This window comes from Triturus cristatus, chromosome 9 (genome assembly GCF_964204655.1).
Source record: "Triturus cristatus chromosome 9, aTriCri1.1, whole genome shotgun sequence".
NCBI lineage: Eukaryota > Metazoa > Chordata > Amphibia > Caudata > Salamandridae > Triturus > Triturus cristatus.
Genome location: NC_140592.1, coordinates 457,272,057 through 457,416,235, shown reverse-complemented (window position 1 = coordinate 457,416,235; position 144,179 = coordinate 457,272,057). Strand labels below are relative to the sequence as shown.

General features: G+C 45.0%; 1 protein-coding gene across 1 annotated transcript; it reads left to right on the top strand.

The window, feature by feature from the left end:
- Nucleotides 1-91,978: 91,978 nt before the first annotated feature.
- LOC146798136 (SERTA domain-containing protein 1-like) lies at nucleotides 91,979-124,024 on the top strand. Its single transcript, XM_085625371.1, has 2 exons — nucleotides 91,979-92,115; nucleotides 121,853-124,024. Exon 2 carries the CDS (start codon nucleotides 121,857-121,859, stop codon nucleotides 122,667-122,669), a length of 813 nt encoding a protein of 270 aa, XP_085481497.1. The 5' UTR covers nucleotides 91,979-92,115; nucleotides 121,853-121,856; the 3' UTR covers nucleotides 122,670-124,024.
- The last annotated feature ends 20,155 nt before the right edge of the window (nucleotides 124,025-144,179 follow it).

Genomic DNA, 144,179 nt, shown 5'->3' with positions numbered 1-144,179 from the left:
TAATCGGCCACGCCGGGAGGAAAGGTGAGAGGAGCGCGCCTCGGTGCTAGGCAAATCTTGCACTCGCTAAGCGCAGTTATGCAATGATTTTTAAAACGCCACAATTAAGATATTTACAGGTTTTAAAAAGTTAGCCCAGTAATACCGCAAAGGAATGGAGAGTAGAACCCCCGGCTTCCGCCTCAGGGGAGAGTAACTAGTAACTTGTCGGGTCGACGCTGCAACATCCGACAGGCACCCGCTAGGGGGCTCTTTGCCGGAGATCTTTTTTTAGCCGTATGAGGAGGTGTGGGTGTGTGGGTTATGTGGGGATCAAAAAGTGGATTTAAATAGGTATAATGATGCTCAATATCAGAGTTTTTTTAATAATAAAGCTGAGCACCTGCTGCTAAGGTTGCATGAAGTAGTAAGTTACAGCTTCAAATCAGTGTGCGTTTCACGCTTTTTCAGTCAATAAAACTGGTACCGTTGGCAGTTATATCGCCTACTAAGTGTTTTAAGGCAATGCCATTTTGTGGCAAGTTCTATGAAAATGATCAGTGTGAAGTATTGCAGTGCGCCTCTACCACTTGTATGGGGTTCCTATTCACCGGAGTGAAAGGGCCATGTTATCATTGCATACTAGTTGTCAGTTGGGTTGTTTAAGGAGGCCTCATGTTGGACTGTGTTCAACAGGGTTAGAAAAGATGAATGCATTGTTGAGCAATGGCTTAACTCAAAATTATGCTCAGTCTGTAAAAGATGGTGAGGGGTCCCTTCCACTTTCATTTCTCACAGATATTAAAAGGCCTTGGGCTCAGTGGGGGCCAGTTATATGATGGTGGTCCCCGCTGTGTTCTGCCCCCGCTGAGTACTGGTTTACATTGGCTAGGTGTAAAAAATAGATCTTGTAATCCATTTGTGTTGAGCAGTATGTGCATGGTTGCATGCAACAGTCGTCATTTTAACGGAATTGAAAAGTGATAATTGTGTAAGACATAAAGTCATAACCTCAACTAACTCCTCCCCCTCCCCAGACAAAATGGCGCATTGTTTCCCATCTCAGTTCTGTTAGCAATGGTCTTTATTTTCGCGGACAGCAGAAAATTGAAGAAGTCACGTGACGCTGGTGATTATTTCCCCCCTCCATATAATATATTTCCTGTGGTCACAAAGACTTGCAGATCCGCGCCGTGGCTCGAAGGGCCATTACGCTGCCGGCAGCCAGTGTCTCATTCCGAAGATATGTTTTTCAAAGGCGCAGAACGAGAGAAACCCCTCAGACCAGCCTGCAGCCCAATAAATTATTAATACGCGAAAACCGATCTCTCCTCCTGGGCTGGGGGGGGGGGGGGGGGGTCAGCAGGCAGCACCCTGGAATATGCTGCAAGCAAACGGACGCGCTGCAGAAATCCTCCTTTTCCTTTTCACTGGTACGTTTTCGACGAGGCTTGTCGAGAAAAAGAATGGGGTCACGGTTTAGGGGGTTACCTCTCTTAATATCTGCAAAATCCACATTGGCCTACCTCTTTTTTTTAGCTGTGCCTCATTTTAGTATATGTTTATAAACAGATCTGAAATAAAAGAAAGACCCATGCAAGTGCAACTATATGTATGTATGCGTGCTGATCATCCGGGTGCCGGTGTACAAAACGTAGGCATATTGGCCAGGAACCACGTTGGTGCCTGAACACAGAAGTGGTGGTTGAACCACACCCCCACCCTTTTAGCCGAGCGCTGTGCTATTTTTAGTACAGCATTCACTGAGAACGTGTTGTTCCCGAAATAGCACCGTGGCTCTGTGGCCACTACTGTCTTTTTTATATAGTGTGCTGTGGATAATGTGACGTTACTGCTTGCGTCTTTCAAGGCGCAAAACGAATGTAGCATGCACTAAAGGGGTGCCGCAAAGTAGATCCCGCGCCGTTAATTGTTATGGACCTTGATTGATTTGTCTACACCTAACATGGCCGTGGCCAAGACACAGCCAAACCCAACAATTTTGTCCAAATTTTAATGTTCATCACAGCAATGCATATACACGCCCATCGCACACGGCAAGTTGCGTCGTTTTTAAGATAAGAATTAATCATATTCACAGAAGAAAACAAAAAACATCCTATCAGATACAGGATTTTGAAAAATGATCACTCGTGCCTACTGCTGTCCACTGAGATTTGCTCACTTATCCACTGTATTCAAGCTCGCTTGGCTGATGAGGGGTGTTACCCAGAAACCGGTCCCAGGATGCTTGTTTCCAGTCCAGGGAAGGCCTGGCTTGGCAGTTCGGGCTGGACTGTTCCCACGAGGAACAGGTTAGAGACTGATTAGCATAACTGTTAGAATCCACCAGTGTTAACCGCTGTGTGCGCTAAGAACACTGACAGGTAACTGTGGTGTGCGCGCGGGGAATCATGAAGAAACTATGATTCCCGGAAGCGTTAGCGGTGACGTAGTGACGCTCGTGTCAGTGGCGTCACCGCTACTTCAGGGATCGGCAGAATGGAGCCGGTGCCGCTAATCTTGGTTGTTCCCGGAGGGTCTTGATTGCCTATGGTTCGGCAAGGGTGCTTTGCACCTAGCTTCGTTCGTGTTTCTGTACTTGAGAGATAGCAGGATCGTTTCCCGCGTTTCTGGTGCACAGGCAGGGCACATTGACTGCATTAACCACTCGTTGTGAGTGTGGATCACGGAGTGCTGCTGTAAGCATTTCGAGATAGCAACTCTCTTTTGCCCAGATACACTTTTGTTGGTGAGCTACACTTACGGTAGGCTCATGCAGAGAGTAGGGTGAGGAGGCTCGTTTGTGGAAACCTTTGTGAATCTCATTGTTACCAGATGGTGGGAGATTCTACTGACCACGGTTTTTGATGCCTCATTTATTTGTTGTTACATTTCTGCATTGCTGAAAGTCACCATATGACATTTGGGAGGATTATTGATTGCAATCCTCAAAACATGAGTGGTATGAAGTAATACTATAGTGCTATCCAACTGCTGCCATATTGACATTATATTCTGGATTGGTACAAAAGGGGGTGGTTGATGGACGGAGCATCAGAACCAATCAAACACTCACACCCAGTCAACAGATTTGGGTTTGATCCATCACCGTTCTTTAGCCCACTCTGCCACCCCAGTTCAGACATGGCCATATGCAAATCAGTCTGACCCTGTGCCTCATGGGAACAGTCCAGCACGAACTGCCAAGCCATGCCTTCCCTGGACCGGAAGGCATGGCTGATGGATCAAACCCAGATCTGTTGACTGGGTGTGAGTGTTTGATTGGTTCTGATGCTCCGTCCATCACCACCCCCTTTTGTACCCCTTTGTTCGCCATAAGTTGGCAGGGTATGCTCAGACGTGAGTCCCTTGCTCACTTTGCCACTGGATTCAAGCAAGCCTGGCTGAAGACGGCTGAAATGCCAGAAACTGGTCCTAGGAAGCTTGTTTCCGGTCCAGGGAAGGCATGGCTTGGCAGTTCGGGCTGGACTGTTCCCATGAGGCACAGGGTCAGACTGATTTGCATATGGCCATGTCTGAACTGGGGTGGCAGAGTGGGCTAAAGAACGGTGATGGATCAAACCCAGATCTGTTGACTGGGTGTGAGTGTTTGATTGGTTCTGATGCTCCGTCCATCACCACCCCCTTTTGTACCCCATTATATTCTGGATTACCATCCTTCTGGTTGCTTTCACTGTTCTATAGTTATTTTCTTCACAGCAAGGGTTAGGACTAAAGAGAGCTACGTGGCCTATTCTCTCTGCCCCTGTTAAACCATCCACCTGCATAATAGGGTATGTGTAATTCCTGTAGGCAGACTTGTCTATTACCTGGAAGGTCTTTTATTATCTTTATGTATTTTCTTGTTTTCTATATCCAAGTAGAGGTATATCTATATGCAGTGGATGATCTTCTACTACAGACAGAGCATAAGGCAGCACAACGTTTTATTTTTTTACAGGTATAAAAGGGGTAGAAAGGAAATGATGATATGAAACAGTGTGTCAGAATCATAAGTGTTTTCCTAAGACAAGGGTTGATTTTTTTTCCCTTGTGTTTCAGGTCTCCTTCCCCACGGTTCCCTACCTTTCTTTTCCCCGCTTGATCACCTTTTATGTCTGTTTATTTGCTGTCAGACATAGGGGATATCAGGAGGTGGACCACAATATCTTCAATACGATCCCGAGGATTCAGTTCACATAATATGGCTGGGTCTGAACTGAGGTGGCACAGTAAGTTAAAGAACGGTGATGGATTCAACCCAGATCTGTGACTGGGGATGAGTGTCTGAAAAGTTTAAGTGCTCCATCCAACATCTCCTTGTGTTTGCTTTGTCCGCTGAGATTTGGCATACTTTGAGGGCTTCGGCATGAAAGATTTCCAGGAGTCACTTGCAACACGGCTTGAATTTCGAAAATTGAAAGTTTGACTTTGTTGTTTGATTGTAGGAGATCTGTGTATTGATCCCTATGTTTTCCTGTGCCTCGGTTTTGGTTTCAGATATTAAAGCTCCGTACCTTTCTTGAATATAAAATCAAACAGCCGCACTATGCCAATAGGTACCACAAAACAATAATCCTTATTTTGTGACTCAGTATTATTGAAGTATCAAAAAAGGAATCTTCCGCTCTCTGACTAGAAATATTTGAGATAAATAGGGGTGTTTATTTAGGAGAAAGAAATAGTAGCTTGTAGGAAGAATAAAGTCAATAGAAAACATATCAGGGCCTGGGACTTTGCCTTTTCAGGTCTCATCAAGCAACCTCTTTTGTACAGTGCAGAGGTAATGTGCTCTGATTCAGTCCCCTTCAAACCAGTCTTGCTACGCTAAGCCCCCTCTCACCATTGATTTGAGACATTGCCAACCACAACTTGGATCCACCCACAGTAGTGTTTGTCTCACATTCATGCTGTTGGCTGTTTGGATATATCCTGCCTCCGAGGAAATGCTTCAACTGTAAAATATAAGGGGCCGGACTCGCCGTAGCGGTCGCCGGGCTTTTTCCCGGGGGGCTGGAAGGGTGGAGGCCAGTTTTGGACCAGTGGAGGTCGGTTTTGTTACTGGGGGCAGGTTTTGCAGCAGTGCTGCAATATCAGGCCCCTGTAACAACAGCAGGAGCGGTGATTCTCACTAGTACACCCCTCCCCCCACCGGGGTCGGTCAAACAGATTGCCAGGGCTGGTTGCTGTTCCCAGTCCAGCCAGGAATACATAAGGGACTTTTTTACATCATCAGAGTTTTTTGTCACATTCAGCTCCTTATCTCAGACTTGCATAGTATACAAAAAGCAGTTTTTTTTTTTTTTAGCAATTACAATTTTACGGTGTGAGGATTGTAATGTATTATATGGTGTGGGACCTCACCGTGTAATATGCTCACCAAACTGTTTTGGGTCTAGTCTTGTTCATTTGTAAAATCTGTAGCTCAACCCTGGCAAGCTGTGGCTTCAAACAGCAAGGCTTAAAAAAAGATGCACCAAACAACAGAACAAGAAAGTCACACAAAATGAAAGAAACCAGTCATCAATTTATAAAAATAAATTGTATTTTTATACATTTTTAGACACCAAGATGAGGAAATTCCCCTAAGGGTTCCCAAAGATATTGATTTTTAAGTAAAACATACATCTTAGCTTTTTAGTCAAACAAGCACTGATAACTGTAAAGTTTGAAAGAGTTGTGTTTGACTACTCCGGCCCAGACTGGGTGACCAGTTCTGAGAGGTAAAAGGTCAGGGGGCCCAATAAGGAGTATTTCGACAGTTACCTGGTTGCCATAGCAATATCAAGTCCAGTTGTACACATTATGCAAGAACTGCTATAAACTTCAATGCAGTGGTCCTGATGCTGAGGATACAGGACGCTGAAAAATGCTCGGGGTGCTGTGTGATTAACAGGGGTCTTCCAGGGATTATTCCTCGGTCCAGGGTAGAGTTAGGGCAACTTTGGTCACAGAGGTTGATGCCCCCGAAAGTCCTCTTTGAGCCAGCAGAATTTCAGTTAGGGCTGGGTTACCATGCTCTGGTCACATCAGGTCCAACAGTTTCCTTTGGTGAGGGCTAGTGTTTGTCTTTGGTAACCAATCCGCACTCAGATGACTCTCCGGGTCCCCCAGATATGGGTGCAACTTTTGAGTACCAAGTGGAGGTCTTCTTGGCTGCACGTCTGCGGTCAGCAGCGATTCGATGGAAGTGGCTACTGACTGCCAGAACAGGCTACTTCCGTTTTTATGGCCCTGGTGCTGGAACAAGGAGTCAGCCAACTAACTCTTAGAGTTAACCTTTTCAGTCTTGGGCTCTGGAGCCACTTTTCCATGAGCCAGGCACCACAGGCACAGTCCTCCCGTCACTAGCCCAAGGAGCAGCAGGTGCAGTCCAGCGGTTGGTGCAGCCTCTCTTGCCATGCCCAGGTGTCAGCAGGGCAGTGCTTCTTCGGTCTTCGCTCCAGTCCAGATCTGATCTGAGGTTCTTATTGCAGGGGTGCCGTATGTATACTCAGAAAGTGCCCTGGGGGAATGAAGCGGTCACAACTATGCTTTTGCCATGTGAAGAACAGTTAAAGAGCATCACTTATGTGTGGAACCCCACTTCTGCTGACTCCAGAATAACAGTGAAATAGCATTACAGGCATGTTCAACCCACTTCAGTACAAAACAGAATAAGTGTTAAATAGCATCACATGTGTATAACCTTGCTTCTGTACACTCCTGAGCAACACTTACATTGGATGACAAGCAGGTAGTATCCCACTTCTGTACACTAGAGAGCAACAGTTAAATAGTATCATTTGCAAGTAGAACCCCGTTGCTGTACACTCCAGAATCCAGCTGCTGTTCTCCAGAACAGAAGCTGAGCTCTACACACTAGTGTATAGAACTCCGCTTCTGCACACTCCCAAATACCCGTAAAGCAACATGACTTGTTTGTAGAACAGTTCTTCTGTACACTCCTGAATAACAGTTAAATAGCATTGCATGTGGAATTCAGCTTCTATTGTAAGCCCTATAATAGTAAATCAATGTGATATGCGTGTAGAACCCCACTTCTGTACACTGCAGAACAAGTTTTTGTTTCATTGATAGAATATTGTAACAATTTTAATTAATTGAACAATAAAGATTCATTCTTACACTGCAGAACAACAGTTACATACCATTACATGCCTGTAGTACACGCCTCTTGTACGCTCCTGGGCAACAGTTAAATAGCATCTATGGATGTCGAACCCCCTGCTTCTGTGCTATCCCCTACAACAGTAAAACAACATGGCTTACGTGTGGAACATCGCTTCTGTGCACCCTTGAATAATTTTTGTATACTACTCTATGCAGGGCAAACTCTATTTTTATATACTTTTGAATCACAGTTGTATAGCACTGCATGCAGTCCACTCCAACATTAGTTGTATGACAACCCCAGCACCGATAACACAGCTTCATTACACTTCCAAATGAGTTAATGCATGGATATCCTGCTTATACACTCTTCCAAATTATTGATATAGTTCCACATGCGGGGAGAACATGGCTTCTACACATTTGTAAATTAGTCAGCTAGCAACACAGGCAGGGAGAAGTCTCCTTGCATACACTTCCTTCTTAATCATATAGTGTAACATGCAAGGAGAATTTGGAATTACCCGAGACTTTACTGCATATAGTTCCAGAATTCTGGGGCCTTTTCCACTCAGATTTTCAGCAGCTAGAAAATACGAGCAGAAAAGTAGGTAAACTATATCGGATTCACTTCTGCACCCTGTAAAACTTGCAATTGTGCGGACTGGTAATATCCCCAAAACCTGTGGAATTAATGCTCCGCATGATATGGAATGAAGGCCAGATGGTTGCTTGTTGCTTCCACTGTGCATGAGCCACTCTATGTGAGCAAGGCTTTTGGTACTATAAGCAAAGACCACCCCATTTTGAACATGGTTGCCTATCCATATGATATATTCTTATCTCATTCTGTTCTAATGCAGGACCTACGTAGGTGTACAGTGATGCACTTGAAGCAACCATTGGCATACATTGCTTTTAACCCATTCAAAGCCTCCCAAGCTCTTCAACAGATGCCATTCTGCTTAAGGGTGTAGCTTAGCCACTGAAATTCAGGGGATGTGAGTCTGAGAATACTCAACAATCCTTCGCTGTATTCAACTAAAAAAGATAGAGCAGAAATAAAGCACTGTAGGGAGTTTGGGGTGGGTGTTTTGGAGAAGTACATCAAATAGAGACAGATAATGTCATCATTGAGGCTCTTGGGGAGAGCTGGCAGCATTAACAAGTAAACTTTCTTGAAGCCCTTCAGTTATACCCAATCATTGATCTCTGTGTGTTGACCAAAGGGAGTTTGGGAAGAGATGGCACTACATAGATTGATGAGCTGAGACTATGCAACAGAGACTGTGTCATCTGCAGGCTACAGGCTGCGATCGAGTGAGGAGCTCGGGAGATTGATGGTCTACTACAATGATATTTGTACATCCTCCAGGTCACAAGTTCCAATGCCAGCAGGCGTCTCGCTGAAAAGAGAGAAAGAGGCTGGTGCTGCATCCTTTGTGGGGCTGGAGGCTCTGAAAGATGTAGGAGGCAGAGGGCTTTCGGAGCCATTTATGAGTACAGAGGAATTTGGTAGAGAATGGTTGAGGATACCAGATACTAACCCTGTCATGAGTGATCCGAAAGAAGGAAGGTGAAAAGCAAAGGCTGTTTACCGAGCCAAATTGACCATCTCCAAAGAAGACAATATTCAGTTGTGTTGCCTCAACTAATGTCCATGGTGCATCTCTGGAAATTAGGTAGGTGCGGTCCCACTACTTTGATAAAGTTTTGCAATCCCCCTAGGACCCCAGCCATTCCAGCACTGTCTGCCAACTGAAAGTATTAGCAGCACAACAGGTTTTTAGGTCTCGCCTGACCCAGCGCATGCGCTGGTCTGGCGAGACTTATTGAGAGGGCTCCAAAAAGTGCTACCAGGCCAGCCTAGAGCTACAGTGCATGTGCGCGGGTGCCGCGCTTTACAGTGATTATTCTCACTTCCCGCTTTGATGTTTGATCTTGATCGCGATCACTTTCACGGCTGCACAGCCGCTTTGCATAGCCATTGGGTCTCGCTTTTGGGACCTTATAAGTATTTAGTTATGCAACTGTTGCATAGCTAAACACTTATAAGGTCCCAAAGGCGAGACCTATTGGCTATGCCAATGCTTGTTTATCTTGCTATTAAGACAAACTTTACAGGAACACCAAATGGGAAGAAGGTATGGCCACTGCAGTGAGGTAGCTTGAGATGATCAATGGGCAAAATTGGGTAAATTTTTTCTTATGTAATACGCCTAATATGCTTCAGAATTTCCTGGGTTTATGCACGTATTGTGGGAGGGCCTCTGCATGGAAATCTGAACTCTCTCTATGCTACTTTATCATGCGATACCCATTTACATCATCTGCTTACCAGTAAAAATTACTTCAAATAACTTTCTCTTATGACTGCCCACTGCCCAGACCATTGTGAGGCAACTGTGTGTGAGTCATTATTCATGTGCAAAAGGCTTGTGGGATACCTACATCCATGTCGTTTCTTTAAGTCACAGGGGATGTCTCCAGCACAGCCTGTCGGCAGACAGTGTCCGCTATATTTTTTCTGCTCGAAATAGAGTTGCACAAGACAAGATTATGAAGTAAAACAAATTGCGCACAATATGGGTAAACAAAAAATTGTGTTAAAACAAGTATAACTGTCTAAAAATTGCGCACAGCCGTGCTTGAGATGTAGACTGTTGCATCGTTTGGTCAAGCAAATTTGATGGTAATTTATTTTGAGCCACATCAACTCCTGGTGTGCTATAAAGTCACAGAGTACCAATGATATGCGTTAAAATTCCTACCAGGCACATTATTTTTAACTCCTATGATTTCTACGGGTTATGTTAAATAATTGCTTACCATTTTGCCTCGTGAAAGGTATGGAACTATTCGTCATCTGGTGCAAATATTTGTCTCCTGGACATGCATCTCCAATTAGTGTTTGTATCAGATTCCAAACCTTCTGATGGCTGCTACATACATGATTCGTGGCTGTAGTTGTGTTTTGTGCTCAGTACATTTTCAACATTTATTCAGATACAAATTAACCGAGGTCTGAAAACAATGCAGTTTTTTGAACGCTGTGCTTAGACTACATGGATTGGCGATGAGTTACTTTAAGGCTGGTGTTCGACCCTGCGCGGTTCTTTTTTTCTGTGCAACCCTGGTTTGCATGGCCACCATTTGTTGGGTTAGGGAAGAGGCGCATGTATCACCCAGTGGGGGTTTCCATGGCAGGGAAATGAGGGGATTGCATGGCACGGCCTTCCATTGCTTTGACCAAGATACACTGTGACGTGAGGAGGGCATTGCTACCTGCAGTATTTTTGCCATTGCCCAGTGAGAAGGTAGTACCTAGACCAGCCTGGAGAGCCCCTCCTCTTGCATTTTATTGTATTCATGTTTATATTCTGTCTTCCATACCCGCTGCAAAGCATAAAATGTTTTCTGACTTCTCAGTAAGTAGGTACTCCATATGTAACATTTATATAGCGGCCCATGCAGGTAAGAGCGGTGGGGCCGGGTGGGGGGGGGGGGGGATTTTGATGGACGATGATGAGGGGAAATTAAATAAATAATTATTTTTCCCTCGTCATCTTCCGTTGAAATACCCCCACCCGGCCCCACCGCTCTTACCTGCACGTGCCACGGTCAGGTTATTGGATGTCTCTTGAGAGTATTGTTGAAAGGGTGCTGGTAGAATTGGTGTAGATGCTAAGCATGGATGTCGCGTAGAGTGCAAGAGTAAAAGAAGCTGCCCTTGTGCATACTTACCCTTTTTGTGTACTTCTCCATTTCACCTTCTACCTGCCTAGGTTGGGAATTGGGAATTTACAGAGCCTGTAACTATTTTATTATTTGTTATTGGCAAGTACATAAGGGCTCACTAGTTCCACAAAAAAAAATTCCTGGCCATTATGCCATGGTTAAAGATTGGAAGTCTGCTTTAAACTTTTTATGTTTGCTTTTCTTGATAAACACGGGGTAGCACCCAGGCCAGGGGGAGGCGTGGTGGTCAGAAGGGGTCAAAGGCTTGGAGGCGTTGTGCTTAAATCAGGCCCTGATGACAAAATACTTGTTTCAGTTCTTCTCGTTCAGACTGAGAAGGTCTCCAAGCTTTTGTAAAACTGTGAAGAGGCTACTGTCTGCTGCGCACTTCATATCAACTATATAGAGTATATAGAAATATGCATATATAGAAATATGCATCTATGCATTTAATTTTTGCATCCATTTTGCCCCGAAAAATGCAAAAGGTACATTAATAAATTAATTATGCAAATAAGAAAGGAAGAAGCCAACAAGACGAAGAAACGCTCAAGCCACGTAAAGGTAGAAGGAAATGCCAGAATAAACATGTATTTTACTCAGATTTCAAACAATTTTAGTGATGAATTCTCTCGTATACAAACCGGGAAAAGGTACCATGGGTTCGTGTCAAAATGAGAAAGTAGTGAACCTGGAGTGGGCAGATGAATATGGTGGCACTGGACATATAATGTGGCAAAGAATTTCCAAGCAACAGCCTGTGATGTAACCAGCACGCGCTTGAAAACATATGATTTAGTAGTCGAGAGGTGGCAGCAGCAACATTCGCTGACGGCTCTAAATATTCCCCATTAATGGAACGGCAGGAAGAAAGGGATGGCCAGGGGCGTGTGAACTGAAGTAGAGGGATAACAGACTAGTTAGAATGTGGAACGGAAGTATAAAGATACAAAAATCAGAAAGCGAAAGTGAAAGCAACAAGCGACTTTCAACAGAAGACTTCTGAGTTAAAAGGGAGAGATACCAACGCCCAAGCGCGTGCAGCCGGATGTGAACAGCTGACTGAAAGGGGGATAGGCGAATATGTTGGACGCTGGCGGGGTGGGGGAGGGGGCTGGGGGTAGCAGTAGTTGAGAATCTTAACATAAGGCAGAGCTACAGTGCTAAGGTCGAAAATTTGAACGGAGGGCATATGGTTTCGTACTTCCGTATTCTAAATTACAGCTTTCAAGAACGGGTGAAGGTACAGAATTCTTTATGGTCAGTCATGTGAGCGATTGGTTGAAACGGGAGCTGAGTTTTGGAAGTCACCTGGGCTGCGCGCTTGCCCTCCCGATTGCATGCCCCCAAAATTATATTTTACCTGACAAGAAACTAACTGGTCCACAGATCTGAATTTTGCATGTGGAGACATTAACATCCAGCCGCTGGTAGGGATCTCAAAACTGTGATTTCCTACTCGAAAAGGGAGAAATATCCAATTCAGCCCGCAAACCCAGGTACCAATATATACCGTATTTTACATTCAATCAATCAGGGAATTGTAAGTGCGCTACTCACCTGTGAGGGTCTCAAGGCGCTGAGGGAGGGGGGGAGGACACAGATCCGTTCAGCCGAAGAGCAGGTCTTGAGAGTCTTCCTGAAGGTGTTCAGGGAGAGGGCGCGTCTGATGTCTGCCGGTAGCTCGATGCAGGTCTTGGCTGCAATGTGAGAGAACGATCTTCCGCCTGCTCTGGCTCTGTGGATGCACAGGGTTTCAGCCAGTGCAAGGTTGGTTTCATTTGGGTACGTGGAAGTTTATTCTGTCGTTGAGGTGTTTGGGTCCGTTGTTGTGTAGGCATTTGTAGGCGTGAGTGAGGATTTTGAAGGTGATTCTCTTCTCCACGGGGAGCCAGTGGAGTCTCCGCAGATGATGGCAGATGCGTTTGTGCCTGGAGATGCTGAGGACGAGTCTGGCCACGGTGTTCTGTTTTGTCTGGAGTTTACGGAGTAGGGACTTGTTGATGCCGGCATAGAGAGCGTTTCCATAGTCCAGTCTGCTGGTGATGAGTGCATGGGTGACTGTCTTCCTTGACTCGGGGGGATCCATTTGAAGATTTTGCGAAGGATGCGGAGGGTGTTGAACCAGCTTGAGGTGACGGTGTTGACCTGTTGTTTCATGGCGAGTGAGGAATCGAGTACGATACCGAGGTTTTAGGCGTGATCCGAGGGGGTCGGTGGGTTTCCGAGGATGAGGGAGCACCAGGTGTTGTCCCATGCTGAAGGGTGGTTCCAAGGACGAGGACTTCTGTCTTCACGGCGTTGAGTTTTAGGCAGCTGTCGGTCATCCAGACTGCGACGTCTTGCATTCATACATACTTTGTTTTTTTTCACTGCACATCACCTTTATACACTCTTATCTAGATACACAGATTCCTGTCCATCGGTCCAGCAGCTTTTGTGGTGTTGGTGAGCAAATTTTCCCAAACAGGATTTTGTATGAGACAATATACTTTTTGGACCCACTTTCCATTCAGCAAAAATACTTTAAAAATCAAATTTTAGGAGAGACATTTTTGGGGGGAACGTTTTATGTGAATATGTCAATTGGGACAAAAATTATGAAGCATTTCTAAAGAAAGATTTTTCCTGTTGAAAATTGTGGATTGCACGAACCATATCTACAGAGACACCTTGGAATTCTTTAATGTATTCAGAGGCACTGGGATTATGCGATTCTGTGGCGCAGTGTTTTTCGCATAATTGTAGATTTGCTGCATTTGCCACCTATTCCATCATAATCTGCAGATCTTAACCAAAAAAATGTTGTTTGTAGCTCAACTAGTTCAAGAGTTACTAAAAAATTTAAAAAAATCAGAAACATGTCTTGCCGCCCAATGACCTGCCCTTTGCAACGGTTGACTGGTCACCTTTCTGTTACTTATTGCTAAATGTGGATGTTAAACTGGTACTAATGAGGTGCAACCAATACCCAGAGATCGTTAACAAGTGACAAAATTACAAAATAATGAAGTAATACTATCACACAATGTGCTGTATTACGCCGCAAAATTAGCCATTTGGTGCTGCATACTTTTCTTAACTCTGCCACATAATTTGGCCCTCCCCGCTGCATAATTCCAGTGGCCCTGAATGTATAGCATGCATATACAAGTGTGGAGGGAGAATACATATATTATGGTTACACACATTTGTAATATTACCGTAAAGGGATCAATGAACTACAAAGGAGAAAAAGTTACCCACAATACTGGCGCCCATGTGGCCCCCACATAACTCCATTATGTGAGGCTTTACTGGAGGTGCCAAGCTGCTGCAGCAGTTACATTGCACCAGCTAAGTCCAGGCAGTCAGTGACCAGAACCTATAAAGACACAAAGGGGTCGATTCCGATCTCGTTTGGAAAGCATAGCGACCAAATCAGTTCCGGAATGCTTTTGGGGAAGTCCGACCGAATGAGTATGATGCATCCATAGGCGTCTGGATACGATTCTATCAGACTCCCATTGACTCCAATGGGAGCCTTTGTTCTGAACGTGAAGACTGGCTCCCGTTCAAGAAAGGGGTGGGTGGGGAAAAATCTTGCACCCTGTGGCGGGCACCCCATGGTGCCTGCCATACTGTGCATGGTTGGAAAGGGGGGACCCATGGGAACCCCCACGGGCCGATTAGGAGGGCCATGGGTGAAAGGGTCCGTCCTATGGGTCCCCCAAGGCCGATTCCGGCAGCCTTTTTGTTCCGGGCAAATCGAATTGGAAAGGCTGTCCAAATCGGTCATCGTACTCGCTTGTTTGGAAACGGAGCCCATAGAGCTGTACGAATCGGCTCCGGAAAGGCTCGTCCTGTCCGAATGCCTTTCGGAACCGATTCGGTCAGCCCTAACAGTTTCCAGGCATCGTGCTTGGTCATTTGGACCTGGGAACGAATCAGTCGGAAACAAGGGCTCCAGATCATATTTGGCAATCCTGAATCTGTTTCTTGAGCCCTTCCCACCGACATCGGAATCGACCCCAAAGTCATCATTGAGTTCTGTCAAAATAAAATCACATTTCTCAAACCTGCGAAATTGCATTATTGGCCTCACCTTCTGTGGTTTTATCTACAAATGTCCTATAGTTTGCAGGGATCGTGCCAGGGTTGAAAGCAGGATTCAATACCCGGCAAACCTTTTAAACCACTTTAAGTGGGTCCTTATTGGATTTTCAGAGAAAAGCGTTAACCTCCAGATACAGCTGATGAATTCAAAGAAGAGACAGTTAAATTTTGAGTGTCTACAAAACTGGACCTCTTTAAGAATGACTTAGGGCACCAAATATTCCCGGTATTTTCCCACAAAAGGTGTATGATTGTAGCGGAAAACTAGCAAAAGCCAAATAATTGAATTTACAGCAAGCTTTTCATAGGCAATGCTGAAAGCACATCAAATTGATCCCAACAACTTGATTACTTAAAAAGATACATTTTCTGATTTTAAGCAGTGTTCAAATCCCAAATAGTGTTAGTGCCCTGGTTGATAGTGCTCAAAAGACGCATCTGTGAAGATGACAGACTGTCCACGTGTTGCTTATGTACTTAAGTTACGTTATTCATCATGTTCAATTACAGGAATATCACACGAAACAAGAAAAAACTCAGCATCACAACAGAAGCTCCAGATCACCTCAGCTAAACCAGTTGCGGCTGATGGTGGGGTGGAAAAGGGGGGAACAAAACAAAAAACAAAATAAAACACACAAAAAACATACCTGAATCCTGATGCATCGCCGTTCTTCTGGCTGTACTGCAGGCACTGGCTATCAGACTGCCCTGCGGCCAATCCTTATGCTGCTCTCACAGCATGAGAGCAGCGTCAGGATTTGCCTGAGCCCTCCAGATTTGCGCTCCCAGGGAGACTGGGAGCCTGTGCCTGCTCTCTCCAACTCAGCGATGCTGCTGTGTTGGAGAGAGCTTCAGTGCGCATGATGGTTTGGCCGTCCTGAGACCGCAGGCAAAACTGTCATGCGCACTGAGAACAGTGCACTACCACTCCCCCTGTGCCTGTCATTCCCACGACCTTGCCCCCAAGACTCCACGGCATTGAAAACAATAAAATGATATTAAACACGGTTTATTATCATTTTATTTTTCACATTTTGCAGCTGCTGCTGTAGTGGGGGGGGGGGCGATGCTCCTCCGACATAGCAGAGGAGCCGCCGCTGAGCTTACCAGTTACACTGAGCAATGCCACCTGTCTCCTCTATAACACTGACAAACATGGAGCACAAAGCAGCTCAACATGACATGATGACTGAAGCAACCTCAACCCCGTAGTGCAACCACACCCAGGAGTCTCCAATCATCCCTTCTTCAAGGAAGACAACACTGTAATGCCATTTTTATAGAGGAAGCAACATATTCTTTTCACTTACTTACACATCCAAGACACAAACATTTGAAACATGCACACTCACTTAGACCGAAGCAACATGGCAAACCTAAAGGAAAAGCAGGAAATCCTCACCTGATAATATTTGAACCCCATATGGCAGGACAAAGTTCTTGAGAGGTAGAATTATTTCACAGAGGATAGCATTTTCTCTGACTTCTAACTTTTTACCGAAGGACTGCCTATGGCCATACCATCTTGTGGCACTTGATGTTGTCCGATATATACCGAGCGATACTTCTAACTTTATAAAACAACAAATCAATTTGCTAGGCACCTGTTTCAGAGAAAGAGAAGAACGGAGATGTGTGCCAACAACATCGTGCCCTGGCTTCACTCATCTCTCTTCATAACCACTGATAATGGTACGTCATCCATCTTTCTTCACAACCGCTGGTAAAGCGCGTTGGCCCAGTGCTCCAACATCGTGCCCTGGCTTCACTTAACTCTCTTCATAACCACTGATAATGGTACGTCATCCATCCTTCTTCATAACCGCTGGTAAAGCGCGTTGGCCCAGTGCTCCAGCAACCTTTATCTCCCTCGCAGATCATTGCTATGGATACCATTACCCCGGTGCTAAGACGTCACACCCTCTTCCTCACTCACACACTTTAGGTGTGTCCAGTGGCTGCAAGGACCTCCCAAGCATCATAAGCAAATATGGAGCAGCTTGCACCTCCATGCAAACTGTTTCCACAGGCCTTAAATCCCGCCCGCTGAAGGTGAAACACAAGCAACACCCATTGGAACTGTAGCTCAAGCCAAACTACCAACATTCAAGCCAAACAATGACAGTGTGTAATAGGGTTCTTAGCACCTGAACAAATGTGCAGTTCCTATTAGTATTGCAGTTGGCCAGGACCAACTATTCACAGACTAAAATGAGGTCAAGTAAAAAGAAACACTGCACATTGTAACCATCCATAACTGACTGCCCGTGCCAGACACTTAAACTCTTTTCAAGTGAGTTCAAAACACTGGAATCCTAGACTGATGCTCCTCCTCCAAGATGACGTGAGGTGGCACCACGCTCCACCCCAGCTGCAAACATGTAACCACACTTGGACAAACAGCAGCTTCTACATTTCAGTCAGTTGATTGTGTTCCCCCATAGCCTTGCTTTTTATCATCTGCCAAACTCATGCAAATGATAACTTCAGGATATGTTATTGTTTCTTTTCTGCAGCGCATAGTGTCGTGTCCCCTCTTGACGCCTGGACATAAATATTCAAGTCACTGGCTTCTTGCTAGGCACAGTGCCTTGCAGCATATTGGATTGTGTCACCTTCTGAACCCAGCAACTTGTGTCCTCTACCGGACAAACAGCAGAACAACACACTCATTTGTGTCCTCTTCTGGTGATGCTGACCTGTGTCTCACCTAGAAAGACCTAAGTGAGAACACATGCCCCCATCACACTCCCCACTACAGGATACAATACTACATAATTCCAGGGAACGTTGACAACTGTCCACTCCCAAACGCTCTTTTTTCAGAAGCTTATATGCCTCACCAGGACAACTGATTTCTCTCTTCAGACATTTTGTTCTTTGATATCGGCAAAGATAGCATTACATCATCATACTCGCTTTTGTCCTTACGCTAGGCCCTAGGAGAAGTTGTCATCGACCTTGAACACGCCATTTGACAGAAAACATTCAAGTGGATGTATGACGTTACAACGCATACATTTACATCGCGGTACATTACATCGCGGTTTTGACAACGCAAGTCGTTACAACGACTTGCGTTGGAGGGCGCTGGATTTAGGAGTAGTATAATTTACTATTCCAACTCCAGTCTACGTACAGTAGGGAAGGTGTTGGATAGTAAATTATACTATTCCTTGTCCTAGAGCGCCATCTAGCGCAAGTCGTTGTAACGACTTGCGTTGTAAAAACCGCGATGTAATGGCATCGCGATGTAATCCCCGCGTTGTAAACGATGTTTCCCCATTCAAGTCACTTGTGTTCCTCCTTTGGGACATGCTGTCATATCAGTATATGCCATTTAGCACCCTCTATATAGCAGTAGTTGCCTTAGAGGTGATGGTGTGACCACATACATGTAATTGTCTCTCTTGACTAAGGATATATCCCAAAAAACATTCTTTTATTTAGAGAGTATCCACCATGCATTGGTTTGAAAATAGAAATGGAGGCTGTGTAATGATATTCAATGGTTCAACTTGATAATCTTACTTGCCTACTCCCAGCAATCCAGCACTCTCTCACTCCTCACTATCTGAGGTGAGCTAATAGACCCTAATTTATTTAGTACTTCCAGGAAGATAATGGATGCATCTCTCAGTTGTAACCCCATGTTGGCCAGGTCACTTCATTGTGCCGGACACAATGCTTCCATCAGAGGAGTTGGAAGCCTCAGTGTGTTTCAATTAAAAAACCCTAATTGGTGTGGAGAATGGATAACTAACAAGGGTGTTCTGCAAAAAACTTTACTCCCTAGCTGCTGTTAACAACAAGCAGTGCAGAAGTGGAAGAGTTCCCTTCAAGGCGAATAGTGTGGATAAGATGGCATGTCACGATATGTGCAAACAAAATACAAGACTTTTTTTTCCCTGAAGCCTCTATGCAGACAAGGAGGGGTTGTACTTAAAGTGTGCAGGGTAAGGTTTCCTCACAGCCTTTTGCTCCCCACCCAAGAAGGCAGCAGATGTGTTGCTTTATTAAGGAGGCAGTGGGTATCTCACGGTTGGGATTAAGAGTATTTGCTTTGGCAAGTAAAGAGCAATTAGTGAGGTGTGAGAGGGTAAACTAATTTGTAAGATTGCAAGTGGTGGATCTTACCAGTGTACTAAGCATAGGCCTTGATGAAGGTTGATGTGCTGATCCCTGGAGGGCGGTGCAGCAGTTGATGGAGGAAGCCAACGCTGACATCTGAGGTGGGGTGGTGGCAGTAGTTTTTGCCCCCTTGCTCATGAAATGACTTTTCAGGCAGGTGCCAGAAGAGGACGTTTGTTGGAAGAGAGAGTTGAGGGCACAGGGACAGAGGTGGAAGAATCATTGGTGCACAGCGGGAGCCTGCAGGCAGAGGCATGCAAAGGGTGAGCAGAGGGAGATGGGCATAGAGCCAGGAAAATAGGATCTTGTGGGATTGGCCACACATTGTCCAGAGCTATTTCAAGGGGTTGAATGAGACAATCAGTGAGGAAGGACTGAGCAGGCAAGCTGCACTTGACACTGCACAAAGGAGTGGGCCGCTTGGGCACTGTGACCCTAGTAGGTAAGAGCTGTGGGGGTGGGAGAGCAAGAGATGACAGTGCTTCAGAAGACATGGTGTCAGGCCTGGCAGCAAGGTGGTGATGTCTACTAAGCCTGGTGGAGGGGGCAACCATGGTTGTGGGGAATTGGATCGTCACAACATAATCTGGACGTGGAATAGGTGAGCAGTCTGAGCAGAGGTCAAGGGAGGTCCAGGAGAAAGGAAACAGCAATCGCCTGAGTCAGTCTGTGGGCTTCCGAGGGTGATTGCTTGCATAGCCAGGCAAGCAGGAATTAAATATACTAGTAGAGAAGGCCGCTGGACTGGTACTGACACCATATGTCTGGAACAACTCTAGGGGACCAGTGAGGTGTGACTCAGTGGCGTAACGAAACGTGAGGGGTCCCCCTGCACAGTTCACGGAAGGCCCCTCCCATATGGAATCAATCAGGAACCCTAAGGCCAGGAGCCCCACTGCCCGTGCACAGTTCCTGAGGGGACCCCCTGGAGCTTGGGGCGCCCGCACCCTGGGGGCTGCCGGGGCTATTGTTACACCACAGGTAAGACCCATGTGATGGTGCCTATAAGAAGAGGATACTCTCACTATACTTACATGGGTGTAAAGGTGACTGAAAAGTTCTGAGAGGAATGGGAATGGCTGTTGGGGGCCAGGAAGATCCAGTGAAAAATGGAGTGGGGACTAAGGTAGAATATGGTAGCAAATTGGACGTCAAAGACATGGAATGCAAGCAGGAGGAGGAAAAAGGAGATGGACTAGTGACTGCACTGGAGAAACTGGCAGGGGGTAAGGTGAGGTAAAAGTGAATTACCATCTGGAGTAACTGGGTGAACTGGTGAAGTTTAGGAAGTTGGTCAAATCAGGTCAGTGTCTCTCAATGCAAAGTGTGGAACTACACTCTGCAATGTTACCAACTTTTAACTTGAGATAAAACAATATTTGTGACTTGTAATATTTCCAAAACCCTAGTTGTCTACTGTGGTTTGGGATATTGAATACAAAGAAAACTTAGCAGATTTCATGATAACATTAATTAATAAAGGATTTTAAAGAAACAATACTATTCATAGTCTAATAGGGTTTACGTCAAGTTGAAAGTTACTAAAACTGGGGAGTGTAGTTCCTTGCTGTGCATTGGTGTAGGAAAGTGGGTTTTTCGTTGCAGTAGTACCCCCACTTCTTGCCTGGTATTTGATGCAACTTTGACTCAAGTGCACTGGGTTCCTGTAGTCAGGTCAACAGTGCCAGTGTTCTTTCCCCAAAACAAGACAACTGGTCAATTGATCCCCCAACTGACTAGGCCTTTAGCACTTCTGCAAGTCCCTAGTAAGTGGTACCTCTGGTGCCTAGAGCATAGGTGCTAAAGAGCATTCTTAAGAGCTGCAGCAGATCTTGTACCACACAAAGGGACCCAGCACCAAATACATACAGACAGCCACTGCAGGCTGCATGACAAGGTGTTCTAAAAAGTGAAAACACAACATGGCACACACTTTTGTGCCATGTCCCCTAACACTGCATGTAATATTTGTAAGTCACCCCCTACAGCAGGCCTTATAGCCCAAGGCAGGGTGCATTACATTACATGTGAGGACATAGCTGCATGAGCACATATGCCCCTGTGCTGGCCAGTTCAATTATTGACAATACAAGTGAACAGGGAAAACATTTTTAGGTATGCACTGGGCACTGGTCAAAATGAGTGGCGAGCTACATAATGGCTTTACTGAAACCTATGGTGTTTGGTATCAAACACCTGTATTAATAAACCCACAATGAGGGATTTACCTGTTACCTGGCCTTTTCTGATGGTTCCGAACAGGAAAAGAGCACACCAGAAATAAGGCAGACAGCCTGAGATACTTAGACAAATTTATGTAGGGCCTGTCGGTTTACGGTTACAACTGGCAAAGCCAGCGGAGGCTCCAACAGTGGAACACATGAAGGTTCCACCATCTCTAAATAAAGTAGGCCCACTGAGTTTGGTGAACAAGCTACTCCACCATGTGGCAGAGTAACCAGTCCACCAAGCTCTAAATAAGACTCTTATTTGTGTCACCTCTGAAAGCAGTTCCCAAGAACGTAGAACAAGAATTTAGAATTATACATCACTTATCATGGTGGGAAGTGCAGTCAGTGAATGATTTTATACTGGAAGAGGAAAACACTGTTTATTCCTCAAGTGTGACAGATGCAATGATGGTAGTTGGGAAGCGCGGGGTAGGTGTGGAGCAGGCTAATTGTGATTTCAAAAATCCTAATTTCATCTGCTGCCAGTTCACCCACAAGATTTGACAATACATTGCATGCAGTTTGCATACAATTTGATGTGGATAAGGCCTTAATGACAGGGTTTTGCTTTTTGGACATTTTAGTTAATTTTTTGCAGTGTATGTTTTCATTTTCAGTGGCCACTGGATCTGTGAAAGTGACCTACTATTTGGAGGTTTTATTTCCTGTGGGGGCAAGAGGGGGAATGGTGTGTAGGGAAGTGCTGGTAAAGTTTCAGAGGTTGGTTGATGAGCTGGGGTGCCGCAGGCGCCATAGAGAACAGAGAGTGACCACCTACCAAGAGATGTTCTTAGATATTGAAAAAGATTCAGAAACAACAGAAGCAATGCTACTGGAGGAGAAAGCAGATTCAATGCTTTACTTTGCTGAGGCACTATTTGTAAGACAATTGGAGTTGACAAAAGTTCAGGTCCTCCTGTGGCTTTTGAATCTTGCATGCCATCTGGTTCAAGCAGGGTGAGCATTCTTTAGGAGCAGGGATCTTCCCTTGTCATGAACAATGCAGACACGCCATAAGGTGCGTTGAAAGCGGAAGCCGACATAAGTGGCCATTGTTTTTGAAGAATTTGAATGGTGTGATGATCTGGGACTTTGAAGATTAAATGGGGTGCGCATCTTTTCTTACAAGTTGTTGGTGTGTTGTTTTGGAGTTTTCTGTCAGAGCAAGCAGTATGCAGAAAAATGGCCTAAGAGATGCCAAAGAGCAGAAATAGCATTACATTTCCAGTGTTGTTATGGGGAAAGATACTGGCAAACAAGAAAGTACATTTCAGTGTGGGTAATGAGCTGGTTGCGGTGATAGTGATCAGTCAGGCAGCAATAGTTACAGATGCAGGAAACTGATGGGGTAGTATTACAAAGTGAGTGTGTTGGGCTAGGAAGCATCCGTGGGTGAGATGGGGCATATGACGTTAGAAGCTTAGGAAAGGGAGAGGTGAGCAATATGATGGGAAGGGAGGCTTGTACCAGCAAGAATTTCCAAAGGGGTATTGAGGCATCTGGCCAAAGACTGTTTCGAAGAATGGAATTGTATGGTGCTCATATTCTGTTTGGTAAGGCTATTTATTTTAGGTTCTTTCAGGTTTTCTAAGTGTTAGGTGTTCAGGGCACAGTTAAGGTGGGAAGTGTTAGGCTTAATAGGATGTTAAGTGAACTAAGTGGGAGCAAATAACTATGAGGTGTAAAGAGGCGTGGGAGCCAGTCAAAATGCCCACAAGTGGTACTGCAGTATTTCTTAACTTGAATGTAGATGGGTGTTCATTTAGGCATGAAATGCTATCCTATGACATTTTCAGTAGGTGAGAGTTTTCCGGCTACGTTTGAAACAATTGAGTTTGCCAAGATGGCCATATGAGATGCATTCATTCAGGTATGGGGTAGCTACAGAGGCTAGTAGGTCATGGATTTTCTCTGACAAGCAGAAGGGCAAATAGATGTGGGGTCCAACTGTAAGAGATCTGCTCGTCTTGCTCCGGCTTTACATTTTGAGTTCTATTGGGTTTTTCAACCACCCTCGCCATTTCTCCTATTTATTCTTGTATGCAGATTTCGTTCTGGGACTGTTAGAAGGAAAGAGGCACATTTGAATCTGTGGCCATTCATCTGTAAAGTGTTTAGCCTAGCAGGCAGAGAAGAAATGTTGAGAAGGCCGTTGGGTTTCAACGGAGATTGAGTTCAAGTGGACTGTTGGAGAAAATTGGTTCATAGTTACAGTTCTGGAGTAGAAGCAAGCTGCAAAGTAGCAGTGAGAGGAGCAGTGCGGAGCGAGGCGCAGGGTGACGCGGGCAGCACAGGGGAGCTTGCAGGCGCGCTTAATACCGCAGCCGCCAGGTGGTACCGCTGCGGCTCCATTTCCTGATGTGGGAACAAAAGACAGGCTCTGGGAGGTGCTCGAGGCATGGCTTGGCAATAATCAGGCTACTGGCTCCGCACGGAGGCTGAAGGCATTAGGCCAGTGCGGCTTGTGCTCGCTAGAGTAGCTTTCCGTGCCCACTGACGGTCCAGCACCTGTTTCTTTTCGACTTCGGCCTCCCATGATGGAGAGCAGCTAATTCTGTTGGCTGGATAATGCCTGTCTCCTGCACCAGATAGCACCACTCCTCCTGCTTTCTCTGTTCCCTGCCTTCCGCCCGATTCTAGTTGGTTGTACATCAGGGGTGTGCTTGTGCTAGGCCACATCACCAGCCCTTCACTGGCTGGACGTTGGTAGTTACAAACTCTGCCCCACAACCACCCTAGTTTTGGGCATCTCCTCAGCTTGTGGCCCCAAAGCTGTTCGGGAGAAGGAAGGTGCTTTTCAGTGGTCAATAGGAAGTAGGGGAGGGCAACTTTAACTTTTACCTTGCTAGCAAGGTGGAGCACTTTTTGTAGCTCAGCGGCACCATTTACGAGAGCCTCGAAGTTCCCAGAGCCCCTTACGGGTTCAGGCGACGCCAGTTAATACCTCGGGCCTCCTTCTCTTTAAGAATGACTGCAAAAAAATTGATGTCGGGGTGGCTACTCTCTGCCAGACCTTGCCACATAACTAAATCGAACCCTCTCAGAAATGAATCTAATCACATTGGAGCATTGCTCCTCTATTCCTGCTTATTTCCTTGAATTTTCTGGGTCAACTACAAGGGTAAAGTCCAAAAGGAATGGTTCTCCAGGTGATACTGGGCTCTTGGATCTACACTTCTCTTCCCAGAAAACATTAAAGGAAAATGATCCGGAAAGGAAGTCATTGGACTTGTTTGACCCATCTGCTCCCTTAGTCCTAAATTACACTCTGCCAGATATTATGCCTCCAGCTTAATTGCCCCCCCCCCCGGGCAATCATGTGGCCACATTTTCCCCAGTTAATAAGATACTGATGTCTTTCTTTTGCAGCACTCCTAGTAAACTCTTGTCTTCAGTACCTAATTTATCTAGATCTCCAGAACTCAATGTGAATGCCTCTACCCATCTCACTGGTGACTATAATAAATATTCCAGAGCATTACAGTGTCTGGAACAAATTTTATTAGAGTTTGTTGGAAAACTTGCACCATATACTGGACATTTTATGTGTAATTCCTAAAGTCATCCCCACTGAAGTAGAAGGTTGGTCTGGTGGGAAAAGTTCTAAAGCGTGTTCAAGGGACTTTCAAGAAATTGGCCTTCAAGTGGGTTGCCCCCTATCTAAGTTCTACAATAAGGTTTGCACTCCTCAATTAAATACTCTTGAAAGTGAGTGGGACTCTCTTTTCTTAGAGGAGTTATTTCAACTCCCCGATGATCTTTATGGGATGACCAGCGTTCCTTCTCTAAGTATGTCATGACCCTGACCATCTTGTGTTCTCTCTCTTCCTTTCCCTCGTTTGGGGAGGGGGGGGGGGTGCTTGTAGGTTGGTTCGAGCACACGTCTCAATGCCTCCCTAGCTGTATTCTTGGCATGGAAATTAGCCCCGGGTCCCTAGGCCACTGAGTCCAAAGTACAAACAGTAACATCCCCCAGGGCCTTCAGGCCAACTCATCATGACTATGGTGTTATTGGGCTGACTCATCATGACTGTGGTGATATTTGAACTGACTCATAGGCACATGACTATGTGGATATTTGGGCTTACTCATAGGCACATGACTATGGGGATATTTGGGCTAACTCATCAAGATTTGGGAACAGTATTTATACTGCACTCAAACCACGAGACAGTACTTGGTTTACCCACTGGTTAAAGAGGACGGATGGGGGCGTGGCTAGCGCCCGCGGACAATGGCGGCTTTTATGTAGCTCTCCCGGGCAGCGCGGTGAGGAGGGACCGCAGCGAGACTCCAGACGTGTTTTCCACACTTAGAAGTCATGAATTTTGACTTCGGAATGGCTGAGGCACTGCTGGGGTGACTTTAACGCCTCATATTTACCTGTGGCTCTTCATTTACTTCGGCGAATGTTCGAAGCGCCGGCTTCAGTCACCGCGTCTGCCATTTTGATTCATCGTTGACGGAGCCTTCTGTATCAGCGCGTACGGAGCTTCATGCATGGCGTTTCCTGTTTAATGAAGGTAACGGCGGCTTGACATGACTATTCTTCACTTCAATAGCCTGCTGCACGCCTTGATGTATTTTCTTCACTTTTGAGCGGAGTTCTGGCTCTTTTTAGAGCGTTTTTTTTGTTTTTGTTTTTGTTTGCAACTTAGGTTTCCTCTCATCTCTGGCTCTTCCCTCTTCCTCACAGTGACGCTGCAGTATGTATGATCATTATTTTGCGGATTTTCTCTTCTACAATTCACCAGACATGGGCCACGTTCTATGTCTTACTATAATGTGACATATTTTCATTTACTTCATAAAGTTATGTGAAGTTAATACATATATCTGTGGCCGCCAATTTGTTGTTGCTCCTAACTGACCCTATTCTTCGTCGCTTGGAAGTGTTAAAAGATTTCTAACTGCGCTCTATGATGAGTACTGCTTCACTTACAGGTTATTTTGTCCTGGCTCTTTCAAATGTATTGACATAGTGCTGACTTTTTCGCGCTTTTGGATGCCACTGTTACTTTTTATTGCTGTTCATTTTTTCCTCATTCTGTGGCCACTACACTTGCTTTTGTTATAACATCTATGGGTAGACTGTACAAGGAGCTACGCAAGCCTTCTCCAACTCCTCGTAAATTTCTTCTTCAAACGGGGTCTAGATACAGGTGTCTAGAAATGGATGACTCTTCTGATCCATCGGCTAAGAGCTCTTCTTCAGTCTCTGTTCCACACACGAGTGGCGTCACTAAAACTTCCACCAAAAGGCTAAAAAAAGACCCTCCATCTCCTCCTAAGCAAAACTCATCAGTGACGATGGATATACTTTTGGAAGAATTTAGGGCTTTACGCCCTTTTATTGAAGAAACTAAATCTACTCTTGAGGAAACCAAATCTACTCTTCAGCTGCTTTCTGACAAGTGGTCGAATATTGATGGTCGTGTTACTCTTTTAGAACACCATGTTGACACTCTTGCTTCCTTTGTTGCCAAGGTTGATCCATTGTGTGTTCAAGTGTCTGCACTCCACAAACAAATTGAGAATTTGGAGAACAGAAGTAGGAGAAATAACCTCCGCATTTATGGCCTGGCGGAAAATTCAGAGGGATCTGACGCCTTAGCATTTTTCAAATCCTTTTTACCGAAGATTCTCCAGTTGCCGGATACCACTAGTCTGAACATACAAAGGGCTCATCGGTTAGGTCCTCCTCCAACTGGCTTCTCGACCACTCACGCTAAGAAGCCGCGAGGTGTTATACTCTATTTTTTGGAATACACCGATTTGCTCACCGTTTTGTCTGCTGCCAGGGCACTTCCTCGACTCACCTGGTCTGGTAATCGGCTTTTCTTCTAACAGGATTATGCAAAATCTACTGCTGATCGACGTAAGGACTTCCTTTCACTTAGACCACAGCTCCGATCTATGGGAGCGTGATATGGACTTTTTCATCCTTGCCTTTTCAAGGTGACTTTCAATAACAAGACTACTACTTATGATGATCCGCTGAAATTGAAGAGCTTTCTTTATTCTCATAATGCTACCAGTATGGACACTGCTGCATCGTCTAGTTCTTAATATTTGGTTTCATTTACCTGTATTGTATTATTGACTGTACGCTTTGTTCTTGGTTGATCTTTTATGATTGTTATGTTTATACAGTCTTCTCAATTGGTTGTTTTTTGTTAACTGTACATATTCTTCATATCTAACGTTCACACTTTTTTCCCCTTCCTACAGATTTCTTCCTTCACATCGCCATTCACCTTCATGCCCCTGGAGTTCGTTGCGGTTGTCTTCCCTACCTGCCTTCCCTTGGGAGCTTATGACTCGTCATTGCTCTATGTGGCCTCCACCCTCCTCTCCTTTTGTTTGTCCTCGACAATATGTAAGTTTATTGTTCTTCCTCTTCTGTTTTATTGTTCTTTCATTTATTTTTCTTTCTTCTTTATGCTCTTTAGATCCTTCTTTCTTCTTGATCCAGTTTTTCCATTTTTCTTCGTTCCTGCTCTTGTTTACACTACATATCCGTGCTTCCATTTTCCCTTTCTTTCCTCATCTTGTTACTGGTTTTTACTTTGATATTTTTTATGACACTATTCTCCTTTATCTTTGTTGTCTCTTATTAACATATATGTATGTTTTTCATATCTTTTTCTGGGTTTATTTCTACGCTTCTTCCTCTACTGATATATTGATATGTTTTTTTAACATTGTTTCATGCCTTTGAAAATATTTTCTTGGAATGTTAGAGGTTTGCATTCACCAATTAAAAGACAGAGAGTGTTATCCCATTTGACCACACTAAATGCAGATATAGCTTGTTTACAGGAATCACATTTATCAGCAGTTGAATCTGCTAAATTGAAAAGGGGTTGGGTAGGCGAAGTGTATTTTTCTCCAGGTGATGGTAAACGTAATGGCGTTTTGATTTTATTTAAAAAATCTCTTCCAGTCCAGTCAGTAACGCATTTTGCTGATATTTCAGGTAGATGGGTGTTAGTCAATTTTAATCTTGACAATGTTCCTATTTCTATTTTAAATGTGTATGCTCCTACATGTGGGGATGCCTCTTTTTGGTCCTCTTTAGCTCCGCTAATTACTCAACATTATGTTGATAATTTCATTCTTGTAGGTGACTGTAACGAAGTATTTGACCCCTTTTTGGATAGGCATTCAGCTAGCGCCTACATCCCTCATAAGGCACAAAAATCTTTTACTCATCTTATCGCACAATTCAAATTTACTGATGCCTGGAGACTCTGCAATCCCGCCTCCCGAGAATACTCTTTCTTCTCACCCCCTCACCAAACTCAGTCTCGACTAGATTATTTTTTTCTCTCACATCACCTTACTCAGTCCCTCATTTCTTCTGACATTGGCTCCATTTTAATATCGGATCATGCTCCAGTTTCCATTACATTGGATGGTCTACAGAATCCCAGTTCCTTTAAAAAATGGCGTTTTAATAACGCTCTCCTTCTTGATGCACAATTTGTATCTTCTTTCACGTCTTTTTTTCATGAATATTTTTTGCTTAATCATACAGGTGAAGTTCCATTTCCTGTAGTCTGGGATGCTTTCACAGCGTCGGCTAGGGATTTCATCATTACTTATGTTTCTCGTAAACGGAAGAAAGCCCAACAGGATACTAATGTTCTACTTTCCAAAATTAAATATTTAGAGCACTTATATTATACTTCTAATTCAAAAGATTGCTTAAACGACCTCATCTCTGCCAAACTTCAATTTAATAAAGATTCCACATCTAATGCCTCTAATTTTCTCTTAAAATCCAGCGCCAAGTTCTACGGTGGTCAGAATAAGGCTGGTAAGTTGTTGGCTAATTATTTAAAGGTCAAACATAACAAAGTCAACATTGATTCTGTTTATGGTCAGGATGGATTGCTGAAACATAAGAATGAGGACATCTTACAAGAATTCTTGCTTTTTTATAAAAACATTATATTCCTCTGAAGCATCTTCGTCTGAACAGTCCATCTCCCAATTTTTGTCTACCATATCTTGTCCTTTTGATACCCCTCCGGACCTTTCTTCCTTAGAATCTGATCTTACTCACAGGGATCTTGTTCAAGCTCTTCACACTCTCAAACAGGGTAAAGCTCCGGGGCCGGATGGCTTTACTGTTGAATTCTTCTCCTGTTTTTCAAACTTGCTAATTCCCAAATTGCATTTGCTTCTCTCTACTTTTCTTCAAACTGGTTCGGCTTCTGTTTCCTTCTCCGATGCCCTTATTTGTATTATTCCGAAACCTGGTAAAGATCCACAGCATTGTAAAAATTACCGCCCTTTTTCTCTGGTAAACATTGACTACAACATTTTTTCTAAAGTATTGGCTTTACGTTTAGAATCTTCATTACCCAAGCTTTTAGGGAAAGAACAATCTGGCTTTGTTAAAGGCAGATTGTTATCAGACAACATCAGATTATTTTTTGACATTCTCTCTAAGACTTCGCATTACCCTCATTCCCTTGCAGCCATAGCTTTGGATGCGGAAAAAGCTTTTGATCGAGTTGAATGGCCTTATTTATTTGAAACTCTGAAGTGGTTCGGTTTCGGACCAAAAATTTCTTCCCTGATTTCCTTTCATTACTCTCGTCCTAGGGCTGCTATTTCGGCGAATGGAGGCTTATCTTCTTATTTTTCGTTAGGGAGAGGGGTTAGGCAGGGATGCCCACTTTCACCCTTTTTGTTTAATCTTGCTCTAGAACCTTTCGTTTTACGAATTCGTCAGAATGATAATATACATGGTTTTAATTTTCATGATTCCAACATTAAAATGGCAGCTTATGCTGATGATGTTTTATTATTTATATCCCAACCAGTCACCTCCCTTCCAGCATTCTTAGACGAAGTTCATTCTTTTGCTCAGGTTTCGGGTTATAAACTAAATAAAGATAAATGCGAGCTCTTTTACCACTCACTAAAGGAACTTTCAAGGACGACTTCTCTACTTCAGGTTTTACTTGGAGCCCTAATTCTATTAAATATCTAGGCCTCCACTTTCATTCTTCTCTTTCGGGCACAATTACTAAATCTATGGAAGATTGTATACAAAAATTAACTACTCTCACTAGCAAATGGCATCCTCTCTACCTGTCATGGTGGGGACGATTAGATACCATCAAAATGATGCTCTCTCCCATTGTTTTGTTCACAGTCTCTAACATTCCGCTTCCTATCCCCTTGAAATATTTCAAGAAGATTAACTCTATTCTCTCTTCCTTTTTGTGGGGGCATAAAAAATCTCGTATGTCTTTGGTTAGGCTGATGCGTTCTAAAAGGGAGGGTGGGGTGAACTTTCCTAACTTTTCCTTGTATCATAAATCTTTCCTGTTACATCAAGTTTCTCATTGGCTTGAAGACATCTCATTAACATCTCCTCTCTGGCTAACCTTAGAACAGTCTTTCATTTTCCTCTTCTCTTTCAAAGAGTATCTTATGTTCTCTCGCAGACCTCAGTCCATTTCAACTCCCATTCTTAAACATACTTCCAAAACCTTTCCTTGTCTACCTGATTCATCCTTTTTTGATCAACCTATTTGGCATAATACATCCATTTTAATCAACAATAAGCCAGTCTTTTGGAAATCTTGGAGAACACGTGGTCTTATTTGGGTGAGGCAATTGTTCCATCATGCTCAAATCATTCCTTTTGGTTTAGTCGCCACTTCTTTTAATCTTCCTCTTACTTTTCAAATCAAATATTCATTGTTGACTCACGCTTTACAGCAAGCCTACAAGGTTCATCTTGCTGCACCTCCCTCATCAATTCCCACGTCATCTGATACGCCTTCGTTGCATTCTTTACTTCTTACACATTCTAAAGCTTCCAAGATATACGCTTTTTTTCACACTTTGTCCTATCCCCGCACCAAAACCACTACAGAGGAACATTGGGAAAATGATTTTGGAACTTCATGGCCTGTTGTGTTATGGGACAAATTGTGGTTGAAAATTCGTAGATCCTCTAGGGCGGCCAATACTACCCAAACACTATTTTTTATTTACAATCGTTTATTGTTTTCACCACTCACTCTCAGCAACCATTTCCCAGACACCTCAGACAAGTGTTGGTCCTGTTCTTTACCAGGTGCAGATCTCTCCCACATGCTTTTTGATTGTCACCTTGTTCTTAATTTTTGGAGGCAGGTTTGGTCTCAAATTAACAAGATTTTTTCCTCCACCCATCCTTTTTCTCTATCTCATATTTTCTTAGGGAGCTGGGAGCATTGCACTAGTAGTGTTAGGATAATTGATTTGCTACTAGCTGTGGCATTTCAACTAATCACCAAAAACTGGAAGGATTTCACCAAATTATCTTATAAGGCTTGGTGGTATGCTGTTTGCTACAATCATAGATTAGACACAACTTTTGTTTACCCCTTAACCTTAGCTGTTAAACGAAGAGAATTGTGGAGCCCAGTTACAGTATTTTTTGACGTAAGTGCCCGTGCTTCTCTGTCTTTACTCCCGATACAGCAAGAAGTTTCTAAACCTCCATGATTTCCTGTTATTTTTCAATAAGGTACTTCTTATGCGTTCTCTTTTTTTTTTTTGGTTGTTTTTCAACTTTGCTATTGATTATATTGTGTATTTCGTATTCCTTTTTAATGCTTTATTCCACATCAATTGCCAGTTTTTGCTTATATTTTCTCTTAATCTGCGATATTTTATTATACAGCTTATGTTATTGTCATTACTTAACTAGCTATTTATTTTTCTTCTAGTTACCTTTTTTTTTTTTTTTACTTTTTATCTCACTGTGTAATATTTGAGCATTTCTTATTTCAATAAAAATTTTCTGAAACTTAAAGAGGACGGATCTTCTTCAGCGATCCTGCTCAACTGAACGTCTCCATGACACGGCCCAGCTTCTTCTGCATTGTGGCTCTCCCGCGAATCTACAACCCTGCAGACATCTTCTCCCCTGCAAATCCAGTGATGCAGTGAACTGCATTCCGCATGGCTCACCTGTGAATCTCTTACACTGCGGACATCTTCTCCCTTGCAAATACAGCGACGCAGCGAACACCATCCCTGAAAGCCGCACCTAACGGGGGAAAACATGGTTGAGTACCATCCTTAAGTTTAGTGCCCTAATGGAAAGCATATCAACCAAATACTTGTTTTTATGATGCTGAAAATCAGAAAACAGGACAACTCATATACATTGAGACATTATGGGTATTATTAAACGCGCATACCGAGGCCTTGGTATTAGCGCCCAGTGACATTCTTATGTGTCATCCTTTATTGAGCTGTAGTCTGTGAATCCAACAGCACACTCCTACGCACCTTGTGCCTAATGTTAAACAAGTATGGTGTACCTAGTGTGATGTGAAAACACGATATAGCTTCTGCCGGGAGTGCCGCAACTCCAAGGGTTACAGTTGATTATTGAAAGTCTGTGCAGCAATAGATTCATCATTGTGTGAGTGACTGTTAGTACACGTGTCAGAAGTAGGAGGGAATATTTCATGAGTACTCATTTGTTGAATAACCTCTCTACTTGTATTTGCAGTACAGCTCACTGCGCACTACATTATGCACATTTCACAATGACGCTCTCAAGGACTGAGAAGAGACGTATGTACTACTCCAAGAAGATGGTGGCTGAGCTTAAAGCCACCAAAGACTCTCTGCTAGTTATTTTGTCCCAACCTCCCTTCCCTTCTGGGGTGGCAGTTGATTCACAATTCAAATTCCCTGATCAGACGCCAGCCTACGAGAGATAGAAGGTCCAGCATTGTCTCTGCAGACAAGAGCCAGGTGAGTGGCATGACAAAATACTCCTGATCTTTTGATCCTATTTTTAACCACAACAAAAGCAGGCCCTCTGTAATATTAATACAACAACTATCTCTATTTCGACTATAATGGGTAAGAAGAAAAACATCAACAGGAAAAACTGCAGGATTTGTGAAAAGCGATCAAGGAAAGTAAGATTTGATCTTGAGACACCCTTATAGGCCTATTGATCTCTCTCTGTCTCCTCCACCAATGGCGATCGCTCTTCATTCCTTACCACCGGTCAGTGGTGTTTGAGCGCCTGTGCAGGTTACTAAGGCCCTGGATCCATCTCAATCTCTTTCACTATCAGTGACTGCTCTCCTGTTCATCCGCCTGTGCGAAAGAAGATTACTAAGGCCTTGGATCTGATGGTCAGTGCTTTTAGTCCGAATATGCCCTTTTGCCAATTTAGAGTTCAGATTTCCACAGTCTGAGAAGATCTGAATAGATTTCCACAAATCCACTGTATGCCTTTTTAGAAATAGATGATCCAACTATGACTTTGATTTTTTTGTTTAAATGATGAAATGTCTTACTTGAATCACTCTTTGTTATTAAAATGTTTGTCAGAAACAGACCCTCTAAAGATGACAAGGGGTAATAATATTTTATTAGTTAAATTACTGAATTATGTAAATGAGAAGAGATCTAGCTTTACTTTTAATTCCAAGGCTATTGTAAATTTGATCTTGGAAAATTGCAACTGCATTTTTAGTTGAGGCACAGACATCTTTCCCTTCTACCCAGATAGGAGCCCGACTAGATTCAACATAATTACAGGTAATGATAATGGTACTCTTCTGGAAAATGGTAAAGCCCAAAAATAGGAATTATTAAATAACAATGAATTAATGCATATCACAGTTGGGCCAAAAGGCAGGATTGTTACTTTCCAGGGATCTGGTAATGCTGCCTCTGGAGACTGAGTTGTCTAAGTGGAACTAGCTGGTTGGGGCTCTCGATCCCAACTACATAAATAACTGCAAACAGACTAAGTTGATTTAGCAAGGGTTTTAAGGTTCTGTCCTGGAACTTAGCTGGATGCTTCAGCAGGTTTCAGAAGCTTAGCTCTTTGGCACCTAAGTGTGCAAATATTATTTGTCTTCAAGAAACCTGGTGCGAGAATCCTTTTGACTGTGAAAATTATTTTGTTATTAGCTGTCATGCTAAAAAAGTAAGGAATGGCCACGCTATTGGAGGAATTGCTACTCTCCTCAGCATGCATTATATATGATCATATAAATCCTTTAGACATGCTTCAAATCTTTTACAATGTTTAGTATTTAGTTGCAGGAGCATGGAGCATGGAGGGTTTGAAGTTTGATCAGTATTTACTTGTTAATCTTTATCTTCCTCCCAGCTCTACTTTTGACTCCCTCATTATCTCTTTCTTTCATTTTATTTTCTAAATTGTAGATAAAGAGAATATTATTAATTTGATAATTTGGGGGATTTTAACACAAAAATCTCCAATAATGCTGTCAGTGTTTTTGCAATTATGGATCGGAAGGAAGCTTTAAACATGCCAAGTCCCCTTCTTCCTCCATCCTGTAGAGCAGATAAGAGAGGCAAGCTTCACTTAGGTGCATGTAGGCAATAATGGTTAAATAACCATAAATGTAAGATTGTCCAATGATATCTCTGCCCACTTCACATATATGAGTGGGAAGAAGACCTCTCAAATCAACTACATTCTTACTTCTTTACCCATGTTCAGTGTGCTAACTAATCTTGAGTTACTGAACTCTTCGTCAAGCGTTCATAAAGTAATCTTTCTTAATATCAAGTTAGCTCAGAAGGAGTCCTTGCCTTGGAACTTCAAAGAGGAAACAATACACCTTAATGTAGTGAATGGGAAACAGCACTGGAATATTTCAAATAAAGGAAAGCTAAAAGACATGCAAAAAAACCACTTTATAACTTAACGTTAATAGGAATTTAATCTCTGTGGCTACTTTTGAGAAGGCTATGCAGGCCTAGGCAGCAGAGAACTCTCTCCCTCGCGGGGCACATCAGGTAAATAGCAAATCCTCAAAAATCGCCCATAAGGAATTTAGCGGTAATAAATAGAATTACAAAGCAACAATTTTTATTTTTGTCAAGGGGAAGAAGGAAAATGATATTACTTAGCAGAAAGAGAACAGTCTGAGAAGATCTGAATATATGTTCGGGAAGCCGCTGTCAATAAAGATTCCAGAAGGTTCTGGCACATAATTAACACATCAAGTGGGAGTAGTATTAGGCCCAAAATTAGCCCAATCTCAAGTAGTGAGTGTTCTTCGTATATATTTAATCTTTACTCCGCTAACCACCTAGTTGATGAGTATCTACCTCCCCTAGCGGTTACCTCCTCCAAAGGGGGAGATTTCGTAGGCCACTCGAGAGCTCAGATTAAAGAGATTATACTTCATGCGAAAACCCCAGGAGCCAGGATCCTGGACCAAATTCCGATTACTATCATAAAATTGGAAGAAGGCCGCTAGTCAGATCATTTGGCATCTCTTTATAATTATTGTTATCGGTTTCGATCAATTCCTTCCTCATGGAGGGGTAGTATCATCTTACCGCTACATAAGAAGAGCTCATTTGCCCTCCCTTATAACTATAGGAAAATAACACTTCTTGATTCGATAGGGAACATTTTTGTTAATACCCTTTTATACCATCTTCCATATTGGGTGGAGGCTAATAATCTTACTGTTTCAGCAGGCTGGTTTCAAACCCAACAGTTCAACCTTAGATAATATCAAAGCCCTCCAATTAATATTGGCGAAATACATGATGTCACGTAATATGCCGGTTTATGCTACATTTATTGATTTTTCCACAGCCTTTGACTGTGTAGATTAACCTACTCTGTGGCAAAAGCTCAGAAATTAACAAAATCTTGATCATTTACTTAACCTTATTATTGCACTTTATTCCTTTACCTAGTGCCACGTTGTGCTTGGGTGTGACTGTGGGCTATCACCTAAAATACTGACAAACAATAGTCTTAAGGCTGCCTTTTCCCCTTTATTATTTTACCTATATATCTATGATATACCAATGGCATTGACTGAATTAGGTGGGGATGCCCTGAAGTTAGGTCACTGTAATATAGCTTCATTGTTTTATGCGGATGACATTGTGATATTGGACTTAACTCCCAGGGTCTTCAGAGTCATTTGTATTGTCTGCAGAGGTTTGCAGATAGTCATTATTTAAAAATTAACATCAACAAGTGTAAAGTGATGATTTTTAATGTTGAGGTAGAAAACTGAGAAATTTTAAGTGGCGATTAGGAACTCAGGCGTAGGAATGCATATTTTGACATAATATTCTCCACCAATCTCTCTGTGAAAGAACACATTTTGCACTTATCTGGGAAAGTGAAGGCACATACTAAAACACTCCTATCACTTTATAGGGCTGTAAGCCGCAGGCTTTATCTACTTATTGTCCGTGTATAATGTAAAAATCCCCATCAACTCTACTTTATGCCATTGAAATTATGCCATTGAAATTATAGGTTAAAAACACTGGAATTGTTCGCATAAAATGGAGGGGAAAATACTTTGTAAAATTAGTAATCTAAGTACCCTTGCTCCGATTGAAGCCTTATGCTTAGAAATGGGGCTCTCAAGCATCAATGTTAAAGAGCTAGTCGCCATCCTTCGATGGGGCTCAGCAAAAAAAATTCCTTTAGAAGTCTACTCTGTTCATGAACTGGAAAGAGGAGATCACAGGGCGTCAACATTATGCAGGAGGTATGTGTGAGGTTTATTACTAACCTGAAGGGCCCTAGTGTTGCTAACACAAGTTGCTCGGACCTGAGTCACTCTTACGTTGAATGTAGAAGTTACCTGCAGAGATAAGAAGCAGCCCAAATCAGGCACCATATTTGGAATTTGTAAGCCACAAAGAAATAATGAATCATTTGCGCTGGATTAGATCGAAAGGGGCACTTGGTCCAAATGGACTCCCAAATGCTATATTTCATGCCAACATTGATATGTGGGCTGAGGTTTCGACTTCTGTGTTCAATGAGGTATTAGCACTGAATATTCTTCCAGAGACGTGGCAGGGAAGTAATGTACAGCCAATTTTTAAACGCTGCCCAGAAGATAATCCTCCACATTACCGGCTAATTGCTTTAACTGATGTAGAAGCTAAGGTTTTTGCTTCCCAATTACTGATTGATTTGGAAGACGGGGCAATATCTCAGACAATAATTCCAGTTAACAAGTCAGGATTTCATAAGAGCCAATCTACAATTATTAATTTACTGACACTTTCTTTATTGGCAGAGTGGGCTGTTTTTAAAAAAAAATGTATACTTTTGTTTTATAGACTTATAAGCTGCCTTCTGTCTCTGACAGGATTATTATTATTATGGAAAAAGCTTGTGGGATGGGGTATTCCCCAAAAGTTGTGTGATGTTATAATACTCCTGTATACAAATACTTGGGTTCAGGTTAAGCTAGGAGATGGTTTTAGTTTAAAAATCTGAACTTGTAATGGTCGTAAACAAGGCTGGTACTTGCCCCCTGCCTTTTTAATCTTTTTATTTAAGATTTGCTGCAGCACTTTAAATCTGCAATGCCCACCCTCCTAAACTTGCTAATGTCCATCTTAAATATTTTCAATATGCTGACTAAACTACTTTGTTGAGCCAAACTCTGATAGATCTACAAAGATTGATTGCTACATTTGATGATTACATTTTAGCTAATGGCTTGGAGCTGAATATTAAGAAAACTAAAATTATGGAAATTTGCTCAGTGAAGTTTAAGACTAGATCTTGGATAGCGAGAGGTGGGCCAATTGAGGTTGTGAGACATATAAAAATGTGGGCATTTTATTTGACAAAAAAGTCGAATTCAAAAGCCATTTTAATGTCTTAAGGGCAAAAACATCATCTTTCATTTTTGCTTTTAAATCTCTATGTAAATCATTGAGATGTCAACCGTACAAACACCTCCTTAAATTCTTGGGAGTCAAGCTACAGCCAACTGTTGCATATGGCACCCCCATCACCAGGGGAAAAGATGCTAAATTATTGGATTTATTAGTAATTAAGGCTTGTAAATCAGTCTTTGGAATTCCTAGGTCAATTGGCCAAGCTGAAATCCGTTTGAAGTTTGGTCTCCAAAGACAGTCCATAGTGTCGCAAGGGTCATTTTTGAAATGTATACACTCCTTGTTTTTATATGATCCTAACTCCCGAACATATTACTTTTGGTACGAAATAAATCACTCTGCTTATACTGGCGCTTGGAGGTCCTACATTTTAAAATGTTTTCTGACTTTTCACTTTCAGTTGTGGATCTCGGAATTAATATGTTTAGTTTTAAACAGTTCTTGAAGAAAAAGATTACGTTTAACTCATTTATTGCAGGTTAAATGGCCTTAGCAGCAAAAAAAATATGCTTGGTCAGTGATTAATTCTCATCAGACTTTGCGAATCGAGCCCTATTTAACTACTTATTTTCCGGCACATATGAGGGATACATTTTTAGAATTAAGACTTGGTAGGTACCCTACTAAGGTGAGCACACCGAATTGGATACAACACTGGTCAACCAGTGAATGTACACTGTGTGGGTGGTCACATGAAACTTTACTGCATATCATGTGTGCCTGTCAAAAACTGCTTTAAGTATGCCGTACATTATTAAAACCCTAATTTCTTAAAGCAGGGGTGAGATCTGTGCACCAGGCTCTCATTTTATGCTTATCTGGTGTTTCTATTCCATAGATTTGTCAGATGATAACGTTTCTTACAATTGCCCAAAACATTCTTGTATCTGTAGCTTAGATTTGCTTATGTCCTTGAGACAGGGTTATTATAGGATAAGACAATAGAAGGTCGCTTGTTTTTAAGCAATTGGCACGTTGAAGTTTTACACAGTTGTTTGTAGGTTGTTCGAATATAATGTACTGAATGTTATTCTTATTCAGAGATTGTAGCTCAATATTTATATGTTTTAGTCCCAAGTAATGTATTTTATTGAATTTTTATTATTATATGAATTTGTATGGGTATACTTTTGATGTACATAGGCATTTAATATGTTTTTGTATGTATTGTGTATTTTGTGGGGATTTTTATTAATCAGACATTACATTTACTTACAACTCTGTTCAGAAGCCTTTGGCTAATGTAGAACTGCCAACTCTTTTTTAAAGAATTTTAATAAAGCACTGCACAATGTTAATATGAACGGGGTTGAGATTACAGCAATGTCTTGCTTAGCAGTAATCATTTTTTTAAAGACAGCATGAGGACTATCTCAAGGGATCTAGATATGCTCGCATATAGGGAAAAAAGGAAGATGGAGTAATTGTTTCTACATGTTTTGGGGCCCACCCTCAACCATATTTAAAGTGGAACTTGGAGCATGGTATCTGTTGTTTTTTCTTAATGTTTTGATTTAATATTTTACCATTAAATATTATTACAGGTGCATAGTTGGGCGTGGCTCCAGGAACTTAGATTGTGTAATCTATGCGAGGTTTCTATACAAGCTTTCTAGCATGCTATTTTTGTGTGCCCTGCGTTGTGTAATAATCGCCAATGTTTTGTTGGAACTATTGTTTGTGAAATACGGAGTGCGCTCAACAAAAGATGCCATTAAACTTTCATTTTACCCAGTAAATGAAATGATGTGTTTTAAAAATATTTATCTTTTTTAAATGTTTTTTAGATATGTACCGATTATGTAATTTGTATTTTATGTAAAGTAGGTCTCATTGTAAATTTGTAGCTTATAAATAAAAATTGAAAATTGAGAAAAGCGGATATACTCTGAGGACAAATGCTACTGACCTTAGCTGAACTGCACAAGCAGATGACGTGGTGACAAATTTTCTGGCGATACCCTTAGAGGGAGAACTATTTAGTTCAGCTAATTGGGGTGATGTAGTTGAAGCAGGGTCTCAGGCAGGTTAGGAGGCATTAAGGAGATACTCATATTGTATAGATAGAGTAGGTTGGTTTTGGAGGGGTGTGCTGAAACCGCTGATAGACAAAGCAAAGAAGAAAGAGAATAGAGAGGTGACATTTTTTTGTTGGTTGGATAGGTGTGAAAGAAGAAGGCATAGGACAAGAGGTTAGAAGAATAGTTTGTTTGGAGATGGGATACACTTGTGTGTCCCAACTCATTAATATTTAATCTTAGAAATGAGAAAGGTGATTTAAATGCCATTGCAAGAATGGTTACGGGCAGAGCAGGACACGGGAGAAGGGGTAGGGAGTTACAGTAAGCTTGGGGTGAATTGGGGCAGAAGACTTTTTCTGGATGCAATTTGGATATAATTTTTTTTTTTTTTGTTGAAAAACCTTTATTGACATTTCAATCATTAACAAGTATGGGCCTACAACCCCCCGGGGCCGGCCGCTAAGCAATCAGAGCAATAAGAGCCAATGTAAACACAGGCGGCACCTCGGAGAGCAGAATCTTCATTCCAATATAGTCCGGCCAGTGAGCCGCGCAGGTAGGACACCAGGAGAAAAGGGGTTTTTCATTTTATAATGAAACAAGACAGTAGGATCAGGTGCCAAACAATTTCCCGACAACGATAAGGGGCAAGAATAATAGACGTAAGCAATAAGCAGCAATCTATTGGATCAATGGCGCAGACACGGGAAATTCCGGATGGGGAAGAATATCAAAAACAGTTGCGCCTGCAGGCCCCGGTACCTAACGCCCAGAGAACACCCCGGAAACTGTGGCACACATGAAGAGGCGACGATTCACAACAAAGGAGGTGTACCGCGCTGATCCCAGAAAAGAAAAAAACAAGAAGAAGCGGAGAAGAAAAAGGAGGCCATGGAAAAAGAGATAAAGACTAAAGAGTCCCCTCCCCCAACCCCCCACCCTGCACCTCTGCAAATGAGTATGCCCCCCCCCCCAGCAGTGTGCCTGTCGCCCTGGAACTAGACCCGAAATATAGAAGAAACAGGGAAAAAGGAGTAAGAAAGAACCCCACCAGACGGGGGGGTGGAGAAAGTATAATAAACTGGAGGAGGGCCTTCAAAACATACCCCCGGCTTCTCCCTCCCGCACGGTGAAGTCTCCCCACAGCAAACAATAAGCAGCACCAAATCGACCATATCAAAAAAGGGAAATGGGGAGCATTATGCACCAACTATGCTAATAACCATGAGAGTACGCAACCATGAGTCCGCCCGTCTACTGGATGACCACCCCCGAAGGATCAACCTCATCCTTGACCACTCTTTGCAATTCTGCCCATGCCTACCCCTCGACCCAGCACCATGTCCGATGTTCCAGGGTAAAGGAGTGTCCAAAAACAACCGGGAAGCGACGCACACAGGTGGGGTGGAAGTCTCTGAGTACCAACACAGTCCGCATCATGGAGGGACGTCTTTCCCAGTGCTGCCCCAGGATCTGCACTGCACACAAGGTCCAGGAAGGCTGAATCAGCCAAAGTAGACAAACGTTGCTGGAATTGTCCCTGGGTCGCCGGAGGCCGTGCACGGGACAAGGCCACCACCTTCCACTCAGGTCCAATACCTCCGGAACAGATCAAACCCTCAGTTAGCCGATCACACGGTAGCATACTGTCCGGAGTGTCCGGCTGTGCACTAATCGCAGGGGTGGCCGCGACATTATCCTCCTGTGTGCAGTGTGGGAAGCCCCTGTGTACCTGTGGACCAGCATGCCGCCACTGTCCCAACGCTGATGCCACACCATCGAGCTTACTCCCCAAGACCCCGGCGCCACGAGCCAAGGAGAAATGAAGGGCACCAAGGGCCTCTAGGAGGTCGCCGTACCCCAGCACAGCTCTCTGCGATCGCTCCGCCACACTCCCAAAAGTCACACACTCCCAATCCTGCTGCGACCCTGTGGACAGGATGGTAGGCTGCATAACAACAAGATGGCCGCCGGGAAGGCCCGACTCGTATTGGGGCCGGGACCCAGGGACAAGCGCCTCGAGGTCCACGTCGCTGAAGACAGGGGTCCGGGGGCATGCACAAATTCAGCCGTTGCGTGGTCACGGGCAACAGTCGTCCCCGCCACGGACCAGCTCCCGCGAAAAGCCGGGAGCAGCCCGCAAGGATCAGGGCGAGCTAGGGGCGGCGTCCGGGCAGCTCACCGTCAAAGGCAGGGGCAAGCACCGAAGAATCTGAGAGTTGCACCCCCGGGCATGTCCTCGGTCCGCTACGCTTAGCAGTGGGAGCGCCTACGTCAAAATGCAGGCCGAGGGCAGCTGTCAGGTGCTCCACAAGACTTACCTCTGCTTGTGCAGCGATTCCGCAGAGGCGACAAGAGCGCCCGTCCCTGTACCCACCTGACCCTCGCGGACAGTAGAACCCCGCAGGGATGAGATGGACGCAGGGAAAGGAGCCTGAACAACAGCGGTAGGTAGGTGTGTAGGGTATCTCGGAGTGGCCTATAAACAGGGAAACTAAGGTCAGTGAAAAACCCCAACACACCGTAGACACACACACAGATATATTTCCTGTCCTAGACTCAGGGAACTCACCCTACTGCGGTGAGGAAGGTCGTAGCACTGCAGTTGTTCAGGTGAGGTGTTTAGGACAGGTTATACAGCAAATCAAACTTCAGTGCTCTTGCACAAAGGTCAATGGTATGAAACGCAATCTCCCAATAACACTCCTGGAGGACGAATGCAATGTTAAACGCTGCTCCAGTGGAGAGAAAACAAAACATCAAGGCGCTTCTGCGCGAAAAGGCAAAAGGTCATCAAAGGCAAAATCATCAGGTGCAAAATCATCAGGGTAAATCAGAACTGGCGCGATGCGCTGGCAAAATCATCAGGTGCAAAATCATCTGGGTAAATCAGAACTGGCGCGATGCGCTGGCAAAATCATCAGGTGCAAAAATCATCTAAGGTAAAGCAGAACTGGCGCGATGCGCTGGCAAAATCATCAGGTGCAAAATCATCTGGGTAAATCAGAACTGGCGCAGTGCGCTGGCAAAATCATCAAAGGAAAACAAAAGAGGAGAACCCCTTCAATGGAACGGAGTGTCACGGGAAGTGGCAAGGGTTGGGGAACCTGGTACCTGGAAAGGTTTCCAGAGAGAGGACGATGGTCGTTGCAGGTTTCCCGCGGGGAGTGAAAGCGTTCGCTTTCCGCAGGTCAGCTTCGGGACGCTGTCTCGCGCTCGGGGAATCCAAAGGAATACGAAGCGCCGAGCCGGCGGGAAACGCGGTGTTTAAGCGTTTCCCCCGGAAGCGCTTCTGCGACCCTTGCGCTGAACGAACGACTAGACCGGTCCTCGACTTCCACCCGGAAGTGAGTATTCCGGGTCGTATCTGCGTGTGTGTCTGCAGTGGCGAGGAACGGCAAGCGCCGTAACGCGACAGAACCCCCCCTCAAAACAGGTCCCCCCCCCCCGTCCTCCCCAGGGGCTCAAAAAGGGACAGCAGGGCGAGGACAGAAAGGATGACTTAGATGGAACGCACGGACCAGAGCAGGAGCATGGCGAACATGGGACAAAGGCTCCCAGGACCGCTCATCTGGGCCGTACCCTTTCCAATCGACCAGGTAGAACAACTTCCCCTTGGTGCGGCGAGAACCCAGGATGGCCCGGACTTCATACTCCACATGGTCCTCCACTACTACCGGAGAAGGAGGAGAGGGAGCCCCGCCTCCAGGACGGACCGCCTGCAGAAGAGAGACGTGGAAGACGGGGTGGATCTTCATGTGCGGAGGGAGCGTAAGTCTCATAGCCACAGGATTGACCACCTTTTCAATGACAAATGGACCCACATACCGGGGTAACAGTTTCTTGGGACCATGCACGTTGAGATGTCTTATAGACAACCACACTCGGTCACCCAAGCGGTAATCGGGTTCTTTCTGCCTATGGGCGTCTGCATGCGCCTTGTAGGTGTCCTTCGCCTTGGCCAACTCAAACCGAGCGCGCTGCCAGATGGCGCGCAAGGAATCATGATAAGAACGTACTGACGGCAGGCAGCAGTCCCGGGGTACTTCCCAGGCAGAGGTGCGGGGGTGATGGCCTTGGAGACAAAAGAAGGGAGACATGCCGATGGCCGAATGCCTACTGTTGTTGTACGCGTACTCAGCCATCCAGAGAACCTCGAACCAGTCTTTGTCGACCATAAGCAGCAGGCAACGGAGGTACTGTTCCATGGTGTAGTTAGTTCTTTCCGCCTGACCGTCCGTCTGTGGGTGGTACGCTGTGGACAAGCGTACGTCCATCTCGAGGATACTGCACACCTCCTTCCAAAAGCGGGACACGAATTGCGGTCCCCGGTCTGTTATGACCACCGATGGGATGCCATGAAGGCGGACCACCTCGTGCACAAAGATCCCGGCCAGGTTCGCAGCCGTGGGCACCTTCAACAAAGGTACGAAATACGCCATTTTGGAGAGGTGGTCGACGATGGTGAGAATCGTGGTGTGCCCCGTCTTAGTGATAGGGAGTTCTACCACAAAATCCATGGAGACGGTGTGCCACGGATATGGTGGTACAGGAATGGGACGCAGAAGGCCCACCGGAGGTTCAGATGTGTTCTTACTCAAGAGACAGATGGTACAGCTCCTTACATGTTGTCTTGCGTCGGTAACCATGTTTGGCCACCAGAATTGTCTTTGCAGGAGCTCTAGTGTCTTATGGAAACCGGGATGGCTGGACAAAACGTGATCGTGACACAGGCGGACCGCTTCCTGCTGACTGGGCACCCCAGGTAGATACAGCCGTTCCCCATGAAACAGCAAACCATCCTCGTAGGACACCTCTTTGCGTCCTTCTGCCATACCCTCCGGGTCGACTTGCTTCGTGTCCTTCCGTACTTGTGATAAGAAGCCTGAAGACGTCACCACACCCTGGAAGTGTTTCTCGGCAATGATAGGAAGAGGCTCGGTGTTTTCGGCCTCCTCGTCAGTTTCCTCCAACCGCGAGAGGGCATCGGCTTTGGCGTTTTCTCTCCCTGGACGAAACGTAATCACGAAATCGTAGTCATTAAAAAAAAGGGTCCACCGGAGCTGTCGGGCGGTGAGGGCACGTGCTGACCGGAGAAACTGAAGGTTCCTGTGGTCCGTGTAGATGGTAACGGTGTGTTTGGCGTCTTTCAGGAAGTGGCGCCATTCCTCAAAAGCGGTCTTGATGGCAAGGAGTTCCCTGTCCGACACCGAATAGTTGCGTTCCGCTGGTTGGAGCTTCTTGGAATAGAATGCCACCGGATGCAGTAGACCCGTGTGGGTGCTCCGTTGAGACAGCACACCCCCAATGGCATCCTTAGAGGCATCCGCCTCCACTACGAAGGGCTGCTCGGTGTCGGGGTGCATCAGAACCGGGGCAACGGTGAAACGTCTCTTCAGTTCTTGGAAGGCGTCGTCCGCCTTCTGATCCCAACAGAAGCGCACTCCTTTACGTAACAACCGGGTAATCGGGGCTACCATCTCGGAGAAGCCCGTAATGAATCGGCGGTAGTAATTGGAAAAACCCAGGAACCGTTGTACCCCTTTAACGGACTCCGGGGGGGGCCAAGACAAGATGGCTTCCACCTTCTTGTTGTCCATTTGAATACCCGCTGGAGTGATGACATGCCCCAGGAACTCGACAGTGGTGACGTGAAAGACGCTCTTTTCCAGCTTCACGTACAGACGGTGTCTACTCAGCTGCTGAAGGACAGAACGCACGTGCTGCACGTGTTCTGCGATGGTCTGCGAATAGATCAAGATATCGTCTATGTAGACAATGCAAAAGACGTCAATGAAGTCCCGTAACACCTCGTCGATAAAGAACTGGAACGCTGCGGGGGCGTTACAGAGTCCGAAAGGCATGACCTGGTATTCGAATAAACCGAATTTTGTTCGGAAGGCAGTCTTCCATTCGTCGCCTTTTCGGACTCTGACTAGATGGTACGCACCCCGCAGGTCGAGCTTAGTATACACTGAGGCGTCTTTTACCTGTTCCAGGAGATTAGTAATCAAAGGCAGTGGGTAACGGTTTTTCACGGTGATGTTGTTCATCGCTCGGAAGTCGATGCATGTCCTCAGATCGCCCTCCTTCTTAGCTACGAAAAACAGAGGAGAGGAGACTGGAGACCTGGAATGACGAATGAACCCGTTGTCCAAATACCCGTCCAAGTAGGAGCGAAGGTGGACGTTCTCTTTCTCCGTGAGAGAGTATATCCTGCTGCAGGGCAACGTGGAACCGGGAATCAGGTCTATCCGGCAATCGAACGAGCGATGCGGTGGCAAGGTGTTGGCTCCTGTTTTGTCGAACACGTCGGCTAGGTCCAGGTATTCCTTGGGCACAGCTGCTTGGGAAACCAACCCCATTCCCTGCAAAGGCAGCGATCTCGCTTGTATGGAGCGTTTCCCGAGGAGGTGGTCTTTGGTATAACAGGAGTCACAACAATGCTCCGAGTCCAAGTGGATGATTCTGGACACCCAATCGACGCGAGGATTGTGCTTTACCAACCACGGCAACCCCAATATCACCTTGAATTGAGGGGCATCAATGACGTCAAAGCTGATGACTTCGGCGTGCTGATTGATAAAGGACATAGTCATGTTCTCGGTGTGGTGCCTGATAGGGCCGGATGTTAGATCCGTTCCATCCACTGCCTTGACGGTCTCGGGTTGGGCCTTTGATATTGTGGTTATGCCTAAGGCATGTGAGAATGCGGTGTCTATGAAACAGCCTGTAGCACCGGAGTCCAACATAGCCGTTACTTGCCAGGTTCTGCCTTCCTGGTTTTGTAAGGAAACATCCATCCCTATATGGTGAGTACCGTCGAATACAGCAGGGATCGCGGCATTGCCATACGAAGAACCCAGAGGACGGATCCCCTTATCTACTGGGTTGTCTCGTTTCCCGCCTTCTCCGTTTTGGTGATGGGCAACGCGAACGGCCTCCCGCTCCGGGGCTTCGTGGGCTTCACCGGGCATTCCCTGACGAAGTGTCCGCTTTTACCGCAGTACAGGCATTGATTCTGTTTCCTCCGTCGTTCCCTTTCCTGACTTGACAAAGGACCTCTGATGCCCCCGATTTGCATAGGTTCTGTTGCTTCGCTCTGGGGACCGAGCTCTTCCTTCGTCTTCCGGGTCTCCTTCTCCCCCATGGACAGGAAGCAGTTGTCGCCACTTCGTCCTTTATCTGTCCTTCTTTCCTGCAAACGAAAGTTCTTCTTCACCACCAGGTCGATGAAGGGGCCGATTTCCTCGGGTGGGTTGGGGAACTGTGAAATGAGGTCCTTTAGTTCATCTCGTAATCCCCGATAAAACACCGACACCTTCTTGTCCTCAGGCCACTGGGACTCAATCACCAGTCTACTAAATGTGGTTATGTAGTGAAGGAGGTCTTGGTTGCCTTGCTTGAGGCTGAGCAACGCGTTATCAGCGGCTTGCACGAAGGAGTGCCGAGCGAACATACGTCGCATAGCTTCCTTAAAGATCGGCAGGTGGTGCAGCATGGGGTCGTCGTGTTCAACCAACGCTATCGACCACTGAGCGGCGTCTCCGCCCATGTACGACAGGATGTAGGCTACTTTAGATGCATCGTCAGGAAAGGCAGTATTCCTGGCCATAAAATGCAGGTGGCATTGATGGATAAAAATGCCGTACTTGGTACTGTCGCCATAGAACCGTTCCGGTGGTGCCAGCTGTACTGGATGAGGAGTGATAACGTGAACTGCAGGGTTCGGGTCGCTGGCAGCGGAGGGCCCCCCAAACGTAAACGTCGGCGGTCGTAATATTCCGTCCTGCATGCCCCTGTGGCTCGGGGTGGGTCCCCAAGGGTTGGCGACCCCAGTTGACATCTGGCCCTGTAGGGTAGTCATGTCGTGACGTAAGCTGAGGTTTTCTGCCTGTATGGCAGTTAGCATGGATGCAATGTCTTGCAAGGTGACCTCTGGGTCGCCCATGTCGTCTAGGCAGAATGGTAAACGTGGGCTTCGTATTCTGTCAGGTGCTCCACAAGACTTACCTCTGCTTGTGCAGCGATTCCGCAGAGACGACAAGAGCGCCCGTCCCTGTACCCACCTGACCCTCGCGGACAGTAGAACCCCGCAGGGATGAGATGGACGCAGGGAAAGGAGCCTGAACAACAGCGGTAGGTAGGTGTGTAGGGTATCTCGGAGTGGCCTATAAACAGGGAAACTAAGGTCAGTGAAAAACCCCAACACACCGTAGACACACACACAGATATATTTCCTGTCCTAGACTCAGGGAACTCACCCTACTGCGGTGAGGAAGGTCGTAGCACTGCAGTTGTTCAGGTGAGGTGTTTAGGACAGGTTATACAGCAAATCAAACTTCAGTGCTCTTGCACAAAGGTCAATGGTATGAAACGCAATCTCCCAATAACACTCCTGGAGGACGAATGCAATGTTAAACGCTGCTCCAGTGGAGAGAAAACAAAACATCAAGGCGCTTCTGCGCGAAAAGGCAAAAGGTCATCAAAGGCAAAATCATCAGGTGCAAAATCATCAGGGTAAATCAGAACTGGCGCGATGCGCTGGCAAAATCATCAGGTGCAAAATCATCTGGGTAAATCAGAACTGGCGCGATGCGCTGGCAAAATCATCAGGTGCAAAAATCATCTAAGGTAAAGCAGAACTGGCGCGATGCGCTGGCAAAATCATCAGGTGCAAAATCATCTGGGTAAATCAGAACTGGCGCAGTGCGCTGGCAAAATCATCAAAGGAAAACAAAAGAGGAGAACCCCTTCAATGGAACGGAGTGTCACGGGAAGTGGCAAGGGTTGGGGAACCTGGTACCTGGAAAGGTTTCCAGAGAGAGGACGATGGTCGTTGCAGGTTTCCCGCGGGGAGTGAAAGCGTTCGCTTTCCGCAGGTCAGCTTCGGGACGCTGTCTCGCGCTCGGGGAATCCAAAGGAATACGAAGCGCCGAGCCGGCGGGAAACGCGGTGTTTAAGCGTTTCCCCCGGAAGCGCTTCTGCGACCCTTGCGCTGAACGAACGACTAGACCGGTCCTCGACTTCCACCCGGAAGTGAGTATTCCGGGTCGTATCTGCGTGTGTGTCTGCAGTGGCGAGGAACGGCAAGCGCCGTAACGCGACAGCAGCACCGCTCCGGTGGACCGACTCCACCCAGTCACCACAGGCCACTGTTGTTAAACTGCCACCCGGCCAAGGCGTCCACTCGAGGTCCCGGCTCCGGGGCTGCACGGGCCGCAAAGTTCAACTGCAGATTTCTCCGGCGGTACGGCAGCCAGAAACCTCGGAGTCACACGATCGGTTGCCACTCTCATTCACAAACACGATCTCCTAGCGCAGACTGAGGATCTCGTGCAGGATATCCGTGCGGGATGCGGAGGTTCACGGAGCCGGGAATCTACGCTGCCGTCCCGGTCGCCATCTTGGCTCCTCCTCCTTGGATATAATTTTGAGTACCATTTTAGTTTGTGAGGTAGTGTCCGGTGGTGGTTGTTGTTATAGCACACCACATGCATAAAGCTGTCCTGCCAAACTATATACCATTGTCTGCCATGATTGCCCTGATTCGCCTAATGTGATGAGCTTGTATTGCTTGGTCAAAAATTGATCAGGAGGGAAGAAATGGAATCCACTGTAATGCACAATAGACAAAAATATACTTACTGTAGCGATGGTTATGTACCTGGGATCTGTATGGTATGCAGATGTGTTACCCTTCCCCACTTGCTTGGCTGCGTGTATCTTTTATCCTGATTTTTGGCCTTGGTGTCATGCTAATCTAGTATGTGTAAAGAGACATAGGCCTGGCCCTTGACATGAGTACATTCCTAGATGTGTGTTGTGATCTGGAGGGGCCCATCACCATCAAAAATTCCTTCAATGACAGTGGACAACTGTCCATGTTGCAGGTTTCCTAAATAAAGCAGTGCTGGCAGCGCACTGTGGTTCTTTAGTTGTGACCTTATCTTTTTATCTGTCACTGGAGTGGTGGCCTATTGGCCCACTCAAGTAAAGTTCCACTTCTATGCACTTACCAAACTCCTAGCGCTAACCTGACAAGTATATGTTGTGCTTGTTGGTGTGTGTAGCCAATGTGGTACATGTATGGTGGGTGTGTATGTGCTAGGATAATGAAGGCCTGTGGGATCCATTTTGAAAGACCTGGACTTTGCAAAAGATGGAGGTGAAGTTGTTTTCACAGATAGTGTAAGTGTATTGCTGAAACATCTGAACCAGGAGGGAGGATACCTTGACACTGAATTGAGACAAGGCTACATTAGAAGTTGGAACAGGCCTTTTGCTTGGCAAAGAGCTGCTGGTCAGTCTTTCTGAACACCCCCATTTGGTAGATGCTGGGGGGACGGTGGGGTTGCAGACTCGGTTGTGCAAGGTGAGGAGAACCTTTAGGTGAGGCTCAGTATTTGTATTTCCGATTTCACTTTTAGCTGGCGGATTACTGCAAGGTGCAGAAACCTCACACCTTTCTACGTTGAGGGCGCTCTGGGCTGGAAACCACACTGCTGTAAGAACCATGACTCTACACAAAGGTTGTAAGCGGAGAGCAATCTGGAAAGGGAACTTGAAAAAAGAACATCCTAAACTGGTTCTAAATATGCAGACAGTTGACATACATTTCCTGTCTAATTTTGCTGTATAAAAGTGGGACCTCCCAACCCCATTTGTGTTCCAGTTCCTCAATGGCCAAGGCAGAGAGAACTCTGCAGTATATTCATCGGACTACTATGCAACCAGAGCTGGTGTCTGCCTGACAACCAGTCATCCTCCCAGAAGAGAGGAGATAACTTTTGAGACTGAACTCTTGCTGGAAGAGCAGTATACCTGTCATAAGAGCCCAAAAGCCTGTCTGCCTCCTTAGAGATGGAGGGAGCCTGCCAACCCTTCAGGAGGAAAGCCTTTCTATGAGGAGCGAGGAACAGCAACTGGAGGGCACCTAGAAAAAGACTTAGAGCAATCTGCAGATCCCAGTGTCTGTTGGTCTGCCGTGTCTCCGCCGCAGTCCCAGTGGAATCACAAAAGCACACAGACTGAACTGTGATTGCTGAAACAGTCACACTGTGATCGCGAGTCAAGAGAAGTAGCATGTGTATGGCCACATCATCACACATGTATCAGCTTGTGCATTGCTGCACAATCGGGTGCTTATACTATACTAACATTCAGAATCTGGAGGAAATCCAGCCTAGCGTCATTGCCTCCTTCACCAAATCTCATTGGTGCCCTTACATTTCACACTGTTGCAGAGGAGATCTAGATCCAACAGTCACAGATTTAAACTCAACACATTGAAAAAAAGGACTCTCCTAGAGCTATTGACTGCAAATTTATACATAACCTAATAAAAAGTGTTGAAAAAACTGAACAACTTTCAGAACTATACCCAAGGACTTGTTTGGATCTCTAAATGCTGGATCGAGAACTACTATAGGACAGTTATCAAGCACTTATAGCCTCTCCGTAGCTGCATCATCACCAGCTTATTGGCTTGTGCATGGCTCGATTGTTATCTAAAACAATATTTGTGTGTATCTTCAAGAGTCGGCTTGAGCAGGCTTCAACTACCTATGACAAATTAAGACTAAGGACTCCATGTCTGCTGGGCAGGGGGCCCAGCAACCCGCCACAGTGCACATTAACAGAGATGTGGACTAGTGTGCCACTACTCAGAAGAGGAGGTGGGCGACCATGCTGAGGAAGAAGCTGGGCAGCTGCCATAAGGAATGATTTACCACATGTGGTAAGAAACTTAAGACTAAGGGCACATTACGATGGCGGTTGGACCGCCACTGACAGCCCTTCGGTCTGACCGGCGCATTACGATGCTGGTAGTCAATCAGTAATTTATAGAGCGCGCTACTCACCCGTGAGGGTCTCAAGGCGCTGGGGGGGGGGGGGGAGCAGCTCCGGGTCAGTCGAAGAGCCAAGAGTGGTCGGACACTATTCTGTCGGGGGACAGACCGCCGCCTCCGACAAGATCTCAGATCCAGGCAGGGCGGCGGGCAGAATAGTAGTCCCAAATGGAGGGGGTGCTGAGCCAGGCATCACTGTGGGGATTAAGATATCCCTTTCAGACTGCCTGTTCATGGTGGGAACACCGCCATGCACAGGCTGTCGGAAACGGATTTTGGGGGCTCCAAACAGGGCCTCTGTCCCTCATGGGCCATGGCAAAGTGGCCCTGGGGGCACATGTAGTGCCTCCACTCACATCCAGGGACCATGTGCCATAGCACATGATCCATGGATGTGCAGGAAGTGCTCCTGTTCAGGGCGGTCTGTACTGCGGCCCAGCTCAAGCCGCCGTGAAAATGAGCACTTTGCAAACGCCAGCCCGGAGGTCGGACTGACGCCTGTTTGTAGGGTGTTCTTCTGCTCAGCGTGATAGCGGGAGCCGATCCAACCGCCTGCTATCATAATAAGGCCCGAAGTCATAAGAGACTAAGCCCAAGCTCGCCGAGTAGTGAACACTGCATCTGAGCTCTGATCATGCTAACCTTGAGGGAAAGGACCATCAAGATCAAAGGGGAGAGCAGGAGAAACAGCAGATAGTGGAGAGGAACTGCCTGATGGCAGCCAGGGGCACTAAATTATACATGGTTGTGTTAGTAAGCACTGGATTGAAAATGTGTTTTTGTACGGTTGTCTGAATGTTGAGCACTGACCTAGCACACACTCCCAAACTACTTTCCTGAGAAGCCTGTGACTGCTCGCCATTACTACCACTGAGAGTCAAGTGCTGAAGGGGTTGTACTTGACCCAGTTTTGACGAGCTATAGTAGGAAGGAACCCAGGGCATCATAGTTAAATTACCTCAGGCCCCACTGCTGTGGTCCATTAGACCCTACATGCCCAAGGGTCCGCCGAACGTGGTCTTACACTTACTATGAAAAGCAACCCTCACAACCTTCAGCCCCCTTTTATGTAAGATTTTGATCTCTTAAGTGAATCATCCTGAATCAACTCACATGAAGAGCTTTATTAAAGAGCTTTCAACCAACCAGTCACTACCTACAAATGATGGTGTAATTCAGCACTTTTTACTTTCAATCTTGGAAGAATAAAACTGGATGAGAATTTCCATCCATTTCTCTACCTTGTATCTGAGGCGAAATCTCTCCCTGAAAGGCTCGCTTGAGTACGTGGGGAGCTGAATGAAGATAACATAGCACTTCCACAACCACTCGTATTTTGAATTGTCAATACTTGTTAGCGTAGTTCCCATAGTTCTGGCGCACGGTTCTAGAAAAAAAAATGTTGGGCTTACACAGTTTCATTCAGAGTGCCAGCTAGCACTCACAGCTGCACTTTAGAGGCATGTAGGCCTGCCACCGTTGCTTGGAAGTAGAATGAGTCAGTATATGCTGTGTGAATGAGTCTCTACACCATGGGTACTCACAAACATTTCCCTGGATGCCACAAAGTACTGTCTGTGGCATGCCCGAGGGCCACACTGACGCAAGCAGGCATGGGTCAAGGTGATGAAAGGTGGCTATAGGGGGGACTCGAAACAGATTGATGGTGTGGACAACAATCAGGCTTCACGTGACGTCTGTCTGCCACCAACGCTCTATTGGCATGCACTAAGAATTAAAGTCAAAGCTCATGCATGTTAAAAAATATATATATTTTTTAAGTTTGCAAAGAGTTTTTCATGTATTTACACGTTTAGTGCAAGATGTCTTTAAAACTAAAGGTGTTCCTAAAGATCAGTTGTCCAGGACACCTTCTTTTCCATTACTTTAGTTAACGTGTAAATAATAGAAACCCATTTCTTTCACAGTTTTCTGAATGTTTCTGCTCTGTCAAGTGAACAGCTGCCCAGTGCTGCTGTTCACTAGGGGGCCGCATGCGCCCCCGGGTCGTACTTTGAGTATCCCTGCTCTACACGTTACAAAGCCTGCCACGGTTGCCTCCTCTTCACAATTATCACCCTTATGCATCAAGCCAAAATCCAGTCGGTAAAATACCGATTCCTTATTAGCTCCCGGTATTAAGTAAAAAATACCCAATCCCAATGCATCAACCCAAAAGCAGAAATCGGTATTTAAGGAATCCTTAAATAGCGATTCTTTAAATAGGGATTCCTTAAATACCGATTCCTTAAATAGCGATTGCATTTAAGGAATCCCAAAGTGAGATTCCTTAAATGCAATGCATCAAAGTTAAAAAATTAGCGATTTCGCTAATAAGGGGAGCAAATTACCATGAAGATGAACTGCATGGTAATTTGCAAAAACTTTGAAAAATGCACTTTTGTGCATTTTTCAAAGTTTCATGTTGCGCACACACATGCCCTTAGAGCATGTGTGTGTGCAACATATGTGCACATATCATTTTCAGGGGTGCAACAGGGTGTCCTTTTGACACCCTGGCACCCTTGAAAGTGCTCCCGCTATTAGCGATTCGGTAATACCGAATCGCTAATACAGAATGGCTTTACATTCATTCCTATGGGCCTCCAAGCCCATAGGAATGAATGGGTAGGTATTCCTTATTACCGATTCGGTATTACCGATTCGGTAATAAGGAATGTTAAGGAATCGCTATTTGAATAGCGATTCCTACATGCATAGCCTTTTGCTATTCCTTATTAGCGATTCCTTATTTTTCGCTAATAAGGAATCGCAAATGCTAATGTTGATGCATATGCCCCTATGTTTTTTGGCTGCAAAGCCTTTCACCATCAGCAGCCGTTCGTCACTTGTCCCTTGCTGCCATTCCTGTCAGAGCCCGTCTGTCACCCAGAATGGCCTGCTTCTCCGTAATCCCTGCAGCTCTCACCTCCACCGTGGCTGATAACTGTGATCCTCGGAGCGATTATCAGAGCAGTGTTAGGTGTAGTCAAAATAAATGCGTGTGGCGCATTTGAAAAGCTGAATACTTGTAAACCGCATGACGGTCATCCAAAAATATTGTGTCAGGCCCTGCACCCATAAAGTGTTGTCGAAATCATTTTTAATTGTTAAAGTTAATTATAACTTAACTTTTAATTTTCAGAATCAAGATTATGTGCTTCACTCAGATCAAAAATGTAAGTTCATCGGAAAAGAAAATTAAGGTTAACACATAAGCACAAGCAAAAAAAAAAAAGCGACGGGTAACGTCTAAAATCGCACACAAAAACGTATCCAATTTTAAAACAACATTAAATAAAAATGGAAAATGTGTCTCATGTTGTGGTGTGCATTTCACAACAGCAGTCTGGCTGTGAGCGCTAGTTCTGGGATGATACATGCATTATTTTAAACGTATTTGCGAATCATCGGGATGTTAGTGAATCGTGCCACTGCGGGGGATCCCTATGTCGTTCTTTCTGGTCTCCTATCTGCACCGGTCTTTAATATATCACTGATAAATGTCCGCGCGGGTATCACAAATAGTGACCAGGAGACACCTAACCAATGATTGGAGCACAGCAGGTTGCCCCCGATTATGGTAAACTACTGACTCGTTCGTTCTCACCCTGAATTAAGCCAATCTAGCGCTTTGACTGCAGTCCCTGGGAGCTATCCCCTTTGTTAAGTGGTGCTCCTTTTAGCTTCAGACCGCAGGCTGCAAGCTGTGTAACATGGCTGCATGAGTGGGGCCGTATACGAGTTAAGCTCTCTATATGCACTTTGTACCTATTTGAAAAGGTAGAAGATCCCTTCCCTCAGTGCTGCTTTTAGGGACTTATAGGATTGTCAGTCTCTCAAATCACACAGCCTTCTTGGGGAGTGGGGGAGGAGAAATACCCTGACAATTCTTGCCCTGGCCTTTGTCTTCCGTTTTTGTGAATGAGTAAGAAAGGAGATTTGGGATTTATTAAAGATGCAAAAACTGTCCATGGGCTACATGGGTCAAGCTTTGAAAAAGTTGGCTACCTGAAAGTTTATTCATACACTGAGCTTTTAGGGCAATGGCCCCTTTAATCTCCAGATATCACACTTTATTAAATTAAATTGGAATTCCACGGGTGCTGTCTCATCTTTTGCATCATCCCATACACACACAGTTTCTAAGGGGCAGAGTCGACCTTCTGTCTACAGGCTTTGTTCATTTCTACCCAATGGACGTGTTGCCTACTCCATCCAAACACAGATTGCTTTACCAGGTACAGCGTCATAGTGTCCTTGTGCTGTCCCACAGTTCGTACACACTTCAAAGGTGTCTGTGAGTGCATATCCGCATGTGGAGTGTTATTAGAGTGCACTACAGACTCAGCAGACTTTCATGGATTGGAAGCCTATGGAGTTCTAAAGCCATGAAGGGGCCTCTACCAATACAACTTTCAAAGGGCTGCATCATGATCTCTTTTCATAAGAACTCCACATTTGCTTTGCTCAGCACCAATAGGGGACTAGCTGTGCAAGTGGACTAAGTACAGGTGTGGCCTGCCCAGGCGCTTGAGTTGTGCAGTATGCATGAGATGCAAGGCAAGAGTAATGCAGGGTATTAACTGCCTGGTGTGTGGTGTCCCCGACACGATATATGCAGAGGGTGCCTAAGGCTGTGCAGTGCAGAATCTTTGCAATGACCTATGAAGGATATGACAACACCAGACATGAGCAGTGCTGGACATCATGCATACAGAGTATGAGCTGTACTATAGAGGATGTAAGCTGTTCCAGATGTGAGGTGTGCCATGTCCAAGGGTTGGTCAGGAGCTATGCAGAACACAAGCTGTGTGTAGTTTGAGCTTTACTTTGCCTGAAGCTTGCAGGGTATGAACAGGAAGAAGGAACTAAGCAAATTGCACGAGGTGGGGAAGGCATGACCTTTGTACTTAACATCTTGACTGACAAGCCAGTGCCTGTTGCAACTATTTTAGGTTGATGTTTTTTCATGACCTATCTTTGGGGTTTACTAATGGATGCATTTAGCTTGTTGGTATCCTGGCAACCCTCCACCACCTCTGAAACACATTAGACATTTCTCATGGAACTACTTTAGTGACAAGTTGACCTGAGTTTGCTAAAAGTATGGTTGCCCACAGTTTATTGGGCATGTCGGGTGCTTATGTTTAACCCCTTTGCCACTGCAGGAATTCCGCCGCGGCGCTGGGGGGGTTTGGGGGCAGTTGCGGTGCCGCTGTGCTCGTGACGGAACCACTCCGTCATGAGTCACGGGTGAGCTGTGCTCATGACGGAGTGGTTCCGTCACGTCTCCGCCCACTGCGCTAATCGCCCGCACAGGCGGGGAATTAGCGCCTCGTGGGCGGAGCGGCCGCCAACGGCCGCAGCATGACGGAGCCACTCCGTCATGAGCAAACGGCACCCGTGGCTCAGGACGGAGTGGTTCCGTCATGACCACGGAAAGGGTTAAAAAAAAAATGTGTAAAAAGTTCTTGGGTCAAGTTAAAAGTTAGGTCGAATAGAGATTTCAAGTCTGATACAGTCAAAAACAGTGATCAGGATTCTCAGCTTGCATTACTGACAGTAGTTCTCGTATACACATGTGTACAGTTTTCTGCAAAATGTAACGATTTGTGGCTGTGTCATGCGTCCAGAAGGTTATGAAGAAGAATGGAAGGAAGATTGGAGATTTGATTTTGAAAACAAATAACGTACCACAAAAAAAATTGCCTTAAAAAAAATGGATGAAGGTGGCACACAATTTTGCTTCACTACTGTGCAATTCGTTTTAAAAATAAAATGTACCCGAAAATATTTCCAATCTGAAAAATGTTTTATGGTTGCAGAGAACTCTGCAGAGGTTTTCAACATTACATAAATAGCATTTCTCTAACGCATCATTTAACACATCAGCTTTCGTGCACGTCGATATTTAAAAAACAAAATAAAGGTGAATCAGTGTGCAGCTTTCCCAAAAAATATTTGAGTCCACCTTCCAACAGAAAGTCACAAAAGTGCACCTGCAGATCTATTACCTTGCATGGATGCAGAATTACTATTTTCAGGGATACCATAGAGTTTAAATAAGTTGGCCTGCAAACCTACAAACAGTGTCAGGTTTCTAAGCCTACTCCTTACATATATGTCTTTTTTTCTTCAGAAGCAATGTATTTCCCCTTGCCAGGCGTTAATTCATGGCTTTTTCCAGAGTCAGAAAGGGCTTTGAGAGGAGTTTTGTCTGCTTTCTGACGCCACTGCTGTGCCCAGCCCTAGACATATTGACGTACAACTGTGCTGGTGCCCGCCAGATCATCGGAACGAAGTTGTGGCGTGCAGAAGAGTATCTCTGGCAAGGGCATATTGTGGCGACTGAGAGCGGAATTTTGAGGTGTATAGAGCTCTTAGATGTGAAGGAAGAGCAACAAGCATTGGCATGGGCAATAGGTCTCGCCTTTGGGACCGTCTGAGCGTGTAGGCATGCAGCACATTATCCTGTGTATTGTGTTGCTAGGTATTGATTAGCTGAACAAATGCTATATATTGTGTTATGCAGTCTGATTTATGACGAAATGCTTGCCTCTTCCGCATGCTTCTTACTGCTGTGCGAAATGCTCCATTTCACATTTGCATGCATGTAAACTATAAACGTATGTGGATGCTGGGGGTGTGAGCAGAGTAACCAGAGTGCTTTGGGATATTGTATTCCACCTGTCCCGCCACCCTCACTACTTTCCCACAGTCACTTGACCCCCACAGTCAAGAAGAGCTTAGCCCACATGTACGGGTTGAATAACTCTATGGTGAAGCTGGGTGTAAAGTCAGCGTACGTGGCCCCTGGGGCACAGCATTGTTTCATGAAGTTAATGTACTCTGGCTTGTGCTCACCTGCCCAGTTCCACCAAAACCATTCGGGGCCGAAGTAAGGTACCGAGAAGAAGAGCGGGCGCTTTTAGAAACTTTGCGGTTTGCTGCCACACTTGCTGTCCTGTGCCTACCTGGTCCCGGTGCTGCTGCTGTTGTCCTCCTGGTCCCGGTGTTGTTGCTGTTGCCCTCCTGCCGCCGCCGCATTCTCACCACACAGCGGCCGCAGAGCGTGGGAGGGACTACAGCCCCCAGGAGCCTTAGCGGCGGAAGTCCGCTTTCGTCAGTTTCACGCACGGAGGCGTTTAAAATCGAACTCAGCCCCGGCAGAGCGGGCGCTTTTAGAAACTTTGCGGTTTGCTGCCACACTTGCTGTCCTGTGCCTACCTGGTCCCGGTGCTGCTGCTGTTGTCCTCCTGGTCCCGGTGTTGTTGCTGTTGCCCTCCTGCCGCCGCCGCATTCTCACCACACAGCGGCCGCAGAGCGTGGGAGGGACTACAGCCCCCAGGAGCCTTAGCGGCGGAAGTCCGCTTTCGTCAGTTTCACGCACGGAGGCGTTTAAAATCGAACTCAGCCCCGGCAGAGCGGGCGCTTTTAGAAACTTTGCGGTTTGCTGCCACACTTGCTGTCCTGTGCCTACCTGGTCCCGGTGCTGCTGCTGTTGTCCTCCTGGTCCCGGTGTTGTTGCTGTTGCCCTCCTGCCGCCGCCGCATTCTCACCACACAGCGGCCGCAGAGCGTGGGAGGGACTACAGCCCCCAGGAGCCTTAGCGGCGGGAGTCCGCTTTCGTCAGTTTCACGCACGGAGGCGTTTAAAATCGAACTCAGCCCCCGCGTCGCGGGACGCGCGCGGGCAGCGCCGGGCTAAGCCCGGGCAAAGGGCGGGCCGTCTGTGGCCGTCCGGGGCAGGAAGAGGCAGGGCTGGGCCCCGTCCCTTATTTGTGAGTTACACGTTGGCCGTGCGGAGGACTATCTGGACATATTCACCGTATCCTGACATCATTGCATCTGGTGGAGGTACTTAGTTCGTGTATGGCCCCATTGTTCGGTTTATGGTATTGGTAAGTGATAGGTGAGCCACAGGAGAGGGACTGGCGGGACACTGTACCATCTAAGACATACAAGTTACTTTATTCCCCATCAAGGCTGAAGAACAAACAAGTGGTGTAGAGTCAGTTAGATCATGGTCAAACCAAAAAACCAGCACACAAGGGCAGAGGGAGGGGTGAGGGGAACCCTGGACGCTTTTATTATACGCGCAGAGTCACTTCTAGCTCATGAGATTCTGTTGACTGAGAAAAGGCTTTCATTGGACTCTTTAATTGCTAACAAACGGTCTTCTTTGGGCAACATAGCCCTCTGCCCTACACCGGGTGGAGGTACATGCATGCCCCAAACGACGCAAGCACATCCACCCCAGCCTCAGTCCTCTGATACTCCGATAGTGATAGATAATTGCTCTCGGGGGGGCTCAGACTCATTAGGTCAATCAACAACCGACCACACTAATATAGGCAGTCCTCAGCCCGCTAGCACTAACATTGATTTGGCTAATGACAATAACATCATAGGGGGAGGAGTACCTAGGGGGGCAACCAGCGCACAAACACTAATGCCTAATTCACACCCTATACAATCACCCATTAGCGAAGTTATCACACGTTCTAAAAAATTCCAACTTGCGGCAGGGCAACTAGAGAATGGTGGAAGGTGTGCTGCTAATCTTCCCAGCAAGTCTGGCCGCGGAGGGCGAACCACGTCTAGCAAAAGAGGGAACACAAACAGTGAGAATATAGCATGCCCAGGCTGTCAAAATATAAACAGGGCGGGGGAGCTGCAGGATATCACCACAGCATTTGGGGAAAAAATGGAACAGCTTTTAGCCCAACACCTAGACCCAGTCCTGAACGTAGTTTTAAATCTAGTGGAAAAGATAAGTAGGCTGGTAAACTTAGTTAGTGAGCAGCACAATGGGGTTACTCCACCAAGGAAGGAGAAGGAGTCAACAGTGGAGGATAGCGGGATTAAGTCTGTAACCAATCCTGACCCTGATCTTAGAGCCCATAGGCAAGTACCCCCGGACCACAGGAATACAAGCAACAGAACCCTCGGTGGCATGGCCCAGGGCTCCACACAATTCCCTCCCGAATCAAACGAGGCCTGTTGGGGACCAAGCGAGCAAGCCACCAGGGATAAAAACACTGCGAATGCTTGTGTTCAAAGCACCCCAGGCCTCCAGACTCTGGATTTGCCCCCTGCCTCTAGCCCCTATTCGATTGTTTTAGTAGGAGTGCCGGGTCTGAACAATGATAGAGAGGAAACAACCAACGCTCTGATTAATAAAGCCTCACACTGGTTACTCAATAACACGCCTGATAGAAGTTTGCAGCACAGGCATATCCTTATGGCTAGGAGGGTAGCTTGGATTGGAAAGACCGTGAAAATATTTGCGGGCGACTGTGTGATAGTTAACTTCAGGTACCCAGAGCTAGTCAGAGATTTGTTGGACAATCGATATGAGGAAAGAGTCCCTGGGTTCTGTATTAGGATGTTACCTCTGCATTTCTTCTATAGAAGTAGAGCTCCGCCTAAGGGTACTAGTTGGCTGGGGTCAGGGACAGTAGTTGGAAGAAGGGAGGAGGCTCACGGCTTTCAATCAAACAGATTTGCCCCCCTTTCAAGCCTATCTCCCCTGGATGAGCAAGACTGACTGACGATACCAGGCAACGGGGAGCAGGAGACAGACATAGACACCTTTAGTAATCATGTAGAATCGCCTCCCTTAATGGTACCTGATTTGGCTCAGGGGACCCCCGACCCAGATGTAGCAGTTGGTGATGTAGGCATGTTGGGTAGAGAAGCTGGATCCAGGAGACCTCATACTAACTGTTTATTGAGGGGCTCCACCCCAAGGCACTCGCCCGGTGCACCAAAAGGACAAGATTCAGACCATAACGATTTGAGGTTGATCTCCTGGAATACTGCCGGTTTGGCATCTAAAATTCATAATTTGGACTGGCTAGATTTTATTAGGAAATACCATGTTATTTGCCTCCAGGAGACATGGGAAACAAGTAACAACGCCTCATTCATTGAAGGTTACAAGCAATTCTTTGTTGCAGCCAGGAAATCAAGTATGGGCCGTGCCATGGGAGGGCTAATTATGTATGTGGCATTGGCACTGAATGGGAGGTGGGTAGATCTAGAATGGGATTCAAGTTGCCTACAGGGAGTGAGACTCATAACCAAGGGTATAAAGATCATTTTTATAAATTTTTACAATGCAGGACAATCTATGCTAAATTTGGTTGAACTGGAAGAGAGGCTGACTAGTTTAAATGAATCAAGGGATGCTGGCACCCAATTAATTCTCATGGGGGATTTTAATTGCCATCAGTGCCCACACCTGAAATGGGAAGATGGGATGTGGGATGCCTGCCCCACTACTAGTGGATGGCACCCGGAACACTCCAGTGAGGGCCTGGCATTAAGTAGAATTCTCGGCAAGTTTGCTTTAACCCACACGATGGATATGATTAGGAATGGGACACCTAACTCATTGATCCCTTCCTTTAAGGGGAGAGGAAGGGATTCAATTATAGATTATTTTTTTATATCCACCGTGTTTGAAAGTAGGGTAGCCCATTTTGAGATAGTGCCAAGCGTGTTCAGTGATCATAACCCTCTGGTTTTGTCATTAGTGGACATACTTGGTACCAAGGTGGCTGTAGTATCTACTGTGGGTGAATATAGAGCCAGGGATCAGGGGAGAAGAATCAAATGGAGCAACATTGATGGCGATGAACTCCACAGAGCTCTCCTCAGCAATGCTGAGAATCACATCTGGAGGTGTTTAGATCCCAAGATAGAGGGGACGGACTTAATTGTAGCATTCGAAGGCACTGCCCAGCACATCGATAGTCTCTTAAGAAGCAAACCCAAGCCCAAGGGTGACTTTTGTCCCAGGTGGTTCGATAAGAACTGCTCAAAGGCCCATAGGGACCTGAAGTTGGCATTAACCAAGGTCCCTAAGGACAAAGGTGAGATAGCCGCTTGCAGGAGTAGTTACAAAAAGGCTACCAAGACACGGAAAACAGCCCTACAAAATGAAGCATGGGTTTCTCTAAGAGAGGCTGCCGAGCTTAAAGACATGAGTAGTTTCTGGAGGGTAATAAACGCCCCTTGTTTCCAACCCCTGGATAAACCACAATTGGCCTCCCATATTTTACCAGAGGCGTGGGAGGCACACTTTTCCAGATTGTATAATCGTGGGGCACCTGAGGCACAGTTATCACCAGTAAACGGTTGCCCCATTAGTGCCTGGACACCCATTATGGTGGATGAGGTTCATTTGGGCATAGAAGGCCTAGTAGTGAGGAAGGCGCCAGGGCCAGATGGGATACCCCCTGATCTATTTAAAAGCCAGATAGATCTTTGGGCCCCCATTTTAACCAGGGTTTATAACACAGCTATGGAGGTGGGCATGCCGAGATCATGGTCTACGGCCGTCATTGTGCCCATATTTAAGAAGGGTAATAAAAATGACCCTCAATGTTATCGCCCAATATCCCTAATAGATGTAACGGCGAAAGTTTTGGGAAGAGTCATTCTAAACCGTCTAATGATATGGGCTGACGAAAACAATATTATCACTGACGTACAGTATGGCTTCCGAAAAGGGCGCTCCACAACTGATCAATGCCTTAACCTTTACCACCTGGTGGCAAAGTATACTATGGCCAGGGAGGGGACAGTTTACCTGGCATTCATGGATCTCTCAGCGGCCTTCGACTGTGTGAACAGAAGAAGGCTGTGGGAGATCCTGAGTGCCATGGGCGTGGATCCTGGATTGATCCACGCCCTGCGTATGCTTCATCAAAACACCACGGCACGGGTCAGGTACACAAACGAGGGCGACGTCACTGAGGAATTTCAGTGTAAGGGCGGGGTGAGACAAGGATGTATCCTGGCACCCTTCCTATTTACGCTTTATATCAATGGGCTAGACAAGGCGCTCGGAGCCCTGGAGGCAGATTGCCCCAGCATAGGGAAGAGAGGAATACCCGTCCTCCTTTACGCAGATGATGCGGTCCTCCTGGCGCGCACTGGCAGGAGCCTGCAGGCCCTTATTGGGGGATTTGTCAGCTTTATGGCAGACCTCGATTTAGTCCCTAACCTCACAAAATCTTTCATTATGGAAGTAGGAAAAACCCCACACAAGAATTGTGTTTTCACCATAGGCACACACAAACTGGAGAAGGTGAAACATTTTAACTACTTGGGTATGGTTTTTGACAAAGACTTAAATTTTAAACCCCTTGTAAGTCATAAATGTACCCAACAACTTGGTGCTGAGGGGTCAATTATGAATTATGCACGCAGACTGGGTCGCTGGTCACCCAACAAAATTGTACATTTATATAGTCTTGTCTGCTGCGCCAAAACCCTGTACGGAAGTGAGGTGTGGGGTTTTACAAATGGGAGAAAAATTCAGATTGAGGAAGATAAGTTCTTGAGGAGACTTTTGCAAGTCCCTCAAAGCATCCCCTCTTTCATAGTTCACGAAGAGCTGGGTATCCCCTATATTAGCGATAGGGCATGCCTCAAACCCATCATCTGTTGGATTAAAATCTGGATAAACCCTGAGGCAAGCCTTAGCAGACAAATTTTGGAGGACTGTCTGAAGGGGGACAAGGGGCTGCAAATACCCTGGCTCAAATACGTAAAGGACACGCTGACTAGTTTGGGCCATGCTAATCTTTTTGATGACCCCTCCATAATAGGAACGAGAGACAAAGAGGCCATAAAGGCAGACTTCTCACTATATGTAGCTAACGTTAGAGAGGAAAGGGAAGGGCGGAAACCTACTGTAAGAGAACACCAGCTTACAAAAAATTGTGCGGGGATGGAATTCTATCTGTCCAATATACATAACAGACATGACAGATTCCTGATAACAAGATTCAGATTAAACCTCCTGCACCACATTTTATCAGTTCCAGCTGGTTACACGAGTGATATTAGCAAAAAAGGGTGTTGCGGCTGCGATCAACGATCTCCGCAAGACACCATCCACTTTGTTCTCATATGTCCATTTTACGACCTTCCCAGAAAGCGTTTTCTAAAAAACATCTTGAAACGCGCGGGAATTAGACAGGCTAAAGTGGCCCTCTTGTTTCTCAAACTCTCTGCTGACCCATTTGTATTATTTAGCACTGTGCACTTTTTGCGACTGGCAGTTAGATTAAGAAATACCAGAGGAGAGGATTAACTACTAGGACTGCTACCTTGTTTTTATGATTATAAAGTATCCTCTCTTCCATAGACAATCATTAATAGGCACAAGAAGGCTGCCGACAAATGAACCTTAGCACTTAATTGTCCTGCTTTTTATGATCTCGCATTTTGGGATTTTATGTATTGATGATTTTAGGGTATTATGTAAATTTGATTGTGTTTTTTAACAAAAGTATGTTGACTTGATGATGTGCATCTTTTATGGTTATTTGTAAATATCCGAATAAAGATATTTGATTTGATTTGATTTGACTCACTCGTACAGGAATATCCCGAACTTGGCCTCATTGTACCAGGCCGATAACAGGCACGCGTCCAGGAACCGCCAGTTAGGGTGTAGCGAGACTGAAGTGTTGAGATGGCAAGCAAGAAGAACACACAAAAAATCAGTGACATCTTAAGCCCGACTGACAAACACGGCAATTGGCAGTGATACATGGCAAGGGTGTGGATGTGGTGTAATGGTCAGAGCTACTGATTGGGAAGCCGGGGAACCAAGTTTGATGCAAATGGAGTGACGATGGGAGTAAGAAATTGCAAAACATCTGGAAATTATAAGGTGTTTGTGCTGAGGTGGACAGTAAAGCAAAACGTGACCTTATGTGAGCTATTGAGGATAAGGTGAGCAGCAGTGAGTTGTGAACAGATGAGTTTTTGTTCAGGGGATGAGAATATGATCGGCAGTGAGAAGGGGTCAGTTGAGAGAAGCTCCTAAAATCGTGTGGATTTGGCAGCCTTCTGTTCAGCTGAGAAAACTGCACAAGTGCAACAAAGTTGTTTGTACTTTTCTGGGAGAGGGCTGCTGTCTGGCTGTGAGGAGAGAGGTCACATGATGGGAGCCAGAGACACAAAGGTCTGTCCGAGACTCCAAGGAGGGAGGGAGAGGGGCTGGCAAAGGTGCAGGCTTCGGAGTTATGAACACCTCAGCACTTGACCAGCTCAATATTTGAATATATCTCCAGCACCAGACAGGTGTCTGTGAAAATTCACTTGTAGAAAAAAAAACGTAGGGGAACGCTCCACCCAGGCGAGATGGCAGTAACATGGCTCAGAACTTCGTATGTTTGTTAATTGACTTCCTCTGCACTGAGCACTGAGGGGTAGTTTGTGCGGCGGAAGCAAAAATGTGTATGTGTTCACTGAAATTGGAAATTTCGCACTTAGGGCCATATGTAGGTAGGCCAATACCGGTCGGTAACGGCCGATTTTCGGTAAATATACCGTTACCGACCGGTATTTAGGCTTTTGAGATGTAGGGGGATCATTTCTGTATTCGGTAATTTACCGAATCGGTAAAATTACCGAATCGGTAATTTTACCGATTCGGTAAATACCGAATACAGAAATGAGATGTAGGGGGAGTGTGTGGTGGGTGTGGGGATTCGTTATTTACCACCAACTGAAAGTTGATGGTAAATGACGAATGTCCCTGTGAATGCATTATTTGGCCCTTATATGTGTGCAATGTGGCAGACACACATGCCCTCAGGGCATGTATGTGTGCCACATGTGCACACATGCAGGAATCAGGGTTGCAACAGGGTGTCAATGTGACACCCTGCCACCCTTGATTGAGCTCCCCCCATTACCGAATCGGTATTTACCGATTCAGTAATGGTAACTGGCTTCCCATTGATTCCTATGGGCCTCCTGGCCCATAGGAATCAATGAGATACAGGTTACCATTACCGAATCGGTAAATACCGAATCTAAAATACCGACACTTACCGAATCTGTATTTTTTTACCTACATTACATTTACCGATTCATAAATACCGGATCGGTAAAATTCGGTATTTAAGAATCGGTAAATGTAATTTACCTACATAAGGCCCTTAGAGAGAAAGTCAAGACTACATTTATAAACATGGAGGAAAGTTCTTAGCAAACTCGGATGCATACTCGCCTCCATCCATAACAATACACGAGACAAAGAGAAACTAAAAGAGTGACCATTCAATTCAGTGCAGTGTGAGTAACTAGAGGGGAAAAAGCGCTCTTTTATTAAGAAGCAGTCCCCGCAACAATTTCTAACACTACAGAAACATGCTGCACGAAGCCGGTCTCTCTTAAGCAGGATGTGTAGCCCCTTCCTCCCCCTCACTGTCAGCATCCAGCACTGTGTAGGTCAGGCACCAGACCCGGTGACCACAACACCCCAGCCCCGAACCTTCTTTACCTTCAGCCTTCATCGGATGACCAGCTTCCGATGTGATGGAAAACCCAAACTCTAAGCTGTCAAGTGAGTGCGTACAGGTGGCTACAGAAGCCCGCGGAACCAGAGCATAACGTGGACACAATATCGACCGCCACAACCTGTCTCCACATTCAAACACACTGAAGCAAGCAGCGCGCAAATCCCGGGTCTGAAATCCCGGAATGGAGCGAGGACGACACAGCTGGCTTATCGCGGCCTGCTGCGGGACTTTTCACCCCCTGCCCTTCCCAAACCAAGAGTGCCCCCCGAAATGCTGTTCAAGGGCAGCTCCACGGGCATTTGGCAAATCCTCACTCTCTGTGAAGCTGGTGCAAGGTTTATCGCTATTTGTCTGCTAATACTTTCTATTTTCTTGCCAACAAGGATTGAGGTGGGTTTGGTGCATAAATCATTTTTTGCTAAGTTACTTGAGAAATAAACCCAGGCTGAATGTAGCCGTTCCTATTACACCTGAAACAGACAACAAACAGTATTGGGGCTGTGAATGGAGCCACTTTAAAACAACCCAAACACTCCGAAAATACAGTTACCAGGGAGGTGCGGAACATTAACAACGGGAGGGGGCAGGAGCAATGGCAACACGACTTTGGGTCACGCTGGCATAGCGCAGATATGCTTGAGGGGTACGAGAGGGGCCAGGGGCCAGCCAGAGGAGGCGAAGCCCTTCCCATGCAAATTGAAGAGTGCCTGAACAAACAAAACAAGCGAAAGCACAGCGCGTTGTGTGTAAAATGACCCACGAGGAATGCAGCTGCCACCCTGCGCGCTGCAGCTCACTCCCGAGAGCAAAAAGCCATGGAAGTGAACATTAAAAAAGAGGTGGGACATGCGTCTGCCTTTAGCCATTAGCGTGCTTTCATTATTGAAAGACACACGCAAAAGCCAATCCTATGTGTGGGAGGAGTCAGACCCACACGGAGTAAACACAAGAAGCCTTGCACAGCAGCGCATGCGCGCTGGCTCAGGCTCGACCTAAAAACCAGTGACTGGACAGAACAGGGAACTGTGTCAGTCCCCCGTGGGAAGCACAGCGAGCAACAGAACACGCCCAGAGCCAGGAATTGCCTGGCTAGTAAGTCAAAGCCATGCCAGTACGGCTGTACGCTGAATCACCTGAGGCGAATACCCTGGTGGAAGAATCTTAATCTAAGTAGTAAGAAGGTTGGCAAATAAAATAAATGTGGAAGTGGAGCAGAAGAAATAGTAGCGGGTGGTGGCAGACTTGTGGCGCAGAACACAATATAGCAGAAAGCAATGGTAAGTGATTGGTGGTGCCTGGTGAGAGAAAGAGTGTGAGACGGCCGGTGAGAAAGAAAAATTATTCTTGGCCTGGACTGAGGATCTAAACAGAACTGAGTAGTCCGGAAAGGCCGGGGAGAGAGCTTAAGCAGGAGACCGGTGGTTACAAAGCCAGAAGGGAAGTCTGTGTATCCTATAAGTGAAATCTTATCCCAGACTAAAAGATGGCACCAGGGAAAGGCAATCGATGTAGGGGGAATACAGCCACTTAAAATTGGCCACTGTTACAATAGTGGGAGACAGGAACCCAGAGACGATCGAAGGAAACATTGGAGATGAAACAATAAGGACAAAGCATGGCACTCTAAAAAAGCAAACCCTAAGTAAAAAAAAACAGCAAAGTGAGCTAGGGGAGTATCTGTTATTAAATCACTTAAGGAACTTGTGGGGAATCACTTCAAAAGAAAACAGCTATTGTTTGAATTTCAGTTGGGTGGAGAAGGACAATCAATACAGAGTGAGAACGTTAGAAAGTTATCGCTGGACATAGGGTTACCCATTTTAAACAACCAAGAAATACTACATAAAAATGAATAATTCCCAGAACTAAGACTATCCTCATCACCTCGGCTCTTTATCCCCCTGGAGGGCAGAGGCCTACAAGTAGAAGGGGTGACGCAGAAGCTGAAAGTGAGCACTGTAGTTTGGCATCTAGTAATTCTATAGAAGAGCAGAAGGAAAGACCGGAACGTTCTCTGGTTATAGCAAATAAAGGATGAGCGCAAATCTCTATTTTAAATCTTGAGATTTCAGCAATACCATCAGCGTCTGTGTTGGACATAATGCTGATACTACAAAAAACTTTGCAAGGTTTGCTAGAGGTATCAGTGTTGAATAACAATATTTTAAAATCCCCAAAAGATAAGTTACAAAGTATTGTGGGGGAATTAAAGCAAATCAAGGATCATATGCCAACATTAGTAAGGCCTGTAGAAGGAGCCAATCAATCTATGGAATCCCCAGTTCATAAGGAGGTAGAGGGAGTGGGTTTATAAAGTGTATATGTATCTAGATACCCATGCTTATAAAAAACAGGGAGAATCTACTAGATACAGGCAATATATTCCCCAGATGAGGAGAATGAGGAAAGGTCTGAGGAAGGGTATAAAGAAAGAAGAGCAGTATAGGAAGGGTGTAGAGGTAGATAGAGGGCATAAGGGTCCGATAAAAGCCCAAAAGAAGAACCCTCTGGAAGCAGGAATTGCCCCCAAGACATCTGTAATGAAGGAGAAGCAGGAAGAAGAGCGAATGAGTTTCAGTGGTAGGAGAAGTAGCCCATAATCCCAAAGTAATAGAAACTATAGCGATGGCAACAAGGTGGGCGAGCAAAGATAAAAGGGAGATCCTAATGATTGAATAGGGAAAAGGGGGAGCAACGGAAATGACGGGTTGTAGAAATAGGGTAGAGTGAAGTATGAGACCCCCAGAAATAGAAAGTGGAGATGAGAGCAATCTATGGCTATATTTTGAACCATCTGAGATGGAAAAAGGGGGAAAGAAAGTTACGACCTTTAAATTGGTTCCAGCTGCTTTTCTCCTTTTCTAAATGTGCAAGCCTGAAGGAAATAGAGACAAACGATCTTAGACAAGTGGGTTTTGCGATAAATAGCAAAGGGAACAAAGTAACAAAAGTAATACTGCACTCTGGTATGGTTAAGTCAGCACGTATGAAAGCAGAACAGGAGGTGCTAAAAGAAGGGATCAGGGATCAGGTTAGTCCCGTGGGCGGAAATACCAAAATATAGAAATTATGAAAAAACATTTCTTCAGCACCATGCTGGGCTGGGATCAAGGCAGGTTAAGTGGATTGAGCTGAGATATAGGTAAAAGAAAGATCTCAAACTCCCTGTGGTACAAACTGATATAGCAATACAAAGGGGAGGGCGGGTACTTGAAAATACATATAAGGCCCTTTCATCACCAGGATATATGGAGGACAGGTGGTTAAGTGAAATTTATTAGGATGTGGGGTCGTCGCACAGCCTTGAGGTACTAACATGGAACATTAAATTGTTGCAGGAGAATGTCAAAGTCAGAAAGTTTCAAGAGATGAATTGATCTTTACAAGATTGTTTTGTTGCAAGAAACGTGGCTGTGTGACAAAACCCCAACGATTGATGGGTTTGTCCAGATAAATAGATCTGCTTAGAGGGACGCCCGTCAGGGGGACTAATCTGGTATCTACCAAAATAGCTAAAAAGAAGATGCCATTGAAAGTTAAACGTAACTTGCTGGTGGTCTGTAGAGTGTACCTTCTGGACCCTGACCGAAAACATGATTGTATGACTATAGTGAATGTATATACGCAGGGGGAGGGGGTGGGGAGTACAGGATAGAACTGGGAAATTTCAAGGAAGACATAGAGGGCCTGAGTGAACTATACTCTAAAGATCTATTTATCTTGTTGGGGGATTTCAATCAGCCTGCCCTATAGATTATATCTTTATGCATGCCTGGAATTTTGACTTTGGAATTTTGAGGTGGAGAAAGCTGAGGAAAGCGATCATTATCCCATAAAACTTGGTTTAACAGGGGGTGAAAAGAGACCGAGAGATAGAGTGCTCCCTGTACAAATGGACCATCCTAGGCGTCTAACCACAAGAATGACTGAAGAGTGTGTGGAAAAACTAGCCAGATTCCAACAGAACCAACGGTTAAGTGACACCCCCAGAAAAAAATAGGATGGTATGAAAATACAATAAGACAGGTTGTTCAGTGTTTAAGGGTTAAAATAGATGGAACAAATTTGGTGACAATGGGAATCAGAGAATTTCAATTAAAGGAAATGATTGGTTTAATAAGTAATGATGGAAATTAAAAGCACAGATAAGAAGAGGGGAAAGAAGCCTTAAACTAAGGTATGATTCTGAGAGTTATAGCAGCCTCCAGAAGACAAAGAAAAAATACAAAAGGTTAATTAGGAAACAAAAAAGAATTCACAAAAAGAAATGCTGGGGAAACCTGGAAGCAATAGAATAAAAAAATATTAAAACTTTCTGGAAACTAATTCCTGAAGACTCCGGTAAGATACAGAGGGCTATGAATTGTGTGGTGGTGGAAGAGGCCTCGGAGGAGTATCTGGGAGAAATATATGAGAGAAGGGTGGATTCAACAGCGAAGGGATCTACTCCTTGGACTGACATGAACAAAGACATTAGGTCCCACTTTACGGTAAGTATTGTAAGACCTCTTATAGCAGATTTAACTATAACAAGGGCAACTGGACGAGATATTCTCTCAGATGTAATTATAAAGACCCAGCTAAACTAGTGGGCTTAATTCTTTTTTCAAAGGTTTTGGGGTATATTCAATACAGGATAGATACAAGAAAATTGGACAGGGGCGATTATGAGACCCATCCACAAGCAGGGAGATATAAAAGCCCCACAGAATTATAGGTTGATAAACCTGTTGGATAAAGAAGAAAAAGGCCTTTGCAAAAATTGTACTTGGAAGACTAAAAGAATGTGCGACAGTAAATCATATTGTGCTCCTAAAACAGAGAGGTTTTAAGGAAGGGCAATCCACCATCAATTATTGTTTCGCTCTCTGATGCATCGCGTGGGAGTCAGTGGAGATGAGGGGCAGTCTGTTTTGTTGACTTCTAGGCGGCTTTTGATTTGGTGGAGAGGAAACGATTATGGGAGGCACTTATTGGGACATCCCAAAGGGTCTCCTGGCTATAACTGAGGAGCTACACAGCTATAACGGGACACAGGTTATTAGGGACACTGAAAGGACCTTGATGCAGAAAATACCAATTGAAAATGGACTAAGACAAGGGTGCGTCTTGGCTCCCCTGCTTTTTTCCTTATTTATAACTGATATGCCATCAGGTCTGGGAGGGCTAAGGGGGTCAGCCCCGAAATAAATGGCAAACATGTTGCATGTCTTTTGTATGCTGATGATCTTGTAATTTTAGATCAGACAGGGATAGGCCTGCAAAGAAAGCTGGACATGTTTACGGAATACTGTCGTTATACAAAATTTGTATTGAATATGGAAAAAAACTAAGGTTTTTGTTTTGGCTATAAAAGAACAAAGTTTAGCAAGTTTTTGGGCATCACCAAGCTGGAGATATTAAAGGAATATAAATATTTAGGGGTCTGGTTTGAGAAGGCCCTAAAATGTAGTGCCCATTTAGAATCATTGAAAGCAGGGGCTCAGTTAATGGCCTTAAGAAATTCTATGAGGACTATGGTGAGATGTCAGATAGACTTGTTCTGTTTGCCTATGTGGCCATGATTCCATCACAATTCCAAAATGGTGCTGAACTGTTATATCTAAGAGGAAAATATGGATGAGGAGTTGAGGAGGGTACATAGCTAAAAAAAAAAAAAGGACTGTCTCTCTCTACCTGGATCTTCAATGATCCAGACTGTAAGAATAGAGGCTGGTATGGTATCCTGGAATATAATGGCATGCACAGCGCTGATAAGATTCTGGAAGTGCCTAAGCTCGGGGGAAGCGCAGGTTTCTTAGTGGTATAAAAATGAAATTCAGCAAAGAGAATTAAAGTGGGCAGATGGGGTCACGAAAATCTTGGTAAAAGTTTGTAGGGACATGGGAATTAAGTTGTGCCCACAACATTTACACAAATTGAGATTGTTCTGTTTGCCTATGTGGCCATGATTCCACCACAATTCCAAAATGGTGCTGAACTGTTATATCGAAGAGGAAAATGTGGATGAGGAGTTGAGGAGCAGGGCTCGACAAATCTTAAAAATCGTACTTGACCTGCAGGTCTAGTGACTAGAATTTTCTACTCGACCTAACATCACTGTACTCGACCCACAAATTGGTTGCATACACTTTTTTTTCAAAACATTTGCAGCGCAGTTGATCTATGACCAGTAAGACATGATCACATTTTTTAGCTTAATTACCATTCTCACTGCAATGTTTTGAAAGTTACGAGCATGGCCTTGGATAAACGCTCTCATCAGTACTCGGGTACACCACTGTACCTTAAACATACTACAGTGCGGCCTCAGATAAACACTCTTAGCAGTACTCGGGTACACTACAGTACATGACACATACTAGAGCGTGGCCCCTGGATGAATACTCTTAGCAGAACTCAGGTTCACCGTTGTACCTTAAACATACTAGAGTACGGCTCCGGTGGCTCAGCATCCTGTGATTCCGAGCAAATCACTTAATCTCCTGTGCCTAACAAAAATGAGTGTGTCCTTGTGTAACGTAACTGGTGCTCATGTAAAGCACTCCAATACCTTAAGGTCGAATAAGCGCTATATAAATCTGCAAAACAAAAACTCTTAGCAGTACTCTAGTACACCGCTGTACCTTAAACATATTAGAGTATGGCCCCGGATAAACACTCTTCCCAGTACTCTGTACACTGCTGTACCTTAAACATACTAGAGCACAGCCTAGGAAAGGGCAAATCGCACCATGGCTTGGGACAGAAGTAACTGTATGACTGGAGCGTTTTTACGGGCTCTTGCATTTGTATTTTATGTCCCAGCTATCAGACCAGGCATGCTGTGTAAGCACAACTAGGGCCACATAAACAAAACTGCCCTGCTTGAACGTGACATGATATCGTCATTCAGGTCGCTGACGTGGGGACCTGTCTGTCAAGCGACGGTGAAGCCTTTCAGTGCGATTTCACACCATAGATTGTGATTACAACCTGCTCATACATTTGTTGCACTTCCTGGTGGGCTCCACGGCCTGGCCTTTCAACTTAATGAAGTCGGCGCCAGACAGATCCTCCTTGTGAACGGCCGTGCTTCATATACAATTAATTAACAAACATTTGCAAAGCAATAGGTCTCGCATTTACGTGAGTTTGTGCTATTGACATTGCAAATAACAATGCCTTTTATTTTTGTTTTCGTTTTAAAAACATAAATAAAAGGCATTGTCATTTACAATGCCAATAGCTTTAACTCGTGTAACTGCGAGACCTATTGCATTGCACATGCTTGTTATTCATTAGTAAATCTAGCGTGTGCATTCCACAAAGAGCACCCACCTGTGGGTGACCGGAGTTTGTTTTGACTCCTGCTCTATTCACAATTTGTAAAGTCATTCAGAAAGAATCACTAATGTTCTGCTGCTTCCGTCAACTGTTATATCAGTCACAGCTCCCGCTTTCCGCTTCGATTTTCCACTGTGATATCTTTAGCAGGTTGTATTTGGCCTGATTCGTAGTGCTCCATACCAAGCCCGGGCAGTGTGAGCCGGAGGTCTGAATCAGCGGAGCCACAGCAGAGGGCTCGCGGACTGCACCAACTGGCAGCTCCTCGGCCACGCGAGCCGCTACTCTCTGTTTACGTGTGTAATGAGCTGTAGCCAGGGGGAGGGGCGGGAGCCGCGCGCACACGCAGCAGATTCCCGGCAGCGCCTCGGTGCGTGTAGGGCTCACATCCACACCGAGGCGAGACTTCCGAAAGCGGAGCGGGCAGTCACATGCCGCGGAGCCCCGGCGAGCAGCGACTCAGATGAGGCGCGCCCATCTCTGAGGGAATGGGTAAATAATTGTTCTTTTGATTTTACTAGAACAAGTTTTCTGATGTTTAATGGATGCTCCGGCGATCATTGTGGCAAAAACTTTGAGGACAGCAGTTTAGAATTGTGATACGGTTTTGATACTCCACTTTCTTGAAAGGGGTCGACTTTGAGTACATTTTGAAGAGAGTGCTTTTAAAATGTGTTTTGTCTAGACATGATAATCAGAACCTGCACTCTAAGAAATGTATGGAGCAAGTTATTGTGAACGTGTGTTTCTGGACGGATGGCGGTGTGAGTGAGCCCTGTCGTACTCTAGTGGGTCAGAGAATGTACAGACAGAGGGACTTTCCTATTTACTGTTACTGCAGATGGATGGGTGGTGTGTGCCCCGAGTGTTTTGGAAGCGTGTCCCGCACAGTACCCCTTGGCAGTGATGGCAGCCTCGGTGCTGAGAGAGGTGTGTGTAGAGCGTTTTCCCAGCTTTCGGACCCTTCTGGTTGACAAGTCGAGAACCCTGTATTTAGGACACACTGCCTGTGGCTCGGGGGCTGCTTCAAATGGGCCGGTACTGCCCGGTACGGAGTACCGGCACTTTTTTTTTATTTTGAGAGTTGAGTAACGGCACTGTTCAAGACCGTCGTAATACTTTTAACTGGAGAGTATCGGCACTTATCAGAGACAAGCAGGTACTCGGCTACAGAGTACCTGCACTTATATTTTCCATTTCAAGCACCGGGGGCTTCTTACAATAGGGCTGTTGCTTCGCTTACTCTTTTCCCTCCTGTTTGTTAGTGTTTGAACTGTTGGCAGGAAAAGTTTAACCATCTGGGAAAGATTTCTAAGTGAGTAGATTGACGAGTTATTGTTTGGGCTGGCCAGTCAGTGGCTGACTCGATGGCTCTCATGAGCTGGAAGGAGTGAACTATTCCCACTACATGCAGAGGTTACAGCAACAAAAGAGGATGTGCTTGCAAGACAGAAAACAAATGCACATTGAACGAGAAATCCCCGTTGTTGCAGACTATCTGCAGCGCATAGATATATGGTTTTCAGGCACTCCATATGTTTTAAATGTTAAAAAAGGAGGTAACGCCTGCATAACTTATTCATGAGTATGTGGATAACGTTTCCATGCGTTGAGTACAGTCGAAGCTAAAAGAGAAAGTAGAAGTGCGAATTAACAGTTTAAATGTGTTTCCAAGTTTGCCAATGCTTGTTGTACAGGGGGGGGGGCGGCGAGGTGTGTGTGCGCGCGCGTTAGGCAGCCGTGGATGCGGTGAGGGGGGTCGGCAGCGGCGGGGTGTGTGCGCGCGCGCGTGTCTGTGTGTGTGCGTCTGCGCAAGCGCGTCTCAGAAGTGCGTCCACAGACCCCGATCGCTGCGCGTGCCCCGGTCTGTCTCCCTTGAAAGGCATCACAGCAACAACAGTTCTCGTTGGCGGCACTCAGGGAAATAAAAAGATCGGCGTTTAACGTGATTGGTTGTACAATTTGGAGTGGACATATATTTTCGTTCTTGTCCACTTTTCTCCAGCCTCCTTATATTTTTACCTCTTTTATCTTTGCCAACCCACCCATTCACTCCTTCCTTACTATAGATCATATTATGCAGCTAAATATTTTTGTAATTAAAATAACAAAGGGAATCGTGGGGCGCTGTTTACCCTCTGCATCCCCCCGGTGCACCCCCGACTGCACCCGCCTTGTAGAGCTGGGTAATCCAACATCTAAGCTGTGAGAAAATACAAAATTTCCTGCGCTTCCATCTGGCGCCTCGATGGGCACTGCAGGCAGCTTGTTGGCACCTCGCGAGCTACCATTGGATGAGGCACGTGCAGTGAGTGCCCTCTGGCCTCCCTCTATTAGAGTCCATGAATGCTTTGCAGTTTTGAAATCTCAAACCTTTTTCATGTGTCTTTAATCTAGCTGTGGTTCTCTGAGCACTATCAACCTTCTGATCACAGGCAGTTGGCAGTGCTAATGTGATCGCACACGTTAATTATAATTATGTCTAATGCCTAATTTCTAGTCAACTAGGTTTATTTACGTTGCCGGTACGTTTGTGCTTTTCCAGGATAGAAGACTTGAAGTCTGAAACAATAACAAGTGTAACAATAGCCCCCGCTGTGCGTCAATCCCCTTCAAAGCCACTCTCCCCAACAATCGGAGCAAAAACCCCTGACCCGCGGCGGTGTTCCCATCCAAGCGCACCTACCGTAGAGTCCCCCGCAGAGATATCGAGCTGTCCTCGGCAGGCGCAGGCTTACATCACGGGCAGAGCTTCACTCGCAGGGCTCCCAGAAACATGGTTAAACACCCAAGGTGCAGGAGGAGAACTTCTGCTTTGCTAGGGCACCAGTGTCGTTCATGGCCTGCCTCCGGTCATGTGAATTGGGTACAGGGGCTGGCAAAGACAGTTTACACGCTTCTCCTTCAGTATATCCTGCTGCGGCTTATTGTAATCAGCCAATGAGAAGCGTGTACACCTTACTGTGCGGAGATTAGCTACGATCTGATTGGTTGATTGCAACTAGGCCTCAGCAGACCGAGCCCGTGTGGCAATCGGCCAATCAACACCTTTTCTTTTCCCGCATTTTGTCATGGCAGTTCCTGAACATTTCACCCAGCTGCCCTCTAGAGCCTTCAACCGGCACTGCACTTTAGCACAGCGACAAAGCTCACACGACAGGCCGGTCAAGTAGGCCTGAAAACTGTCTCGCCCTGGAAGAAATTGACTTGCATTTGCGAGTGGGCGAGTACATTTTTCGAGCCCTGAGGAGGGTTGTTCTGCTCGATTTTCCCGGCCTTCTTGTGAGGAAAGGTGATTGAATGTGACTTCAGTCTCTTACCATTCAAGTCTAAGGGTTAGAGTAGTGAATGGAGCCTATTTACTAGGCACTTCGACATGATTCTGTGCTCTTCCCCATAGATCAGGGCTTGCACACATAGCCTAGGGGATAGATTCGTTAGTATTAGGGATAACCTGTCCTGTAGAGAGGGTATTTCATGGAGCCGTGCTGAATTCAGGCCTGGTAGGCCTCAAACGGGAGGGACTCCATCTTTCTTTCTGCTCCGGCAGCTTGGGATTCTTCTAGGTCAAATGCAATGTTTTAGTTATGAGGTGTTATTCGCTTGGAGAGAACCGGTTCAGGCCGGCCCTTATCGAAGGATTGTATTTTTCTTCATGCCGAAGACACTACATCAGGCCGGCCGGCTGGGAACGTGTCCTTGGTACGGGGAGGTACAAGAATTTGGTGGGCGGCAGGTTACGGGCCGGAATTTTCCATGAGGAAATGCACCTCTATATTAGTGAAAGTTTGAGGCAGTTACATGTTCAGTCCGTAGGCGGCATCTAGCGGTTAGCAGTAGAGCTACTACTTATTCCAGGGAAGACAGACGCCATCTTGAAGGCGGAGAAGAACTGAGAGACAGATGCTTTCCTAACAGAATAACCAGAGAGGAGAGAGTAGCCGATAAGGAAGAGGTCCCAGTGACTCGGAGAAGGGTGATTCCAGGCGAGCCGAAGCACAGACGAGAAGGGAGCCTAGATGACCACTGAGTGCAGGCTACATACTACTAAGGTGATGTCGACCCTTTCTTATTAGAGTGTACAACTTAATCTTTCACTTTTCTTTGCAGGTTATGTGTTATATCGTAATGTTATGTGATTGTATGTGCAATGAGTAATAAAGTATTCAGTTTGTAGTGAACCAACATATGCTGTGTGTTCTTGTATAAGAGGGTAGCCTATTCTTCTAGTCAGCTGCGGCTACATGAACAGATGTTAACCCTGATCAGGTAAGTGGTAACTGAATAGGGGAAAGAGGAGCCCCTCAAACCTGAGAACAGGCTATGCCCGAACTGGCAATCCTTGTGTGATCTGATGAATAGTGAGACTGATTCCTTTTTTTTGTATGTTATGGTGATCATAGGATGAACTGTCGTATGAGACTGCCGTCTAGGTAGAGAGGTCTGGATTCGTAGGGGATCGCGAGGCCGCCAACTGTGCTGAGACTGCCGTCTGGGTAGAGAGGTCTGGGTTCGTATGGGACCGCGAGGCCGCCACTTGTGATACTGTCGTATGGGCAGAGAGGTCTGGATCCGTATGGGATCGCGAGGCCGCCGATTGTGCTGAGACTGCTGTCTGGGTAGAGAGGTCTGGGTTCGTATGGGACCGCGAGGCCGCCACTTGTGATACTGTCGTATGGGCAGAGAGGTCTGGGTTCGTATGGGACCGCGAGGCCGCCACTTGTGATACTGTCGTATGGGCAGAGAGGTCTGGATCCGTATGGGATCGCGAGGCCGCCGATTGTGCTGAAACTGCCGTCTGGGTAGAGAGGTCTGGGTTCGTATGGGACCGCGAGGCCGCCACTTGTGATACTGTCGTATGGGCAGAGAGGTCTGGGTTCGTATGGGACCGCGAGGCCGCCACTTGTGATACTGTCGTATGGGCAGAGAGGTCTGGATCTGTATGGGATCGCGAGGCCGCCGATTGTGCTGAGACTGCCGTCTGGGTAGAGAGGTCTGGGTTCGTATGGGACCGCGAGGCCGCCACTTGTGATACTGTCGTATGGGCAGAGAGGTCTGGGTTCGTATGGGACCGCGAGACCGCCACTTATGAGATCTTGGTATGCATAGTAGGAATCCCCTGTCCTTCGGTGATAGATATATGTGGTTGTAGGATTGTAAATAGGTTCTAGGGAGGGGGTAACGTTCTGGCTGGGTTAGTGAGGCTCTGATGAGCGGGTTCTATCTGATCCGAAAACCCAAGCAGAACATTTGGCGTCACGAACCGTTTACGAAACCTGTGTGCGTTGTGGTTGTATTGTGTTTGCCTTTGGCGCGTGCGTGGTTTTGTTTGTATATTATTTGTATCTACCTGCGTATAATTTTCTTTTCTCTTTCTTCTTTTCCTTTTCTCTTTTCTTTTCAAAAATGTTTTCTAGAAAGTCGAAATCTACTTTTAAGTTGCCCGTTGATATTCCCGGTTGGGATTCAACGCCTTATGAAGCCTTAGCCCGTGAGTGGGCTGATTCTACTGGTTTGAGTGAGAATTGGAATTCTTTTTTGGAGCTGGCGGAGCCGGCTAATGTGATTACTTGCTTACAGAAGGCGCCGGTATCTAAGGGTGATGAGCTTCCCGTTTTAGGGCGCAGAGGTTGGATTGTTCTGTCTGCGTACAGGCTTCTCCATGAGAGGTTGTTGAAGTTGCAGAACTTGCATAAGGATTTGGAAGCGAACTTTGTTGAGATTCAGAATGCTCATACTCTGTTACGGTGTCAAAATAAGTTGCTTGCTGACAAACTTGAGACGTACCAAACTATTGCCGAGAGAGCGGCTGTGCGAATTGCTCGTTATAAATACAAGAATCGGCGTGGTCGGGTTTCGACGCGGAAGGTGCGTCTGGTCGTGGCGAAAGCCGGACTGGATTGGAATCCTGATGAATGGGATGGTAATATCTGGAATTCGAGTGATTCTCCTTCCTCGGGTGAGGAGTCTGCCAAGCGCGAGTCCTCTCGCTCCGGCCGTGCTTGTAAATCTGCTTCTTGCGCCTCTGATGGTGCACCCCGTGATTGCGCTCGTCCTTCGAGCGGGGTCGATGCTTCTTCCACTGATTGTTCCTCTACGTGTACTGGTCGAGCTCCTTGTCATGCTCATCCCGCGGTCTCGGCGCATCCAGTTTTTCGACGGAAGGTGCAGCAGGCTCCTGGTGCTCCGAATGGTATTGCTTTAGACTCTTTGGAGGATTTTACTCAACAAGAAATTAGTGATATTTTGCAGCGATTTCGGCAACGAGTTGGTGAGCCCTTGCTCACATGGATGGTGCGCCTTTATGAACTGGGCGCTGCTGGCATTATGTTGGATGCTGGCGATTGTTTGAAGTTTTGTTCCTTGAGTTCGGATTCTACTGTACAGGATCATTTTCGTAACTTTAATGGTGGTGGTCAAATTTCTTTGCTTCAATTGGCGACTGAGGGTTGTAATCAAAAATATCCTACTGAGTCTGACTGGCCTGTGAATGACAAACCGTGGTATACTTTGCGCGATGCTGCGAAACGTCTCAAAGAGGAGGTGATGAAAACGGCAATTTTTCTGAATACTGCTGACCGGTTGCTTGATGCTTTCTTGACATCTTCTGTGCGGAATCGTATTATTCGTTCTTCCCCTGTTGCTTATAAGCAGGTCATGATGACTTTATTGATTAATCAGACTGGTAACATGTTATCTGTGGTGCTGGAATCGGTGCGCCAACTCGGTGAGTTGGGTGAGTGGTTTAAACCTGAACGGCAGTCCCGGCCTGACACTCGTACTCCTGGTGAAAATAAATTTACTAGACGTGATATATTTCTTGCTCTTCTGGCTGATGGTGTGCGTAAGGAGGACATTGATGGTGAGACTACTTCTCGTTTGTGGGAAATGTTTCGCAAACGTGGCTTGGATCGAAAGGAGGGTGCCCGGTGTGTTCGGACAACTGAGTGTGATCGTGGTTTTTCTGACGGTAGCGGTGATGACGACCGCCGTGGGCGCTCTGATCGTCGTGATGATCGACGTTATGCGCGTGATTTGTCCCCCCGTCGTGAGAGAGACAGGGAGAGAGAGGGGGAAAGAGAGAGGGGGAGAGATGATTATGTTAACAGCAGACGTAGAGATGATAGGGATCAATCCCCTGAGTTGAGAAGGAGAGAGGATCGACACATATTGGCCGATCGAAACCCGCAGTACAATGCAGGGAACAGTAATCCATTTCGTAATGGAGATGGATATGAACAGGAGGTATCGATACCTAGGAACCGTGAGAGTCTTTATCCTGATTTATCCTGGTACACAGAACACAATAAAAAGGACTAGGAAATAGGTCAAGCTCCAGTACACAGATGGGCTCACAGAGATAATAGACCCTATGTAGATATTGATATTTATTGGAGACATCGTAATATCCAAAGGGCCCGAGCATTGGTAGATACAGGAGCGGAGGCCACTCTTATTCATGGAAAATCAAAGAAGTTTAAAGGTCAGCCTTTTACAATTACCGGATTAGGTGGAAAGGAAACTCCCGCAGTTCAAACCTTACTTGAAATGAGAATAGGTAGAATTCCTAGAAAAGAATACTCTGTATTAGTGGTGCCACTCTTAGAATTCATAATTGGAATTGATATTTTGAAAGGAATGACTTTGCACTTAGATGATGGATGTTACCAATTTGGAACTAAACATTATATATCGTCCAAGCCTGTACGGGTTGGTCGTTTAAGAATGCCCCCCATAAAAGTTCCTCAGGCGACAAAAGTGATTCGTCAGAAGCAGTATCGTATTCCAGGTGGTCATGAAGAGATTAGTACCACTATTCAGGAGTTGGTGGATGCAGGAGTTATAACCCCAGTTACTTCTGCTTGGAATAATCCTGTTTGGCCTGTACGTAAGAGTGATAATTCTTGGCGCATGACTGTTGATTATCGAGAATTGAATAGACACACACCCTCTTTGACTGTTGCAGTACCGGATGTTATTACCCTAATTGAAAGAATCCAAAAACATCCAGGTACATGGTATGCGTCCATTGATATTGCTAATGCTTTCTTTTCGATTCCGATTGCCCCTGAGTGTCAGGAACAATTCAGTTGTACGTGGAACGGGCGTCAAATGACGTTTAGAAGTCTTCCTCAGGGCTATGTGCATAGTCCTACGATATGTCACCGGCTGGTGGCAGAGCATCTGGCTGAGGTACCAGTTCATCCACAAATTCAGATATGTCACTATATTGATGATATTTTGATCCAAGGTGAATCACAAGAGGAAGTTCAGACCCAATTGGATAGAGTCATTGAGTGCTTGCGTGAGAAAGGTTGGGAAATCAACCCGGATAAATTACAAGGTCCGTCCCAGGCTGTGAAATTTTTGGGTATTAATTGGCATGAAGGGCACCGAGAAGTGATCCCTCAGGTTAAACAGAAAATTCTTGATTTTGCAGTTCCGAGAAATAGGAAAGAAGCCCAAAGCTTCATTGGTTTGTTTGGATTTTGGCGCCAGCATATTCCTCATTTGAGTCAAATATTGGCCCCTTTGTACCAGGTCACTCGTAAAAAGAATGCATTTGAATGGGGTAAACCACAGCAAGATGCGTTCAGTCTGGCAAAAGAAGCAATTCAGCATGCTCTGGATTTGTGGCCTGTATGTGATGGTGATGTGGATTTGAATGTGTCTGTACAAGGCCTTTATGCGAATTGGAGTTTGTGGCAGAAACAAGGTAAGAGTAGAGTACCGTTAGGTTTCTGGACCAACAAGTTACCTGATGCTGGTGAGCGTTATACACCTTTTGAGAAACAGCTACTTGCATGTTATTGGGCTCTGGTGGATACCGAGCAATTGACTTTGGGACATGATATAGTTTTGCGACCTGAAATTCCTATCATGCAGTGGGTTATGAGTTCGCCGAAAACTCACCGAATTGGACACGCTCAAGAGGCGAGTGTGATTAAATGGAAATGGTATATACAAGACAGGGCACGTGTGGGACAAAAAGGAGTTGCATCTTTGCATGAGCAGGTGGCACGGGCGCCATCAACTGAAACTGAGAGTGAATGTTCCGTACCCTTAGTACAGGAGTCTCCTGTTAAGTGGGGTAAACCTTTTGATGATTTGTCTGCAGAGGACAGAAACCATGTCTGGTTTACGGATGGTTCAGCAAGGTTCATAGGGACGAAACGGCATTGGAAGGCAGTGTCCTATAATCCGATCACACAAAAATTGCTGAGTACAACTGGTGAGGGTAAGAGCAGTCAATTTGCTGAACTCTATGCTGTTTATCAAGTTCTGAAACAAGAGTTACCTGGCACATGTCATATTTTTACTGATTCTTGGTCTACTGCCAATGGACTGGCAGTTTGGTTACCGACTTGGCATTCCCATAGTTGGAAAATCCATTCTAAGGAATTGTGGGGAAAAGAATTATGGCAGGAGATTTGGGAAATGCTCCCACAGAGTACTGTTACAATCTTCCATGTGGATGCTCATACCCCGATAGACTCTCTTGACAAATTCTTTTATAATATTGCAGATGAGAAATCTAAAATTGCTGAGGCAGTGGTGGACACGCAAGATTCTGATATTGCGGGATTGGCGAAATGGGCCCACCAGAAAGCAGGACACTTTGGAGAGAAAGCCACTAGCAGATCATTCTTTGGACTGTTGCTGCAGGATGTGTCGGCGTCGGACTGTTTTCGGGCTGGTGCGACGAGAGGGGAGGGATCCCATCAACCCGGGATGAGTTGAAAACCCGAGTGTCGCGTTCCTTTGCTGCGTGGGATTCGTCATCGAACTTTTGGACTTCACTAGCGAAACGGGTGACTAGCGCCCCTCATTTCTGCTTGACACCGATGAGATCAGTAAACGACATTTTGGCAACTTGTTTGGTTGCTGTCCCTGCATCGTTGGAGACTTTGACTCATATTTTCAATATATCAACCGCTCGCCCCAATGTTCTTCTGGGCGATTTCGCTACCCATCAATATTGCCCCTTGTGTACTGAACTGTCAGATCCGCTACCCCCCATCCAGTCCCAAATAGTTACTTATAATATCACACAAGGTGATTTGTGTTTCTTCCTTACGTGTAATCCTAGTGCAATTTCGGAATGTATGCGTTTAAAATTGAAAGGTGCCACCTCATTCACCACTCATGAACGGACTTTGTGCTTTCAAAGGACACCGAAAACATGTACTTCTGTTCAGAACGACATGACTTGTAAGAGTATGGTAGTTACCCCCAGTCACTATCGCACGATGTTACTACCTGCTGGATGGCTTTTCTCATGTGGTAATACTTCCTGGCCATATGTCCCCGCAAATATTTCTGGAGGCCCTTGTGCTATTACTAGACTAAGCTTGCTCATGTTTTCATCACATCCGAATGCCAACTCTCGTGTGATTCGAGATACAGTGAGGTTACAGGAGGATTGTGACTCATCTTTGCATTTATATTCTAAGTCCGAATACCTTAGCCTGGCTATTTCAATTATTGGTGTTCCTGCTTTGGCAGTTTATAATGCAAAATCTATTGAGAAAATGGCCTGCTGGATGGTGAAATCCATTAATAATACTTCTACAGTCCTGTCTGACATGCTATTAGACGCCCAGGGTGAACGTAGGGCTATCTTGCAAAATAGAGCGGCCATTGATTATCTTTTGCTTAAACATGGACACGATTGTTCTGATTTTGAGGGTCTTTGTTGTTTTAACTTGTCTGATCATACACAATCCATTCGAGCTCACATTAATAAGCTACATGACTTAACAGAAGAAGTTAGAAAACACATTGACCAGGGCTGGTTTGACTGGCTCTTTAATTGGTTACCTGATTTGCATTTCTTACGTCAGATATTAGGAGGTATTCTGATTTCTATCGCCATTTTGATTTCCATCTGTTGCTTTATTCAGTGTATTCCTTCACTACTTCAATTCTGCACACTTGGTACTAGACGTAGATCAGTTAGTTTTGTTTCATATTATTCTTCCACAGATGTTAGTTCTGTTTAATGAATGTATAATAGACTGAAGTCAAGGGTGAAATGTTCTGCTCGATTTTCCCGGCCTTCTTGTGAGGAAAGGTGATTGAATGTGACTTCAGTCTCTTACCATTCAAGTCTAAGGGTTAGAGTAGTGAATGGAGCCTATTTACTAGGCACTTCGACATGATTCTGTGCTCTTCCCCATAGATCAGGGCTTCCACACATAGCCTAGGGGATGGATTCGTTAGTATTAGGGATAACCTGTCCTGTAGAGAGGGTATTTCATAGAGCCGTGCTGAATTCAGGCCTGGTAGGCCTCAAACGGGAGGGACTCCATCTTTCTTTCTGCTCCGGCAGCTTGGGATTCTTCTAGGTCAAATGCAATGTTTTAGTTATGAGGTGTTATTCGCTTGGAGAGAACCGGTTCAGGCCGGCCCTTATCGAAGGATTGTATTTTTCTTCATGCCGAAGACACTACATCAGGCCGGCCGGCTGGGAACGTGTCCTTGGTACGGGGAGGTACAAGAATTTGGTGGGCGGCAGGTTACGGGCCGGAATTTTCCATGAGGAAATGCACCTCTATATTAGTGAAAGTTTGAGGCAGTTACATGTTCAGTCCGTAGGCGGCATCTAGCGGTTAGCAGTAGAGCTACTACTTATTCCAGGGAAGACAGACGCCATCTTGAAGGCGGAGAAGAACTGAGAGACAGATGCTTTCCTAACAGAATAACCAGAGAGGAGAGAGTAGCCGATAAGGAAGAGGTCCCAGTGACTCGGAGAAGGGTGATTCCAGGCGAGCCGAGGCACAGACGAGAAGGGAGCCTAGATGACCACTGAGTGCAGGCTACATACTACTAAGGTGATGTCGACCCTTTCTTATTAGAGTGTACAACTTAATCTTTCACTTTTCTTTGCAGGTTATGTGTTATATCGTAATGTTATGTGATTGTATGTGCAATGAGTAATAAAGTATTCAGTTTGTAGTGAACCAACATATGCTGTGTGTTCTTGTATAAGAGGGTAGCCTATTCTTCTAGTCAGCTGCGGCTACATGAACAGATGTTAACCCTGATCAGGTAAGTGGTAACTGAATAGGGGAAAGAGGAGCCCCTCAAACCTGAGAACAGGCTATGCCCGAACTGGCAATCCTTGTGTGATCTGATGAATAGTGAGACTGATTCCTTTTTTTTGTATGTTATGGTGATCATAGGATGAACTGTCGTATGAGACTGCCGTCTAGGTAGAGAGGTCTGGATTCGTAGGGGATCGCGAGGCCGCCAACTGTGCTGAGACTGCCGTCTGGGTAGAGAGGTCTGGGTTCGTATGGGACCGCGAGGCCGCCACTTGTGATACTGTCGTATGGGCAGAGAGGTCTGGATCCGTATGGGATCGCGAGGCCGCCGATTGTGCTGAGACTGCCGTCTGGGTAGAGAGGTCTGGGTTCGTATGGGACCGCGAGGCCGCCACTTGTGATACTGTCGTATGGGCAGAGAGGTCTGGGTTTGTATGGGACCGCGAGGCCGCCACTTGTGATACTGTCGTATGGGCAGAGAGGTCTGGATCCGTATGGGATCGCGAGGCCGCTGATTGTGCTGAAACTGCCGTCTGGGTAGAGAGGTCTGGGTTCGTATGGGACCGCGAGGCCGCCACTTGTGATACTGTCGTATGGGCAGAGAGGTCTGGGTTCGTATGGGACCGCGAGGCCGCCACTTGTGATACTGTCGTATGGGCAGAGAGGTCTGGATCCGTATGGGATCGCGAGGCCGCCGATTGTGCTGAGACTGCCGTCTGGGTAGAGAGGTCTGGGTTCGTATGGGACCGCGAGGCCGCCACTTGTGATACTGTCGTATGGGCAGAGAGGTCTGGGTTCGTATGGGACCGCGAGACCGCCACTTATGAGATCTTGGTATGCATAGTAGGAATCCCCTGTCCTTAGGTGATAGATATATGTGGTTGTAGGATTGTAAATAGGTTCTAGGGAGGGGGTAACGTTCTGGCTGGGTTAGTGAGGCTCTGATGAGCGGGTTCTATCTGATCCGAAAACCCAAGCAGAACAAGGGTACATAGCTAAAAAAAAAAAAGGAACTGTCTCTCTCTACCTGGATCTTCAATGATCCAGACTGTAAGAATAGAGGCTGGTATGGTGTCCTGGAATATAATGGCATGCACAGCGCTGATAAGATTCTGGAAGTGCCTAAGCTCTGGGGAAGCGCAGGTTTCTTAGTGGTATAAAAATGAAATTCAGCAAAGAGAATTAAAGTGGGCAGATGGGGTCACGAAAATCTTGGTAAAAGTTTGTAGGGACATGGGAATTAAGTTGTGCCCACAACATTTACACAAATTGAGATTGTAAAGAGTGAGCTCAGGGCATTAGGCAAGGAATTATCCAGAGGTTATGCCAAACAGTACTTTGAGGGGAAAATCTGTTCATTTCATCTCTAACTCGTGGCAAAAGGAAGTAGGGTACACTTATGTGGATGCAATACCCAGTCGCTGTTTAAGAAGAGAAGTGCTAAAGTTAAGGGTCAAAATTAACCCCTGCATTATCAATGAAAAGATAAAAGTGGCCATGATTGATCGTGAGGGAAACTGTATATGTAGCTTAAATACTAAATGCAATATATTGCATATTTTATTGGATTGTTTTAATGTTTTGAACGGACAGAAAATGTTTTTACGTCCGATCGTTTTTCAATATGGTATTAGAAACAGTGTACAAGCTATGGAATTTCTAACCAAAACAAGCTTCTTGGTTATAGCATGTGCAATAGGAAGGATTATGATTGCTGTTAAAAAGGTTATATGTGTATATAGAGTCGGAAATGTAAGGTAATTTATGATGATTGTATTAATAGTGTGTGATGTATGGTAAAGACATTTAGAGTGGGTATATTTTAAGGTATACTGATTTATAAAGTTTTTATATAATGAATTATTTACTGGTTATCTTATACAGTCTATTTAATTGATATAATTACAAAAAATGTATATGGTTGTATTTGTTTAAGGACCTAATCTCTAAATAAACATTTCTTTGACTGACTGATTTTGAGAGTAGTCTGTGATGCCATTAAACATGCAAGTACATCACACTATAAAGAGAGCAGTGGTGCAATTAGAGCAATGTTCTATTCTGAAAGGTGCTATAAACACTCCAGCATAATGAAAGTGCTGGCATATTCAGAGCCTTACAGAGATCCTGAACAAAGTTCACTCATAAACTGAGATATGTAGATTCTGGGAATATTCAAATATTTGACATAGAAACCTAGTGTGTTGAGGGCCCTATACAATCAGGAAGGTGGCATGAACTGAACCATGCAAGAAAAAGAATAGAAATCCTGATCTAATGTGAGCCCTGCCATAATCAGAGGCACTATCTAAGTTCTTATATGAGAATTCTGTTATAATTTGTCACCTCATTGTAGCGCACCTAACAGAACAAGTATATTTCAGAACCATTTTGTCCTTAGGACAAGTAGATATTTTTTTAAGTTTCACACACCTACAGCCCATTCTATCTTGAGAGAGGGACCTATGGTAGAACATATTTTAGGTATTGTGTGATAGCGCAGCTGACTATTTAAAAAAAACCTACAGAGGAGGACATTTCCTGTATCTTTCTGCCGCCTATGGAGGGGTTGCATTAAAATAATTGAGGTACTATTTTTGACTGCACCATAAGCATGCATAGTCAGCACTCGAATATATTCTGTGTGATTAATGTTAATAAGAGAAGATGGAGTATTACGTTTTTAAAATACTCCACATGAAAATGTATGAAACTTTTGTGTGCATAGAAATGTGACTAATAAATGTCTGTAATATTTACATATAAATGTGTAAGGAGCAGTTAACGTTTAGATGTGTCTCAGTGTGAAGTTAATAAAACAGGATTTGTATTTGTAGACTAATGTTTAAACATTTATACGTGTAACAAGCAATTATATCCATGTTGGTGCATTTGAAATGACATCGTCGAAATTCTTTGCAATTTATTCATGCATTAAGAAGCTGCATCTATAGTGTAGAAATGCGCAAGTATTTGTAAGTTTGAGAACTGTTAAATTGACATAAGTTTGGGTCTCGAGAACCGTTCAGTTCAAGATCACGTTTAAAGCGTAGCCTGTAATTTGTATTTAACCTTCAATGTATAATGGATTTGCTTATATTTGTGTTTCCACTGCTGGTGTGGACAAAGCCTCATTAGTTAGTATAGAAGGGTTTTGTTTTTTATTGGATAACAAGTTTTGAGAAGACGAAGTTTGGCAAGGAGAAACGTGATAACAAGCAAAGAGTCGAGATCTCATAGAGGAGAAGAAGAATGACCAAGGAAAAACGAAGTTGCTACTTATTGATGTCAGAAAGGTGGTGCAAGTATCCAATTTGTTCCGGATTCATAGAAAAGCACCGGAGAAAGTCGCTCGGGATTGTCTATCTTGAATGCACCTAATATCTTATGCTGTAACTTAGTGAGGGTCACAGCATCTTAGGACTTCACAGGGGGCAGACGTTTAAGACGACAAAAGCTCAGAACGGTATTGAGAACTATATTTGAGGGGGCACCGAATCCATGGCAGAAATACTGTCTGGAGACAATAGCAGAGTTGGCCTTATCCACAGCAGCCTGGTCCCAAGAAGCACTACATTACCCAGCAATAAAGAAGGCGCTAAATGACCACACCACCCAGATATCAAGGAATGAAGACATGGCAAGTCTGAAGCTACTCAGAGGGCTGGCCGGCTTAACTGAAGCATACGAGTCGCATAAAATCCAGCCCTATATAAACAATCCTCTGGGAAGGAAGTGTCTGAAAGAAATTCAATGGACGCGCCTAGTCCCTCTGACAATAAAAGAACTGAACCCAGGCTGGAAATTGTTGAACAATATAGTCAGCTGCTGGCTGTGTAACTACAGGGCAGAATCGTTGGTACACCTACTATGCTGCTGCCCCGCTCTACTACAACATCGACGTATACTGTTGAAACCAATGTTCCTAAGGCATGGGACCAGAAAATGCTCTGAAGCGGTGGCAATGCTTCAGTCCAGCATGAAGCCCTCGGACCTTGCCAGATTCTGCAAATTTATGAATATGACACAAAGGGTCCTAATCGAAAACAGTACAGAGGAAAAGTGTGCGGTTGCAACTGTCGAGTCTCCGGTAGCAACAGAAGGAGCCGAATGGTGAAGAGCCTCGTCCAAGAAAGAACCAAATGGCTCTCATAAGTCCTGCAATGAATTAAGTGTAAAACTCCCATGAACATACAGGGAACAGGGACCTCTTTAAATTTGCAATTTAAAAACCAATGCATTTTAGAATAAGACTACATTTTAGAAACGGACTGTCACTACTGACCAAAGGACATCTCTAATCTTTTATACGTTTTATGTATTATAATTGCGTGAGAACCGTATTTGAGTCCAACTTTTCTGTTAATGTACTGTAATTTTGCAATAATTTTAAGTAAATATGCAAATAAAAAATTCATTCATTCATTCGGGAGCAGACCTATGCTTCTGCTTTGAGTGGCTTTATGCTACGCGATCCATGGTTGAAGTGCCTTCTACTGAAGACTGACACCTTTCTAATTTCACTGTTATTTCAATGTTTTTAGTTTAGGGTTGTCCTTTTAAAGGAGTGTAGGGAGAGATTGCGTGCTCATGGTTACCTTTGAGAATCATTTGATGCTACTCAATTCTTTTTCCTGATTACTTGCATTGTCATTATAGAACTAGTTGTCTGCTTTTTGTTCAATAGGCAGGATCTCTTTAGAGTTTTGTATTGTGTTCTGTATTTCTATATGATAATGTTGAGGCTGATTTATATACATATGTTTCTAAATGTATAATTAAATCTCACTAATCTCCGATTTGTCAAGTGGATCATGTGACCAAATTGGTTACATTGTATTGAGATTCAATTGTGATGGCTTCCTCTCTCTTACCTCTCAAGCTGATAGAAACACCATCAGGTTGAGCATAAATGTAAGTCGGCATAAGCACTTACTCGGGCATTGTCGCATTAAGATAAACTTTTTGGCTTTACCAACAATCCACATCCTCTCTCAGTCCCCTCATACAACCACAATATAAAATAATTTAATTTACAAGCAGATGTCGTTAGACACTTCTGAAAACCTAGACTGCCAGGGTAGGTAAATCCAGGATGTTACGTTAGTCGCTTTAGCCAGAGGAGTAGAGGGTGTTACGGGGTAGCCAAAAATCTGCCTCTGCAGCCGAGAGGTTCAGCACGTCACAGTCGTTGGTCTCTCGGCAGCGTGTGCACAAAATCTAAGGTACACGGTGGCTGCAGGAGTAGGTCACAAGAAGCGAGGGGGCGCTCGTGACGCAGGGTCGGGCCGGATGGTGCTCGTCGGCGGAAGTCTCTTCACTAGCGTCGCGGTGTGAGAGTGGGTGGAGCTACACACAGTGACGTGCATGTGACGCAGAAGTACAGCCCGGCTGGTTTTCTTCGACGGAAGTCTAGTCTACACACGAGCGAAACGGTGGTGGTGTTCGGATGGGTCGCAGGGATCGTCCAGGTGCCTCGAGTCCGGACGCCACCCATTGAGAGGAACAGAGACAAAGTGGGACGCGCAGCAGGTACATATTCATTCTGTGGCAGGGGTACCTCTTTCAGGAACCATAGAACCCAGCGGCGAACTTGGCGGGTTGTCATCTCCCATAGTAGGGGAAGCCGCGGTGTCACTCTCATCTACAGTCCGGCAGGTTCTATCCTGGCAGTGACTGGAGTTGTGTCCTTCCCCGCGGAGTCAGGGCAAGTTAGTGTGAACCGGGTCCACCGAAGCGACATAGTGTAGGTTACCTGGCAAACATTTGTTACGAGCGCTTTCGCAGATGCTACTACGGGTTACGGTTTTTCCCGTAAAGGGATCTCGGAGCGTGCGACTTCCAAGCCACCATGAGTTTCCTTTTAGTCAGACTAAATTTGTGTTTTCAGTGTAAAGCGTTTCGCGTGACAGCTGATTCTTGGGCTCCTTTGCGTCGTTTTGCCTCAGATTGTGTGAGGCAGGGTCTCTGGCAAAACACCACAAAGGTTACTTAAAATATAACCCTTAGGCCTGCATTACACTCTTAAATATAATTTAACGTAAGAATTAAAACATGCCTAAGGGCTTCAGCGAAATCAGTCCCGCTAGAACAACATACACTGTTACCAGTGTTTGGAAAATCGAATGAGAAATTGTGGCTAGAAATGTTGTAATATTATTTGCCCTGAAATATCGCATTTGGTGGGTACATTGAGGAACAAAGTAGAAATAATCACCTGTTTGGCTAATTAAGAGTAAATTATTGCAAAAGTTAGTAGACGTAAATGTCTGCAACATGAGGAAGTAGTAAGTGCCCCACTATTTATTGTATTCTATTTAGAAGAACAAGAGCCCATCACATGAACAGTCTTTGCTGCCTCTGTTGTGATAGATCGTATTAATTATTGTATTGGTAATTACATCTTTGTGCCTTTACATGGAGTTATGCACTCGTACCTACAAAGTGTCACCGCTTATGCCTGGCACCTTTTATGTACTTTTATTTCGGCCAGTAGCAATTTTCATGCTGGGACTTGTAGGTCCACATTTATGACCAGGGCCACTGACTGGCGTTATGTGATTCTGCATCAGCAATATTTTCCATATAATTATAGATTTTCTACTTTTGTCAATCCTCCATCTGCATGGCAATCTACAGATTTTAACAAAAAAATGTTTCTCGCTCAAGCAGGTCATAAGTTACTAATAATGCAGTGATCCGCACAGTGGGAAGCCCTGCGTAAAAGGTTGGTTGGTGAGACACCTTTACTTATGGCTGTTATACCGGTACTAATTTGGTTAAAAATTTCCCCAGACAATGTTAACATACGCAAAATTAAGTATTGCATAACAAATTGTGCACATAGTTTGCTTTTTTTGCCACATTATTTAGTCAGCTTTGCCACATAATTTCTTTTTTCCCTGCTGCATAATTCTAGTGGCCCTGCTAAGGAAGTTAGGGAGCATAGGTCCCCAGTATTGCAAGTAAGTGCCTGCAATTAAGCCTAACCTGCCTGAAAGTGAAACACTTTACATTTAGTCACCTGATTCCTGTGATAAGCAGCGTTCCTGACTCATTGTCAGTAAAATTGCTCTCCCACTCTCGCAGCTCCACCATTAAGTGAGGCCTTCCCCCGAGCCCCTGCACTCTCCCCCAGATCGTGACTGAACCCACGCACTCAGCAAGACACACCCTTGCCCCCCCCCCCCTCTTCACAACAGGAAGCTCCATCACCCACACCACCGAACTCCCATGAACTAACCATCAATGTGCCCACTTCACCTTCAGAACACCCACCAGACACCAGCACCTGCTTCCATGCAGAAACTGGACCAGAATCACCAACTACCAGATAACCTCATCACTCAGCCACTCCACCCCACTCAGCCACTCCACCCCAACCATCTCGGAAAACGATAGCCCGAACCCTGCGCAGATGGATCTCCGACAGCGCCAACGCCATAGCCCCCTCAAGAAAAACACCCACGCCAAGAAGGCTAGATGGTTCACCACCGAACTTCGAGAATCCAGATGCACTTCCGCCACTTCGAAAAAAGGCCAGGAGGAACACCAAATCCACAGTAGCCCCCAACAACTTCAGAGCTGCCACCAACGCCCACCATCAACTCATCAGAGAAGCATTGGCATAGCCAATAGGTCTCGCTTTTGGGACCTTATAAGTATTTAGTTATGCAGCGCAATATCCTTGGTGCAACAACATCAACTGGTGCATGTCTAAGCACTTATAAGGTCCCAAAGGCGAGACCTATTGGCTATGCCAATGCTTGTGAAAATTACGGTACATAGATGGTATGCGCACGATGAAGACAGATTGTTTTGCAGGGACACGTTATCCTACTGACATGTCAAACTAATATTTGAAAATGTAATCTTCGAATTACATCTATAATGCAGGTGCATTTCTTCCCTGTCATCTCACTTTAAAGGCAGATCCCTGCACCAGGTGAATTAACCCACCGAGCTATCTGCGTAGACGGCTAGATACTTTACAATGCAGGGGTAATGCAGTGACTTCCCCCAGGCTACGAAAGAGGAGGAGGAAGACAGCAAGCTGGCGCAGCAGTGCATGAAATTATTTTCTCTCTGTCGAAGACAGGGTGGTGAGAGAGGGAGGGGTCAGGTGAGTCTCAGACTAACGCCACAGTGCAGGAAAGAAGACTGAGTGGCGGGCGGAGAGACGGGAGGACGAGAGAACAAGGAGGCAAGAGTAACGGAGGGTATACAAAGAGAGAGAGGGGGGGCAGAGTGAGTAGAGGTGCGAGGAAAAATAAACAGAGGGGTCATATTTAAATTGAAGGAGAAAGTAGGGCAGGAAGAGAAACAGAAAAGGGCGCGGGCGCAAAAAGTAAAAGGAGAGAAAGAGATGACAATTACAGCATGAAAAAGAACGTAATAGATAGCAGGAGTAGAAAGACGGAACCAGAGAGAGGAAAAGACAAGCATTGGCCGAGCGGCAGTAAAGGCGAAAGTCATTGTGATCGCGATCACTCTGAAAGCGATCGAAATGATGCGCTAAAGCATGCTTGGGATGCGCACTCAGCAGCGGGGGAGGGGCATGGTGCTGAAGGCTGGCGCAGGAAAGGCAGATGGCTGGGCGAGAAGGGAGGGTGGAATGCTGGGCAGCAGCTGTGCGCGTACACGCCATCGTGCACTGAAGCTTGTAGCCAGCACAAAAATGTGTGAAGCACTTTCTAAACCCACCTACTAAATGTCTCGCCAGACCAGCGCATGTGTTGGGTCAGGCGAGACCTAAAAAACGGGGGGAAAAGCGATTGAAGACAGAATCTCCACTCATGCACACAACAGTAAAGAACTCTTCGACATCATCAAGGAGTTCGCCCAACCCACCAGCGAGTTCAGACATCCCTCCCTCCCTCACAAGACCTCTGCGACAAACTCAGCACCTTTTTCCACCACAAAATCAAGAGCATCTACGACAACTTCGAAGACAACCAACACACTGAACCCTGACCAACCACCCGGAAGCCAGCGCTCGAACACTGCACATCCCTCACCACCGAAGATACACTGAAGAGGATGGAGTCAATCCACTCCGGGGCCCCCACGGACCCCTGCCCCCACCACATTTTCAACAGACCTGCCAACACCATCGCGCCCATGTTCTGCCACACCATAAACTGATCCCTGGCAACCGCCTCGTTCCCCGACGACTGGAAACATGCTGAGATCAACCCCCTCCTGAAGAAACTCTCGGCGGACCCCACCGTCCTCAAACTACAGACCCATCTCCCTGTTTCCAGCAAAAGTCATAGAGAAAGCCATCAACAGCCAACTCACCACATTCATCGAATAGCACAACATCCTCCACTCCTCTCAATCCAGCTTCAGAAAAAAACCACAATACAGAAACTGCCCTCCTCGCCGCAACAGACTTGCGCACCTTACTGGACAAAGGAGAAACAGCAGCACTCTACCTCTCAGCGGCGTTCAACCCAGTCTCTCACTGCACCCTAATACACAGACTCCACGACTCAGGAATCTAAGACCAGGCCCTCGTCTGGATCTGCTCCTTCCTCGCTGGCAGAACGCAGCTGGTCAGACTCCCCTTACTCTCGGACCTTACACTTCCCACCTGTGGAGTCCCACTGGGGTCCTCCCTCAGCCCTACGGTCTTCAACATCTACATGGCTCCGCACACCCCCATCGTCGGGACCTACGGCCTCAACATTGTCATACGCAGACGACACCCACCCACTCATCCTCTCCCTATCCAACAAACCCAACACCGCCAGACACAACTTTCGAGAAGGCATGGAAGCAGTCGCCAAATGGATTAAAAACAGCCGCCTACAACTAAACGTCAACAAAACGGAAGTACTCATCATGGACCCAAACCCCGACGCCTGGAACGACACCTGGTGGCCCCCCGCCCTCGGAAGCCCACCCATCCCCATGGACCACGCACGCAACCTGGGAATCATCCTGGAATCAGAGCTCAAAATGGACCGCCAGATCAACTCCGTCTCATCGTCCTGCTTCCACACCCTCCCCCCTCCTACGTAAGACCTTCAAATGGATCCCCCTCGAACACAGAAAGACCGTCACTCACGCCCTAGTCATCAGCAGGCTCGACTATGGCAACGCACTCTATGCTGGAATAAACAAAAATCTCGCCTGCAAGCTACAGAACATCCAAAACGCCGCCGCAAGATTGGTCTTCTACCTGCCAAGACACTGCCACATCTCCCAGCACCTGCTCACACTCCACTGGCTCCCCATCAAAGCTAGAGTCCCCTTCAAGATGCTAACCCAACCAGCCGACTCAAATTCCATGCACCCAAAGGACCCTACGATCAGCCCAGCTCTCGTACGCTGTGGTCCCCCGCACCAGAAAGACCATATCGGAAGGCCGCTCCTTCCGCGCGGCCAGAGCCTGGAACGACCTTCCTCTCCGCCTCAGTCAGACATCGCTCCCCATCTTCGCAAGAAACCTCAAAATCTGGCACTTCGACAGGCCCCCTCCTTCATGGACTGGTACCTGCGACACCTCTTTCTCCCCCCCCCCCCCCCCACCTTGAGACCCTTACGGGTGAGTAGTCGTGCTTAACAAACACCTGATTGATTGATTCCTTGTTAGAGAGTCCCGAGAAGCTGACCCAAAAAACGTGCAGGATGACAAGCGCCATGATAGAGTAACACATGTGACTAAGAGGCCTGATTTAAAAAACATTGTTGGTAAATGGCACAGTTGTGATGTGTAACGCTTGAATATAAAATGGACACTCCAGTTATTATAAACACTAAAATTACTGTGTTCGTAAGCGTTACAGAATCTATCTGTAAACAGTAAAAATGAATTGGATGGAAAATACAAAGTAAGAGACTACAACCTGTCTTTAGCGCTGAAATGCCACTGCAATATTATTTGATGGAGACCAACCGTACGCAAATCAGTTTTAGCCTTTCCCCCCACAAAAGCACGATCGAGGTTCAACTGCAACGTCAGTTGCTTGTGTTCTCGTTCAGATGACGGCCTGTCCATTTTGGGGCTGGCTATGACTGGTTTGCATACAGGGGTCTCTGTCTGCTATGGCATACATGGTTGTCCATGGGTTTCAATTCATGGCCCCGGAGCCTCTACCCAATTCTGTACATTTCGTATGCCACATACAAGGAGTCAACAGCGCACTTACTCTAGTCAACGAGAATTCAGTAACTGGTCAGAAAGACACCCAGATTTCCAAGAGCAAGCACGACTTACAGATATTAGAATGCACTGTAGAAAAGCTGGTATCCTAGTATGTGCCATGATCTACCTTATGTTGTGACGTAGGTACATTGGTCTAGTTTTATAGACATACACTGTTAAGCTCTGGATGGTTTACTATACATCATGAATATCTAGGGTGAGCTGAAACCTGAATTATATATACTTGTATCTCTGGACCTCTTTCTGTACCTCTGGGCCTTGGACTAAGTGTTACAATATCTGAGGCAAAAAGACAGGGTAGCCAACTCGAGATTACACGGTGCCTCCAAACAGGTAAGTTGGGATTGAGCCCTCTCTGGTGTTGGAGCATGTGTAGTTTTTCTTGGACTACTCTCTCCTCGTTCAAACTCGACAGCAATACTTAACCCTACAATCAGTCCGTTAGACATGCCTTACCACGCACCTGACGACAGCCGATAATTGGGTTTTCATGAAGTATGCAACAGCAGTCTATTCTCAAGAATTACACCACCCTGTTTTTTTCATTCTCATACTTCGACAGGACCTGTTCATGGTCATACCAATCTCGCCCACACCAAGGTCAAATTGTTGAATAAGCACTGCTAAGACAATCGTACTGTGATGCATCACAACAACATGCACCCGAGGGACCCACAGATAAAACTAACCTCAACATACATCATACGCACAACACTGCCTTAGGACAATTAAGTGGATTTTACATTTATATAAAACACATAATGTTCCCCCTCCTGTCAAACTCACTTAACTTTCACAATTACTTGCGTAAATGATTTTAAAACCTGCATCTGAATAAACGAGAGCCAACTAAATACCACACGGCGAACCAACAAATGCCTAGTTTTCCAGTTTGATAAATTGCCTTTGGAGAAATGTGCTCGAAAAATTGCCTTTGGAGAAATGTGCTCGAATAGACAACTAGATAAATAATGCTCTATGGTGCCAAAAAAATGGTGGTTGGAGCTATACAAATGCAGGAAGCAAGAGTACTTCCAAACTTGTGTAAGCCGCACGTGTCAGGAACCGAAGATTTTGACTGGGTATTTAGCAATGAAGCCACTTTGTCGCATGCGTTGAACAAGACAACTCATGTTTATGTGGCTGTACTTCTGTAAAACATGCATCATAAAATTCAATATTTCCTCGCCCATCTAAATATTCATCAATTTTGTTGTGGTCAAAATGTTGGTATAGCGCAGCATGTACCTGTTAAAATAAGTCTCTTGGCACTTGAGTCATGACCTTACGTCCCAGGTATTGGGATAACTTTTCACCAAACTAGTGTGAGCGCACACCTCACCCTTCTTGCTAGGAACACGCTTAACAGTTCTGTTTTGTGTTAAAATGTGATCACGTTCCCACACGTTTGATGTCCTGTGTCTGTCCCTGTAAATACCCTCTCGTAGCTTCTTGTCTACCAGTAAGTTGGTTTTCCCAGCAGACTCTTCTTCCACAGAAGCATTGGTTCGCGCAACCTTTCTGTCAACTCTGTGGGTGTGTTTTTGGCCATGATTGGTTGTTAGTGGGTATTGGCATAGATACTTTGGGTCAGTGAAAAAGTTGTCATTCGGTCTATTTTCAGCAGAACACCACCAGGCGGAGAGGCTCTGATATTTTGCCTTTTATGCGGTGTTTATCACTAGTGCTTTATTCAAAAAATCCCGAAACTGGTTTATCCAAGAAAAAGAATTTAAAGTTAAGTTAAAGCTAAGCATCCCAGCCACAGATTTTTTTTTTTTGCACAACTATTATATTGGAAAATTGATGTACCACTTACTACCTCTGTTTAGGGCACTGACACGCTTACATCCATGGGAACAATCAGTGCCTGCTGTTTATGGTGTGCATTTGTGGTATGTTGCCTGTTTGCTTTGTTTTTTTATCCTATGTTGGTGTTCCTGGGATGTGCGCGATGGCCACCAAGGTGGGGTATCGTGTCCCGGGATGCATCGCTCAGTGTGATGGCTGAAGAGGTATGAGAGAGACGCTCATTTTATGGTGGTCGGATAGAGAATAGCATGTCTTCTAATTGAAGGTGTACCTCATCTGCAGATGCTGACCGTGAGTACTAACAACTTAAGACGGTTTGTGCATTCTTGGCTATCTGGGTCCCTAAATATCTGCATTAACCACAGAACCGAGCCCCGCTTACAAACATTCACATGGATGCTCTTAGATGCTTGATAAAATGTAGATCGGTCTTAACTGAAAATAAAGTGTCTAAAAAGGCCGTCATCCGTCTAATGAAGGCGTTGAAATGCTTCACCTCTGTTTATATAGCTACCGTCTGGGTATAACCTACAGCAATATTTAATTTGCTTACTTCCAAACCACCCATATCCACGCCCCATTTCTTGTTACTAGTATTTGAACCTATCATGTCACTGTATAGGATCTTCTGTTTCCGACCACGGCTCGAGATTGCCTCTGTTCAAAAGTGGATCCTGAGACATTGTCGGGCGGCATGCAGAATCCAATTGCCCCGTTTGAAGATGCCAACTTTAAAGAGGGCGCAACTGCAAAATATTTTTTTTGTCATGGAGAATCCATCTCAAATTTACTTCTGAAAAGAGACTGTAAGTGAAAGCCGTAAGGGTGTTTTATAAGGGAAGTTTAACGAGTGAGATAAAAAAAAGCCTGTAATCTGAATACTCATCTGTCAGGGGGTCCCTAAAGGACCCCGAAGGGTAAAAAAAAATATATATATATTTTTTTAAATCGCGGGGTGCGCGCTCGGTGAAAAACCATTAAAAAAACCGTACAAATTCACTTAAATCATAGGTTTCACACATGTTATAGTTGGGTGGACATTTCACTCGTAAAAAACCAATGAAATTCCACCGTTATAGTTAGTTCAGATAACTATAACTCGTGCGACCGCCACTCTATCACAAGGATGATGTCATCAGTGATGTCATGAGTGATGCCACTGACCATGTCATGAGTGATGAAATATGTGACGTCATGAGCACTGGATTGCGGGCGCGCGAGTTATAGTTATCTGAACTAACTATAACGGTGGAATTTCATTGGTTTTTTACGAGTGAAATGTCCACCTAACTATAACATGTGTGAAACCTATGGTTTTTTAATGTGTGTGTCTGTGTGTCTGTGTGTATATATGTGTTTGCTAGCTCCCTAAACAGTAACGTACTCCAAAACAAGCATCGACCAAGCCATAAGGTTGGCTGTCAGTGCCAGACCTATTGGCTTTGCTAATGTGTGTTTATTAATGTCTTACACACAGAGGTTAGTTACTTGGTCTGGCGCTCACGTTCTGCAACTGAATGTCCGCCAGGCAAGCCTGCTGCCTTAAGAATGGTGTTTTTCCTAATTTCAGTGGCTGATAGGACCCTTCTCATGGAAGAGCCTACTGCATGGTAGGACCCTGATAGCGAGACCTCAGTCCCTCTTGGCTACAGCTCTGAATTGGTCTACCCTACACAGTGGGGCTTTGGTTGTGTGGTTTGTAAAGGTATGCTTGGCTCACATTTGCTGCTCAGGAAGTTGAATACAGTGCAACTATCTTTACATTCATTAGTTTGGGTGCAAAATGCTGTGTAGGGCTGTTAGCAACTGTTATGGTCTTATTTTGCTTTTCCACTTTGCTTTTAAAAGTTTTTGGGGTAGGCTGTGTAGGTCTCTAGGAGAAATAACAACAATTCTGACCTTTTGCAGTGCTAGCTGGTACTTAAATACATGTCATCTCTTAGCTGAAGGCTTAAAACTTATGCTTTTATTCTTGCCCTATCACTGATGGTACAGAATGTTGTATTTGATGCAGATGACGGTAATACTTAAAAGGACAACTCCATTATTTGCCGTTTAACTGTGCATGCAGTGGGTAGACGCTGCAGCAGCGAATTAATACTAAAAGAAATTGAGTCTGTTATATTATTATACCAGTCGTGGAAAGGAAGGAGCAGTCAGTGGGGTTGCCAGGAGACCGTTGCTCTGGTAGCTATTGGCATCTGATGCTTTTTCCTGCTACCTACCTCAACGAAATGGCTATGGAAAATGCCGGAAACAGGTTGGCTGAAACTAGGTCAGTGATGGTATCTTGGAATATGGGTATAGGTGGCATGGTGCATTGTAACTTGTGTTTTTTGTTTTTATTTTTTGATCTTTTTTAGGTCTAGCTTGGCAATGCAGATACCGGTTACCTACTGTTCGCAGCTCTTTAAACTATACACAGTGGGCTCTGGCTCCATCCAGAGGAGTGTTCCTCTCTGCTTCAGTCTGTTTGCTGAATCATTCCTTACTCTAGGAAGTGCTTCTATTGAAATGCACGAACCACTACTTGACACTTGAAAAGTACACTGGTCCATCACACCTTTTGTCACAATCGTCTAGCTCCTATTTGCATTTTATACGGAAATAATTTTTCTTTTGTGTTCCATGAACCCCCCCCCCCCCCATCGCATTGGAATAGCCTATATGTCTGGCATTAACGCGTGGAACAACATTTGTACATCCAAACAGCACTTGTGAATGCCTATGTCTGCATGTATTGACTTATAGCCAGACCACTAGGGTTTGGCAGTGTTAGTTGCTATATCTTGACATCCATTGGTAAGGTATTCAATCTTGTATCATACCAGTGTGCAGGCTGCACTAGAGGAGAGACCGTGTGAAAGTCCACATTTTTTGCATTTCTTCACTGTTAATCTGCATTCTCCTGTGGAAAAAACTATCAGCACTTCTATGCTTCCACAACCTAAAAAGATGGTCTGGTTAAACATCTGTGTTTTGTGACTCTTAAATAGCAGAGGCATCGCTTGATTCTGGGCAAACAGTTGGTTCACAGCTATCTGTTTTCCACAAATGGATCGTTTGAGCCTATTAGCTCGTAGGAGGTGAAACACGTGCTCTGTGGTTCATTTAGTATATTTAGAACTTGTTATGAACTAACCCATCCAAGTGCCGCCACCTCCCTTTTGAAAAGTCCAACTAGGTGCTTTTGAATCCTAGATAGCAATCTCCTGCACACTTTTTGTGTGTAGGTGGTAGGCACACAGGGATCATAATCAGCAATTCTTATTTGTAAGCCTCTTCCGTTTATAGAGCCTGCTGGTGTTTAGCTCCCCTTACCACCAACACAATCGCGAAACATACACTCTCCTTTTGAATGCTCTCATATCGGGATCCTTCTTGCAGACCACACATGTTTATGCTGTGTCAAATTCTTATTTATTATTATTATTATTATTATTAAAAATTTTTATAGAGCGCGTAGTCACCTGGAGGTATCCCAGCGCTAACAAAATCCCTACACCAGTGGGGGGGGGGGGAAAGGGGGGTACAGCAATTTTAGACAAAAGCAATTTTAAACGGAGCAAAAAGGAGTGGTTAAAAGCTGTTTTAAGGAAACAAGTGGGTTTTGAGTCGTTTCCTGAATCGTAAATAGTTTGATTCTTTCCTCAGGTCTCGAGGAAGGGCGTTCCATAGGCGCGCTGTGTGGATCGAGAAACGTCTTCCACCCGTGCGGGCTTTTTTGAGAAAAGTGGATTCTAACATCGCCCGGTGGTGGTGCTGCTACCGGGTTACTTTCCTTTCCCATGAAATTCAGCTGGTCTTTGGAGCCGAGTGTTGGATTTCCCACAAGGTGATGATTAGGCAGGTGATGGTGCGGGCTAGGATCTTGTCACAACTCTATCTCATCCTTGTGAAATAAGTCTTATGTCCTGGGTTATAGCCCAAGGTGGGGAAGGGTGTGTGGCAGGGCTTACTGCCCTCCACCTAACCTATTTTGGCTATGGCACGCTTGTCTAGTAAAGGTGACCAATCCTATGCCCCTCCCAACAACCCATGTTTTATTTTCCCCAGTCTTCTTATTGCAGCATTGGCAAACATTGTTCATTGTGTGTGGTCTTTACTTCCTGGTCCATCTACTAATGGGTTGAATGTCACCCTAGTTTCTTGATTGTGTGTCTTGTATTGGGACAGGTCTGTCCTATTTATTTTCTTTTTTCTTCCACCTTTTCTGTTCTAAAGTCTGCTTTTCTTCATCTTGCGTTGCAGTGAGAAAGTCCCTCGGTACCCATTGTTCTCTGTACCGTATCTCCTTTTTTTTTGCCTGTCCCAGTTGCCTCTGGGGTTCTTTTCCCCAAGCTTTCCCTGCCCCAAGCTTTCCCTGCATCTTCTGAATCCCTGGCCTGGGGTTTCCTTGGATGGATGGATTGCAGGATAGCTCTGCTCTCTAGCAAATGAAGCATAGTTTTACTGACTGCTCGAAATGGTGATCAGTCGTATATGCAATGGATATCGCTGCTGTCTGGCAAGCGATGGGGAAATTGTGGTTGGATAGCTCCACTGTTTGTTGTAAGGGTAAGAAAATTCTTCAGCTCCCTCTTCATTTCGGAGCCAAAAGTTGGACAAGCGAGGAACAGATTTTTCCCCCATACATTTATCTGCAGAACTGGACAGTCTTTCAAGGAAGACAAACTAGGGGAGTGCTGGGCCTTCCTTTCCCTGAAGTGGGGAGAGCTTTAAGGAGGATCATACCATTGGGTTTGGAGGGATGAGGTACATTGTCATGGTGTGAAGAGAGAAGCCTATCTCTCTGCACTTCCCAGGGAGCTTGCCAACATGTCTTGTTAATATGGTATGTTCGGCAGTGAGTCTGCACTTGACTTCACCACTCAAAGGTTGTGGGTGCATAGGGGTTTCTGGAAAAACCAGTGGCAGTAGCTGCAAACTGCCAGTCTCAAGTGACGGGACATGCAGTTTTCTTTCCAAACTGGGAATTACACATCCTAGAAGATCTCAACAGGCTTAACAAAATGTATCTCATCCTTCGCATTTAACTGCTCACATACTCTATCACCAAATCAGAAGCTTTTGCTTGGGTTGAATTATTATATGTAGCCAAAAATTGCAAATTAGGTATGTGAGACGAAAATGTGTGCACATTCAGAACCTATAAGCTGATGATTAGAGAAATGGTTGAATGTCCAAAGTATATTTAAAGTTGGCATCTCATTGACAAATCGGGAGACTTAATACTAATATTTTGGTGACGGGGGCATTGCAGCTATGGCTGACATTGCATGTGCTCTCGCTTGCTATATATTCTTGTCTTGTGTTTAGTAATGGGCTTGGAACCCACCCATTACTTACCTTTTTATGGCATCATTGTTGCTCTTCTTTGCTGCCTTCAAGTTGGACAGCGCTTGCAATGCGTCTCTTCCTTTTCTTTCTGTGGTGCAGGGACCAAGCACAGATTAATGATGCTTGATTAGTGCCTCCCAGCTGGCATTCAGCTGCTCACACTGTGACTCCAGTATTTCTTGTAGAAAAAAAGTGCTATGACGCAGTCTACGCTGGCTGCGTCTTAGTGTTTTGTTTTTTTCAACCACCTAGCAGCTAAACCACATCTATGTTTACTCCTTAAATGGTTTGCCACCAAGGAAATGCCTCCCACGACAATCAATTGGCTGATGGACTGAGCCAAACTGTATTGCGATCGCCCCCAGAGTAAAATGCTAGTCCACTTGCACAATCAAAAACCATTCCCTGCTCCCCAGAGACATACTCACTTGTGCAGCTCTGAATAGGTGCGACTGTGTCCTACCATTCGGCATGGTGAGCTTTGCTAGCCCATCGCAAGGTGTTCTTTTTCTGTATAGGTTAATAGTATCACATTGCCAAGGCCAATAAATAGCTCGCCCATAGACAAGACCTATTGGCTTTGCCAGTACTTGTTTTACATTACTGCTTGCAACCATGCCTGATGCACTAAGGTGATCAATATTGGTAATCTTGCACTAATATAATCTTGTCTGACATAGAAACTGCAGCGGACCCACTCAAATCACACCTAACCTGTATCCTCCAAGCAATTAACAATGGAATATCCTTGACATGTGCACTCCATTTCAGCACCTCCTACCAAAGTGTAGTCCAAAAAAGGATTAAAGTTCAAATATTCATAAACTGTGCACCAAATAAAAGTTTTAGGTAAGGAGTCCAATACAAAACTTCCAAGATGTGTGCAATTCTTCTATTTATTCTTGTGTTGATTCAATATTCTTTAAAAAAAAAAAAAAAGATTTATATAGCAAATAGCTAAAACACACTTGACTTCTACAGGGCAAAATGTCATCAATTGTAATATATGTCCGTAAGGCGGTCCTTCATTCAAAGATGTGTATAAAAACGACTCCGCAAACCAACAGTCCTCCGAACAGTTAAACAGACTGGTGTAGTATCCACAGAAACTAGTAACCAGCATTGGCATAGCCAATAGGTCTCGCTTTTGGGACCTTATAAGTGGTTAGCCATGCAACACTTTATGTTGTTTAATCAAGGATATTGTGCTGGTTAACTAAACACTTCTGTCTATGCAGTGGCGCCGCAGAGTGATGCAGTGGCGCCGCAGAGTGATGCAGTGGCGCCGCAGAGTGATGCAGTGGCGGCGCAGAGTGATGCTGTGTGCTCATCTCATGCATGTCAGTTATCAATAATAATCCACATTTGTAAAGCGCAAACAATGACCCATAAGGGTCTCTAGGCGCTGGGGGCCGTCGGGAAGATTAAGCAAGCTATTGCCCAGAGTCACATGGTGCTGGGCTAATCTGCCGTCTGCACCGGGGATCGAACCGTGAGCCCCAGATTCCGGAGTCAGTCACCCTGGCCGCAGCGCCACACCTCTTCCTTTTGGATGTGCGCATTACTTTCTCACACCCAAGCAGAACTGTACCTTCCAAAGAATCAGCATGAAGTACTTACCATCTCCTGGAGCGCCTCACATGACCCTTGTTCTCAGTCATTGTTATCCACTACGAAGATAAGACCCTGGAGACAAAGAACCATCTGAGAGAAAGCCAAACATTTTCTAAAACGGAAAAATTGCCCTCCGATGTTTAGTTTCTTTTAGTATGTGAAATGTACAACACTAAGTGAGAAAAGTTTACAATTTAGAGAGGTAAGTTGGTGGAAGTGTGCATTCCATTAATTTAACAGGCGATCTTATTTTCAGAAAAGATGTTAAAATTCAGGGCTGAAATTATGCCCAGCGGCACTTTATGTAAAAGACGTTTGCGAGGTGCACGTGGACACTAGTTCTTGGTTTTTAAAGACGCTTGTCAAATGGCTGCGATAGCCCATGTTCTCATTCTTGTTAGAGTCCTGGGCTCAACAGACACCCTTTAGTTCACTTCACATTTTGTAGACAGTTGAGCTTGACGGACGCTATATCACTGGGGAAGAAGTTGTGCTTACAGCAAACCAGAAGAAAATGTGTATTACAATAATCCAGCTAGCAGCAGGGATACGCTATTTCAGAAAAGAAGCCAGAACTCATTCCAGATAAGAAGAATATTCCGAAAAAAGCAATTGTTCTCTTCTGCCTTCCCAGGGTCTACAATAAATGCTCCAATGTATAGCACACCAAGCAAGAAAATCACTGCCTGCAAACCTTGCAGTCAGAATACATGCTAATGAGCCGTACATATGCACAGTTCATCCTCTCAGCTCGTGCTCTCCCAACTGCATGTAAACACGTACATGATTTTTCCATCATATCAATACAAGCGCGCGCCCCACACCCCCTTCAAATGAGAGAGCTCCCAGTCTCGCCATCCTAAAAGCACAAAGAGAACGCTGCTGTATGCCGCATTCCTTGTAATACACCATGTTTCAAGTGCTTACTTGGTCTCGCATGTATTTGCTGATTGCTCAACGAGTGTGTCAAAAATCAGTCTTGAAAGCATGCACATTCCCTTCGTGGGATTCGTAAAGGACTGCAGGTTGGATACCATGAGGGTGCTGTAGTTGTGTGTAACTAGGATGCACTAACAGGGTTTCTGAGGAAAGAGGGTTACTACTATTTTACTTACAAGCATTTGCAATGCAAAAGGTCTCGCTTTACGCAAGTTTGAGCTTTTGGCATTGTAAATGACAATGCATTTTTTTATGTTTTGGTTTTTAAAACATAAATAAAAGGCATTGCCATTTATAATGCCAATAGTTCAAACTCGCATATATGTGAGACCTTTTGCATTGCAAATGCTTGTCTAGGAATGATAGCAACTCTGCCTGCTGATGAGTGCAGAGGAGACAGGTTGCAAACATAGAAAACAGAAACACACTTGGCTTCTCGATAATTCACTGTTAGCTTTGCATACTAGCGTCTTATCGTTTTAAAGCGTAGTAAGCGCTATATAAATACAATTACAATGTTTAGCTTAAAGGATGGAAAAGGCCAGAGGTACTTCAGTACTAGGCAAGCGAACGTACTTAGTTACGTGTGTGTGTGTGTGTTTCACATATAATACAACTCGAATACACCTTACGTCAGTAGGGGCAAGAATCTGCTGAGCAGCTGTTGCGCATGCGCAAGTTAGTATCCAACATGGTTGTAATGGGTTTAAACCTCCTATCTCGCAATGGCGACTACTTCCGGTCAGAGCACTTTCAATGTAACACTAAGTCCCTGTAGAGAAGTGGCAAGAGGTGAAGAGAGGGTAAACTGGTGCTTTCAGGATTCCACGGATCGCAGATCTGGATCTGATCGGAACCATTGGGGAGGAGGAAGATGTGCCCGACTAGCCAGAGTCCGAATCTGGCAGAGGGGAGGTGAGAGGTGTGGAACAGGGTGGCATACATAAAATCTAGCAATGCAAATTTTAAAAAAAGTATGAATCTTGCATTACAAGAAATACTGGAATTTCCGAATTACGTGGGTGAAATCCCAAGTGCCCAAAAGAAAAATGTTTAGAAATCCAAAAGCATGTTGTTGTTCAAGAAAGACAAACATGGGGGAAAAAATAGATTTGAAAGCAAAATGTGCATTTTTTGTTCATGTTTAATACGTCTAAACCCCACATTGCTAAATAGGAAAAAATGCATTGCAATAGTTGCACTTCATGCAGCGCTTTGTAAAAACTCAGATACAGCACTATTAAGCAAGAGAACCGGTGGGATTTCTTCTTCCTATGATCCTTTTTACTTATGAGCAAACTTGCTAGGAATCAAATTCGTGCTCTTGGATTTACAAAGACCAACTGTCGCCGGTATGAAGAGCCCCAGGTACCAATTAAATGCTGCCCGTTTGTACGCAGGAACTAATTATTGGTCATAAAAGGCTAATAACAAAAGAGATCGAGCATGTGTGTTCCCTGTGTGTGGCAGTGTCCTCCATCTGACTGAAGTTAAAGACACTGAGTGCACGAGGATTACTTCACGACAACCCTTCCAGAAATACCTCACTGTCTGAAGGTTAATCCTTTGTGTTATTATCATCTCATGGTGGCCCTTCTGCTGCTAGCTGCCTCTCACAGCAGTTCGCCGCGCGAAAGTGAAAGCAAATTTGTGACGCGGCGGAGCGTGGCGCACGCGCTTGGGGGCGGGGGAGCGCATTCCAGGCGGGGGAGCGGACCCTTTGAAGTGCTCCCAAAAAGCGGATTGCATGGCGGCACGATGCGCGTGCTAGCCATGCAATCCGCTTTTTGGGAGCACTTTTCAAACTCGCTTATAATAGTCTCGCTTTGCGATAGCAAGGCGAGACCTAAAAAGAAAAGTGACATACTATGCCATACTGACACCAGTCAATGTTAAAATGGATTGCTGCAGATTTGTAAAACATTAATAACAATGTTATGTTCCTTGAAACATTAAAAGGTCATGCGACTACTAACCTTAGAAAAGCTTATAAGATATAAAAAGTATTACATTTCACATACTTTACAACGCCGGGCTTTAAGTGGGTCAGGTCCTGCCGGTGCTAAGCACCGGTAGCTGTAAAAAGCAGGTGCTGAGACGGGTCTCTATAGGGCTCTGCATTTTTTCCCTCTGGTAAAAAAAAATAAAAAATAAAAAATCTGAAACCTGACGTAAGACCACCCATCACTGCCTTTTGGAGTAACTTCAAAGACACTCGTTATAGTTTTTTCAGCGTCATCATTTCAGAATCAAAGACTTTAAAATATTCTGTACAACAAAGCCATAGTTGTTGCTTAATCTTACACAACTAACAAGCATTGGCAAAGCCAACAGCCCTGACTTGTGGGTGTTGTTACTTGTTGTATTATATAGCTGGATGCAATGACAGAAGCAGCAAAATCCAGGCGGGCAGCACACTATGGTAAGCACAGAGTTTTAGCTGGTGTATTTTTAAGCCACGGCCTTAATTCCATTGTCTATGCCCCTTTGAGAGACCCCCCTAGATTTTTCATTCCATTTAATGCCCTGTTACAACATATCTTGAAATGCTATGGCTCTTAACTTTTGAATTGTGAATGGTTTAGTTTGAAAAGAATAGCGTAGTGAAAGGGTGTATATCAAACGTACTGCTTGAAGCGCTCATGCATGGGTCTTGCATATCATTTACATAAGGTGCTGTCAATTTGATGCTCTGCAAAACATGTGTAAAACTAGAGGACTGCTAGACTTTAGCACAAAAGTATAACAAGACATGCGGCCGAGTGGTGCGCGCGCAAGAGGGTCAAAAGCAGACCTGGCAGGAGCCACAAGATGTGCGGCCGAGTGGTGCTAATGACCCGTGAAAGACGGATGGTGGCTGCGCGTGTGAACGCAAGCGCTAGGCCAGCCAGTAGCACTTTGAAAACTCACCTACTAAAAGTCTCGCCAGACCAGCGCATGCGCTGGGTCAGGCGAGACCTAAAAAATGCTTGTGACTCCAAAGTAGGGTGTGCCACTCGAGAGTCATAGTTTGTGTTTCTCCTTTCACATCAGCTACAGTACCGCTCTGTAAATAAGTCACATTTAAGAGCTGCAACAATGTATTCTCCTGTATTTTGTGGCATTAGTGCAGCATTTGCATAACATTACTGAAGCTACAGAAGAAAAGAGCCTGACAAGCAGGAGAGAGGAGGAGACAGCTGCAGTCCAGGGAGGGAGCGAACAGCAGCTGTCCAGAATAAAACACAAGCTGCGAGGGGAGGGAGATGTTGTTGTGGAAACTGCAGAGGAGATTTTGTGAACCGGGAACAGCAGCGAAGAGAGCAAAAGACAAAGTATTGCACTGAAATAAACCATATGGCCCATAGGATACATGTAACAAGGGTGTGCCTCAGGGTGGAACAAAACTGCCCAGAGCGGGAAAAATGTATGCTATTGACCAATGAAAACAAAGGTATTTGTAAAGGCAAACGAAAGAACCAATGGAAAGTGCTGGGCATGTTTAATGCCCATAGACTGAATACCACGTCTCTAAGACAGTGCATGCGCTGCCTAGACAAGACCCAATAATTACCTAAAGATTGTATTTTTTCCCTTACATACTTTAAACAGTAAATGTTAGAAGAAAACACTTTAAAATGTGTTCTACAGCTGCCCAGATGACCCCTGTCTGACAGTTAAAGTAAACGACAGGGAGTCGTGTTAAAAAGAAATACAGACTATTTCATACAAAGTTCTACTTAAGAAGCATGTCCGGACCTTTACAGAATCTTAAAATGTGTACATAAGGCCTGTACTTTAGGTAGGAAAGGTGACAAACGCACAAACCTAGCCCTCGGCAGGCATCACCATCGCCTCTCTTCGCACCTCATCACCCAACAATGTTTTCTTCTCCATTAACTTTGGAGGCTGAAAATTTACTTCACTCCACTAGACTGCGGACGCCAGTTTTTCGCGCATTAGCAGGCGAAGACTACATCTCCCAGCGTGCCTCGTGGCGGATCTTGCCTAGGAGAGCTAGGCGAAGACTACACCTCCCAGCATGCCTGTCGGCAGGATGCACTGGCGCTTCCGGTGACCTTGCTTTGTGTGACAGCACTGTTGCCATGTGACCCTGGAGTAGGGCGGGGAAAGGAGGAGAGGCTGGGTGCCCGGGCAGGAAGCGAGGCACCCAGGCGAGAGCTGCTCTTCCTTCCCTCCAGCAGGTTCAGTGGTACAGACAGCTCCAGGATGCAGAGTGCGAGGCTGGCCCCGGCCCTCTGTCTGAGGGCGCTGGGGATCACCGGGGCGCAGGGGTGAGTCTCAGAACTGAGGTGAGGTCGGGCTGCAGTTGTGAGACCCCCAGCAGGAGCAAGGGCAGAGGAGAGTCAGGCGCACCGCACTGCGTCTAACACCCTCTTTCTGGGGTGAAGGCGATGGAGACAAATATAGAAAGAGGATGGACAAGAGAGGGGCATAAGATAGACCTGCCTAGTGCCATATATCCACTGATGGCATTATAAAAATACATGTAACATGTTTTAGGCATGACTGTAAATTGTATAATCGCTCACAAAACAATAGACTTCTATGTGACACCTTCAGACACATTCTAGCACTGGGTAGTTTTGTTTTTCCATTGCAGGAATTGGCCTTTAAACACGTGTTCTATTGGGCTAAGAAAACATGACTGTCTGCATGTGTCTCACCTGTCGGGGACCACTTGACATAAATGCAGAAAAAGGCATGAAGCAGCACAACGAAAGTGTGGAGAGAGGGGTAGAAACAGCGCAAGGAAGTGAGAAAACGTAAGAAAGGAGATTGGGAGAAAGGGAAGAGAGAGTTGGAGGTATAGTGAGAGATAGGCAAAGTGAGAACCGGAACACGAGAAAAAGTATCTAGCGACAGGAGCAAAGGAGAGAAGTAAAGCTGATAGATACACGGTAGAATGAAGACATTGCGGACACTAGGGAAAGAAAAAGGAAAATAAAGACGGAAAGTATGGGAAAGCACCGAGCCCAAAAAATAAATGTGGGCACTAAAAAGGAGGAAGAAGCAGCGAGAGACTGTTGAGAAGAGAGCGAGAAATTGGGGAGTGAGAAACTAGCTTAGGAGCAGAGACAAATTACATGAGAAACAAAATAAATTGAAAGTAGGACAATAATGGCAAGGTGGTGGAAGCAAAATAATGCAAGTAAGCCAATTGGGGAAAGAGAGAGCAGGAAGGACAAACATGTCCATTGATCCGTGGGGAAGAACAATGGAAGGAGATAGAAGAAAGAGACTGAGGATGGACCATCAGTTGGGGGGGGGGGAAAGGAATTGAGGAAGAGCTGTGGTGTGCGATAGGCAGACTGGGACGAGAGCAAAATACAAAGTGGGCAAAGTGCAAGATGGTGGAAAGAGAATAGAGAAAGACAGACTCAAAATGAAAGAGAGTACGATCGACAGAAAAGAGAAGATAAGGAATTGAAACAGTGAAGGGTAGTGATGGAGACGATAAACGGAGCAAAAGAAAACAAGCAAGACGTGCGGCCGTGACCGCGAGTGATTGTGCTCCAGATGGCGCCTCGGGCGGAGGAAAGCTGCATGGCGGCTGCGCATGGCGGCTGCGTGTGTGTACGCTCACGTGCATGCAAGCGCTAGGCCAGCCAGCAGCACTTTGAAAACTCACATACAAAATGTCTCTCCGAGCAGCGCATGCGTGCTGACTCAGCGAGACCTAAAAATGTATGCGCCAAGAATAAATTCAAAATGTCTGATTTTCAGAGCAATGGGGTGAATCCACCCATGAAGACACTTGTATCAGTGCTGCAAATGTCCAACAGGAGCCGACGTCCGCCACACTTAAGTATTGTGTTGGGGGTGCCATACTTTAAACTGTCATTTCGTGGACCTTTTTATGTGCATATATAATCTTGTATGACATGGTCACTACTATTACAATACCAATGTTCGTAGCTCTGGATGATTTTCATTGAACTTGTGTAGCTCTTATTTCAGAACAGGTTGGAGATCCCTGCTTTAGGGTAATGCCAAAAATACTTTGATAAGAAGACCCCCCTCCTGCTATTTGTGTTTTGTTAACGACTTAAGAGTTGATCTGTTGGGTGTCTCCTGCTGTTTGTGTCGGTATTAGTAGCAGTAACTAGTTCCACTCATAAGTTACCATAAAGCAATGGATTCTTATTAAACAATAACTAAATTCCCAATGCTGCCTTTATTTGCTTGTATGCTGTGCTGATTAGGAGGTTTTTATTTAACCCATTTGGTTCTAGAACAGGCAGCAACTGGACATAAGTTTCTGTAAAGATTTGAAAGAATTGTTCTTAAACTATGAAGTTTAACTTGGCCAGTGCACCGTAATGTGTCTTAGATACATTTCATAGTTTTGGGAATAGGGTTTTCAGAGCACCAGTTATCTGTTTTGGGTGTTCCAGAAAAATAATCTTCTTGCATGATGACCTACTGTGACCTTGACTGTTAAAGCATGTACCTGACTCTGTCAAGTAACAGTCGTGAAGATACTCATGGGTTCGTAGTACATGAAGTGTGTTCACGGTCACTGTATCTTTTTTGTTTTGTTTTTTGTATCTATTATATTGGTTACTCCATGCTTAAGCTATTGTGCCTTGGCTCATACTTTTTGTGTACAAGGACATTGCAGAACATGTGTGACCTTTACAGGCCATACTGTTACCTGGGTGGTATGTTGATGATTCAATCTCTCACAAACAGTAGGTAAGGACTACAACGGGAGCCCTACCCACATGGAGGGAGGGGGACACCTTAGAATAGATGGGCCCAAAGGATACACTCTCCATAGAATCTAACACAACAAACCACTTTAGATATTTTTGTAGCTAAGGTATCTAAAAAGCTAAAAATGCCTCAGACAGACCTAGGTATCCCTTTATTAGTAGTCTGGGTGGGTATGAATAAAAACATATTGCCGGAGGTGTGAGTCCTTTGACCCTAAAATCACGGTCTACATGTTTCAGCCCCTATTCTACGGCTTCTCTGATCCAGGGCTTTCATCAGGATGCATTTTACATTAAAGCCTCAGTATTACTTACTTTTCGAGTTGACGTGTGTATATTAAAGGCATGGAGTGCTAAATTGCCTACAAGGTGAGTATAATCTTATTCGCCACGTCATAGGATCACTATTCCTATCTTGGAGTAACACGGGGGCAGAGAGAAGAGCTTGTCCCTGCCTGCCTGTAATCCCACAGTCCTCAAGGGTACCAAGCCTCATTTGTCTATTTGGTCCTGCTCTCTAGCCCAGTTCGTCACTAAAGTGTTTAATAAAAAAGCCTTCTTTCTCGAAGAGTGACAGAGCGCGTCCACATGGGATACTTATCCCAATCTAAGGAAAGATATACCTCCTGGTTTTCTGAGCATTTAATCTCCGTTTACCTTTACTTGATGCCTCACTGAAATTCAAAATCAATCCCGGCAAAAAAGTTTAAGACAGACCCACGCTGCGAGAGAAAGGTGCTGCAATGGAGGCACAATGACCAGCTGCCGTCTGCCCTCGCCCCAACTGACCACATCGAACAAATGGCATATAGTCAAGTGCATATAGGTACTGGGGTGGAGCTTCCGACTCAGGAACTGGGGAACCAGTTTCGAGGCTCGGTATCGGCTCAACGTCCTATGATTATGGGCAAGTTACTTAATATTTCCCGTTTAAAAAAAAAAAAACAACGAACGTCTCCTTGCGTAATGTTTCTGGTTCTCATGTAAAGCGCTCAAATACCTTCCGATCGAGTTCGCGGTATATTTAACAGCAAAAAATGGTGGGGGGGGGGGGGGGTAGAAAGATGAGCAATGAGTAATTGTATGGCGGCGCCCCGAATGCCCAGAGAACAGGAATACGCAGTTGTCCGGGATCCCTCTGGTAGCTGTGGGGGTTTATTGAGATACTGGTTAGTCAGACAACGGGTTTGTCATTCCTTGGCGTAAGAAAAAAGAGGAGCGAGTTTGGGTGGAGCAGTTTGTCTGAATCAGCAGCGTGCATCGAAAAAGCTTACCCGCCCCCGTCTTTCGCCCCCTCAGCCACTCCGGCGGGAGAGGGGGGCGCTTCTGAATTGGACGAGTTCATGAAACCCGCTTTTAGCTGTTGAATCATCATCCTCCCCTGTGCCGCCTCCGCTGCTCACGACATCCCCGAAGTTTAGATTCTCCACAGTCTGATTCCTGTGAACTAGTCCAACAACAAAGCCGTGACAGTCTTGTGTGATCCTTCTCTTGTAGCTGAGTAAGTTTTAACAGCCTTCGTTTATTCACAAAACCGAAAATAAATATGAAAATTTATATATACACTGACGATAAAGTAAAAAAACTAACATAAAACCGGAAGCCATAGTCCTAGCAGCACGTTAGCTACAATTCTTTGCACTTCTGTCCAGCCCGTGGGTCAGTCCGTCCGAGCTAGAATATTGGTGGCCCTGACAGGGTTTTGTACTCCTTCATTCTTGGTCATAGACCGCTCCTTGTTAAAAGCGATGAGTGCTTTTATTAATTTAAGCATTTGCCCTGCTTCGGGGGGGCGAGGGGGGGGGGGGCTGGTGGTGCCCCCCGAATTTCCTGACAGGGAAACATGTACATTAAGCTCCTTCAGCGGCGACTCAGTTATTTTGTGCTCCGTGAAAACGGCACGCTGGAGGAGCAGTGGTAAACCATTCAGTGCTCCCTTCAATGTAACTTTAAACGAGCATTTGCAATGCAATCGGTCTCGCCTTTGGGACCTTATACGTAACACATTTAGGGTAGGGGCATGACCTGGAGAGACCGGCTGTGTTGAATAAAAAGCTAACACAGTTTGGGTAGACTTTAAGGACAGTGTTTGGGGCACTGCACTATGACCGAAGCAGAGGAGAGAGTTCTGCAAAAGGACGTAAAGTGGGGTACAATGGGATAGCATAGATGGAGATCACCAAAGTTTGGAGGATAGCAGTCAGTTTAAAAGGGATAAACACAGAGTTAGGCGTGAAGGAGAGGAGAAAATAAAAGAAAGAGGGACAGAGTTTTGGGTGGGAGAATAGGCGGGGGAGCATGCATGTGAGGGAGAAAGAGTTTAAAGAACAGAGACAGCCATAGTTTTGTCGAGGAGGGAAGGACGCGGGGTTTAAAGGGACTGTGCATGAGACAGAGAAAGTGAGTTTGAGGGGCAAACAGTGAGTTTCAGCTGTGTCAAATGCCATAGAATAAGAAATACGTCTGCAGTAATCAAAATACCTGGGAGCAGGCCTCTGGCTTTATAGTGCACAAGTAGACTCTCCCTGTTCCACCAGCTTCACTCATCAAAGGATAATGCAGTGGAACCAGGCACCCCTTCACTTTCCATAACTGACTGGTTGTATCGTCTCTCACAGGAGCACTCAGTCTTTCGTGCAAGCTAACCCATGCCCCTATCCTCCTCTGTTGACCTGAACTTTCACCATCGGATAACCAACATAAACGCCACTTGTGCCACTCCAATGAAATGAGCTATGTATAGCATTTCAACATGAACTACATCGCTTCGAGGCGCCTCCAAGCTAGTGCCTCGTGATCTACTTGTTCTTAGTGATTTTTAACGTGTATGAATAGAGGTCAATGGGAAATGTAACACACAATCGGGGGGTGCCAGCGTTATTTATTAGGCAGACCCCCTTCGGGGCTTCAGGCAATGGCCGTGGGCCAGAACCCCACTCATCAAGCATTTGTAATTTCTTTCTTTGCCAATGAAGGCCATCTAGTGGATATTTGTAGGGATGCTAAGCAATCTAAAGTATTGTTTGCTTTAGTGTACACATGACACCATCTTATGTTATAGTGTATTTTCGAAACAGTTTCACAGTAGGCAACATATCGATATGACTGAATCTCTTGTCAGCGTCTAAGAAGGCACAGTCTGGGACCAAGATGTACCTCTTCCTGGTTCGCTAGGAGTCGAAATTATCTGACGCTAACAAAATTATTTGCATTGGGTTGAAGCAGTGGCCATCTTATTGGGATCTGAATAAAACACTGTACTAATTCGCTGTCTGTCACTGCTGAGTTTTTTTTTTTTTTCTCAAGTGAGCGTAATCCACCTCTGCCCCCTCGTCTCTCCTGTGCTGCTCCTACGAATAAGCACCTAAAAGAACAAGCATCGGCATACAAATAGAACATGGTGACCAGTACGGGGTTGTTTGCTCTCCCCCACGCCCCAGTGACACGCCCAGGAGTGACACACTCTGGAGTGTAAGTACAGGGGCCCCTGTCCCTACAGGCTGGACTCATTAAGATGTGGCCTAACGGTTAGAGCATATGACCTCAAAGCTGGGTAACCAGGTTCAAGTCTGCGGCTCAACCTCTTGTGATTCTGGGCAAATCACTTCATCTCGCAGCGCCTAACAAAACATGTGCCCGTCTGCAACAGCAGGTGCTCGTGTAAAGCCCCATGATACCTCCGGGTTGAGTTCGAGCTATATAAAACCGCAAGACAAAAAACACTGCTCTGCGGATCTTACATGCCCTCACACGTGCACTCACGGTCACGTGCCTCAGAGGTACTCTCGTGCTCTTGGGGGATACACTCTCTCCCCTCCAAGTGCCCAGAAGATTCACGCATTTCCTGCTGGTTGGCGAAGTGAGACACAAGCTCTCACGTGACAAGGTCAGGGTATAGCGCCCACCAAGCGCATCTCTGGTTTAAACAAGCATCGGCATACAAATAGCACATGGTGACCAGTACGGGGTTGTTTGCTCTCCCCCACGCCCCAGTGACACACTCAGGAGTGACACCCTCAGTAATGACACACCCAGTAGTGATGCATCCAGGAGTGATAACCTCAGGAGAGACACACAGGACTGACCAACTTAAGAGTGACACACTCTGGAGTGTCAGCACATGGACCCCTGTCCCTGCAGGCTGGACTCATTAAGATGTGGCCTAACGGTTAGAGCGTACAACCTCGAAGCTGGGTAACCAGGTTTGAGTCTCTGCGGCTCAACCTCTTGTGATTCTGGGCAAATCACTTCATCTCCCCATGCCTAACAAATCATGGATGTGCCCATCTGGAACAGCTGGTGCTCGTGTAAAGCGCCATGATACCTCCGGGTTGAGTTCGAGCTATATAAAACTGCAAGACAAAAATCACGGCTCTGCGGATCTTACACGCCCGGAAATTGCTTGTACTGTCTCCACGCAAGGAAGCTAGAGATGTTTAGGAACGACTGCTGTGGCACAAAATGCCATGAAGGTGCTTGTGTGTGGCATAGAAGGACTCCCTGCAGATAAATCACGGATTACAGTGACATAGCGCGTGACAGTAAGAAAATAGCAAGCTCTCGCCATGACGTTTTTATCGCCTTTTTCTGCCGTCTCACTTGGATGGCCTCACCTGCTAAAAGGTTTCTTGTCTTTATGGGGCCATGTGTTTGGCCCCATAAAGAAGATAAGAAACCTTTTACGCCAGCAGGGAGTCAGACGAGCCAGTCCAACTGGGACGGCTCTAAAAAAAGAGAAAGTGTACGTCACTGGAAGCTCTTTTCCATTGGCTGGCCACCGTTTAGCATAAATGGTGACGCCAGCCAATGGAAAAGAGGGGTGGGGCTTAAACCCCGCTAGCGAAAGCTACCCAAAAACATAAAATCTCGCAAGCGAGACTGCGCATGTCTGCGCAGCCTACGCTAGCCGAGACCTAAAAAATATATACATCTAATTGCCCCAGAAAAGTGTGTTTTTTATTTGATGGGGCAACCATATAAAATCATCCAGACAATGAGGTAAATGGAACATTTCAAGGCAATACGTTATGTCAGCCTGGCACTTTCCACTATTCCCAAACTGTTGCTTAGAACTCTCAGCCCAGAACACCATCCCAACCCCTGTACTCCTCACAGAAGGGAACATTCACACCATGCCTTAATGGTATGGTCATTACAAAATAAAGTAAAATGAAGCAACCTGGCAGTGCTACAGGGTGGTACAAAGTGTGCTTCATGTGTATATACTACAGGTTTCATTATATTTTGAGATGACCTTCAAATCTTTTGCATTTTGCAAGATGACTGCCTTCCTCTTAAAATGTCATTTCGCCAATGTAATATAGTAACATGGTTTTAAAGGGAACACGATTGGAAACGAATAGAACTTCATCTTAAAATCCATGGTTCTCATGTATTAATTCAAAACAGCTGCCAGGTCAGCACAAAGCAGTGCTGACTGGTACCGGGAGCCGATGAGCCGGCAGCGTATCTGATTCATGTTGTTTTGGTATGACATACTCGCGAGCAGGAGTGGTAGGCCCGGATTCCTGGCGCTGTGTTGCTATGGACTGCTGGGATAGGATTTATGTACCCACCATGCCTGCAGGCATCAGACGTGGCCTAGTGGGAGTTTGTCAGAACTGACAGTGACGTTCCACAAGTACGTTTTCCTTTGGTAACTGAAGTCCGCCACTCTTGTGACCGTCTCGTTCCACTTGCAACTTTTGTTTTGACATATTTAACCGTCCTAGCAACCGACTGAGCTTTGCACGGAGTTGGGGCACCCTGTACTAGTTAACAGATTGTCGATTCTGTGGCCTGGAGATAGCTTTCTTATCCCAGCATTCCCAGTTAATCAAACTCATTTGTGTGATTTAAGGGAAAACCACGTGTGATTTGATAGAGCTAGAGGTAAATGTATATCTACGTTGCTTTTTAACTGAATCTCCATATGAATGGCTAATAATACTTTGTTGCATGTTTGACTGCTTTTAATAAAACAGTGCATCTTCCTGAGCTTTGAGTACACCTCGTGTGATGCCTACTTCCCCTCCACCTCGTTTCACCGTATGGAGCCAGGAAAAGAGTCCCATTTTGGAGCCATAACCACATTTGTGTTGTGTTTTTTCTTTTCTTTTTTTTATGCCCCTTGAGGAGCCAGTGTTGATTGTCTCGATTTCTTTATTACACTGAGGTTTGGAGATATCGGACCCCGTAGCTGTGCAGAGGGAGGCTTCTCGTTTCTGGAGACTGTCTGCTCGACAGGGGAAATAAAAGCATAACTCGGTGGAAGAGCATAGCCGTCTCACCAAGTGACTAGCCCACGAGCGCAAACTTCTGTCCTTCAGAGCACTTCGCGCAGCAGGTTGAATATGGGCTGCACTAGGTCACAAGTCACTTTTACTTAACACGTGCCCCCTCTGAAGACTCATTATACCAACGGTCTCCATGTGGTGAAATGTTATACTCATTGCTATCTGCCTTTTAATGCCCATCGCAGGTGGGTAGAAATCTCAATTGGCCATAAGCCATGCATTGAGAGGCCGTTGCTTCATACTTTAGGTTTAGTCACAACACTTGACCTTCACACCCCTAACACATCAGCTAAACCTGGCCATGTTCCTTCCAGAAGATCCCCCTAGGCTTGACCTTTGGCAGTATACCTATTGGTCAATGTTCGGTAACCAACCCAAGACCTGGCTATTCTACTGTCCCACTTGACATTGACCATTTACGGTCTTTTCCCCCCACGCTCGGAAGCCCTACTTGGGCAATCATGCGCTTTATAAATGGTTAACGTAGAAGTAGAGCCTAGAGCTTTTCATTCAGAGAGACCCCTTGCCCACCTCGCTGGTCCTGTGAGTGCAGCTGCAAATTATGTGCTATTGTTAGACACTAGAGCTCCTTTTGAAATGACATTTAGAGTAGGTAGGGTGCTGCCACTCAGTAGCTAATCTCATAGCCTTTAAATGCAACTAGGAGGCCCTAAGCCCACTTTCAACATACTGGTGTGTTCCCATGTGTGATGTAGTGACTCAAAAGTCTGTGCTTCCACTTTAATCTCTGCAGATGCAGGAGTCAAACATTCGAATTTAGATAATGAAATCTGGTCACAAATCAAACTGGTCCTTATTATGGAAGAAAAACACATTTTCTACGGACTCTGTTTGAACTGAAGCCATAAGCAGCAGTAGTAGATTATGTTCTGCACGTGCCTCCATGCCACCAACCCTTCTGCTAGGGGAACAGTCATCTGCTGTATTAGTCATAAATGTAACATTCACTGTCTCCTTTCTGTGTTAACCCATGAACCCTTTAACCCTCCCCTATTTCGTTGTATCTCTGCTCTTGGTTTTTGTGCCCTCCTTTCACTTTTTGTCAAGGGTGTTGTATATACATTTCTTAATAAGATGTTTCTTTTGACCCAGTATAGCCTTAAACTAACAACCTTTTGTTACCATGTCGTACCTTAGCCATTTTTTGATCGTTGTTCCCATATGAGCCAGCAATTTTGAAATACCTGAATTGATTTAAAGAAACTTAGATCAGTAGTGGCGCGTGCAAAGACCACACCTCACCACCAAGTCCACGCACCTTAACAAGACAGATTTGTGTAAAATGTAGCCAGTCTGTAGGACACTTTTTTTGTCTTTGGAATTGTATATTAACATATTTGATTCTCCTTTTGCAGATTCATGTTGGGCAAAGGAGTGAAGCGCAAATTCTGTGACGTAGATGGCAGAATGGATGGTGTGCCAGGGTCAGCAGGCGCCTGTACGACGAACTCACTGGCTGCTGTCCAATCCAACTCCTTGCTAAACATATCTCTGGTGAAATTGCACCAAAGTTTACGGCATGTGGAGCCCAACTTAAGACACTTGGTGCTAGTTGCCAATACCTTGCGGCGTCTTCAGGGGGATATGCCAGGAGAGCAAGGCAGTCGAGGTGATCCGAAGAGTGATGTGACCACTTCCAGAATGGTTGATTCATCCGTGCCTATGCAGTCTAGCTTACCAAGGGAGAAACCTGACACCACAGACTCTGGCAGGAAGCTGACTATGGAGGATCAAGAGGAGAGCATCCTTCTGTCAAACTTTGACACATCTTTGTACTCCTCCATCTCCACTATCTTGGAAGACTTAAGCCACATAGAGGGACTTTGCAGTTCACCTCTTCAGGTTGACGAAGACCAGCTTGGATCTCTGAAAGCCAGTGCAATAAGTGTGAACGGACCTCGTGAGGACTTAAGTCGCTCCTCACATGCTTTAGTTGGGCCTCTGGAACTGCTGAGCTCCACTAGCTACCTGGACGATAACCTCGAAGACATATTTGCAGACATTGACACTTCCATGTATGACACTGACCCCTGGCCTGCCACAGGCTTATTGAATTTCAGAGCCTTTTCAAACGCTGAAGACAGTTTTTCTACTGCTGGTCAGAATGGAAGACTGGAATTGTCTGAACTTGATTACCTGATGGATGTACTTGTTGGAACTCAAACCTGCTGACAGACTGACAACGACCGGTCAATTCGGGACAGCAGTATTAAACAATGTGGTACATCTCTGAAAGTGAAAATGTTCATACCACATGTGTGGTTTGATTTTTAATTTATATTTTGTAGCTTAAGTCCCAAGTGGCTAGCAGAAAATTGTCTTGACCGTTGTCAGTGTTGCTGGAGGCAGTCTAGCCCTGCACTAGAAACACAGCCGGTGAATATTTAAGTGAATCATGAAAGAATGTAACTTATGCTCTAAGCGTGAATGAGAATTACACAGTAGCTGTATTAAGCACTATTGCACATGCATAGCAATATGGAACTCCGCTGCAAGACTAGAGACCTGGCACCTGACACAGCACCAGTTTTTACCAAGTAACACAAGATCAGTACAGTGATTTTTCCAAAGCTTTTGAAAACATGATTGCCTTGTCATTACCCTGCGCTATGGGGAGTGCACTGTCTGGTCGTTGGGAGTATGGAAAGAGTTCATCAAGTCCACGGAGAGGCTGCTCTCTTTTTATAGTGGGGGGGAGAGGTATCTGCACATTCTGATTGGATAGGCTGGCAGCTTCTGATAAAGCACTTTTCTTCATACCAGTTTTACGTAAAGGAAAAGTCCCTTATTTGAAGATGGCACCCCTTCCAAGTTGTTATTCACAGATCATATAAAGGAGTAGAAGTCATGAACTGAATGTGAATGAGGTCTGGCTATAAATTGGAACCTCTACGCTGACCTTTTGTTTCAGCATAACCTCATAATGCATCACTTGTCTGAGGCCACCCTAACAAATCAGTCTAGACCTTCATGCAAAGTCTGCAGGTAATACATTATAGTGGTTATTACGCTACCACTCATTATTGCCCCTGGCCTCCAAGATTTACCTGGAGAAAAATAAATATGTGATTAACATGCAGTAATCGTTTGCTAGCCATTTTGCCCACTTCCACCGAAATGCATGGTGGGGGGGGGCAATTTGTGTTATGAATGTTGCTGCACATTTATCCCCTGCCCCTTTAAAATCTGTTTAGCACGGCAGTCTAATAGAGGCTGAAGATTCTACATACTGTTTGTGCTAACAGACTTCCATCAATACACATGTGAATAAAATTCTATGAAGCAATGAGTTTTTCCCATGTAGTCTCACCCATCAGGAATCTGGATTGGCCTTTGTTTCACTGGGCATAGATAATATAGATACTGAAATGCCCATTTGACAGACGGTGAGCATCATTACTTGTTTATTTTTAAATACGTAACCCACACCTTGCTTACAGAGGCTCGGTACCCCACACAATTGTTGTAGGAAACAGGTAATTGATTGCTTGACATTTGTGCACTGGTCTTAGTGTTGCGCAAGAGCTCGATACTTTAAAACTAGAGGTCTGTACCGCAACTTTGAACAAAATGTACTACTCTGATTTTTTTTTTTTGTCTTTTAAAAAAAAAAAAAAATTAAACAGTTGTGGAGGATACTATGTTGCCTTCACACCGCAGGAATTTTTTTTTTTTTTTACTCTACCTTCTTTCTGGGCGTTCATCTATTGCTAGATGATTTTCCTTGCCAGTAAGCAAGTGCTGACAAAAACAAACCTACACCCTGGAAATAACGGTGTAAAATATCCAATTCAGACCAATTTTGAATGAGGAAGATGCATTGGCAAAGCAAAAACTGTAGTTAGCAGTTTTGACTCATGTAAAACCCAGTTTATCTTCCTTTTATGGCTGATAACATGGACATAATTGACTTGCGTAATGGTGGCAACACCTGGTGCTTATGATGACTCCCCATGTAAAATTGTGTAATTCATGATATATTACAATTTATTTTATGTGATGTGGTGTTTCAGTTGCTGGTGATAAAAGCCAATTCTTACGTTATAGCAAATAGTTGATGTTGGTGTCCGACAATAAGCCATTGACACAGATCAAAGTGTAAATATATGTACATATATCTCAAATGCTTATATTTTTAATATAACTTATTGAAGCTTGGTGATTCAAGAATGCCTTCTCAACAATTCAGAGCTGCTATATTTTCAGGTTGCGGCATTGCTTAATTTTCTTTTAAGATTTCCTTCTTTGGTGTACATTTTAGATTCGTTTTGCCTCCTGCAGTTGGTTTGTGTCTAAGTGATAGTCACGTGTAGATTTTTTTTCCCGTTCCATTATTGAATAATTTAAAAATTTAAATTGTCAGTATTTTCTGAATGTTGGTATTTTTACAGTGTGACAAGAAGGCCTCCGTTTTTTCCAATGGTTCATTTTCTCTGACAGAACCAGACTCCCTCTGTAACTCGTTATATTAGAGCAGCTCCTTGCAGGTAAAAGCGAAGTAGAAGTCTCAAAACAATTTGGTAAGTCTTCCTTGAACTACCAAATGTGTTGAAATGCCATAACTGTGGCAGATTGTGTGCTATATAAATAACTGCATTATCAACAAACATCATAGCATATAAGCTGCAGAGGAGTTATCTCTGCTCCGTCCTCATTTCACTATGCCCAGCTTCTCTCCAGAGAGACAGATTTATTTGTTCTTCTTGCCAGCTACCAAAGTTCTCTTGTAAGACTTCTAACCTTAGCCCAAGTTGTCACACTAGAAAATCAAGGTGGGCACAAGAAGAGTGTAAAATTATGCTTTTAAATATTTTTTCTTCTGGGCAGTTAATGAGACCGCTCTCATGTTTGCTACTGAAAATACATGCAGTGGAGTTTGTCTGCAGGTAATTTTATGGCAGTTGCCAATTGGGCTGTTGGTTTAGTGTAAAAGCTTATTGCTTTGCCTTTCCTCGTGATTTTGTTGCAGCCAGATCAACTCGGTCTTCATACTGCAGCTAATTTCATGATGAAGTTTTATTGCACCACGTCCTGTATAAATAGTATCCTGTATCTTTTTATTTAAAAAATATTTAAGGAAATTTAAATAATAATTCCTCTCTGTCCTCTAATGCCGACTATTGCAATTCCCTACTGTCAGTGGATTTGCAAACCTGGATGAGGGGCAAGAGGAGGTCACTGAGTGAGAAAGGCGTAGCGTGTATTTACACAAGTTGATCCCAGAGCAGAGACCATCATCTTCTAGGAATGGTCACTGTGCTTTGCAACTAAATTGGGAGTAAAAAAATAGTAAGGGGAGTCAAGAGTCTGCCTTAAACATTTTTTTAAAAAGCTCCTTCAGCCCTCTGATAATTAGATGTTTTCTGCTTCATTAAGTTTGTAAAAGCAGATTTACCCATAGTGTCCCTAATACTTGTGTGTATTAATTTTAGCCCTTTACATAGTGCTAACCTAAAGCATTAAAAACATCCCAATATGCTGGCCTTCGCTTAATATAAAAACTGGACCTTTAAAACTACCTTTACAGGATTACATCACTGCATGTATGAGACCTGTAGCCTTCCCCTTCTCTTAATGGTTTGGTTATTCTTTACCAAAAACACTTAGCACTACATTCAGAATGTGATACTGGTCTCCTACAGAATGGCAAGAATGTATTCTTCTGTTGCCTTTATAATTTTTAAGGTGTCTTATCACCCTCACCATCTCTCCCGTGCTTTATATCAGCAGGATGGTTACTGTCCATTTTTTTTCAACCATAATAAACTGCGACAGTAGCATCTGGGTACCGAACTACCCTTAGGAACTGGTTATTGGCTTACTGTGTACTTGCCAGGCAGATCTTGCTATTGATAAATCCTTATAATGAAGGTTGAAGGAAGCACGTGGAGGAAGTGCAAAGCCAATACAGATAGACTCTAATAAAAAGAGGCGAAAGGCCATGGATACAGAAATATAGTGACTGCATCCATGGCCTTTGTAGCAAATGTAGTGCATTTTCCCTTTTAATTGAGTTTAGCAAAGTTTCCATTTTGAGTATAATCTGCAGTGTAACTTTTTTTTATTTTTACCCTTCTGGTCCATAGTTTGCAATTATTTGTTACTGGTGCAGTGCCCTCAGTGTCTTTGGTGTGGAACGTAAAGCATCATCTTTAAAAAAAAAAAATGTTCCTCTGCAGTTTTTCAGGGCATACTTTAGGTGTGCTACCTGGGCACTGCACACGTATCTCCCTTAAACGTGTGCATGCTCCTTTCTCTTAAAGCGTTTGTGGTTTGTTGACAGGAGCAGCTGTGTTAACATTGGAGTGAACCAAATGCTCTGCTGTAAAGGCCTTCAGCTATCTGAATTTTATTGTTCTGAACTTTTACATTTCTGCTCGTTTGAATACCAGTTACATATTTATCTCTTCTAAATATTTATAATTTAATAAAAGTGATTTATTAGATCATGGACTGCCTGTTGGTTTTTATTGTGGGTGTGCATTGAAGTCCTACAGAAAATACCAGTAAGCTTTGTCCCCCACAAACTATGTATGCAATATACAAAAAAAAAAGTATCCCTATTTAAAGTCTAGGAGTGCTGGATGTAAAATGTAGGTTTCCTGAAGGATGCTGACAAAGGAAAGAAGAACTGACTGAGAAGGGAGGCCTTGGTAATGTTGCCATTTCTTAGGCTAGTAATTGTATGATTTCCTTCCCCTATGTCTCGTGGTGGTGATTGTCCCTGGGTACCTATTGAGTATCGGGCAATATAGCCCATCATCTGCCTTCTTCCAGAAGTCTTGCCTTGCAAACACTTTTTTCCTGAGATACATACACCCACTTGTAATGAAGTCCAAAGAGGGTCAGGTATGTGGGCCCTCCTCAAGTATGATCGCACCCTGTCCTTTGTGCAGTTTGTGGAGCCTTCCTGCCAAACTCCTTTGGAAGCCTCAACATCAAGGATGCTTTCTGGACAAAGGAGTAAATTGGAGCTGTAGTTTTTTTTTATTTTTTTTTTAAACAATTTTTATTAGTTTTTCCCAACGTATAACAACATGAAGTCCACATTACATTCAGTATTCCTGTGAAGGATAACCAGGCCAGTGGGAACAATATCAAAGACAGTAAGCTCGCAACAAAAATTGGAGCTGTAGTTGCTTTTGGCTTAACTGGACTCCTAAACATGAGCGAGCTTTCTGCTCACTTCTTTCCAAGATGGATGTCAGTAAGTCAGAGTAATGTGTTGATTGTGATACATGAATTGGTCTCCATGAAACCGTTATCCAGGGTCCTACACTTTTCTGTATTTGCTCCCATCTGACAGGCCTCACCCAGTTGGTCAGCTTGGACCCCCTCCCCCCTTCCTTTACCTCTGTTGTCAGCCCCACTCTGTTCAATGCTTACATAACCCCACTTGCCAGAATCGTCCACGCCCATGGAATCAACATCCTATCCTGCTGACACACAGCCTATATTCTTCCTCTCTGATCAGATGCTAAACACCTGGACCAGTTTCTCCGTCTGCATGACAGAAGTTGCCAGATGGGTTAAAACCAACTGCCTCAAGCTCACAGACGAGACGGAAGTAGCAATCTTAAGCAAAAACACCTTGCGTTGGTACTCCACTTGGTGGCCTACTGAAATCAGACCCACACCCTTCCTGGCAACCTACACAAAGAACCTCTGAACAGTAATCAACAAACTCAACATGATGTACTAACTAAATGCAGTCTGTTTCCTCACACTCCAGATGCTCCCGAAGGTATTCAAATGGCTCCTCACGGACACTTGCAGAATTGTCACCCCAGCTCTCAGCACCAGCAAACTGGACTAGATAAAAGCACTGTATGCTGGAATGAAAGTTAAACTGACTGGAAAACACCAGACCATACAAATCTTAGTGGCCAGGTTCACCCTCAATTTCCCACCCTGAACTCCTATCACCCATGGCCGGTTCTAGGATATTTGGGGCCCTGGGCCAAAAGAGAATGTGCGAGGCCCCTCTAATTTGCATATGTGTCATATTCAGGGCTCCAGGAGCTGCTTTGTTCAGACTTCTTCTGGGCCGCAGCTCCTGCTCTCAGCCACGTATAAGCACCTCTTTTACAGCCCATTTCAGGCTGAAGGTGTGAGATTTGCTTGGGGGCTGAGACTTAAAACTGTGGGCTTTTTAGCTGAACCAAAGCTGCACCCCCCCCCCCCCCCCCCCCCCACACACACACACACACACCCCCAGCGCCTTGTGACCCCTCACAGGTGAGTAGTGCGCTTTACAAACCTCCGATTGGGGCGCCGAAGTGCTGACTATGGGTCTCCCGCAGTATCTGAATGGACAAACCTGCAAAATGTCTCCTTGCAACGGGGACACCATCCCTACGAGGCGCAGGGAGGACGCTTCAAACTGCTCAGGCACACAGGATTGGTCCCACATACCTCAACTACTGCTTAAACTTCCAAAAACCTGCCACACACCTCTGCTTGGCCAGACTCCTGCTCGCACACACCTGCCCGCCCCGTGCATAGAACCAGATCCGATGGTTGTCCCTTCTCCCACCTATCTCCTAAAGCCTGAAATAAATCTTTTAAAGCGTCGGTGTAGCCTGGGTGCGCGTGCGCCCTAAACTTCTGTTCTGAATGCGAGCACAATAGAATCCGGAGGTGCGAATCCGTAGCCGGTCTCGTATTCAAATGTTATGGGGCAATGTGTACAGGATTAGGCGATTAATGGAAGTTGATGCTGTGGGCGCGTGGCGACAATCACGCAGAGGAGGCCCCATCCATTGTGACATCTGAGTTCTCTCCCAGTCATCGCCGCAAGCTATTCGTCCTCGCCCCTCCCCCCGATCTCCCCAGCGCACACCATTTCAGCGTCCCCCACCCCACCTCAATCGAGGCTAGCGCAGGGTAGGAAGAGGATGGCGGCGAACACTAGAAAATGTATGCGACTTCAAGCTTAAGGAAGCAAGGTCGACAGATCGGAAATAACGACCTAGGTTCTGCTCGCTCCTTATGCCCTAGGTTCTGCTAACCGCTTTTGTCTTTTTGTGTACATAAACGTTCGACTCTCTCGGAGCTTTTACACCGCTAAAATGTTAAAGAAGAGGCACGGAACTATTCCCAAAGGAGCCATTTTACATCGCGTTAGAAAGCTACCCGAGAGGAATACAAATAGCCTTCCACAGTACCTGCGTGACTTTGCAAGCCTGCGACAAAGCGTGCTGCTGTTGTTGCTGGCTTGCGTAACGCGATTGCGTAAGAGGCAGGCAGCACGCTAATGGCCGGGATGCAAGACCTTGAATGGTAAACTACGTCCGGAGCAGGAAGCCTTAGAAAGGGCGCGGTTGCTGTAGGATCCCAGTCATGCCGCTGGCACGAGACTTTCTGGTGTGGTTGGAATTCCTGATCCAGTCATCCATACACGCCTTAAAATTTGTTTTTATAGTGCCGGTGAAGGAGCTGAAGCTGGCTGATTTTTTTAAATTCCATACAGGTGGGTATTTTATTTTAATTTTTTTTATTACGCACAGATTTCCTTTGTTTTTCCGTTACGTCATAGCAAAGCCTGTATTGAAAATTACTGACCTCTTATGAAGTGAGTGGAAATTCGTTACAGACAGTTAAAACAACAATGTGAAGCCATTACCTTGCTTGGGTGCTCCAAAGTTGTTGTTCCTTCTCCCACCTGAAAATTGCCATGTCCAGTGTCCTTAATTTCCACCCACTGGTATATAACCGAGCATCACCACCCCCTTTTGTACCGCTTTGTTCGCCATAAGTTGGCAGGGTATGCTCAGACGTGAGTACCTTGCTCACTTTGCCACTGGATTCAAGCAAGCCTGGCTGAAGACGGCTGAAATGCCAGAAACCGGTCCTAGGAAGCTTTTTTCCGGTCCAGGGAAGGCATGGCTTGGCAGTTCGGGCTGGACTGTTCCCATGAGGCACAGGGTCAGACTGATTTGCATATGGCCATGTCTGAACTGGGGTGGCAGAGTGGGCTAAAGAATGGTGATGGATCAAACCCAGATCTGTTGACTGGGTGTGAGTGTTTGATTGGTTCTGATGCTCCGTCCATCACCACCCCCTTTTGTACCGCTTTGTTCGCCATAAGTTGGCAGGGTATGCTCAGACGTGAGTCCCTTGCTCACTTTGCCACTGGATTCAAGCAAGCCTGGCTGAAGACGGCTGAAATGCCAGAAACCGGTCCTAGGAAGCTTTTTTCCGGTCCAGGGAAGGCATGGCTTGGCAGTTCGGGCTGGACTGTTCCCATGAGGCACAGGGTCAGACTGATTTGCATATGGCCATGTCTGAACTGGGGTGGCAGAGTGGGCTAAAGAATGGTGATGGATCAAACCCAGATCTGTTGACTGGGTGTGAGTGTTTGATTGGTTCTGATGCTCCGTCCATCACCACCCCCTTTTATATAACCGAGCCCCACCTGGTACCACGTTTTTCAAAGACTAGTGCAGGATCGCTTTTATCCAGGCAGACAGGCCTTCAAATTGGCCTTAAGCTATGAAAAATATTGCAGGCAATTACTTCCCCACATCATACATTCTAACATTTGGGAAGACTTCTGGTGGTGTTTAGAGGAAAACAGTAGGAAGTTTAATATTTTGATGGATTCTTCTAACCACAGAGCCCTTACTGAAGAATATCTCTCAGAAGCTATCTAGCTGAATGCAAGTATTTTTCGTGTCAGTGCTCCTGTGCACTTATTTTTCACATTTTCTGGCTCCACTTTGGCATCATACTGACTAGAAGTGATGGAACAGATTGTATATAAATGCCACCACGTGCACTGACATCTGTTCTTTTCTTCCTGCACCTTCTGATGTGAATCTGAGTCACCACTCCTTATTTAATCGCTTTTCTGAAGGCTCCAACTATTTCCATAGTGTGCTAGGGAATGATGTCCCCACTGAAAATGACGTCATTCAAGCTTTGCAGCAACTGCAGGATGCAGATGTTGGCCATGGATCTGCATAAGGTGTACCTTTGCCCAGGCTCAGGACACAACTCTAAGTCTTGTGCCTTAAGCATTTAAAGGCCATTCATGACCCGGGTAACAAATTATGTCCCGGAACACCAAAAGCAATTATGGCCCTCATGCAGATCGCGCTCCTGCTCCAAGTAGCATGTCTGGTTGTATTCCCTCAACCGCTCCAGTTCCTGTTTAAAGTCTTCCAGTAAGTCCAAGTCAACTGGATTTGACCCATTCGATCACTCTAACCAGTAAAAGAAGGCGCAAGGAGATTGAGGTCAGTCAAACTCCATAGAGTTCACTGGCCACAGAGGGAATCCTGTCATGCCAGTTTCCTGGGCTCTCGTCCACCCCTCAGCAGATCCAGGCTTTGAGACCTGGTTGAGTTCATTCACAATATATCATGTTTCCTTTTATATGTAGATCTTATGACTCTTTTCTTGATGCGTTTCTATTTTTCTTTCTCTTTATGTAGTTTTATTTTTGGACCATCAAATTTGCATTTTTACATAATTGGGCCATAGTACAATCCTTATTGAGATGTGCTGTACCTACGGATTACGCACTTCATAAAGTCTACGTGTATTTCCCAATATTTCTAATTTTTGGTAGGTTGTCATTTCTTATAGCTCTTTATACATACTTGGGTTTATAGTTGTCTGAGTATCACACTATCAATTAGTATCTTTACATCCTCTTTTCACTTTTAGGTGTTTCTTTCATGATATTAAACGCATTTCTGTAAAACCTTGGGTTTACAATATTATTTGGTTCTCTCTTAAGCACTCTCTTGGTCAATTTCAGTTTTCGGTGATTCTCTCCATGTCCTTGTTGGATCAGAATATGTTTTTCAACATAATGTAAATAGATCTATTACTGTTTTGGTTCGTTTTCTATGATTGTATTCATCATTGTTGTTTAATATTGGCTGTTTTTTCCTTCTCTATTTATATAATGTATATTAGTGTATCTGTTTTAATTGGAATAATTAATTTCTTTTTTATTGTATAAGTATATATTTGATAGCACTTTGTCATTCTAGCCTTGAAAAAGTCTGTGTCAGACAAAACACGTGTCTGCTATTGTGCGCTGGGAATTTAAAAAAAAAATACATCTGGGATTACAATAAAGCATACCAAGAAAATATATTGGAAGATTTGATGTCATCTATACAACTCATTGACGTCTCTGTATTGTCTCTTTCGTGCTGAAGTAACTACAACTATGATACAGGTTTATATTGACCCATGACCAAATACTGTTGTTTGGATTTATTAATTCTTCGATTTTGGTTGTGCTGTAATAGCCTTACTTTTCTTTTCGCAGTATATGCACATTATTGATTTAATGTGTACATGACACCTTTGGGTAGTAGGTGTTGAAGGCTGAAATAGCACCCAGTTGATGACCTATCAAGTATATATTTATCACGCATATTATTGTCACTTTGTAAATATTTCTCATTGTGGATGTGCGTTTTGTTCCTGGTTAGGGACACTACTACCTGTTCTTTTCTTCACCTTTAGACTCTTTAGTAGTTTCTAATGCCCGTAAACGGGCCAATTCACAAATGTCAGGGGATGCTTCACCTCTGGATAGAGTCTAAGCTCATAGACACTTCTGGGAAAAGAGTAGCATCTCAAGCTGCAAATTACTGCTGTATTGCTAATACCCAAGCCCTTCTAGCCAGGTACGATGAGGCGCATCGGGATGAATTGGAATGATTGCTTCAATTCTTACCCGATGAGCATAAATCCAAAGCTCAATACTTAGTACAAGAGGGAAAGCTCATCTCTAATTCTTCCATTAGGTGTGCATTGGATGAAGCTGACACTGCGGCTAGAGCTTTCAATACCAGTGTATTACTAAGAAGACATGCATGGTTGAGAAATTCGGGATTCAAACCTAAAGTTCGGGCTTCCATTCTCAACACACCATTCGACAAACATCTATTTGGTCCTGTATTAGACACGTCCTTAGAAAAAATGAAAAAGAACACAGATGTGGCGAAGTCTATGGGCGCCTTACCATGCCCTCCTACTCTTAATTCCTTTCGGTGCACCTTCGATCGTGGGGGTCCAAGAATATCTCTTCAGACACTGCCTCTACACCTTTCAAAAGAAACAATCAGCCCTCTTCGTCAAAGGGTTTCTTTAGAGGAAACTACAGAGGCAACAATGGCAAGGGTAGAGGTAGAGGTTCCAGCAAACACACCTCCCCCTTAAATAACAAACCGTGACTTGCCTACTCTTCCCCGATCATTCAACACCTGTTGGGGGACGGCTTTCACAATTTCTACCCGTCTGGCAATCAATAGCTACTGACAAATGGGTGCTGGGAATTATCCGATGTGGTTATTGCCTGGAGCTTACCAACAATCCTCCAAACATACCTCCACGTTCACACAAAATGTCACCAGACCATCTACATCCCCTCAAACAAGAGATTCAGTCTCTCCTTTAAAAAGCAGCCATAGAGCTCGTACCACTACAATATCAAGGGTCGGGCGTATACGCCTTGTACTTTCTAATACCCAAAAAGGATTGCTCTCTCAGACCCATTTTTAGACCTCCGAGTTAAATCATTACATACAATCAGATCATTTTCACATGGTGACACTTCAACAAGTGCTCCCACTTCTACAACAAGGCGACTTTGTCTACTCTAGACTTAAAGGACTCATATATCCGCATTCCAATACATCCCGCTCAAAACAAATATCTTAGATTTGTGGTAGCGGTGCAGCATTAACAGTTCAAAATACTTCCATTTGGAGTCACCAATGCTCCAGAGTGTTTACAAAATGTCTGGCAGTAGTAGCTGCCCACCTGCGAAGACAACACATTCATGTCTTCCTGTACTTAGATGACTGGCTCATCAAAGCCAGTATGTACCTAAAGTGCCTCCAGGACACTCGCATAACACAGCGGTTACTGCACCAACTGGGGTTTACAGTCAATGTTTTAAAGTCTCATCTCCAACCTTCCAACACTCAAACCTATCTAGGAGCAACTTTAGATACTCAAAGAACTCTAGCTTTTCCCAATGCAGCCAGACTTCGCAATATTCAGACTCTAATTGCGCAGTTCCAGCCCTCACTCACTTCCAGCTCAAGTGTATATGCAGCTGCTAGGAATGATGGACTCTCTTGCACCATGAGTGTTCCCCATGCAAGGCTTCACGTGCGTACCCTTCAGGAATGCTTAGCGAGTCAGTGGAACCAGTCGCAGGATCTCTTAACCGATCTAGTGTTGGTAAACGGCTGTACTCATTGCTCTCTGCAGTGGAGGAAAAATCAAAACTTATCAAAAGGACGGCCCTTCATAGACCCTGTTCCGCAGAGAGTGCTAACAGCAGATGTGTCCCTCACTGGTTGGGGATCTCATCTTCACAATCACACAATTCAAGGCTTTTGGAGTCAAAAGCAAAAGGCTCTCCACATAAATCGTCTAGAGCTGCTAGCAGTGTTTCTAGTGCTCAAAACTTTTCAAGTTCACCTTGTAGACAAAGCTGTCCTAGTCTGCACCGACAACACGACAGCTATGTACTATATACAAAAACAGGGGGGATACACTCTCTCCAGCTGTCACACCAACTCAAACAATCAGATTGCCGACCTTCTCAGCAAATCCATGAGTGGGAGCTTCACCCTCAAGTTCTCCTCCCATTCTTTCAAAATTGGGGTTTTCCCTCAAATAGATCTTTTCGCTACACACAAAAACGCAAAATGCCCAAGCTTCGCCTCCAGGTATCCACACCTGCTCTCCAAAGGCAATGCTCTATGGATGTACAGGTCAGGGATATTTGCATATGCTTTTACGCCTCTCCCACTCATTCCATTAGGGGTTCGGAAACTCAGGCAAACAGCCCTCACATCGATATTGATAGCTCTCACATGGGCCAGTCAATCCTGGTTCACCCTGCTGGAAGTGTCATCACATCAAAAGCTACACCTCGCATCCAGTCTCCTCACACAGAGCCCAGAGAACTTAACCTAGCGATCTGGCTCCTGAAGTCATATAGTTTGGTTATCTGAATCCTCCACCAGACTGTATGAACATTTTCAAAGAGGCCAGAAGGCCTAGTATAAGAGCTTGTTATGCAGTTAAATGGAAACGATTTGTTATCTATTGTAATAATAACAATATTAATCCTCTGGATGCTTCCATACAAAATATCATTTGTTATTTATTACACTTGCAGCGGTCAATTAGCTTACAGATCTATATGCTTACATCTCACTGCAATAGCTGTGTACCTACAAAATAGGCAGTATTTCTCTCTCTTTAAGGTACCAGTTATCAAAGCATTTATGGAAGGACTAAAAAGAGTTATACCGCCAAGACTCCCACCTGCCCCAGTGTAGAATCTTAACATAGACCTTACACAATTAATGGACCCACCTTTTGAATCCATGCATAAATGTGAGTTGCAATTTCTCTCATGGAAAATCGCTTTCCTCATTGCATTCACTTCACTGAGGAAGGGTGAGCTACAGGCACTAACCTTAGAAGAACCTTTTTTTCCAGCTTTACAAAGACAAAGTGTTTCTTCGTACCAACCCTAATTTTCTACCTAAAGTAGTATCTGCCTTTCACATCAATCAATTGGCTGAGTTACCTGTGTTCTTTCCTCAACCAGATTCAGTGGCAGAACGATCTCTACACACTTTAGATGTTAGAGCCTTGTTATATTACATAGAACAAAGTCATTTAGTAAGACAAAACAATTCAATTCAAATAAACTTTCTTTGGTTTCACATAGAGAAAACAATAAAAGTTGCAAAACATCCAAATGACATTAAAAACATGATACCATAAAATTACAAACCAAGTAAAGTGTAATAAAAAAACATTGCAGAACCTCCCATAGTGAACTCTGACAAAGTGCACAATTTGGGGTCAAACAGTGTACCCCTTGAATTAGCACTACCATACACGGGTATCCTAACCAACATAAACATTTATCTCCTCGATGGATCATCAAAAAGGTAGCTATTTGTCCAAACAAGCCCTGGTTCTCACAGTGGATTTCAAGTAGCCAACAAAAAAATACAATCTGCCTTCAACAATTGAAGGTACAGGAGAGCTGGACGAGCCTTGTTAAAATTCATCTTTTTTAAAATAGGAACTAAAAAATATCTCCGGGGTACCTCGTAAAAGTTGCAAAAGAACATAAAATATAGCAAATCCTATGGAGACTCTCCGTCGCAGCCACAGGTTGCTAACAAGTGACCTCTACTGCACCCTTTTGGAACGGCAAGCAGGAGGTGGAAAAGATCCAGGCGAAACCTGGACAATAAAAACCGCTCATAAGTGGATAAAGACCCCAGGAGATAAGGCTCGGCAGATGGGGTTGTTTTTAACATTAGAAATTTGCGGACACTAGGCTTCCTGAGACCTGGACTAATCCTTTCTCCCCATCAACGAACTAACTATTTTTGACAATTACCATCATTTCACCATGTGTGATGTCAAGTCAGATGACTCGACTCTCAGACCCAGGTTCAAGCTCCTAAATCCAATGAGGAGCTCATCAAGAAGATAATTCACAAGGAATTACATTCCTGCATGAGGGAGACCATTTCTAAGATTGTTGCTGGGAAAAGAACTCTTCCCGATCCCACTAACCCATCTGCGCCCCTCACTGGGCATTCTGCTGACATAATTAGGAGTGGGAGTAAAAAAATGAGACAAAGCAACAATTTAGATAATGAAAGCACTATGGGAGGTCCAAGCACCTCTTTTGTATTGGGAGGTTCACGCGCCTCAACAACTGAAGGAGGACTAAGCCCCTCAATTAATACGGGAGGCCTACGCGCCCCAACAAGACTGTGTGCCAATAACGGCACATTCCATTTGTATGCCTTAAGCGGCTCACAATACCAGAGTGCTAATACGGGTCCCATCTTAGCTAATGATGATTCAAATGAACCCTTAGATGAATACATCTTGGACCTAGATCAAACGGATGATGACATTGACCTCGACCTCTCAGAGGAGGAACTCTCTTCCTCTTCCAAGGAGATTATTTTTGACCCCCTCGGCGGGGAAATGTTCTCCCCTGATAACATACATCATCCTAGGAGCTCACACTGGTGGCCACAACAACACGTGGCCAGGTTTATCAAAAGATGGGTTAAACACCCTCTTGTAAGAGAGGCGAGAAACATCATGAAGGCCGAATGCCCACGTCCTATCATTGAGGATAAATACTGCCTCACACCCAACCTGGACACCGAACTCATTAAATTCCTGTTCAAATTGGGCAGAGACCCTAGGAAAGGCATGGAACGCTCCCTAAAATGCTGTCAAGACTGCTTGCTTGATATGCTCGGCCCATTGTGCGGCATGATTGATCTCCTAGAGATGTCCGCGGTGCGGGGTGGACGGTGCGGACTTTCGACACATGTTTTGGTCCTGTATGCAGTTAGGTGACTACTGGGAAGCAGTGGTGGATTGCTTGAACCAGGTCACGGATCGCTCCATTGCCCCGGAGATGGGGACCTGCTTGCTGCTTTGGTTCCCCCACACTCGCCGCACGAAGGTCACTAGCAAATTTTATGATCTTGGGCTGATAATGGCCAAGAGGGAATTGACTCTGCACTGGAAATCCCGGGGGGACCTAACTTCCTGCGCTGGAGATCGGCATTGGCGCGTTGGGCAGGGGCTGAGGGCACGCTCCGGGTGCAACTGGCCCTCCGGCGAGATGACGAAAAGGCGCTGGCGACGGCCCGGGCATGGGAAGCGTTGGTGGTAGAACTTCAGGGGTTGATGTCCGAGACGGGGGCTGAGGAGAGTGGGTCTGACGGGGAGGAGGTAGTGGGGAGCGGGGAGTAGAAGAGGCGAGACGGCGAGCCCTGACCGCCTGCACTATTGGCTGGGCTAGCTGGAAGGTCCTGTTGGTTTAGGGAGAGGCTGGGCCCCTGTATTTTATTGACCAGGGAGAGGGGACACATCAAAAGTGGGACCGGGGTAGGAGATGGGGGCACACTGACAAAGGGAGGGAGAGGGGGGGGTAAGGGACCGGGTGGGAAGGTTGAGCCGTCTTCGGGATAGTCGGGGATGCTGTTACGTGTGTGGTATTTCCTGGACGGGTGGGGATTGAGAGCTGATTATTGTCTTGTTGTGTTGGAAAACAATAAAAAATGTTTCAACAAAAAAAAAAAGATTGATCTCCTAGAGGAAAGCTATATTAACGGGTCGCAACCCAACATCGACCTCTTGCGAGGTTGGAGCCAAAGAACCATAATACTCCTCGGAAACGCCAACGCCTCTCAACACTGAGGGAAGGAAAGTTGTGTTGTCCAAAATCGACCCCAAACTCTGCGATATGGCATGGAAGGAATCTTCTAACAATCCAAATGGCCTCCTTTTTGGTGAGGATATGAATAAAGGCCTGGGAAAGTATGTGGCAACTTTTACAGCCCTCAATAAAGCACAATCCAACATGCGCAGAGTCTTCAATTCAAGTGTTTTTGCCAGGGCCGTCATAAGGGGTCGTTCCGCCGGCCGCCCCTTCCAAAGACCCTTCCCAAGACAAAGAGCTTTTAGACGCCCATTCCAGGCTAACGCCTCTTTCCCCCCCCCCCAACGAGGTCGATCTTCCCGGTCAAGAGGCTTTAGAAGCAGAGGCTCCAACCCCTCAAGTAAGTACCCTTCCTCCTCCTTCTTCCTCTTTAACTCAGTGTGTGGGGGTCGCCTAAAACATTTTCTACTTGTTTGGAAACAAATTACACACGATCCTTGGATTTTGCAAATCGTTCAAGGCTTCAAAATAGATTTCACGAAAAAACCCATTCAGATTTCAATCCCCAGGGCATTAAACCTGACTTTAGATCAACAATCTATTGTTGCAGAGGAGGTAAATTCGATGTTAATGAAAGGCGCAATCGTAGAAGTTCCTTGGGAGGGCAAATGTTTCTTGAGCAACATTTTCCTAGTAGAGAAGAAGGACAAAGATTGGAGACCTGTAATAAACCTAAGAGATTTGGATCAATATCTCACCTACAATCATTTTAATCGATAGTTGCTTGCAAGGGATTGCGGAGGTGAGCCAAATAAGATGAAAAATCTGAAGAAGACAGAGTATTAGGAGGATGTACTTAACGCCCTATGTAAGGGGAAAAAAACAATGGTAATGTAAATTACACATAGTCAGGTCAAAATACAGTCAAAGCTGAGTTATATTATAATTAAAGCAAAACATAACATGAAACAGTTTTCATTGAAGGTAAAAAGAGAATAACAAGGTCACAGATTTACTCCCGAGAGGGAGGGTTGGGATAATGTTAGCCTCCGAGTCTTCAATGAAATCCAGATTCTCTGGTCATGATAATAGGAGAATCGCAATTTCATTACAAGACCGGAGGCTACATTATGCATGTTGGTAGTCGAGGAGAACTGCATCAGACATGTGTTCGATAGGTTTACAGTAATGTTTTGCGAAGGTATAGGAGCTAGACCAATCTGCTGCTTTGAGAATATCATCCAACTTACCTCCTTTCCAAAAGGATTTGTTAGCCCTAGCCCCCTAGCCCCTCTTAGAGAATGAGCCTGAAACCTAAGGAGATCTATGCCTGCCAACTGCATAGCCAGATTAACCCATCTAGCTATAGATGAAGAAGAGACAGGTTTGAAGGGTTTAACAAAGGATATGAGGAGTTGGTTTAAACCAGGAGTGTGATGAGGATCCATCCTTGAATCATATTCTTTCATGCAATCCACCACACACAACTTTTTGTAAGCGTCAAACAAAGAATAAAAGATCATATCTGACATGGTTTTAGTTCTTTCGATAATTTCAAATCTGACACCGAAGGCGTCGTAAGATCTATTGGATATTTCCAAGGCTTTAATGTCCAAAACTCTACGGCAGGAAATTAAGCAAAGAAGAGAGGCTAGTTTGATGGAGAGTCTCTTATTATCGAGTAAGATATTATTGGGCCAATTACAAAAAAGATCAAGTAGTAGTTTAACGCCCCAAAGGGTATCGTATTTAGGTTTTGGAGGTCTTTTAAGTCTGATACTTTTCATAATACTACAAATTATAGTTTTTTTCCCCAATAGTTCTACCATTTAAAGGGGAGTGACCCGCAGAGATGGCAGATCTATAACAGTTAATAGATCTATAAGAAAGACCTCTATCAAATTGTTCGACAAGAAAATTGGCTACATGCACAATAGGAGCCTCCACGGGATCCAAGTTCCTTTCCAGGCACCAACGAACCCATCTTTTCCAGATGCTATTATATCTATAGTGTGTTCCGGGGGCCCCAGATTCTTGGAGGAGAGAAGAAGCCTGCGCCGAAAGACCAGAGATTTTGTTAGCTCGCCTGACACTTTCCAGGCAAGAAGGTTCAAAGTCCCGTTCAGAAGAAGGGGATGATCCAAACCGTCTGTCTCTTAGGAGGCCTGGTGAGGCAGGAAGTAGAAAGGGTATTTTGTAAGTTAATTCCAAAGTCGTTGGGAACCAGGCTTGGGACGGCCAAAAAGGAGCCAACAGATTTCAACCCCAGGGCGTTAAAACTGACATTAGAACAACAATGTATTGTGGCAGAAGAGGTAAATTCTATGTTAATGAAAGGCGCGATCGTAGAAGTTCCTTGGGAACACAAATGTTTCTTGAGCAATATTTTCCTAGTAGAGAAAAAGAACAAAGGTTGGAGACCTGTAATAAATCTAAGAGATTTGAATCAATATCTCACCTACAATCATTTTAAGATGGAAGGTATCCATCTTCTCAGAGACATGCTGTTAGAGAAAGACTGGTTAGTGAGGCTGGACCTAAAAGACGCCTACTTCACGACTCCTATGGAGGAAGAATCGCAACCCTTTCTTCAATTTACCTGGAACAACCATCTTTACCAGTTTCAAGCTCTCCGCTTTGGTCTTTCCTCGGGCCCCTTGGTGCTTTCCCAAGGAAATGAAGGCCATTACCTCCGTCCTGAGAGAAAGAGGCATCCGTCTCCTAATCTATTTAGACGACATACTTATTACGACCACTCTCAAATTCTGAAGGATTTGAACACCACTGTGAACCTAATAGAGATTACAGGTTTTGTTATAAACAGGGAGAAATCTATCATGATTCCCTCAAGGTCCTTAGAATTCCTGGGCTTCACGCTAGACACCGTGAAGTCCATGCTTTTGCTTCCCGCGAAAAAGATATCCAAGATTCGCAAAGAGATACATCATGTTCTCAAATCAGATCTGTTAACCCTAAGGGAACTAGCCAGACTTTTGGGCCTCCTTTCATCTTCTATTCAAGCAATTTTCCGGGCCCTCTACATTATCGAGCCCTCCAAAGACTGAAGGGCAGGGCCCTCCATTCCAGGCTCTGGTACGGAGACCAAAATCACCTAGATTCAGAAGCCAAGACAGAACTAACTTGGTGGTTAGAGAACTTGAATGCATGGAACGGGAAAGCCATTTTTGGGTCTTCCCCGGAACACGTTCTGGAATCGGATGCCAGCCTTCATGGCTGGGGTGCTTGTTTTCAGGATCAGAACACGGGAGGTTTATGGTCCTATTTGGAGAGCTTGCATCACATAAACTTTCTGGAATTAACCGCCGGGCATAATGCCCTAATGAGTTTCAAACAATCTCTTCAGGGGAGGTCAATCGTCCTACAGATGGACAACATGTCAGCCGTCGCTTATATAAATCGACTAGGGGGCACAAGGTCACCAGACCTCTCCAACTAGCCAAGAAACTTTGGATGTTTTGCTTGGAACACCAAATTGCCCTAAGAGCAGAATACCTTCCGTGCCTAAGGAATGTCTCTGCAGACTGGAACTCGAGATTCCTCGTAGATCACACCGATTGGAAATTAAACGAAAATGTATTCAAGAGTCTAGACTGTTTCTGGGGTTTCCTAGAAGTAGACCTCTTCGCGAGCAGACTCGCTTCCCAACTTCCCAGTTTCTTCAGTTGGATGCCAGACCCCGGTGCTCTAGCAGTGAACGCCTTTCTCCAACATTGGAAAGACTTTTGGGGATACGCCTTTCCCCCCTTCGCAATGATCCAACACGTCCTTCAGAAGTTGAGAACAGAGCGTTCTTCAATAGTCCTAGTGACTCCTTTTTGGCGGTCCCAAGCCTGGTTCCCAACAACTTTGAAATTAACTTACGAAATACCCTTTCTACTTCCTGCCTCACCAGGCCTCCTAAGAGACATAGACGGTTTGGATCATCCCTTTCTTCTGAACGGGACTTTGAACTTTTTTGCCTGGAAAGTGTCAGGCGAGCTAACTAAATCTCTTTTCTTTCGGCGCAGGCTTCTTCTCTCCTTCAAGAATCTTGGGCCCCCGGAACACACTATAGATATAATGGCATCTGTCTGGAAACGATGGGTTCATTGGTGCATGGAAAGGAACTTGGATTCCGTGGAGGCTCCTATAGTGCACGTAGCCAATTTTCTTGTTGAACAATTTGATAGAGGTCTTTCTTATAGATCTATTAACTGTTATAGATCTGCCATCTCTGCGGGTCACTCTCCTTTAAATGGTAGAACTATTGGAAAACACCCCATGATTTGTAGAATTATGAAAAGTATCAGACTTAAAAGACCTCCAAAACCTAAATACGACACTCTTTGGGATGTTAAACTTCTACTCGATCTGTTTTGTAATTGGCCCGATAATATCTTACTCGATAATAAGAGACTCCCCATCAAACTAGCCTCTCTTCTTTGCTTAATTTCCTGCCGTAGAGGTTCGGACGTTAAAGCCTTGGAAATATCCAATAGCTCTTACGACGTCTTCGGTGTCAGGTTTGAAATTATCAACAGAACTAAAACCATGTCAGATATGATCTTTCATCCTAGGTTTGACGCTTGCAAAAAGTTATGTGTTGTTGATTGCATGAAAGTATATGATTCAAGGATGGATCCTCATCGCACTCCTGGTTTAAACCAACTCCTCATATCCTTTGTTAAACCCTTCAAACCTGTCTCTTCTTCATCTATAGCTAGATGGGTTAAACTGGCTATGCAGTTGGCAGGCATCGATCTCCTTAGGTTTCAGGCTCATTCTCTAAGAGGGGCTAGGGCTAGCCAATCCTTTTGGAAAGGAGGTAAGTTGATTGATATTCTCAAAGCAGCAGATTGGTCTAGCTCCTATGCCTTCGCAAAACATTACTGTAAAGCTATCGATCACATGTCTGATGCAGTTGTCCTCGACTACCAACATGCATAATGTAGCCTCCGGTCTTGTAATGAAATTGCGATTCTCCTATTATCATGACCAGAGAATCTGGATTTCATTAAAGACTCTGAGGCTAACATGATCTCAACCCTCCCTCTCGGTAGTAAATCTTTGATCTTTTTTTTTCTCTTTTTTCCTTCTATGAAAACTGTTTCATGTTATGTTTTGCTTTATTTATAATATAACCCAGCTATGACTGTATTTTGACCTGACTATGTGTAATTTACATTACCATTGTTTTTCTTTCACTTACATAGGGCGTTAAGCACATCCTCCTAATACTCTGTCTTTTACAGATTTCTCATCTTAACTGGCTCACCTCAGCGATCCCTTGCAAGCAACTATAGGATCCCCGTCTTCCTCGATACCAAGGAGTTTTCCTTCGTGCATGATACCAGTTCCTGCATTTGAACTTTGTTACCTCTGGATTCTCGCTCATCCTGATGAGTACAGGCCCCAGCTAGGCCCGCAGAATACAAGGGTTCGCTCTCCTGTAAGAAAAGCTAGAAGGAAGT

Excerpts from the sequence above, each read along its gene's own strand:
- LOC146798136 (XM_085625371.1), top strand. The coding sequence starts at position 121,857 with ATGTTGGGCAAAGGAGTGAAGCGCAAATTCTGTGACGTAGATGGCAGA.